The sequence below is a fragment of the Corylus avellana genome, chromosome 3, assembly GCF_965113065.1.
Source record: "Corylus avellana chromosome 3, dhCorAvel1.hap1.2, whole genome shotgun sequence".
In the NCBI taxonomy this organism is placed as follows: Eukaryota; Viridiplantae; Streptophyta; class Magnoliopsida; order Fagales; family Betulaceae; genus Corylus; species Corylus avellana.
Genome location: NC_142492.1, coordinates 24,444,690 through 24,588,868, shown reverse-complemented (window position 1 = coordinate 24,588,868; position 144,179 = coordinate 24,444,690). Strand labels below are relative to the sequence as shown.

Below are 144,179 nucleotides of genomic sequence, written 5' to 3'. Positions count from 1 at the left end.
TTTTGAAAAATGCTCTAAAAGATCCCTAAAATTTACTCTTTCTAATTATTATCAAATAGATTCTTTCGTCTACTTTCAGTAAATATTTTAACCGTGCTGCTAATTTTTTTCTGAACATGTAAAATTTTATCGATTTACTCCAAAAGTTTTTTTTTTTTTTTTCTTCTGAACATGGCTTGAAATAATTAGATCATATCCTTCAAAATTATAAACAGATAAAGGGACATTTCATAAGTTATTATAACTTTATAAGTTCAACTTTGTATTGATTAAAAACAAAGTTTTAAGGAATATAAAAAAAAAAAATGGTGCTAGCTAGAGGTGTCTCAGTTCTTTGTTTTCTTTTTCTTTATTCTTTTTTTTTTTTTTTAATCCTTTTTATATTTTTATTAAATTTAGTTAATATTTCACCGAAGAATTATGTGGGGCTACTTTTAGAGTTATATATATATAAAACTCTTGCCACTTTGCCATAAGCCTGGATTTTGTTGAGTTGGGTATAAAAAGGCATTGGCACCTATGTTAATGTATATGTCCTTGATCGTGAAGGTTGAAGGCAGCATATTTTGCAATATAATTGATTTCTTGGTTATGCTTCCATACATATTCCAAACTTATTACAATTATTTCTTGGTGATGCTTCCATGCATATTCCAAACTTAATGACCTCTTTTCAAAAGGAATGAATATATTGCAGAATCCATTTAATGTAGCTTTCACTACATGAAAACCAAGTCCACTTGCTAAGGATCCTTCTCATTTCATTTGAAATGAAATATCCATTCCAAGATTTGAAGTTATTGTATATCTATTGGTGTAAATAATGTCATCTTATATAAATTTTTAAAAAGATGTGTTGCCATTAATATCATATACATTATACACCTTTAAATATAACAACTTTAACTCCAGAAGGTTGGCTTAGTTGGTTGAAGTCTAGGACTTTGAGTGCTCTTTACGCTCTTAAGTTCAAAATCTACTAAGTCCAAACTGTCTCTTGGAGTTAGTCCTTCGGACAAGGCCCGAGACATAACTGGTGCATGTTGAGAGGGGTGCGAAGCATGGGTCTCGAGTATATCTAAACATAAGTGTACGAAGTGGCCCACCTTGAAGGGATTCCGGATAATCAAACAACGTTATAAAAATCAAGTTTGCCCATTGACGTACATGGAAGGTCACAATAGGTAGGTGAATGGCACTTTAGTTGCATGTGTATTTCTTGCGTATTTCAATATGAGTGACACATAAATTGGACTTTAGCCAATCTAAGAAATGATTATCAAGGATGAAATCATTGTTGCTATTCAAATTTAACTAACTTAAGAGACAAGAGTATAGGGTTCGCCTCTTCCCCACAACTTAAAATGCGAAATCTACCTAAAAGCAATTGGATCCCGCAACTCTCTTTTCTTTAAAATTTATGTAAAATTGAAATTCAAATAGTCTAATAATAAGAAATCTTAATCTGATTAATGATATCAGTTTTAAATGTCGATGTTTTTTCTGGTTACATCAGTCATAAATGTCGGTGTTCTTTGTAATTATATACATCAGCCATTAAATGTGGGCCTAGCTTTGAAGTGATCTAAAAGGTCAGTAGGTGTTCATTCTAATTATATTTATTTGTTAAAGCAGTCACTAATCAAAGTTTGTTTCGGTAAAAATATTTACTCAATGTTTGGTTCAGCCGTCCCTATAATGTAAACAAAAAGAAATTGACTTTTTCACCGACAAAAACCATTAGGTGAGAAGAAGTAACAGGCTTCCGCCGATGTTTCAAACGTTTGCCGTTGGATCGGTCGTATGGTGAATGCACCTCATTGTAATTTATATGATGAGTAATGACACAAAGATTTTTTTTTTTTTTTTTTTTTAGTTCCCCTAAATATATGATGTCGAGGCTTTTAAAATTTTTTTTTTTTTTTTTTGACATGTCCGCACAAGAAGGGGGGAGGGGGATTCGAACTAGTGACCTCCGCTTCATTAAGCGTTGTCCCAGCCGATTGAGCTACCTCTTGGAGACGAGGCTTTTAAAATTACTATTAAATTTAGATTATCATTATTAAATTTTAATTTATTGATAATTTTAAAAGCGACATTACATTTGGGAAGAGAGAAGGGAATCGAGTGGCTCACATTCTTGCCAAACATGCTGTGCAGAATTGTATTTCTGAGAGTTGGCGTGATATGCCACCTAAATGTATTCGTGATTTGTTAGCACTAGAGCAGTCTGTTTTAGTTGCTTGAAAGTTTATCATAAGAAGTCAACAACTTTTATCAAAAAAAAAAAAGATCATTACAACTTATATTATTTGGTAAATATATGAGAAAAAAAATATTTAAAAAAAGACTCACTCAACTAACAGCCGTTATTATATTCATTTTATAACGCTAACGTGATGTATTAATTTTTTTTTTTTTTTTAAATAGTTGACAATTACGTCAACAGCTTAAAATTGATGTAAAAAAATAGCATTACTCATTTAAGAAAAGGTTTTTTTTTTTTTTTTTTTGTGTGTGATGTCCGCACAAGAGGTGGGGGGGAGAATTCGAACTAGTGACCTCCGCTTCATTAGGCGTGGTTCCTAGCTGATTAAGCTATCTCTTGAGGACCATTTAAGAAAATGTTAGGATACAAAATAGTGCATAAAGTAATGCTACACATACAATTATTTTAGAGAAATGTTATATATATATATACTACATTCTCCTTCCACCCCATTTCACTTAGCTAGCTAATGTGGTAGTGCTCATCCGCGTTTAATTTTCTTCTTTTTCTAAGGGCTCATTGATTCAAAGGATTTGTAATATATAACATTTATAGTTATTTTATAACTACTTTTTATATAATTTTTAAGACGTATCACCATATAATTAGAAGAAAAGATATAAAGCCTTCTAATACCTTCCAATCATATATTAGCAAAAGTTATAAAAGATTTGTATTAGTAGCAATCCTCAAACCTAATTAAACGTGAAAAGTAATTGTAAATCCATGAGATAATAGAATAACCCATTGCAAATTCCTTAAAATATGGTAAAAATAATAAATTAAAAAAAAAAAAAAAAAAAAGTGATGGAAATTAAATAGAGAGAAGAAGAAAGAGTTGGAAAATCAAAGCAGGGATCATGAGATGATATTGTATTCATGGACATGTACATAAATATAAATATATATAGTATAAACTATGCCTTAATTCTGGGTTTTTTCTCTAAAAATCATGAGCATAGAAATCAATTATCTCCTTGAGGTTCAGCTTAAACAAAGAAGAACAATCATTATACATCAACCACAACATGTGCTCGAACAAAATGGCATCAACATCTACAAAAATCACCCTTTTCTCGCTCCTTTTCATATCCTCCACCTCATCCTCCTTCTTCTTCTTCTTCTTCATCATCTCGATTAAAATCCGAAATGGGTTCTCTTCCAACACAAACGGATCCACCAAGAACTCCCTCTTCTCCTTGCCGACCACCACCGTCACCAACGGCCCCGACTCGCCGAACCCATCGTCGGTCAACCGCCGGTAGCCTAGCGGTCGTGACCCCCCCGTGTAGCACTTTCTGAAGATACTCACCGGCAGGACCAAGCAATCCATGAGAAAAAAAAAATACACTACTCTTTTTGTCAATTATTCAGACAACAGGAAAATGGCCTCGTGAAATGGGTCGAAGATTATATATAGGTAAATGTATGTATATATATATATATATTAATATCTTTGGTTGTGAGGTATGGGATATTCTGGGTTTTGGTTGTTTGGGAGTGAAAGCGAAGGAATTGATGAGAAAGAGAGGCTGAAAGGGTCGGTTTGAATAGGCCAAATTAACCAACGGCTAGAGAGATAACTATTAAAGAGTATTTACTAACCAATGAATTTTTTTTTTTTTTTTTAATATGCATGTCGGTATGCGCTTGGGATCCTGATGTCTTATTTGCTGGAAATTAAATAGAGCCGTTGGAGTTTGGAAGAAGCTCCTGGAGGTGTTAGGAATCCGAATACGACTGCCGACTTACACCATAAGGAGCGTGAGAGAGAGACCACTTTTGTCTGATGGCGAGTGCAGTGCGTGATTTTTTTTATTTTTTTTTTCAAAAAATAAAGTTTTGAATTTAACATAATTGATTTGCAGGCACGTCACATGCTTATTAAGGTTGATGTTGGCGGAAATAAAATAAAACAAAAAAGAAAAAAGAAAATAATTAAAAAAAGAGGTAGTATATTCAATGGGAGGCATAAAAATAAATGTAACACTTGGACAATTTTTTCTGCCTCTCATGATAATTAACGATTGATAGGATCATGGGGAATTTCTAATAATATAATAAAAGCTCTATGACTATGAGTCTCCCTTTTTCTTTTTCTTTTTTTTTAGTCGTTTTAACCTCCTCACCATAGTGATAGGTTTTTTAATTTTTTTTAAAAAATATATATAGAAAATATGATCCTTTTTATTTCATATTTGTAAAATATGTTTTCACCATCTTTTACAATTTTTAAATTACTTGACATTACGTTTACTATTAGATATAATAAAATAAAATTTTAATTGTAAAATAAACTTTAAAATAATGTTATATATTATATAAACATTTCACAAAATTGACGTAGCAAAATCTAATAGCCATTGATTTTTTTTTTTTTTTTTTTTTTTTTAAAAAAAATGACCTATCCAGTGAGTCAATGACTACTAGATCTTGCATTAACTCTACTCTAAAATCTGGGCAATTCTATATAAGTTTCTGTTGTGTTTTTTAAAAAATAAGATAACATTTAAATCATTATTTAATTAAAATTCAATAGTAATCTACTACATGCCCAATTATAATTTTAAAAGTCACGTTATTTTTTTACGGACACAAAAAATAGGAAAATGGTAGCATTGCTCCTAAGTCCTAAATTATATTTTCCTTCTTTACCTTGAACCATTTTTTTTTTTTTCAAATTGAATTCTTGGTCGCTTGAAAAAAAAAAAAAAAAAAAAAAAAAAAAAAAAAAACTTTCTAGCGCGTGAGACAGAGAGAGTGGATTTGGGACGACTTCTATGTCAGCTCCAGACGACGTCGCATCAAGTGTTACATTGAAAAGACCAAGAGAAGCGCGTTAGGCAAAGCTGCTGATTTTTTTGTTTTATGGTGGAAAATGTTTCTAGAAATATTAACAAAAGTAAAGCAGTGTTATGTTTCACTATTTTAATATGTATATTTATTTTATCAACAAACACATTATTATTAAACTGGGTCATTTCTACGTACCAATAAAAGAATTAGTCATGTTATTAACGAGTCAAATCAAATGTAACGTACTGTGTGCATTTGCTTCATATAATACGTAATTTAGTATTCATTTTTTCTTTTTTCCAAGACTTGTTCAATTATATCAATTTTTTTCTTTTTTCTTTTTTCTTTTTATTTAAGAAAATTTTCTAATTTGACATAAGTAATTCTTTGCTTTTTTATTTTTATTTTTGTTGGTTTCGTGGTGGGTTCTAGGTTGAAAATGTCGGCACTTATCATGGACTGTTGATGTGAGCTAGAACAATTAGGTATGTAGCTGTGCTCAGGTCAGCAAAGCACAAGAAATTTCTTAGAAGATTCAACTTTAGAATATTTAGTAGCAATGGTCAAATTTCTTGGATAAGGATGCACACAAATATTTGTTTAAATTGCTAGTCATTTAAATAAGTAATATGAGAAGTTCATATAAAATCTGTTTATCTGAAGAGGTGGCCGAGCAACCCAAATTTTGTACTAAATTGTATAATTACGATAGATCCTAATCCCAATTTCTTGAAAGAAATGAAAGTCCAATTTTAAGTTTCTTTATATAATAATATATGCAGTTAATATAACTCATTAGGAGTATTGAACTACTCGTAGAATCCCCAAATGGCGAGAAAGTGGACAAAACTTTCGTAGCAATTAGCAATCTCCTATCCCCTCTAAAGCTTAAATCTTCATTTCTTTCACATTTGGTTTCAATTGTATCTATACCATTATAATTAGGACCGCCAATTTTTAATACTACTTACAAATTCAACACGAAATTAACGAATTAATATTAGTAAATTAAGATTTGAGTCAAATCGGGCTGATCTGATTAGACAATTAATAAACTTGTCAATTTCTGATCAACTTGTTTAATCCGTAGGTGAGTGGTATAAATTAAATTTGTTTTTACCATTAAAAAAATTAAAACTCAAGAGACTAAGACTAAAAAATAAAAAACCCTTCAATCTCAACTCTTATGCTTGAATCGCTCATCTCTCCATCACATTCACTCTCTCGATTTTTACCATTAATTTTTTTTTTTTTTTTTTTTTTTTTTCACCATTTGATCAAGACCTTTGTTAACATTTCTGTCAAATAGCTAATAGAAAAGAGTGTGAAAGTACAATCATGCCATCATTAACATTTTGCCAAATAGCTAATAGAAAAGAGTATGAAAATTCAATTATGCCCTCAGATAAAAGAATTGACGAAAGAAAAAGAAAAACACACCTCATGGTTGATCAACCTCAATGCCCGTTGGCCACCTACCACTGACCATTGGATCACACTACTCAAACGGTAGCGATCACCAAAGATATTTTGAATATATATTTATAATCAGAATCACCCAAAACCATCATCAATAATATGAGGGAGTGGAATGTTCTATAAACTGAAGCTCCAGAAAATGTAGAGATACAACCCAAACATGGTGAAATTACTAGGAATAGATTCGGCACTAAACTCCTAATGAACTGCTATAAATCTCATACTCTATAACAAGTCTGCAAATCAAAGTCCATAAACCGCTAACAGGAAACAATAGATGCAAATCAAAATACTTAGAAAGCAATTTGATCTGACCAACATCCTAAAAATCAAGTGCATTTCCTCAGCTATCAACAATAGCTATCTTTCAATCTTGTGGAAGAAGAAAAAAGGGACTAACTTAAAAGAACAAAGTTACCCGAGAGCAAGAGAACTAGAAATAGACCTCTCTCCATCGCTGCCTCAAAATGGAGCATTCTGTTAGCTTTTGGACTTCACCTCTATCCACTATGCAGAAGGTATCCAAGTCAATAACCAAGCAAGCTAAACCGTTAAACAGGTAGCATCTTCACTGCTGAGCTTGGCCAGCCCACATATGATGATACATCTGCATATTATGTATGGGCTGACTAGTATTACTGAAGTATCCAGGGCCTCTGTTAATAGGGCTACCACCATCATCATCTGATGACTCACTTGAGGCCCCTTGAGAGGGAGGGCTGCCAACCGTAAGAGGTGCACCAAAGTTTAACATTTGGGGTACCGGTGCTGCAGACGGCCCAGATTTCAAGTTATTCGAGTTTGGTTTTTTTCCATCCGCAATAAAGCTACCCACAATGACCTGGAAGTCATTAAGACAAAGTTACAATACAAAAATAAAATGTATTTCTATCTTTGCAAATTCTGTACACTTTTTGGTTATCCCTATTATAACACATTGTATGTCCACCTCAAAAGCTTCTGAAATGCGCAGCAGGTGAATAATTCATCATAACTTAAAAGACGACACAATATTATAACAGTGAAGCAATACCTGAACTGGCGATGCTGCCATTAGCATTCCTGCAACACCCCCACCTAAAACTCGACCATCTGACCCTGCCAAGGACACACTCAAACCGCCTGTTCTGCTGCGATTGCCATTGTTTTCAGAAAGCAAAAAGGAACCTGATAGAGAGATTATCTCAAATCGACCCTGCAAACAAAAATGACACCATAACACACTCAAACCGCCTGATTTGCTGCGATTGCCATTTTTATCTTTTCCTCTCTATAAATACTGTCTGCTTTACAATACTCCCTCTGACCAAATTTAAATAACTAACTTTCAGTCTTGGAACATCCTATAATGCATATCCACCTTCATTCTCATTTTTTTTTCTTTCAAAAAGCATATAAGTAAAAGACATTTGAAGAAAGCCACTGTATCTTTACCTTTTTATTAATAGTGTGCAGTTTCAAACAAAAACAACTATTTCGGTTTGGAAGGAATAACTAATTCAATTAAATATGTTCTTAGCAGCATTATAGTAAATCATACCATCATAGGATCCCATAACATGCAGTAAACAAGAAATCAAAACAGCTGCAGAGTATCATCTTAAGCAGAAGACAGGTCAAACGAGTTTGACAAATCAAAATTGAGAGAGAATATTCCCATCCTTAATAACAGGATTAATCCCACTCTGTAAAAGCCATCTTGAAGTATCAAAAGTGGATTTCTCCAGTGTGAAAGATGCCCTGAGGTGATCTTTCTTTGCATAAACATTAGTCTCTACATACGAGCTTGCTCTGAAGCTGGGAAGCAATTGCAATTTTTTAAAAAAAATTTCTTCAATTGTGAAATTTTATGTAGCTTAAGTTTAGTTTAGGAGAGTTTTCTCTCTCTCTCTCTCTCTCTCTCTCCCCCCCCCCCCCCCCCCCCCCCCCCCCCATGTGCCTAAAAAAATTGCTTCAATTGTGAAATTTTATGTAGCTTAAGTTTAGTTTAGGAGAGTTTTCTCTCTCTCTCTCAACCCCCCCCCCCCCCCCCCCCCATGTGCCTACCTTCCTTGATACACCTGTGTCACAACAGCTGATCTCTTGAGCGAGGGAAACCGGAGCATTGGTCAAGAGAGAGAAAGCAGAGGAACTATAGATCAAGAAAGTCACTCCCTAGATCCCTTATCGTTTTTAGGATAGCCTTGCTTCTTTAATTTCCAGTATCACCCTCATTTTTTAGAAAAGCAAACAAGATTCACAAAGTTGTGTCGCCTCCAATATCCATTAAAAGGCATTTTAGAAAGATAACTATATTTGCACCTTCTCTTTAATAATCGTGCCATTCCAAATTAAGGCATCCTTCTTGTGACGCAGGGAGGGGGGAAGAATTCTTATCGTAAATATCAAAAAGTACTTCGAACCTCTCTTCCCTTATTCTCCCCTGGTTAAACCTGTCCAATACTTGCATTTAATTCACTACATAATTCAAGTCACTACATTTCCTTATCCTATGCCATTAGACTACTACACATTTTTCTCATTATCTTTTTTCCACAAGATGAAATAATATGATTGGCTTCAAATAAGGAACTTTTATTGTCGTGGATGTCACTCGTCAAATTTCATTCCAATCTCTTTGCCAATATGATGAAATAGAAGTTCCTAAAGATGCTTCATTTTGTTCCACTTCTCTCCATGGTTTTCAAATGAAAAGAGGAGGGGGGGAGGAGGTTGGCCGGAGGAAGGACAATCAATTATTATAAAAAAAAAAAAAAAAAAAATAGCGTTAGCTCCATTTATGCATCTTTGGCTCTTATTGTCACCAAGGCATCTAATATGATAAGATCCATCACATGTTGCAATATGCCGTGAAAACTTATTTGTAAATAGAGGCAAAAGATTTATGGTAAGACACAGCAGAATTATTAAACAATCCCCACCTCCCCCCAAAACAAAAAAATAAATAAATAAAAATAAAAACCTCCCGTGTGAGCAAGAGATAGAGAGAAGTTGGAAGCTCTAAACAAAAGGTCATATCAGCTTGCATAGCCAACTTTCAATTCAATCACGACCTCATCATGTAACAGACCACAGACACTGCTTCTTCGGTTGAAATCGACCTCTATAAACAAGGTACTATTTGTGCAAAAAAAAACCTAGTCCCAAGTACAACCGTGCTAGTAAAAGTACCTAGAAACAGTTTCCCTCCATAATTTAAAAATAACATAGCTGCGAAGCCACTCGTGTATTCCTCCTTTGGTGAATAGTTATCACGATTTTCTTCTTCTTTTTTCCCCTACCAGCTAGATGGCTTCTCTTGTATACTTCATGTGTACCTGAGGGTGCCTTACGCTTTTAATGATATTTCGATTATTTATAAAAATAAAAAAAATAAAAAAATCAAATATGAAAATATCTATTACGTATGAAAAGAAATTATCAATATACTAGAAAAATATAAGCACTTTTGCATGCTTGGACTATTCTTCTTTTTTCCCTCGTAAATTCTGCATGCCTGGCATCAGATATAACTCAAAACACTTCAACGAGTGTCAGGGTGGAACTTAGATTTCAAGCATATTTCATTTATTTCAGAATTGATATAAGCATATCCATTTTACTAAAGGGCACAGTCTTTTATACACCTTGAAGGCTTGAATTAATAATGAAATGAAATCTTAGAAATATTTTCTAGATATTAAGTGTTAGTAATAGCATAAGCTGGGCCACAGATTCTGCCTATTTCATTCAAACCATGCTATTCAAAATTCACAGAGAATGTTTTAAACAACAAAAGGAACCAGCACTGTCAATATTGGAGGCAATTAGTTCTTACTGATAAAGCTTCAGCAGTGATGTTACATTTTAGCACAGAAAATCAACACAGCCTTTATATTATGCGCGAATATTGAAAACGCATGGACATCATAAAAGAAAAGGCAAGTATAAGTTTTCAGTAGTATGCAAGGACATGATGTGCACGCACATAGTTATGCTTGTATTTATGTGTGCACTTTATTGTCCTCATTAGATTATATTTCACTTTTAGTAGGGGTGGGCAGATTAACCGATTACCGATTACCGACCGATTACCAACTTTAACCGAACCGATATTAACCGTAACCGATAGTTATCGGTCGGTAATCGGTTAAAAATTTTATACCGATAAGCTTATCGGTCGGTTAAAATTTTTTTATCGGTTAACCGATATGACCGATATGACCGATATGACCGATAAGTTATTTTAATTTTTAAATTTTTAAAATTTTATATTTATTATTAAAAGTTAAAACCAAAACGACGTCGAATTTCCTTCCAATGAAGAATTTCAATTTTGCCATTTTGAATTAGATAAAGCTTGATTTTTTGGTTGACATATTTTGTTCATTGGAACGAAATGGGCTTCCAAAAGCTAGAACAGTAGAACCGATTTTGCATTTCTGCTCATGAAGCAATCTCAGATGATGCTCCCAGTAAGAGAAAGAGTTTATTATATTAATATAAACTAAAAAAAAAAAAGCCTAATAAAAAGCCCACAAAACTCAACCTAGCAATTCTCAAATTAATTTTTGGCCTAATTAGTAATTAGTAAAAAAGCCCACAAAAGCCCAAACCGGTTTAACCGACCGATTAACCGACCGGTTAACCGATTACCGATTTGACCGATAATTTTCGGTTAAGACTTCTTATCGGTCGGTAATCGGTTAAGATTTGGTTAACCGATAGCTTATCGGTTAACCGACCGATAAGTCCATTAACCGGTCTTAACCGACCGATACCCAGCCCTAACTTTTAGGACCTTTCTACATTAGTTAAACCTATTGTATCATATACATGTCCCCATGTTGCTGTACATGAATAATAATTAGTAAATATAAGATGGATCTTATAAGAAAAGAAAGGTACCTCATATGTCACAGTACCACCAGACATTGCTGGTTGACGAAGGGTAACATTGCAGATGGCACCATTTGCAGAGAGAATACAAACAGTACGTGGCCCCTGCTGTGAAAAGGCCATAATCTTCGTTGCTATATCCTGCAAATTACAATGTCAGACTAATTACAAGGATATTATAGTTTGAATAAACAGCACCCTTCTAAGATCCAACTAAGAGTTACAACTGATAATATAACATCATAAAAGTACATCACCTTAGAAGTTACAAGAAGGATACAACTTTTTAACATCATCAAGGCTTCACTCACAAGCTTCAATGATTTACACAAACATCTCTAAACACTAACCACTCACATTCATATCAAGAATTACGTTTTCAACACATTATTTTGTTATAGGTTAATAAATATCATGGGTTTCATCATGTTACAAATTACACATGTAATCCCCAAAACAAAGTCCTCAATAAAAACACAGCAATTATTTAATTCCATTAGCTGCATCTGAAAGTCAATTGAATTTGCGCATCTTTTAATACAGGTTAGAAAACACCAAACTTATACATACACAGTTCCATGCCTCAATCTGTCCTCTTGCCCTACAACAATGGATTCGAATAAACATTATGTGCACTCAATAAGCCCAACAAAACCTAAACTTTTTGGCTGACCTGAAAGTACATGTGGTTCATCATTAAAATGTCATCCAATCTCTTACAGCCACTGAGTTCCAAATGAAAACTCAGAAAATCAACAGCAAGACTGATTCAAATTCTTGATGGATGGCAATACAAATATACACACTGAATCTTAAATACCAAAAATTGGACTAGGAACAAATTCAGATTCAACACTTAATAATGATTCAAATTCTTGTGCAAGGGAATGTACAAGCATCTACCATGAGCATCTCAATTATATTCAGTTGCTCCTACATAAGTAAAAGTTAAGACATGCACGATAAACCTAATAACTTGAAAGTCATCAAACCTCGGATACATAAATCTAATTAGCTTATTGAACACACCTAAAACACGCAGTCTCAATGTTGGACACCATTTAAGTTAAGTTCTTTATTAGGACGTAAACAATTAAGTCCTTATGAGTAGGCAGTATGTGCTTAAAATTTCAAAGCTTATTAACGATAAAAATTAATAATAATAAATAATAATAATAATAATATCAAAGCCTATTAAATGAACTACATATTCTACCTTCTCTGCTCATTCGATTAACATAGCCAATATCCATTTGTGTGTGTTAAGCTACCTTCTCTGCTCATTGGATTAACATAACCAATATCCATTGGTTCTTTTCCCTTTTGTTAATTATAAATAATCTCCACAAAAACTAACATTAGAATAAATCCCATCTTTTATCCACTGTTACTCGCAACAAAATCAACTGAAATTTTTGCTTTAGATTAAATGGATAAGTTTATGCAACAGCCGTTTTGCAGAGTAAGATATCAGTTGAAATTACAAATCCTTCAAATCCTTGTTAGCATTACCAGATTTGCATATTATGACACCTTAGTGCCACCATCTAAGGTTTGATATCAAATGGATTATGCCTCAATTGTTTGACTAAGTTATGCACAAAAACATTGAACTGGCATTCTAAGTGGCATGGGAGATCGTGAAGTAAACGTTCTGGAAATATGATACAAGCCCCCATAAAAATAGTCAACAGAAATACTTCCAACGTACCCTCACCCTTTGAACCAAAAGGAATAAAGCTACCAGGTGTGCAAGTACAGTTTTTTATTTTATATTTTATATTTTATATTTTATAATTATTATTATTATAAAAAAATACCATAAAAAAAATCGCCACACAATGAGTTGACAAAGGATTCATGAAGCCAACCCAATTTGGGGAATAATCCTTTACTCAAGTATAATTAGTTTTTTTTTTTAATAAAAAAAAAAAAAAAAAAAAAAAAAAAAGTTGAATGAGCTTCATTTTGTAAAACTGTTTGCTTTTTTACTTCAAGGAAAGCAAATAAACCATTAAGGCACTGAAATAGAGCATGGAAACAAAACCATTTTGTTGTGTACAATTTACATAAGAATTGAAACACCTAATTCTTATGATGAGTACAAATATGAGTGGCAAAGACTCAAAAGAAAGAATTTGAATCTTAAAAGCCACAAAAAATTTACAAAACAAGCCAACTAAGGTATTTCAAGCTTAAAGTTCATGAGAACCCTTCACACTTACCTTCCAAAGAATTACATCAATAAACTAACCAAAGATCATCTTTCATTGAGCTAGATGTCATTAATATATGCAACTGAACTTAACAAAGCAAAACATTCAACTCGCACATAACATAATTCCTACCCTAAACTGCCTACATTTTCCATACTAGAACCAAAGATGTATTACAAAAAAAATTCATGTATTTCCAACACCACCGCAATTCAATAATAAATAAAATTCAATCACTTACCTCGCCAGCTTTCACCATAATAACATGCGGAGTAAATCCCACCCCACCCGCTCCTGCCACACCAAATTAACTATCTACAATCAAACCAAACACACAAAACAAACAAAATCAACAAAATCCAACATTTTACCCAAAGCATCCAACTGTTTCTTCCCGGAGCCGGGAGGACGGCCGCGGTGCTTCTTCAGGGTAGGCTCGGACATAGATGCAGGGCCGCTGCCAGCGCTGGCACTAGCGGGTTCCCCGTGATTGGCCGCGGAAGAAGCGGAAATGGGCGTGGGCGCCAGACCCAGCGCAATGTTGCCGTCCGGCGAGTACTTCCTCGGCCGGCCCCTCTTCTTCTTCCCCGCCGACGCCGACGATGCGTCAATGCTGAACCCGGACGATCCGTCGTACGGACCGGCGTTGTTGTTGAGGGAATCCAACGGCTTCGACGAGCTGAAGGGGAATCGGTTGGCACTGGAAGGTTGAGGGATCATCGTCGGCCCACCGCCGCTGGGGTTGGGGCTGATCATCATAGATGAATTGTTGGAACTGTTGGTGGCGGCGGTGGTGGCGGTCATGGGGTATGAGGTAGGGCCCACCATCATGTTCGGAGGCTGAGGTGGAGGAGGAGCTTCCCGTGAATCCATACGAGAATTCTCGTTTTTTTTTTTCTTTTTCTCTAGGTTTCTTGTGGGGTTGTTTGGATTCCAAGAAAGTTGAGTAAAATGCAGGCGATTTGGGTCAGTGAAGTATCTACTTGAAACCTACGTCCCGTAGAGAGAGGGGTTGAGAGTAGAAATGAAATTAAAAAAACGGGGAACGAAAGCCGGGGCCGCAAATTTCTTGTTTGAACTTTTAAAGTAGGGTTTTCAAATTTTTTTAGGGTTTTGCAATTTTATGCTATATTTAGAATCTTCGCTCACTTTTTTATTTTGGGAAAAAAATAAAATGCAGTCCGTGATTTTAATCTAATCCTTAAAATTTTTAATTTTAATAATTAAGTCCTTAGATTTTCTTTGATTTTAAATAGGTTTCTTTATCAATCTATTGTCCATTTAATAAATGGTATGCTAAGTTAGACCAAATAATTAATATTACATGTACGTAACATTGCCCCTGAAATGTCATATTGTCAATTAATTAGATGGTAGATTGGTAGAGACACTTATTTGAAATCATAGAAAAACTGAGAATTGTCAAAATTAAAAATCTTAAAATTAAATTGAAATTGCAAAGAAACCTAAAAACTAAATCTGATTTTGTGAATTACTATTTATGTTAATGCTAATGGTAATAATTATAATTTATTTGTGAATTACTATTACTATGGTAATGTTGTAAATTTATCTTATAGTTTTGATTGCTCTTGGAGTTTGGTCAAAGAGATCTGTTCGCTTTCTTACCTTACCTTTTTTTTCTTGTTTTTTTTTTTTTTTTTTTTTTTTTTCGAATCTTAACTAAAACAAGCATACTGAAGATTATTTTTGTTAAATTTGAATATTAAAGGAAAATTTTTCCAATATGATGCTTAAAGCAATAATAAGGAGAGCCTATAACATCTTAGAGCTCGTTTGGATGTGCAATCTTTTTGTATTCTTCTCAAATTTTTTTTAAAATTGTGAATATCAAGAAAAAAAATAATTGAAATTATGTTTTGGTGGTTTAAAGAATATAAATATAATTAAAAATTACAAAAAAAATTTGGGGTGGTTCAAAGTGGCTGAGCCACCCCAAAAGCAATTTTGGGGGTGGTTCAGCCACCAACGAAAAACCATTCAAGGGTGCCACCCAAAACTAATGGGGTTGGCCGAGCACTCGTGTGGTCCACATGTGAGTGTTCGTGTACTGTTCACAACTTTTGTTAGGCATAGCAAGAAAATTTCTGAAAGGGTTTGAGCACTTGTGTACTGTAGATTAAAGGGTTCAAAGTTACAGGTGGCACGCACGGGTAAAAACCAGTGGTTAACAAAAAGTTAACGAGCGCTCGTCCTGGTCCCCACATGAGGGCTCGTGTATGGCTAGGCAAGCGCCTGTGTGGTCCCCCACGCGAGCGTTCGTCCACTATAGCTCCAAGGGAGGAAAAATGAGATTGATGATATAAACTAGTAACCTTCGTTTCATAAAACGTGATTCCCAGCCCATTGAGCTACTCCGAGCGCTCGTCCGAGTCCCCACACGAGGGCTCGTGTATGGTTGCTAGGCAAGCGCCCGTGTGGTCCCCCACGCGATCGTTCATCCACTATAGCTCCGAGGGAGGAAAAATGAGATTGGTGATATAAATTAGTAACCTCTGTTTTATGAAACGTGATTCACAGCCCATTAAGCTACTCCTTAAAGACTACTTTTAATAAAAGCTTAAAAAAAAATAAAAATAAAAAAAGGTAATTACCTTCTCTCCCCCATCAACTATAATGTATTGTCAATTTCTCCACATGAATTGCCAATCTTACTGCCCAATCCTATCAGACTACCATTTTCTTCCAAAAATCTTCATTCCATCAGTCAACCATGTTAAAATGAATGGAATATTCTCTTTTAGACATTAAATCTCATTAAAAGACAAAAATACCTCCAAATAAAAAATTAAAACAAAAAACATAAATATATCAATTTTTTTTTTTTTTTTAAAAAAAAAAGAAGTGTGGCCAACGAGCCACCCATAGAGGTGGCTCGCCGCAACCCCCCAACCCACCAGGGTGGCGCGCGGCCACCCCTGACCACCTTGAGGTGGGGTGGTCGTCGGGCCACCCCTAGATCTGCCTGGGGGTGGCGCACAGCCAACCCCAATGGGCCCAACTAGGTGAAAGGGCCACCCCCTTCCCCAATGGGGTGTCTGCCAACCTCAAACAAAAAAAAAAACAAAAAAAAAAAATTGTTTGTTTAAAAATAACTTTTATATTTTTAATTTATTTATAATTAAGAATAAAATATATCATCATTCTATTTGCGATGATGTGATACACTATTGGAATCTGTCAAGTATTTTGACGGAATGTGATTATAGAGACTAAATTGTTATTTTGGCATATCCCTGATAATCTCTGAATTATTATTATTATTATATCACACAGATGGATTTTTAATTTAGAACAACCATATGGACTGATTTTTCATTTATATATATTTTTTAATTTAAGTCTTTTTTTAAACTATTTTTTATTTTTTTATATATAAATTAAATTATAAGTGTTTTTTAATTTTAATATATTTATGTTTTTTGAAACTAGTACTCATACATTAATAATATTTTATATATATTTGTTTAATTTTAAGGATATTATATGTAATTTTTGTATATAAAGTTAGGATATTTGAGTCTTTTCAAGTTTTGTAACGTGGTTAATTGACGAAAGAGGGGTTTTTAGAAGAAAATGGTAATCTGATATGGTTAGACAATAAGGTTGGCAATTCATAAGGAAAAATTAACAATGTGTTATAGTTTATGGAGAAAAAGATAATTACCAAAAAAAAAAAAAAAAAACTCATTACTATGAGCTGGTAAAAGTAAATACTAACCAATTATCTTTGGGGTAGATGGACAACTAACATTATCCTCAGTTTTGATACTCTTTACTTTATTTAGAAAGGCCGCCTATGAGAAAGCCACCTTTGATTTTTTGTTCCCTTCTAAGTAAGGATCATGATCCCTTACAATTTTTTAAAATTGTAGATTCTCAAATTATGTAACTTAAGCTGTTTTTAGACATTGAAACACTTGAAAAATGTAGCATGTTATTGAGGTAACCAAAAAATAATTTTCTCCCAAAAAGGTTAATCTACACTTTAGTAAAGACATTTATTCTTCATAAGATCAAAATACAATTTTTGGGTCAAAGCCTTTTTAAACATAAAGAGCAATAACCAAATGAAAATATACTCAATTATCAACTTGAACATATCACATTTTTAATAAGTAGCATTTTTCAAGCATTTTAATGCTTAAAAACGACCAAAATTGTGTAATTTGAAAATCTACTATTTCTTTAAAGTTGTAAAGCCTCTACAACTTTAAAGAAATAGCAGATTCTCAAATTACTCAATTTTGGTCATTTTTTAAAATGTGGCATGTTATTGAGGTAACCAAAAAACAACTTCCTCCCAAAAAAGTTAATCTACACTTCAATAAAGACGTTTATTCTTCTTAAGATCAAAATACAATTTTTGGGTTAAAGCTTTTTTAAACATAAAGAGCAAGAACCAAATGAAAATATACTCAATTATCAACTTGAACGTATCACATTTTTAATAAGTGACATTTTTCAAGCATTTCAATGCTTAAAAACGACCAAAATTGCATAATTTGAGAATATACTATTTCTTTAAAGTTGTAAAGGATCCTCTACAACTTTAAAGAAATAGCAGATTCTCAAATTACGCAGTTTTGGTCATTTTTTAAAATGTGGCGTGTTATTAAGTTAACCAAAAAATAATTTCCTTCCAAAAAGGTTAATTTTCACTTTAGTATAGAAGTTTACTCTTCATAAGCTCAAAAGACAATTTTTTGGTTAAAGTTTTTTTATAACATAAAGAGCAAGAAACTAATGAAAATGTACTCAATTCTCAACTTAAATATATCACATATTTTATAGGTGATATTTTTCAAGTATTTCGATGCTTAAAATTGACCAAAATTGCGTAATTTGAGAATCTACTATTTCTTTAAAGTTGTAAAGGATCCTCAACAATTTTAAATAAATAGTAGATTCTCAAATTAAGCAATTTTGGTTGTTTTTAAAAATGTGGCATGTTATTAAGGTAACCAAAAAATAGTTTCCTCCCAAAAAGGTTATTGAGGGAATTGACATGTTTAATTAAATAGATCTTGTTACGATTGACCTATATAATCTTATACTATATCTTAGCACAACCCAAACCCGACATGCAAAAACGCATTGCCACCCCTTGCCCATAGTCACGTTTATCATTTAGTTGTTCATACATCAAAATATATTCCCCTATTGTACATGTACATGCTTTGAATATTGCATTTGGAATTGAACTGTTAATTGACATTCACATAGTGTTCTGGTCTCACCTTTCATATCATGGTCTTATTATATGTAATCAGACAAGATTGTCATAAATTATCCTGTAAAACCCTTCCAAGAGAACATTTTGCAGTCACTGGTTTGCATCCCACTTTCTTGAGACCTCAAGAAAGAGAACATTTTGTAGTCCTTGGTTTGTATCCCACTTTCTTGAGACTTCTTGAGAACATTTTGCAATCACTGGTTTGCAATACCAACACACGTTGTAAGTGATGTTCAACACGGGAGGATCAAGCTACATTTCCACTCTCTGTACCTCATTATTGATGCCGCCACCGTTGTGCTTAAGGTGTTGACGGTAAATAAGAAATAGCAAACCTAGAATAACTAGGGACATGATCACAAATGAGACCACGATGGCAACAATATGGGAGTTGTGACAGGAGCATGTGTGAAGTCACCAGGGGGGGAGGGAAGGGGGGAATGATGGCAAAAGTTGATTCATTTCATGGAATGATTTTAGGTTTATGGAAAACGCCCCCACCCCCCTCAATCCCTAAATGGGAAATTTTGGTTTATAAGACCAAAGTCCCCAAACGATGCGTTTAATATTCAAGTTTAATGTTTAACACTTTCTTTTAAAAAGAAAAAAAAAATTGTTTATTTAATATTCTACTGTGAATACTAAAATACTAAGACCTGGCCTGTAGAACTCAACCACTGTAATCAAAGAGAACTCAACCATGTGTAGGTCTCACATCTGTGAATATGTGAGACCTACACGCGGTCTTACATATTCAATAGTGAATTTGTCAATCTCCATACAAGAAATAAAATAAATAAAACCATTACTGTTGTTATTTTCCATCCTCTGCCGAACACGAAGTCGGTTGGTGTGGCACCAAAACATTCTAGTCTTATTATCTCAACAAAATTTCCGTTCAAAGCATCTTGACGAACAATTGCTCCATCCCCAATCTTGTAAAGTTTTACTTTCCATTTTTGTCTTTGTTTTTTGGAAGACAATTCAAGCATTAAAATTCAAATAATATATATAAACTAAATAAATGAATAAAATAAAAATTAAATGATAGAAAAATAAGATTAAAACAAACCTTCATATTAATGCCCTTAAATGAACAGCTCAAGATGTCTGGATTCCCACACCAGTCACATACCACCTAAAAAACAGTTTATTTATATAGATTACAGAACAACATGTCCAAAATATATATACATACAATTTTTATTTTTTTTATTTATTTTTTTTAAAAAAAAAACAAAACAAAATTTGTAAGTAGAAACCAGACCAAAAAAATTGTAAAATTGCTTATGTTCTTCGAGTTCAAGTTTTTTAACATATTTCATATTGGCTTTAACACTTAAAATGAAAGTCCTCATGATTTAACTGGGGAAAGAGAGTGAAGGAAAGGGTGTGGAGAGGAAGAAAGTGAGTTGATTAAATGTATCCACTTACATATTTCTAAAATGAAGTTCTATCTTAACATGTGGTCTTACATACTCACAATAGAATATTAAATAAACATTTTTTTTTTAAAAAAAAAAAAAAAAAAGTGTTAAACTGATACCATATAAAATCTCAAAATATGATGAGTATAAAATGCGAAATAATATGAAATAAAGAAAATAAAGAAAGACACAAAGATTAAAGTGGTTCGGCATATAGCCTACATCCACACACTAAAGCCTCAATAGGCTACATATTTCCTTGATTATATGATCTTAGTATACAGCTCTATTTATAGAGTTTTACATATGATTTGAAATATTTCAAATACAAAGATATCCCTTAAATCAGGATTAACAAATATTATCTAAATTCCTTGATGTAGAGAATACAAAATTAACATCTATTCTAAAGATTTATATCCTTAACATGCCCTCGCAAGATGAACGGTCTGTTAGCGATCGTTGATCTTAAACATATCGAGTGGCTGGAGTTGATGGCGCCTGATTTGAAATATTAGCTGCTCTTGAACTTGAATTTCGGTGACTGTAGCAGGAATTTGAACATCGGCAACTTTTTGGCCGGCATCGGTTACTTTGACCAGGATTTTGACATCGACAACTTTTGGCCGGAATTTTGACATTGGCAACTTTTGGCTGGGATTTTGACTGTGGCCGAAACGAGTCAACTATGGGCTTGAAATAGGCCACAATGGGACAAAACATCTACCTCTTTGGTTTTTTTTTTTTTTTTTGGCAAGCAATGGACCTCATAGATCGTTTTCTTCTTTGATACATGTTAAAATCAAAGAGAAAACGATTAGAGGAGAAAAATGAATTAAAGAAAAAAAGAAAATTACAATCCAGGATCTAAGAATTGACGTTAGCCTTTTAGCTCTGATACCATATAAGATCTCAATTGATATCATATAAGATCTCAAAATGTGATTAGTATAGAATGCGAAATAATATGAAATGAAAGAAATAAAGAAAAACACAAAGATTAGAGTTTTAATGAAGAGAAAAAGTGGATATATATATATAATTTCTACCACCCGATCCGCATAATGCGGGTCTAAAAAACTACCCAAACCTAGATACTGTGGGGCGGGGCGGGGCGGATAATGCGGGTTTGGGTTGTCACAAAACCACCCAAACCCACATCATCCGACCCGCCGTGAGAGAAAATGAAAGAGGTCACCCACATCATCTGTGATTAAAAAAAACCACGGCCATGGCTCCAGGTTTTTCTCTCTCACTCTTAACCTTTCATTCTCTCTCACGGCGGGGCGGATGATGCGGGTGACCTCTTTCATTCTCTCTCACGGCAGGTCGGATGATGCGGGTTTAGGTGGTTTTGTGACAACTCAAACCCGAATTATCCGACCCGCCCCGACCTGCCCCACGGTATCCAGGTTTGGGTAGTTTTTTAGACCCGCATTATGCTAGTCGGGTGGTAGAAATTGTATATATATATAGCCACTTTTTCTCTTCATTAAAACACTCCCTTCCAAGAGTCCTTGGTTTGCATTAAACCATCCCACTCTCCACTCTTGAGACTTTACTGTGCTCTTGAGACTTCACTACCAACAAACGTCGTCATGAGAATTCTTATGCCGGAAATTTCATTGCCCCCTCCCCCTCCTTGCTCCCCCTCATTGCTCCTGTCACAAATCCAACTCCAACTCTAATACCGTGGCCATTGTGCTCTTATTTGTCATCATATCCCTTATTCTAGGTTATCTCTTCATGCAGCCATGTGTTCCACCGTGATTGCATGGACGCCTATTTGGAAAACGGCCCATTGATTTGTCCTTGTTGTAGCGCGTCAATCTTCTAAGTAGAACGAACGGGTCTATATGGTCTTTTATTATTATGTTTTTTTGTTTAACATAGGCTTTAGATAGACTTATATATGCTTTGTAAACACGGATAAAGCTGTAATTAGTGTGTTTCATGTAAAGAAATGAGTTCTAGCTTTCTTCTTGTTATGTTTGGGTGTCAAAAGAAATGCGTTTTAGCTTTCTTGTTGGTGTGTTTGGGTGTTTTTTCTTTTGCTGTATTTGGATGTTTTGTTTGTGTTTTGAATGAAAATTTTATTCATATAAAATAAAATAAAAATAAAAAAACATTTAAGCTGTAATTCTAAAAAAGTTGAAAATTATTGAAAAGTTGAAAACTCGTTGCCTCAAGGTTGTTTTTTTTGTTTTTTTTTTTAAAAAAAAACAACACAATCATTTATTCTAATACGACATATATAATTTGAATATATATGTGAATATAATTTTTCCACATTTATTTTTTATCAAGGTGCATTTACCAATATGTGAATATATAGGTGCATTTATTTTTCCACTTTACTTATCAAAAAAATATATAATCTGAATATAATTTTTTTATCAAGGAAATACTAAGTTAGGTGTACTTCTTTTGTTCTCAGGCCCCCTTTGGTATTTTAATCAAATTAAAAAAAAAAAAAAAAAAAAAAAAAAAAAGTGGTTGATAGAAAAATAAAAGACATATAGTAGATGGCAGAGTATAAATTTGAAATGATATATATATATATATATATATATATATATATATATATAAGCTAATATAAATACTTTTAATCGGAGACTTAGCACTAGAGGCTCGTATATAAATCCTTTAGAATAGATGTTGATTTTGTATTCCATACATTAACAGATTTAGATAATATTTGTTAATCATGATTTAAAGGATATCTTTGTATTTGAAATATTTCAAATCACATATAAAACTCTATAAATAGAGCTGGAGAGGAGAAGTTGAGAACCCACGAGTCTCCTTTCATAAAAAAAAAATACAAAATGCCTTCTTAATGTTAGTACGTTAAAGTCTTTTTTCCTATGACTCTCACTTTTGTTGTATTTTGTTCTTTAAATATCGCATTACCATGGAACAAAAGAATTAAAATTAGTTAAGAAATTTTTCAAACCGTATTTATAAGAGTTGTGAGCACCTTTAATTACTCATAAATTCTTTAAAAAATCTACTGAATTATCATTCTTATTAGTTTCTCATACCACTTTAGGCACGTACGTAACACTATAATCACTTAAAATACATAAAATTTGTAAAACACCAAACTGTTCAAAATAGAAAATTCAATGTATAGTATAAGATCTCAACTGATACCATATAAGATCTCAAAATGTGATGAGTATAGAATGCGAAATAATATGAAATTAAAGAAATAAAGAAAGACACAAAGATTAAAGTGGTTCGGCATATAGCCTACATCTACACACTAAAGTCTCAATAGGCTACATATTTCCTTGATTATATGATCTTAGTATACAGCTCTATTTATAGAGTTTTACATGTGATTTTAAATATTTTAAATACAAAGATATCCCTTAAATCATGATTAACAAATATTATCTAAGTCCCTTGATGTAGGGAATACAAAATTAACATATATTCTAAAGATTTATATCCTTAACATGCCCTCACAATGAAACGGTCTGTTAGCGATCGTTGATCTTGAACATATCGAGTGGCTGGAGTTTAAATGATTTAAGATTATGTTTAACTCATATGGAATCAAATTAAATACAATCAATAAAGAAAAAATATTAAGAATATTCAAAATTCATTCACTATAATATAACATATAGCTCGTCATGGAAAAGATCACTAGAGATCTAGTTATAATTTTCAGTAATTTCAAACATTTTATTCTCTCTCTCTCTCTCTCTCTCTCTATATATATATATATATATATATATATATATATATATATATATATATATATTATTCTCATAGTACATTTCATATATGGAATGAAGTCAGAAGTGTGGAACGCGTTCATTGCCAAATTCTCTTGGCTCATGCCAACTCCCCCACTACTGTCAACGTATGTGTCCCCTACCCATTCCCCCACTACTGTCAATAAAGATGGTTGCGAATATTTCCTTTAATCATAAAGGCTCTCATCAGCATCACCAGAAATCTCTTCCCATTATTACACTGACTAGAATATATATCTGGTGCCACAAAAAGATCAGAGAAAGAACACAAATGGGAGAATATGTTTGGAATTTGCTTACCAGCCACGTGGGTTTGCCACGTGGGGGAATGGGTAGAGGACACGTACATTGACAGTAGTAGGGAGAATTGGCTTGAGCCAAGAGAATTGGGGTTATATGCAAGTGCATCCTCGATATTACCCTGGTGAAGCTTTTACTTCTATTTCTGTTTATGATGGAGAACAATTCGGTGTTAATCTTACCATTGCACAGGTAATTAATGCATTCATGGCCATCTCCAATCCTCCTACTTTTGTTAATGTTAACAACAATTAATTAATTATGGAACCAATTTATATTTGTTTATATTCGATCAGTATGATAAATTAACTGGAAATTGGTGGTTGAAACTTCATAACTACTCATTGGGATATTGGCCAAATGAGATATTCACTCATTTAGCTACCAGAGCGTCCTTTATTCGATACGGAGGAGCAACTTTTTCTCCACCCAATATACCTACTCCGGTACCAATGGATAATGGTTTTCTTCCTATTGGCTTCGCCCGTTGAAAGCAGGTCTTTATGTACATGTTCAAATAATGAAAGCTATAACCAATTGGTTGACATTGATTCCGAAATGATTCCTAGTTTTCATGAGATTGGTGTATAATGTTATGATTTTGTTCGGAGTAATGCTAGGTACCATCTTTTTATCCTCCTAAAATCTTCCTAAAGCTGATGGGGCTTTTAAAATCACCATTAAATTTTAGATGAATCATACTTGAATTTTGATCTAAAGGTGATTTTGAAAGCCATATCAACTTTAGGAGGATTTTAGGAGGATAAAAATATGGTACCTAGCATTACTCTTTTGTTTGTACCAACCATTATGAAATTATTACCATATTAATTTTGATGGGTCCATTTCTATGAAATGCATACGCTTTAGAAGGAATTTTTAATTTTTTTGTGATATTTTTACAATTTAATGTAGCGGCTCAAGATTAAAAAGTAGATGTCATAGCAAAGAAAAGAGACGGTCTTTTCAAGGGATAAACCTTCTGTAAAGTCTGAAGTACCCATAAAAATTGTTAAACCTTTAGACTGCATTAATTAATGGTTAGATGACGAAGGTTATGGATGTCGTTGTGAAGAAAGTAATGGGTTATGTTTCAAAGGTGCGGTGGCTGATCCATCTAGGCATTACAGTTGATCAAAATGTCAAAACTCAAAAGTATCCTTATTCTCTTAGATGGGGTTATTGATAGGGATATGTATGGCATTATAGAAGAAGTGAGGGGTAATTAGGAACATTAAAGTAATTTGATGGTCATAAAGGGGGGAGAATTTTGAAAATAGGCTTACTATCATAACATGTACATTATGAGAGATGGAACAACTTCCAAAATAAGCTTTTAATGGTAGTCGGGGGTGGACCATGCACCCCATAATATGAGTGAGTGTAGTTTGGCATTTTATTAAACTTGATTAATCGGTTGAGTGAAAAGAGTAGGGTGGACAAAGTCAAATCCAAAAAAACATGTCCAATTCATCAAATTACTTAGAGCACGAATATGAATAATTAACAAAAGAAACCGTTTCTTGAAAATACTTAATAAAACCCTCTCCAATGCCAAAAAGCAACCAATTAATCATCTAGTTAATATAAATTTAAAAGAAGAATACATGTATATAACTTCATTTTAATTATTATTCAACCACTCATCCTACATTGACGAGATTATTGAAAAAAAAAAACAAAAAGAAAAGTGATCATGTCCTTAACATGATCCTCCAGGACCTCCAAAGTTGAAGGATTTCCCCATATTAATAAAATCACTGACATCTAACAAGCCATAACATTGTCCACCAATGTCATGAAAATTATGAATCATTTCGGAATTAATGTCAACGAATTGGTTATCCGCTTTCATTATTTGAACATGTACAAAGAGACCTGCTTCGCCTGAGGCAAAGTCAACAGGAAGAAAACCATTCCCCATTGGTACTGGAGTAGGTATATTGGGTGGAGAAAAAGTTATTTCACCGTATCGAATAGAGGATGCTACTGTAGCTAAATGAGTGAATATCCCCTTGGGCCAATATCCCAATGAGTAATTAGCAACTTTCAACCACCAATTTCCAGTTGATTTATCCTGCCGATCGAAGATAAATAAATATAAATTGGTTCTATAATTAATTAATTGTTAATAACATTAACAAAAGTAGGAGGATCGGAGATGGCCATGGATGGATTAATTACCTGAGCAATGATCATATTAGCACCGATTTATGCTCCATCACAAACAGAAATTTCAGTAAAAGCTTCACCAGGGAAATATCGATGCACTTGTATATAACCTGGACATCGTGCATTGTAACAGCCATGTTTATACCCATCTACCTGCAATATTAATTCATATTATGTTCTAACGGGTTCAATTAAAAGTATCTTTCATAAGAGACAAAGGGATTAATTGGAACGACAAGAAATCATTAATCTATTCGATCTTTACCGTCCAAAATGTCGTAAGATGCGTGTCATTGTCAAAATACGTTCCAGGATGCACCTATTACAAATAACATCACACATACGCTATAATATATATAAGGTGGAAATTAAGGAGAAAGAATATATATATATATATGATTGATGACTTACAGCCCATCCAGCTTCAATGGTGTCTGGTCCATTTTGAACCCAAATTTGAGCTTTACTGTATTGGCCGCTTACTTTCACTTGTGGATTATTAATCGCGATTAATGCCCTTGCTCCATGGTAAGCCGCAGCCTCCGTTGTGTTAACACTTACAGACCAACTCAAAAATTGATGTCATGGGGGCCAGATATCAATATTAATAATATTATAATACACAAAATAAAACAATGACTATCATATATCCATATATAGTGGCATTCATATATATAATGAACATTTACTAAATGACAGTCATGACACAGCATATATTAATTAGAACATACTCCATCGATCTTCTCTAAGAGCTTTCATCTAATTAACCTCTCTTATTTTGTCATATATGGGAAGAAGAGAATACCATTTTCCAGAAATTAAAAAGGTTTTTGGTCAAACTAAAAATATTTTTGAGTTGACTAGTACTTTTCGTTGTATCAAACGCTCGAAAATACTAATAATACTATTAATAATTTTATAAATAAAAAATTTGAATAAACTAGTATTATCAAAGTTGTTATTTTATCCTTCCAAAAAAAAAAAAAATTGTTATTTTAAAACAATATTAGGAGAGCCATGCAGACCAGAGCACCAAAGACAGGTTTACGATCATGATCACTGGATTTTAATTTCAAGACATGCTAGTGGAACATGATGCTAGCAAACTATATCACTTTTTTTTTTTCCAACTCTAGCTTTTGAATGCACTTAATATAATAATCTTGGTTTCCTAACTCAAATAATAATAGAAAATGATAAGTAATTGCATAATAATAAAAATCTTATTATTATTATTATTATTATTATCTTCCCTCGGCGAAAACCATTTTGGTAGTTGTTAATTACTCTTTCATTAAAAAAAAAAAAAAAAACATAGTTCTAATTAATCATTACTTAAATAATCTTCTTCTCTCTTGGAAGTTGGAAGATTGTTAAACATATATGCATATCATGCATGGTTTTTCCGGTTTCATAAAACTCAAGAATGCCACGTAAAAACTTACATATTCGCCGGGAAAATTACTTGCATTTGTGTGAAAGCTTCCACGTTGAGATTCTGAGAAAGAGTACTTGAAATCATGAGTTTGGCCCTCATGAACTCTAGTTCTTTGTATTGGTACCATTCCTTGTAGGCAACCCATATCCACAAGTTGGCTTTTTGAGAAAACTTCATTAATTGTCTTGCTTCTTGTTGAGAAACTTGGGTTCATCTAAATTAACAATTTAGGATATTAATTAATATATTATGATCAATTTTCTGGAGGCCGGATCGAGATGAAAAAAAATGTTGAAAGAATAAGATTAATTTGCAATTAATTACCTGAATTTTGTGATTCTTAAGCACGCAAAGGATGATCAAAAGCAGGCTAGCTGCTTATAGATATCCACACAATCGAACCCACCAACATCACGTGGCTGCACATGGAAACAGCAAATTAAAGAGATCTAATATATAACAGTTTCCTCATGAAATATCAATCATACTGGAGCGTCATAAAAGTTAAACAGTCTATGTTATATAGTACTATTGCATTGGAATAATGAATAAACTTAAGAAATATTTGTATTCTAAGAACTTTAATTTGACAAACTAAAGATCAATTCTAACATAAACTTGTACATGTTTTTCATAAATATTTTGAGTACCTGAATTGTGTTGACTAATTGGTCATCCAACATGCTTTTTCCTGCATCAACTCCATAGAAGCTAACAATTACACCAAGAATTACTAACATAAACAGAGTCATAGTACTTGTCAAGCCAATTCTCTCTGATAATATCAAAAGTTGTACGAGGTATATATAGAATAAAAGGTTTGGCCTGACCACGTTGAAAAAATTACTGAAAATTATAACTAGATCTCTAGATATATATTAACGTTTTCCATGCCGAGCTATATGTTATATTATAGTGAATGAATTTATCCTTTTACCATATTTAGAAGATTCTTAATATTTTTCTTTATTGATCGTATTTCATTTGATTCCATATGATCGAATTAACATAATCTTAAATTTGAAAATAATTTTGTTACATAAATTTATGAACACGCCCCCCGACAATAGATTGTCTCCATTCCGGTCCATATGAAATTTCTTAACAAACGTTTTAAAATCGAACATTTGTAAGAAATTGAATATATATTTAAATGATAATTGACAATAAAATTAGCAGCGGAATAAATAATTATATAAATACCTCTAGCCATGCTTTGCTTAAGCTAATTGAAGAACAGCTTCACAGAAACAAATCTGGAAAACAAAAAATATTGAGAGGTTCTTCTGACCTATGCCTACCAGTGAGTGCCAATTGATGGAATACACAGGCCTTATTTATAGGTAGGTTAGTGGACCCTCAATTAGAGCTGTTACCTTAATTATTCCTCCCATCAAGGAATAAAAATCAAATCAATACAGCTAATTGATTCCACAAAATAAAATCTTTAATGAAATCAAATACTTGTTCCACAATAATTAAATCAGTGATTTAATTTAGAATATTTGATTGAAATCAAATACTTGTTCCACAAGAATTAAATCAGTAATTTAATTCAGAATATTTGATTTACACAATAAGCTTTAATTGGAATAAATTAGTGAACACTGTAATTTTATAATTACAATAATATATGTGACATAAAGGGACATACTTTAAATGAAATTTCTTACATTCTCCTACTTGGCCCTTATGCCACATAAATTCTTTATGGTGTTCAATTCTATGATACGGCCAATACTTTATTTATTCCAACCATTCATGGAATCCTCCCACTCATTCAAGGAATACTACATATGAATCATGGCGGTAAAGCTTTTATATGATAAGCCGTCCCTTCCATGTATCACGATGTGCAATATCTCCCTAAATGAGTACTTTATGGATAATGTACTTTATGAATGAACTTCTTATAAGTCATTCGGGTCCAACTTTAATTTTATCCCCACGGATAAGAATAATATATGTGTGCACAAAAATCTTTATAACATAACCTTTATGTCTATAGACCAATTAAAGAGAAACTAAGCACAAATGAATCAATGAATCTCATATATTCCACATGACTTTATACTTTCTTTACCGGTAAACCTTTAGTCATGGGATCCGCAATCATTAATTCAACACTTATATGCTTAATAGACACTTATTGTCACTTAATGTTCTCTTTCATAGTGATACTTTATGTCGATATACATACTTCTGCTTCTACTCAGTTTATTCTTAGAAAAATAACTGTAGTAGAATTAACACAGAAGATCTTTATGGGTCTAACTATAAAATCGACAATTTTGAAACCTTAACAAAAATGTCTCAACCATAATGCCTGTGTAATTAATTCACATCATGTAATGACTTTTGCTTTCATGGTAGATGTAGCAACTATAGTCTGCTTACTGCATCTTCAGTACATATATACTGAAGTTGATTCTCTACTATCTACACATTTAGCAAAAATCAAACCTGAATAAACACCACAAAATGGTAAGTGTATCTTTAGGTTAAACTGTAGTTCTTGGTTCATTGCATATTCCATAATACTATATTGACCCAATAGTCCAACTGCTATTTCAATGTCAGATCTAATGTAGACCTGTGCATACATATGGAATATTTTTCATTTGCCTTTGTTCCAATACATTTTGGGACATTATCCCATTTAATAATAGGTACTACTGAAGATTCATAGTTCTTCATTCTGAATCTCTCCCAAAACTTTAGTGAGAGGAACTTTATGTAGCAAACCTAAATTAATGCTTGCAAGCAAAATATTATCTATATACAGGACTAAAAGAAATGTAACTTTACTCCCACTGACCTTAAGATATATTCAATGATTAACAAGGTTCTCAATAAACCTATATGAGGTAACAACCTTGTGTTATATACTACTAGTGAGAGGCTTATCTTAGTCCATTAATAGATATCCTTAATTTGCAAGCTTTCTGACTGTTATTAATAAAACCCCTTAAGTTGTCTTATGTACACCTCCTCCTTAAGATCCTTATTCAGGAAAATTGTTTTTTTACATCATTTTGATATAGCTTTAAACCAAAATGAGCTACTCATACCATGATAATCAATACCTTTCTTTTGAGTAAGATCATTAGCTACAAGTCTAACTTTATATCGTTCAACATTACCCGGAAGCATCCTTTTAGGTTTTATAAACCCATTTGCAGCCTATGGCTACAACTCCCTTTGGTAAGTCAACAAAATTGCAGACTTGAATTTTAGCCAAAGATTTCATCTCCTCCTTCATGGCTTTGAAACACAATGTGAAGTTATCTCCACCCAAAAAGATGTGAAAACAAATTTTGGATCGTCCTTAGGTCCGACATAAAAATCAGACTCCTGGAAGTATACAACATAATCACTAGAGATTGTTGGTCGCCTTATTCTAGAGAATCTTCTTAATCCTACTTCATTTACTTTTGACAAAGTCTGAGTAGGTTCATTCTGAACTTTTTCCTTATGAGTTGACTGTTCTGAAACCGATTGTGCTTAAAGATAATCAATTTGAATTTTCTTAAGCACAATCAAACACCCTTCATGTGAAGGGGCTTTAGTCAACTCTTGTGCTTCCTCAAATTCAATCCCCTGAAGATAAGCACTCCCACTAAGTTCAGCGTCCTCTAGAAATTTTGAATATTAGACTCAACAATTCTAGAACTAAATGAAGAACAGTAAAGCCTAAACCCCTTGGAGTTTACTGTATAACCTATAAAATTCCGCTAGTTGTCCTTGAATCTAATTACCTTAGGTGTGGATTATAAATCCTCACTATAGCAGGACAACCCCATATGTGTAAACAATTTGAACTTGGTTCCATTCATTCCTTAATTTAGGTGTCTTACGGACAACCCTGAATGGAACCCAGTTAAATGTATACACAGCGGCTTTCAAGGCTTCACTCCATTAGGAAAATAGAATATTAGTATTACCTTTCATGTCCCCCTTTTCATGTACCTACCATAATACTATTTGCCTCTATCAGATCTTACGATCTTAATTTTCTTTGTTTTGTTTCTCTACTTCCACCTTATAGGTACTGAAAGCATTTAATGCCCCAACCTTATGATTTAGAAGATAGAGATACATAAACCTTATATGGTTATTACCAAAAGAGATAGGATATCTCTAACCATTTAGGCAAGAAGTATGGAAAATGTTACACTTGTACATGATCTCAAGAATCTCAAAAATCCTTTTGTTGGCACCTTTAGTGGTATAGTTGGTCTGCTTTTCCTTAATGCAGTCCACATAAATACCAAAAGGTAGTAAATTTCAAGAGTCGTAAAAACTCTGTTATTTATCGACCTTTTTATTCTTTATAGAGATATATTCCAATCTCCAATGCCATAACATAGAGGATTTTCTCATTCATAAGACTCTGCTTTATGTTAACATTTATATGCAGGGATTAATTTTCCAAAAAATTGGGATTTAGATCAATTTTAAATAGACCATTAATTTAATATTCCACCCAAAAATTTTAACAATATTCAAACTTGATTTTAACAAACTAAAATAGAAATTAAATTTCTAAAAGAATTGTGGAATATATAAAAACATTATTAAGGTCAAAATGACATAACTGAATTTTTAAAATTAATCTATAGATCCCAACAACCTCCAATTATAAACAAGTATTATTTAGAAAACCCTGCATTATGTTGACAACGTGGACCGCTAAACCAAATTCAATCCACATAGTCCTTAGGAGAGTCAATAAAAGAGATTCATGACACACTAGGTGTATGAGATTACCTTTATTTCAAGTCATTTATGATACTTTATGCAATCATTCTTTATATGCCCATAATTTTTCTTAGTGTGAGATAAACAAGTATCTTAATTGCCATAACACTTTGTTGGCACCTTGTTCTCATTCATCAACTATTGGACATGATTGCCTATAAAGGTCTTTCCCTTAACATGTTTAACTTTCTGGATTCTCATGTCTTAATCTCTCATCTTCTTGAACACACATGATCAGAAGTTCCTTAATTGATCAGTTATCCTTATGTGTGCCACAAGATATTTGAAAAAATATCATATTTAGATGAGAGAATAAAATTGACCATAATGACTCAAAAACTCAAACTTTAGGGACTTTATAATGAGCTGTTATGTCCTTCATTTTCATAATGTGCTCAAGCACATTTTGAAACTGTAAAAGGTTTTACTTTAAAGCTTTTCTATTAGGGTGCACGCCAAAGCCTTATTGGAACTCACTAAATGTTCCTCAATGACCTTTCTTTGGCCTTAAAACATTAAGGAATAAAACCCTAATGCTTTCCTTGATATGAGATTTCATGAACGTTGAAACTTAAGCGATTTAAATCACTGCAATCGTTCATGTTTAATAATCTCATGTGGCGTACTTGATTCTGTGGGAGAAGGTGATTCGTCCACACGAAACGCCAATTCAGTCTCCAAACACCCCAAAGTGAAAAACACATTTTTCTTTTCAGTCAGGAAAAATTACCACTAGAAATTATTGGAACATAAAATACTAATAATTAAAGCAGTAGAAATACATCCAGTAACCAAGAAAAATTATATACTTTAATGCTATGAAATAACCTTATTTAAATTAACCAATGTTAATTTAATAGTAAGTTTCAACCTATCTGTGGGCAAAGGTGCATCACGCATGAAATTTACCCTTTATTAATAAGACTAATAAATTTAGCATTAATAAATAAAATTTTCCGTACCTGTGGGCCTAAGAGAAATTTTATTTTCAATGTTAAATTTACTATCTTATTCTAATTAACTCATAAAAATAAAAACGTCCATGTGGGGATTGGCAAATTAAATTTATGAATTAATTACAACACGATGTTAATTTTCTTTATGAAGTTCATATATATAATCTTGATGCAATTATTATTATAAAATCGGGATGCTGTGGCTCTCCCAAAAATTATTATGACAATTACGACTTCATTAACATCGAATTTATTTAAATTAACCAATGCTAATTTAATAGTAAATTTCAACCTACCTGTGGGCAAAGGTTACATCACGCATGAAATTTACTCTTTAATAGGACTAATAAATTTAACATTTAATAAATAAATTTCTCCGTACCTGTGGGCCTAAGAGAATTTTTTTTTTTTTTTTTTTAAGTTAAATTTATTATCTTATTCTAATTAAATCATAAAAATAATAACGTCCCTGTGGGGATTAGTAATTAAATTTATAAATTAATTACAACAGGATGTTAATTTTCCTTATGAAGTTCACATATATGATCTTGATGCAATTATCATTATAAAATCGGGATGCTGTGGCTCTCCCAAAATAATTATGATAATCACTACTTCATTAACATCCAATAACTGTATAGATGCCACAAATAAAGTTCCCAAGAATAAAAGACAAAACCATCATGTTAGTAGGTAAACAGTATTTTTTCAAAGTACAACCGGATAGTGTCCCAGATAAGTGAGGGGGCGCACAACGGCACACTTAAGTCCCAAGACTTACCTTGCCAGAGCTTTTCGATTGCAATTTTGGATAGTACCATAAACATTCACCAACACATGAGGCTTAGTTAATTATTCTCAAGTCTAAGCATCAAACAATTTATATTTAAACAAATAAAAGAATAAATATATCCTTAAGTTCATGCATTAAAGAAACAATATATAATTTAATACTGAACAATTTAAATCATAAGATGAATAAAGATGTAACATAAAAGCATAATAATTTGAATAGCCTAATGGTCTTGAAGTGACCTTAGGCCCTTTATACCTTAAGAAACCAAGTTCTAAACCCACATGAGCCCTTTTTTTTTTTTTTTTTTTTTAATCCGGATGGGCCACTTTAAATGGATTGGGCTTTTGGGTCAGCCCACTTAATGACCCAAGACACTGACCTGGTTCCTATATGGGTTTGAAAACCCTACTCGAAAACCTTAAGTCCCAACCCAGAAAAATCCCAAACCCTAGCCATCACCCCTTTCTTCTTCTTCCTCATGCCCCGCCGCCGCCGCCTTCCTCATGTGCCGGCCATCAAGGGCTGACGCTCAAACGGCCAAACGACCACTGTTAACTGCAAGGGGGGGGGGGGGGGGGCTGCTCACTTTATGCGGCCAAAGCCGCTGCAGGTGGAGGGAAGACTGGCACTTCAGGTGGCCAACGCCGCTGCCAGGTGGGGAAAAACCGGTGCACAACCGGTGGCCAAAACTCAAAGCCACCCACGAAGTTCCGTCCCCCATATACCAGGTGGTTCGATATCTCTAATGGTGGTTTGAGGCAAAAGGGAGCAAGTCCTCATCATACAGTATACCCAAAAATAAAGACCAAAACCAACGATTCCAAAGGTTCTCAAAAGTGGGTCATAGAAGTGGATTCTCTAGTCTAAGCAAGTCTGATGGATCAGCACAACAGCCCTTGGGTTAGACATGGTGTCCATGAGTTTCAGTTTGTTTCTTTTACTCATGGCCGTGGGTTTAGCTTGTTTGAACAATATAGAAACAAGAAATAAAAATATATATATCAAAACGCCGTGGGTTTCATGCTTTATGTTGGTCACCATATTTTGTTTCAATAATCAAGTAAACAAAATAAATATTATTGAAACAAAAAATAAAATTTTACAGCAGGCATATCAAATATATAGACTGAGCAAATATAGTCTAGAGAAGGCTCTGATACCAAATGTAAGAAATTGAATATATATTTAAATGCTAATTGACAATAAAATTAGCAGCGGAATAAATAATTATATAAATACCTCTAATCATGCTTTGCTCAAGCCAATTGAAAAACAGCTTCACAGAAAGAAATCTGGAAAACAAAAAATATTAAGAGGTTCTTCTGACCTATGCCTACCAGTGAGTGCCAATTGATGGAATACACAGGTCTTATTTATAGGTAGGTTAGGGGACCTTCAATTAGAGCTGTTACCTTAATTATTCATCCCATCAAGGAACAAAAATCAAATCAATACAGCTAATTGATTCCACAAAATAAAATCTTTAATGAAATCAAATACTTGTTCCACAAGAATTAAATCAGTGATTTAATTCAGAATATTTGATTGAAATCAAATACTTGTTCCACAAGAATTAAATCAGTAATTTAATTCAGAATATTTGATTTACACAATAAGCTTTAATTGGAATAAATTATTGAACACTGTAATTTTATAATTACAATAATATATGTGACATAAAGGGACATACTTCAAATGAAATTTCTTACAACATTTACTTTAATGACTTTTAGGGTCTGTTTGGGATTGCGATTTCAATAAGTACGATTTTAAAAATTACATTTTTGAAATCACTACTTTATTAAATCGCAAAAGTGTTTGGTAAGATATGTTAAAAAATCATTTTCTATTAAATATTTATTATGAGGAATCGTAATTTTGTTTTAAATTCGCTCTTTTTCAAATAAGCACCTATTGTCTGCTTATCGAAATCCCAAATTTTATTCCTATTTTAAATTAAATACCTTTTAAATCGCAATGCCAAACGACTTACATTTTGTTATATCTTTTAAAAACGTAGATTATTCTTTGCGAAATTACAATCTCAAACGCTCCTTTAATTGGAGACAATCGAAATCTAAGTAAAGAAACTAAACCCTTTAATTCAAGGATAATTAGGTTCCCTTCAAATTTCTTCCAAATTTAAAATTCGCTTATTATTAAATCTTTGTCAAGCTTGGAATAGTGTTTGCAGTGTAACGTATTCAATACGCAAGAGCCACGTACAAGGTTGGGGACGAGTGTCCCCTAAAGAATTTTAACAAATTTTCAAAAACATTAATTTTACTATTTTCTCTCATATTTCACATTTTGTTCCCTTCAAGTTACTTTTTCACCCCTCGAAAAGCAAGGTTGAAGTCTATTAAGCGGAGACCCACGTACAAGGCCTCCGAAGAATTTTTAGAAATCCTTCCAAAAACATTATTAATTTCACTTTTTGTTTTCCAAATTACTTTTTTACCCCTCAACTGACAATTTAAAGTCTACTCTTAAATAAAATTATTTCTTAATTTATGATCAACTTGTTTTTTCCACTGCACGAAGAAGTGAAAATATTAAAAAGTTATATATATATATATATATATATATATATATATAAAAGAGCAACTTGGGTTGCTCACCATTTTTAACCTTTTTGTTCGGTTGTAATTTCTCCTCTCCCATGTTGAATAGAAAAACAATGATTTAATAGCAATCTAAGTATAAAATCTTACATTTTTATTATTTTAATTCAAATTAAAAATAAATTAGTGTAAAAGTTTTGATTACATGCCGGAGTTTTTTCATATATATATATATATATATATGAAAAAATCCCAAACAAAGTTGCTCATTTAAATTAATTATTTGTGAATATATCTTATTTTTGTTACATATTTTAATTGTATAAAATAGATAATTCCGTTAGTTATACTATTTAATTAAGAAGCAATTTTGTTTAAGAGTAAACTTTAACTTGTCAGTTGAGGGGTAAAAAAGTAATCTGGAAAACAAAAAGTGAAATTAATAGTGTTTTTGAAGGATCTCTAAAAATTCTTGGGAGGCCTTGTACGTGGGTCTCCGCTTAATAGACTTCAACTTTGCTTTTCGAGGGGTGAAAAAGTAACTTGGATATTCATTTTTGCCTATATTCTATTATTCCGTCTTTTTTTTTTTTTTTTTTTTTTTTTTTTTAACACTAATGATTTCCAGAACATCTTGGACAAGCCCAATTAATTTATTTCCTATCAGGTTCTCACATAGGTTATATTTGTAATTTTGATGTCGCTTTTTTTTTCCTCTTGCATGTTCAATTCCCTCTCCATATATACATTTTCAACTTTTTATTTTATTTTATTTTTATCTAATAAGTTTTCAACTTACTTGGCCTTCGCAGGCTATGCTGGTTAATTACATTGCTTTTACAATATTGCAACATCCTTTTCCATGAATCACAGATATGAGATATATATAAGTTAATATAAATACTTTTAACGGGAGGCTTAGCACTAGAGGCTCGTATATTACTATGAATTTTCTATTTTGAACAGCTTGGTGTTTCATAAATTTTATGTATTTTATGTGATTATAGTGTTACGTACGTACGTACCTAAAGTGGTATGAGAAACTAATAAGCATGATAATTCAGTAGATTTTTTAAAGAATTTATGAGTAATTAAAGGTGCTCACAACTCTTATAAATACAGTTCAAAAATTTTCTTGACCAATTTTAATTCTTTTGTTTCATGTTAATGCGATATTTAAAGAACAAAATACAACAAAAATGAGAGTCACAAGAAAATAAACTTTAACGTACTAACATTAAGAAATATGTTCCTATCGAACCCAATCAAAGGAAATAATCAAGGGTGCATTTGGAGGGCATTTTGTACCGGAGACTAGTTTCTCAACTTCTCCTCTCCTTGGATCTTAATGGAAATACATATTAAATCAGATAAACATGTGGCATTCCATTAATCTGACAAGTGATTATTTTAAATGAAATTGACATTTAATTGACAGTTGTTTAGTTTAAATTAAATTCTATTAAAAGAGGCTAATATCATGACATGTAGCATTCCATTAATCTGACAAGTGATTATTTTAAATGAATCTGTGGGTTTAAGTTTGTAAATCAAAACACACCTAACACCTTTTCACATCGCTTCTAACTTGACACGTGTCATTACATTTAATTGACAGTTGTTTAGTTTAAATTAAACTCTGCCAGGAGAGGTTAAATAACACCAAGCTTCAACACAACATCAAACCGTAATTTAAAAATTCCTATTTTCTCTGTTAAAATAATTGATATCATACTTTATTTTATTATAATTCTTACATTTTATATTTAATTGTGAAATAATATTTAATTAGTAATCTTGAACTTAAAAAGATATCTAATACAAGTAATTGTCTTTTTTTTTTTTGTAAGAAATGATAGAATTGTAAATATCAAAAAACGTGGGAATAAATGCAAAAGACTAGTGGGCCCACATATTTGAGGTTTGACGATTAAGCTAGAGGAAGAAATTATGCAGAAAAGCCACAAAGGAAAGAAAATTGGTGCATTCAACATGGGACCCACCACTTGAGAGTGGTACGTCATTAAAAGAAAAGAATAATGCTAGGCTTATTTTTTTACACAATTTTTTTAATATTTTTATGGCTTTTAAAGCTACCATAAAATATGAAATGATATTTATTGGATTCTGATTTAATAATAATTTTAAAACCACTTGTAAGTAAAAAAATTATGTAAAAAAATAAGAGTAAGTGTACCATTTCTCAACAAGAATAATAAGAGAATAAGTTGGACAACAAGGGTCATATCACTCTAAAAATTCTTTTTATGTCACTTCAAAATTAATATGCCTTTTAAAATGCTAAACAAAGCACGTGTCTTCCCAAATAGTAACGAAGAAAGAAGTGGAAAATAATTATGAGTGAACAAAAGATGGGATGTCTCATGTCTGCAACCATTAAACAAGCAAGGTGCATTTCTGAATCTCTGATGTTATTGAAAATTTGCCATATAAGTAATTCAGAAGATAAGAACAAAAAGATAGCCTATAGAAACTAATTGTTACGTGACTAGAAGTTGGTAGAAGTAATGTAGACTTTAGTACTTGTTATTTCCTTTGTATAATATGTTAGTACTTATTATTTCATTGGAATTTGAGAGTAATAGTTTTGGGTAAAGTTCACTTTACCCCTCAACCTACTACCCCAATAACAATTTACCCTCAAACTATCAATTGCGATAATTTACCCAGTAAACTACCAAAACAATGACAATGTACTCCCTAATGCCAGCAAAGTGACAAAATTACCCCTATAAAATTTTGAAAATTACATAGGTTAGAGGATATTTCTTCCATACCAGTTTGGAAGAAATTTATGTCCTTTTTGTTTTTATTTTAGTAAGGGTAATTCGTCATTTTGTTAAAAGTGGGGGTACATTATCATTGTTTTGGTAGTTTTTGGGGGTAAATTGTCACAATTGATAATTTGTGAGATAAATTGTTATTAGGGTGGTAGTTTGAGGGGGTAAAGTGGACTTTACTCAAAATTATTACTCTCAAATTACAATGAAATAATAAGTACTAACATATTATACAAAGGAAATAACAAGTGCTAAAGTCTACATTACTTCTACCAACTTCTAGCCACGTAACAATTAGCTTTTTATAGGCTAACTTTTTGTTCTTATCTTCTTAATTACTTATATGGCAATTTTTCAATAACATCAGAGATTCAGAAATGTGCCTTGCTTGTTTAGTGGTTCCAGACATGAGACATTCCATCTTTTGTTCACTCATAATTATTTCCCACTTCTTTCACTTCTTTCACTTCTTTTCCCTACATTTAAGGATCCCTAGCTGGGAAGACACGTGCTTTGTTTAGCATTTTGATTAACATCAAAAGATATGACAAAAGAAAATTCAATCCAAAATTTCTTGACATAACCATTTTAACACAAATCACATTTTCCTAAGAATTAATATGGCATTTCATTAAGTTTTAGACCATCTAATCTATTCTGCAAATTCTACTCATAAACTATTGGGAAAGTCGCAAATCTATCATGGGAAGCATGAACAAAAAACTGGGGGCAATTGGCATAGTACACCATGCATGGTAGTGCCAATAGTCGTTTGTGATCAAACCCAAATCCTTGAACCCAAATGGCCTAAAAATTTCAATTTCTGATCAAACCCAGTAACCAAAAAGATAAAGATTTTTGGAACATTTTGAACTTCATTCATCATCAACAAAGTAATCTAGAACCAAAACCCTAGCAGAGCTTAAGGAAGTGCCGCATAGCTGAGGGGGAGGAGTTTCTCCCCCTCCCCCCCTCTTCTCTTTCTCCCTCTCTTTCCTTGATTCCCCCCTCCCTTCCCCATTTTCTTTCTCCCCCTCTCTTCCCAGATCTGTGTTTCTTTTCTTTTTTATGTTTGTTTTTGGATTTCGCTTTCTTTTCCCTGCTGTTGTTCTTTGTTTGCTTGTTTATTTTTTCTTGCTAGGTGTTTGTTTGGGCACACCGCCAATCTCCTCCGCGCCAACTTTGCCGTCTACCGTCTTCTGCTAGGTCTTTTAACATGTCCCCACCGCGATGTGCTTCCAATGCCACCTACGCATTGGTTTCCGGCAAGCACGCAATCGGTTTTCTTTCGGCTACTGTCATCCGCCTAGTGTACTCCTATTTTTAAATTTTTAGTTGTATTGCTTTGATTTTCCCTGTATTTTTCTTGTTTTTCTTGCTACTTGTAATAAGGCCATGTCCTCTCTCTTGATCTACTCGCTTGTTATTTTGGTCCAAACCCCTGGGGTTGTGGATGTGAACGATATCCTGACCTTCGGGTTTAGGAGGATGTGTGTCGGCATGGGATCCTTTTGATCTCAGGGTCGAGGAATAAGAGCTACCTATGCATTAGTTTGTGTCTACCTAGCGCAGATCTGTTATTTCAACTGAAGATTAGTTATAGGTTAGCGGATGTTTGGCGTCTTTGATGTGTAATCTTTTAATTACGACTTTGATATTTTAGCTTCGGCTAAGATCTTTCAGAACGTTATGTTTTGTGATTGTAAGAGTTTTAATGCTCTTGATTCCTCTATTAATGAGATAAGAATGATTTTTCTTCCAAAAAAAAAAAAAAAGAATAAAGATTTTCTTTCCCTTATTCCCTTCCATTTCCTTTTATTTTCCCCCAACAAAACAAACCTCAAAAACCACAAGACTTTAAAATTAGGCCAAAAATTCAAAATTCTCATCAACTCCATAAAAAACGTTGCGAGTTGTACTGATGTGACGCATAACGAATTCTGTCAAATTTTTTAATGATAGTATCCTCTTTGTTTTGTTTTTTGTTTTTTTTTTTCTTACCTCCATCAGTGTTTTGTCACTTTTAAATATCATGAAGCTATTTGTCGCATCTCCATACCACAAAGACAAAAAATGCATTTCCCCTAATTTGTTTGTTACTTTCCTTAAATAACGATACTGAATTAAAGATCAGAATCCCTTCAAATTTCTTCAAAATTTAAGATTCTCTTATTATATTAAATCCTAAACATGTTTTACACCTAACAATTTACAACGTGCCAAGTGTCATACAAAATAAATGCTAAAATTATTGAAAATTTATTTTCTCTTTCTAGTTCATTGAGGCATTAAAGTTTCATATTTCATTAACTTTAGCATTTATTTTATGTGACAACGAGCAAGTTATTGATTGTTAGATGTAAAGCATAACTAAGATTTAATAATAATTAAGAAAATCTCAAATTTGAAAGAAATTTGACCAGATCCTAATTATCCCTGAATTAAAAGGATTTAGTTTCTTTACTTAGATTTCGTTTCCAATTAAATGTTCAATTTTTATACGGCTGTTAAGAAATTTCATATGGACCAGAATGGAGCACGTACGTGTTCATAAATTTATGTAACAAAATTCTTTTCAAATATAAATAGAAAATAAATCTCAGAGAATTTAATATTTCCAGAGATATTCTTTATATGATATGATTAGGATCCTTTTGGTTTTTTTTTTTTTTTTTGAAATAGATCCTTTTTTTTTTTTTTTTGCAAATGATTCGTAGATTCTCATTTATACAGAAAAACAAGACTAGAGACTAATCTCTGTCATTACAATGTCACAAATGCACTCTGGGATGGACATCATCCAAGTTTTATCTATAACATTGTGGGAGGCTGCTTAAGCTAAACCATGTGCCGCTTTATTTCTTTCCCGACAAACATGGCCAACGATCTAGGTTTGGGTGTATTGGAGAGTAGTTCGCACATCAGCAATGAGTTGACCCCATCTACAATCCAATTTGTCGTTGTTCTGCAGTGCCGAGATCACCACCTGAGCATCTCCTTCCAAGATAACGTTCTTGAAATCCAGTTCTTTGCACAACATCGCTCCTTGAAGCATGGCCAGAATTTCTGCAGATGTTGGGTCCAAGAAACCCAATTTTGTAATGCTTCGAGCTGCTCTTAACAATTCCATCGTGATCTCGTATAACGACACCGAGTCCCATTCTGCCATTTTTGCCATCTATTGTCGCATCACAGTTTGCTTTGACATAACCCACCGGCGGTTTTTCCCATTTCATTATTAGATCTTGGCCAAGCGAAACTTCTCTAACATCTCCAGCAGCTGCGTGTTTGAATTCCTGTAACGAGCGAGAAGCACAATTTGCAATTTCAGTAGGGTGTGTAAATAACCCTTCATGAACCCATTTATTCCGCCTAAACCATATGTTCCTAGCAATCAGCGCAAATTTTTCTAAACAGTCCTCCACCTTTTGCTCCAGGAAGTATTCAGCCAGTTCACAGAATCCCCCTTCCACATTGCTTCTCTTTTGGAAAATGCGATCACTGACACCCCATACGTCTTGTGTTGAACTGCAGCTCCATAGTATATGGATTGTGGACTCCACTTCTAGATTACAGATAGGGCACCAAGGATCATTTGAAATCTTTCTCCTACACAGATTTTCCTTTGTGGGCAAAATATTTTGGCATGCTCTCCACAAAAAATTCGTCACAGCATTTGGGAGAGATAATTTCCAAATTCCTTCCCAAATTTCGCTATTAGCTACTCTTTTGGAAATTTCGGCTTTGTCTCGTGATTCCATCTCTTTCGCCAAGTGGTAAGCACTACGAACTGTAAAAGTTCCTTGTGGGGATCCCCTCCAAATCTTAGTGTCCGGCTGATTAGTTGTACTAATGGGGACTGATTTGATTGCCTGAATTTCCTCTGTGGTAAATAATTTCTCCAGCAGTGAATGGTTCCACCACAAGGTATCTTGGTCAATAAGATCTCTTACCACCGCATTATCCGCCAAAATTCTTGGAGGAGATTGCACACTATAAGTAGACGGGAGAGGAATCCACTTAGATCCCCAAATGGTGGCCTTTTCGCCATTTCCTATTCTCCAAATTAGTCCCTCCGAAACCAATCCTCTAGCTTTGGAAATACTTCACCAAGCGTAGGATGGTTTATTTCCCAGTTGAGCCTCAAAAATTGTACAATGAGGAAAGTATTTTGCCTTCATAATCCTTGAAATGAGGCTATCTTCCATTTTCCACAACCTCCATACCTGTTTGGCAAGGAGAGCGATATTGAAACAATGGAGGTCTCTGAAACCCATACCGCCCTTACCCTTCGGTAAACCCATCCAACTCCAACTCATCCATGGTATTCCGGAATCCTTTGCATGATGGCCCCACCAAAATTTAAGCATTAGGGAGTTAATCTCTATGCAAAGTGCTTTTGGAAGAAGGAAAACTCCCATACTATAAGTCAGAATTGCCTGGATGACAGCCTTTTGATTTCTTAGGATGATCTTTTGGTAGAGTTATTAAAATTCTGACCTTTTTTTGAAAATTAAATGATTTAAGATTATGTTTAACTCATATGGAATCAAATGAAATACAATCACTAAAGAAAAATATTAATTAAGAATCTTCTAAATTCATTCACTATAATATAACATATAGCTCGGCATGGAAAAAATCACTAGAGATCTAGTTATAATTTTCAGTAATTTTTTCACCGTAGTCAGGCCAAACCTTTTATTCTATATATATTTCTTGCCATATTTGCAATATTATTCTCATAGTACATTCCATATATGGAATGAAGTCAAAAGTGTGGACACGCGTTCATTGCCAAATTCTTTTGGCTCAAGCCAACCCCCTCCACCAACCCCCCCACTGTCAACGTACGTGTCCCCTACCCATTCCCCCACTACTGTCAATAAAGATGGTTGCGAATATTTCCTTTAATCATAAAGGCTCTCATCAGCAATACTAGAAATCTCCTTCATTACTACACTTACCAGAATATATATCTGGTGCCACAGAAAGATCAGAGGAAGAAAACAAATAGGAGAATATGTTTGGAATTTGCTTACCGGCCACGAGGGTTTGCCACATGGGGGAATGGGTAGGGGACACGTATGTTGACAGTAGTGGGGGGAATTGGCTTGAGCCAGGAGAATTGGGGTTATATACAAGTGCATCCTCGATATTACCTTGGTGAAGCTTTTACTTCTATTTCTGTTTATGATGTAGAACAATTTGGTGTTAATCTTACCATTGCTCAGGTCATTAATGCGTCCATGGCCATCTCCAATCCTCCAACTTTTGTTAATGTTAACAATAATTAATTAATTATGGAACCAATTTGTATTTGTTTATCTTTGGTAGGATAAATCAACTGAAAATTGGTGGTTGAAACTTGCTGAATACTCATTGGGATATTGGCCAAAGGAGATATTCACTCATTTAGCTACCAAAGTATCCTCTATTCGATACGGCGGAGCAACTTTTTCTCCACACCCAATATACCTAATCTGGTACCAATGGAGAATGGTTTTCTTCCTATTGGCTTCGCCCCGTTGAAAGCAGGTCTTTATGTACATGTTCAAATAATGAAAGCTATAACCTATTGGTTGACATTGATTCCGAAATGATTCCTAGTTTTCATGAGATTGGTGCACAATGTTATAATTTTGTTCGGAGTAATGTTGGGTATCATCTTTTTATCTTCCTAAAATTCTCCTAAACCTGATGTAGTTTTTGAAATTACCATTAGATTTTAGATGAATCATACTTGAATTTTAATTCAATGGTAATTTTGAAAGCCACATCAATTGTATGAAGATAAAAATATGATACATAACATTACTCTTTTGTTTGTATCAACCATTATGAAATTATTACCATATTAATTTTGATGGATCCATTTCTATGAAATGCATAAACTTTAAAAAGAATTTTAATTTTTTTTTGTGATATTTTTACAATTTAATGCAGCGGCCCAAAATTAAAAAGTAGATGTCATAGCAAAGAAAAGAGACGGTCTTTCCAAGGGACAAACCTTTCGTAAAGTCTAAAGTACCCATAAAAATTGCTAAACCTTTAGACTACATTGATCAATGGTTAGATGAGGAAGGTTATGGATGTCGTTGTGAAGAAAGTAATGGGTTATGTTTCAAAGGTGCGGTGGCTGATTTATCTAGGCATTACGGTTAATCAAAATGTCAATACTCAAAAGTATCCACATTCTCTTAGATGGGGTTATTGATAGGGATATGTATGGCATTATAGAAGAAGTGAGGGATAATTAGGAACATTAAGGTAATTTGATGGTCATAAAGTGGGGAGGATTTTGAAAATAAGCTTACTATCATAACATGTACAATATGAGAGATGGAACCACTTCCAAAATAAGCTTTCAATGGTGGTCGGGGGTGGACCACCCCATAATATATGAGTATGAGTAGTTTGACTTTTTATTAAACTTGATTAATTGGTTGAGTGAATAGAGTAGGGTGGACAAAGTCAAATCCCAAAAACATGTCCAATTCATCAAATTACTTAGAGCACGAATATGAATAATTAACAAAAGAAACCATTTCAAGAAAATACTTAATAAAACCCTCACCAATGCCAAAAAGCAACCAATTAATCATCCAGTTAAATATAAATTTAAAAGAAGAATACATGTCTATAACTTCATCTTAGTTATTATTGAACCACCCATCCTACATTTACGAGATTAAATTGATCATGTCCTTAGCATGCATGATCCTCCAGGACCTCCAAAGCTGAAGGATTTCCCCATATTAACAATATCACTGACATCTACCAAGCCATAACATTGTCCACCAATGTCATGAAAATTACGAATCATTTCGGAATTAATGTCAATGAATTGGTTATCCGCTTTCATCATTTGAACACATACAAAAAGACCTGCTTTGCCGAGGGCAAAGTCAACAGGAAGAAAACCGTTCCCCATTGGTACCGGAGTACGTATATTGGGTGGAGAAAAAGTTACTCCGCCATATCGAATAGAGGATGCTCCGGTAGCTAAATGAGTGAATATCTCCTTTGGCCAGTATCCCAATGAGTCATTACCAACTTTCAACCACCAATTTCCAGTTGATTTATCCTGCCAAAGATAAACAAATATAAATAGGTTCCATAATTAATTAATTAATTAATTGTTGTTAACATTAACAAAAGTAGGAGGATCGGAGATGGCCATGGATGCATTAATTACCTGAGCAATGGTAAGATTAACAACGAATTGTTGTCCATCATAAACAGAAATTTCAGTCAAAGCTTCACCGGGAAAATATTGGCGATGCACTTGTATATAACCTGGACATCGTGCATTGTAACAGCCATGTTTATACCCATCTACCTGCAATATTAATTCATATATATCATGTTCTAATGGGTTCAATTAAAAGTATCTTTCATAAGAGACAAAGGGATTACTTGGATGGACAAGAAATTATTAATCTATTCGATCTTTACCGTCCAAAATGTCGTAAGATGCGTGTCATTGTCAAAATACGTTCCAGGATGCACCTATATTACAAATAACATCACACATACGCTATAATATATACGGTGGAAAGGAGAAAGAAATATATATATATATATATATATATATATATATATATATATATATATATATATATATATATATATCTGTGTGTGTGTGTGTGTGTGTGATTGATGACTTACTGCCCATCCAGCTTCAATGGTGTTTGGTCCATTCTGAACCCAAATTTGAGCTTTACTGTATTGGCCGCTTACTTTCACTTGTGGATTATTAACCACGATTAATGCCCTTGCTCCATGGTAAGTCGCAGCGTCCGTTGTGTTAACACTTGCAGACTAACTCAAATAATAATAGAAAAATGATAAGTAATTGCATAATAATAAAAATCTTATTATTATTATTATTATTATTATTATCAATTAATGTATCTTCCCTTGGCGAAAACAATTTCGGTAGTTGTAAATTACTCTTTCATTGAATAAAAACATAGTTCTAATTAATCATTACTTAAATCATCTTCTTCTCGCTTGGAAGTTGGAAGATTGTTAAACATGCATGGTTTTTCTGGTTTCAAAAAACTCAAGAATGCCACGTAAAAACTTACATATTCGCCGGGAATATTACTTGCATATGTGTGAAAGCTTCCACCTTGAGATTCTGAGAAAGAGTTCTTGAAATCATGAGTTTGGCCCTCATGAACTCTAGTTCTTTGTATTGGTACCATTCCTGGTGGGCAACCCATATCCACAAATTGGCTTTTTGAGAAAACTTCATTTGTCTTGCTTCTTGTTGAGAAACTTGGGTTCATCTAAATTAACAATTTAGGATATTAATTAATATATTATGATCAATTTTCTGGAGGCCGTATCGAGATGAAAAAGAATGTTGAAAGAATAAGATTAATATATTTGCAATTAATTACCTGAATTTTGTGATTCTTAAGCAAAGGATGATCAAAAGCAGGCTGCTTATAGATATCCACACAATCGAACCCACCAACATCACGTGGCTGCACATGAAAACAGCAAATAAAAGAGATCTAATATATAACAGTATCCTCATGAAATATCAATCATACTGGAACGTCATAAAAGTTAAACATTCTATGTTATATAGTACTATTGCATTGGAATAATGAATAAACTTAAGAAATATTTGTATTCTAAGAACTCTAATTGGACAAACTAAAGATAAATTCTAACATAAACTTGTATTCTGGAATTGAACTTTTGCTATCTCTTTTCTAAATTTTCTCGATTGTTTTTGTCATTTGAGCAAAAGGATATTGACATGCATGTACATGTTTTTCATAAATATTTTGAGTACCTGAATTGCGTTGACTGATTGGTCATCCAACATGCTTCTTCCTGCATCAACTCCATAGAAGCTAACAATTACACCAAGAATTACTAACATAAACAAAGTCATAGTACTTGTTAAGCCAATTCTCTCTCAGATAATATCAAAAGTTGTACGAGGTATATATATATATATATATAGAGAGAGAGAGAGAGAGAGAGAGAGAGAATATATAATAGGTTTGGCCTGACCACGGTGAAAAAATTACTGAAAATTATAACTAGATCTCAATATATTAATGTTTTCCATGCCGAGCTATATGTTATATTTTAGTGAATGAATTTATCACTTTACCATATTTAGAAGATTCTTAATATTTTTCTTTATTGATCGTATTTCATTTGATTCCATATGATCTAGTTAACATAATCTTAAATTTGAAAATAATTTTGTTACATAAATTTATGAACACGCCCCGACAATAGATTGTCTCCATTCCGGTCCATATGAAATTTCTTAACAAACGTTTTAAAATCGAACATTTACCATAATGACTTTTATGGTCCGTTTGGGATTGCGATTTCAATAAGTACGATTTTAAAAATTACGTTTTTGAAATCACTACTTTTTAAAATCGCAAAGGCGTTTGGTAAGACATATTAAAAAATTATTTTCTATTAAATATTTATTATGAGGAATCGTAATTTTGTTTTAAATTCGCTCTTTTTCAAATAAGCACCTATTGTCTGCTTATAAAAATCGCAAATTTTATTCATATTTTAAATTAAATGTTTTTTAAATCACAATGCCAAACGACTTACGTTTTGTAATATCTTTTTAAAACGTAAATTATTCTTTGCGAAATTACAATCACAAACACTCCTTTAATTGGAAACAATCGAAATCTAAGTAAATAAACTAAACCCTTTAATTCAAGGATAATTAGGATCCCTTCAAATTTCTTCCAAATTGAAAATTCGCTTATTATTAAATCTTTGTCAAGCTTGGAATAGTGTTTGCAGTGTAACGTATTCAATACGCGAGAGCCACGTACAAGGTTGGGGACGAGTGTCCCCTAAAGAATTTTAACAAATTTTCAAAAACATTAATTTTACTATTTTCTCTCATATTTCACATTTTGTTCCCTTCAAGTTACTTTTTCACCCCTCGAAAAGCAAGGTTGAAGTCTATTAAGCAGAGACCCACGTACAAGGCCTCCGAAGAATTTTTAGAAATCCTTCCAAAAACACTATTAATTTCACCTTTTGTTTTCCAAATTACTTTTTTACCCCTCAACTGACAATTTAAAGTCTACTCTTAAATAAAATTATTTCTTAATTTATGATCAACTTGTTTTTTCCACTGCACGAAGAAGTGAAAATATTAAAAAGTTATATATATATATATATATATATATATATATAAAAGAGCAACTTGGGTTGCTCACCATTTTTAACCTTTTTGTTCGGTTGTAATTTCTCCTCTCCCATGTTGAATAGAAAAACAATGATTTAATAGCAATCTAAGTATAAAATCTTACATTTTTATTATTTTAATTCAAATTAAAAATAAATTAGTGTAAAAGTTTTGATTACATGCCAGAGTTTTTTCATATATATATATATATATGAAAAAATCCCAAACAAAGTTGCTCATTTAAATTAATTATTTGTGAATATATCTTATTTTTGTTACATATTTTAATTGTATAAAATAGATAATTCCGTTAGTTATACTATTTAATTAAGGAGCGATTTTATTTAAGAGTAGACTTTAACTTGTCAGTTGAGGGGTAAAGAAGTAATCTGGAAAACAAAAAGTGAAATTAATAGTGTTTTTGAAGGATCTCTAAAAATTCTTGGGAGGCCTTGTACGTGGGTCTCCGCTTAATAGACTTCAACTTTGCTTTTCGAGGGGTGAAAAAGTAACTTGGATATTCATTTTTGCCTATATTCTATTATTCCGTCTTTTTTTTTTTTTTTTTTTTTTTTTTTTTTTTTTTTTAACACTAATGATTTCCAGAACATCTTGGACAAGCCCAATTAATTTATTTCCTATCAGGTTCTCATATAGGTTATATTTGTAATTTTGATGTCGCTTTTTTTTTCCTCTTGCATGTTCAATTCCCTCTCCATATATAAATTTTCAACTTTTTATTTTATTTTATTTTATTTTTATCTAATAAGTTTGCAACTTACTTGGCCTTTGCAGGCTATGCTGGTTAATTACATTGCTTTTACAATATTGCAACATCCTTTTCCATGAATCACAGATATGAGATATATATAAGTTAATATAAATACTTTTAATGTGAGGCTTAGCACTAGAGGCTTGTATATTACTATGAATTTTCTATTTTGAACAGCTTGGTGTTTCATAAATTTTATATATTTTATGTGATTATAGTGTTACGTACGTACGTACCTAAAGTGGTATGAGAAACTAATAAGAATGATAATTCAGTAGATTTTTTAAAGAATTTATGAGTAATTAAAGGTGCTCACAACTCTTATAAATACAGTTCGAAAATTTTCTTGACCAATTTTAATTCTTTTGTTTCATGATAATGCGATATTTAAAGAACGAAATACAACTAAAATGAGAGTCACAAGAAAATAAACTTTAACGTACTAACATTAAGAAATATGTTCCTATCGAACCCAATCAAGGGTGCATTTGGAGGGCATTTTGTACTGGAGACTAGTTTCTCAACTTCTCCTCTCCTTGGATCTTAATGGAAATACATATTAAATCAGATAAACATGCGGCATTCCATTAATCTGACAAGTGATTATTTTAAATGAAATTGACATTTAATTGACAGTTGTTTGGTTTAAATTAAATTCTATGAAAAGAGGCTAATATCATGACATGTGGCATTCCATTAATCTGACAAGTGATTATTTTAAATGAAACTGTGCGTTTAAGTTTGTAAATCAAAACACACGTACCACCTTTTTCACATCGCTTCTAACTTGACACGTGACATTACATTTAATTGACAGTTGTTTAGTTTAAATTAAACTCTGCCAAGAGAGGTTAAATAACACCAAGCTTCAACACAACATCAAACCGTAATTTAAAGATGCCTATTTTCTCTGTTAAAATAATTGCTATCATACTTTATTTTATTATAATTCTTACATTTTATATTTAATTGTGAAATAATATTTAATTAGTAATCTTGAACTTAAAAAGATATCTAATACAAGTAATTGTCTTTTCTTTTTTTTTTTTGGTAAGAAATGATAGAATTGTAAACATCAAAAGACGTAGGAGTAAATGAAAAGACAAGTGGGCCCACATATTTGAGGTTTGACGATTAAGCTAGAGGAAGAAATTATGAAGAAAAGCCACAAAGGAAAGAAAATTGGTGCATTCAACATGGGACCCACCACTTAAGAGTGGTATTTCATTTAAACCACTCATTTTCGAAGCCTAGACCCGCTGCTAATTTTGCTAGATGATGAGCTGCGAAATTGGCATTTCGGCCTACATGCTTAACCTCCCAGCTGCTAAAACCGTTGAGCAAAGATTTAGCATCCGCCGCAAGGTGTCCAAATCTGCTCCAGTTTTCTTCTCGTGTGTTCATCGCGTCCACTACGTTTTTGGCATCACCTTCTAGGCTGATAATATTCACACCAATTGCTCGACAAAAACGCAGTGCATGGATAGCTGCTAAAGCTTCCGCAGCTGATGGATTAAAAGCCCCTTGACTGGTACTACATCTGGCAGCAATGACTCTGCCTTCATGATCTCTGATGATCACGCCCATTCCTATTCTTCCGTATTTTACATCCAACACAGCGTCCCAGTTAGCCTGCAGTCTGCCCTGTGGAGGTGCTTGCCATGTTGCATCTTCTTTGCTTCCCTAGACTTCTTGCACTGGAGGCTCACTACTGTTGGCCTGACCAAACTCGGAGATTGCGTTTTTCACCTTCTGGATCAGCAAATTTGGATGGCTAAAAGCTCCCCCGTGAATAACTTCATTCCTCCTAAGCCACAATTGCCGAGATAGTCCAATAAAAAATTTAACTTCTTCCTCGTTAGCAGTTTTCAACACCTCCTCCAGCACCTTAATAAAAGATAACCCCTTAATAGAACTCTTATGAAATTTTTTGCAGCTTGACCCCCACGCATCCATGGCAGAGGAACATTCCCATAACACATGGGTGGATGTCTCAACGTCTCTCTCACAAATCGGGCACCGCGGATCCTGCACTATTTTCCTTCTCAAAAGATTATCCCTAGTAGGTAGAATATTATGGCAAGCTCTCCATAAATTTTTTTTTTTTTTTCACACTAGGGATATGTAATTTCCAAATCCGCTGCCACACTTCACTCTTGTGCATACCCATAGAACAGCCAGCCTTGTATCTATCCTCCACTTCTTTAGCCAAATGATAGGCGCTCTTAACTGAAAAGAGCCCGTTTACCGTACCGCTCCAAATCAGCAAATCCGCTTGATTAGTACAGTTAAGCGGAATTGATTTTATGGCTTCCACTTCATCCTCTCTAAAAAGATTTACCAAAAGATTACAATCCCACCAGCCCTTTCCTTATCAATAAGCTCACATACCTTGGCATTTTCATACCCTTGTCGTGTAGGAGATTGGATAAAGAGGTTGTGCCGAGTGGGAACCCAACGATCTCCCCAAATGCGGACCATCTCCCGATTTCCGATCCTCCAACACAATCCTTCTTTCAATAATGCCTGCGAACTCCAAATACTCCTCCATGCGTACGAAGGTTTTGAACCAATATTCGCATCCAAAACCTCTTTATTGGGAAAATATTTCGCCTTAATTATTTTTGCAACCAAGCTGTCCGGTGTTTTCCAGAGACGCCAATATTGCTTAGCCAAAAAAGCCTTGTTAAAACAAGAGAACTCTCTAAAACCCATTCCTCCCTTCTCTTTATTGTCTCCTAATCGTTCCCAACTCATCCAGTGAATGCGGGACTCATTGCTTTTATGCCCCCACCAAAATTTCTGCATCATTGAATTTATATTGGAACATAATGCTTTCGGAAGCAAGATGACACTCATGCTATATATCGGTATAGCTAGCACCACTGTCTTCAAAAAAATTTCCTTCCCCGCTTGCGATAAAAATCTTAGCTTCCAATCTTTCAGTCGTTTTTCAATCTGGTCAATAATGGTCTTGAACTCATTGAATTGATGATTTTAAAGTCACTTGTAAGTAAAAAAATTGTGTAAAAAAAAAAGATTAAGTGTACTATTTCTCAACAAGAATAATAAGAGAATAAGTTGGACAACAAGGGTCATATGACTCATATCACTCTAAAAATTCCTCATATGTCACTCCAAAAATAATATGCCTTTTAAAATGCTAAACAAAGCACGTGTCTTCCCAAATAGTAATGAAGAAAGAAGTGGAAAATAATTATGAGTGAACAAAAGATGGGATGTCTCATGTCTGCAACCATTAAACAAGCAAGGTGCATTTCTGAATCTCTGATGTTATTGAAAAATTGCCATATAAGTAATTAAGAAGATAAGAACAAAAAGATAGCCTATAAGAAACTAATTGTTACGTGACTAGAAGTTGGTAGAAAAGTTGGTAGAAGTAATGTAGACTCTAGTGCTTGTTATTTCCTTCGTATAATATGTTAGTACATATTATTTCATTGGAATTTGAGAGTAATAGTTTTGGGTAAAGTCCACTTTACCCCTCAACCTACCACCCCAATGATAATTTACCCTCAAACTATCAATTGCGATAATTTACCCCGTAAACTATCAAAACAATGACAATGTACCCCCCAATGCTAGCAAAGTGACAAAATTACCCCTATAAAATTTTGAAAATTACATAGGTTAGAGGATATTTTCTCCATACCAGTTTGGAAGAAATTTATGTCATTTTTGTTTTTATTTTACTAAGGGTAATTCGTCATTTTGTTAAAAGTTGGGGTACATTATTATTGTTTTGGTAGTTTGAGGGATAAATTGTCACAATTGATAATTTGATAAGTAAATTATTATTAGGGTGGTAGTTTGAGGGGGTAAAGTGAACTTTACCCAAAACTATTACTCTCAAATTCCAATGAAATAATAAGTACTAACATTTTATACGAAGGAAATAACAAGTGCTAAAGTCTACATTACTTCTACCAACTTCTAGCCACGTAACAATTAGCTTTTTATAGGCTAACTTTTTGTTCTTATCTTCTTAGTTACTTATATGGCAATTTTTCAATAACATCAGAGATTCAGAAATGTGCCTTGCTTGTTTAGTGGTTCCAGACATGAGACATTCCATCTTTTGTTCACTCATAATTATTTCCCACTTCTTTCACTTATTTTCCCTACATTTAAGGATCCCTAGCTGGGAAGACACGTGCTTTGTTTAGCATTTTGATTAACATCAAAAGATATGACAAAAGAAAATTTAATCCAAAATTTCTTGACATAACCATTTTAACACAAATCACATTTTCCTAAGAATTAATATGGCATTTCATTAAGTTCTAGACCGTGTAATCTATTCTGCAAATTCTACTCATAAACAATTGGGAAACTCGCAAATCTATCATGGGAAGCATGAACAAAAAACTGGAGGCAATTGGCATAGTACACCATGCATGGCAGTGCCAATAGTCGTTTGTGATCAAACCCAAACCCTTGAACCCAAATGGCTTAAAAATTTCAATTTCTGATCAAACCCAGTAACCAAAAAGATAAAGATTTTCTTTCCCTTATTCCCTTCCATTTCCTTTTATTTTCCCCCAACAAAACAAACCTCAAAAACCACAAAACTTTAAAATTAGGCCAAAAATTCAAAATTCTCATCAACTCCATAAAAAACGTTGCGAGTTGTACTGATGTAACGCATAACGGATTCTGTCAAATTTTTTAATGATAGTATCCTCTTTGTTTTGTTTTTTGTTTTTTTTTTCTTACCTCCATCAGTGTTTTGTCACTTTTAAATATCATGAAGCTATTTGTCGCATCTCCATACCACAAAGACAAAAAAATACATTTTCCCTAATTTGTTTGTTAAACTACAAAAAAAATGGCATTTTCTGACGTGGCTGCAGTATAAGTTTTTTTGCTGGCTCAAGCCAACCCCCTCCACCACCCCCCCACTACTGTCAACGTACGTGTCCCGTACCCATTCCCCCACTACTGTCAATAAAGATGGTTGCGAATATTTCCTTTAATCATAAAGGCTCTCATCAGCAATACCAGAAATCTCCTCCCATTACTACACTTACCAGAATATATATCTGGTGCCACAGAAAGATCAGAGGAAGAAAACAAATAGGAGAATATGTTTGGAATTTGCTTACCGGCCACGAGGGTTTGCCACATGGGGGAATGGGTAGGGGACACGTATGTCGACAGTAGTGGGGGGAATTGGCTTGAGCCAGGAGAATTGGGGTTATATACAAGTGCATCCTCGATATTACTCTGGTGAAGCTTTTACTTCTATTTCTGTTTATGATGTAGAACAATTCGGTGTTAATCTTACCATTGCTCAGGTCATTAATGCGTCCATGGCCATCTCCAATCCTCCAACTTTTGTTAATGTTAACAATAATTAATTAATTATGGAACCAATTTGTATTTGTTTATCTTTGGTAGGATAAATCAACTGAAAATTGGTGGTTGAAACTTGCTGAATACTCATTGGGATATTGGCCAAAGGAGATATTCACTCATTTAGCTACCAAAGCGTCCTCTATTCGATACGGCGGAGCAACTTTTTCTCCACACCCAATATACCTAATCTGGTACCAATGGAGAATGGTTTTCTTCCTATTGGCTTCGCCCCGTTGAAAGCAGGTCTTTATGTACATGTTCAAATAATGAAAGCTATAACCAATTGGTTGACATTGATTCCGAAATGATTCCTAGTTTTCATGAGATTGGTGCACAATGTTATGATTTTGTTCGGAGTAATGCTGGGTATCATCTTTTTATCCTCCTAAAATTTTCCTAAAGCTGATGTAGCTTTTGAAATTACCATTAGATTTTAGATGAATTATACTTGAATTTTAATTCAATGGTAATTTTGAAAGCCACGTCAACTGTATGAAGATAAAAATATGATACCTAACATTACTCTTTTGTTTCTATCAACCATTATGAAATTATTACCATATTAATTTTGATGGATCCATTTCTATGAAATGCATAAACTTTAAAAAGAATTTTAATTTTTTTGTGATATTTTTACAATTTAATGCAGCGGCCCAAGATTAAAAAGTAGATGTCATAGCAAAGAAAAGAGACGGTCTTTTCAAGGGACAAACCTTTCGTAAAGTCTAAAATACCCATAAAAATTGCTAAACATTTAGACTACATTGATTAATGGTTAGATGAGGAAGGTTATGGATGTCGTTGTGAAGAAAGTAATGGGTTATGTTTCAAAGGTGCGGTGGCTGATCCATCTAGGCATTACGGTTAATCAAAATGTCAATACTCAAAAGTATCCACATTCGCTTAGATGGGGTTATTGATAGGGATATGTATGGCATTATAGAAGAAGTGAGGGATAATTAGGAACATTAAGGTAATTTGATGGTCATAAAGTGGGGAGGATTTTGAAAATAAGCTTACTATCATAAAATGTACAATATGAGAGATGGAACCACTTCCAAAATAAGCTTTCGTTGGTGGTCGGGGGTGGACCACCCCATAATATGAGTATGAGTAGTTTGACTTTTTATTAAACTTGATTAATTGGTTGAGTGAATAGAGTAGGGTGGACAAAGTCAAATCCCAAAAACATGTCCAATTCATCAAATTACTTAGAGCACGAATATGAATAATTAACAAAAGAAACCATTTCAAGAAAATACTTAATAAAACCCTCACCAATGCCAAAAAGCAACCAATTAATCATCCAGTTAAATATAAATTTAAAAGAAGAATACATGTCTATAACTTCATCTTAATTATTATTGAACCACCCATCCTACATTGACGAGATTAAATTGATCATGTCCTTAACATGCATGATCCTCCAGGACCTCCAAAGTTGAAGGATTTCCCCATATTAACAATATCACTGACATCTACCAAGCCATAACATTGTCCACCAATGTCATGAAAATTATGAATCATTTCGGAATTAATGTCAATGAATGGGTTATCCGCTTTCATCATTTGAACACGTATAAAAAGACCTGCTTTCAAGGGGGCAAAGTCAACAGGAAGAAAACCATTCCCCATTGGTACCGGAGTACGTATATTGGGTGGAGAAAAAGTTACTCCGCCATATCGAATAGAGGACGCTCCGGTAGCTAAATGAGTGAATATCTCCTTTGGCCAGTATCCCAATGAGTCATTACCAACTTTCAACCACCAATTTCCAGTTGATTTATCCTGCCGAAGATAAACAAATATAAATAGGTTCCATAATTAATTAATTAATTAATTGTTGTTAACATTAACAAAAGTAGGAGAATCGGAGATGGCCATGGATGCATTAATTACCTGAGCAATGGTAAGATTAACAGCGAATTGTTGTCCATCATAAACAGAAATTTCAGTAAGAGCTTCACCGGGGAAATATTGGCGATGCACTTGTATATAACCTGGACATCGTGCATTGTAACAGCCATGTTTATACCCATCTACCTGCAATATTAATTCATATATATCATGTTCTAATGGGTTCAATTAAAGTATCTTTCATAAGAGACAAAGGGATTACTTGGAAGGACAAGAAATTATTAATCTATTCGATCTTTACCGTCCAAAATGTCGTAAGATGCGTGTCATTGTCAAAATACGTTCCAGGATGCACCTATTACAAATAACATCACACATACGCTATAATATATAAGGTGGAAAGGAGAAATATATATATATATATCTGTGTGTGTGTGTGATTGATGACTTACTGCCCATCCAGCTTCAATGGTGTTTGGTCCATTCTGAACCCAAATTTGAGCTTTACTGTATTGGCCGCTTACTTTCACTTGTGGATTATTAACCACGATTAATGCCCTTGCTCCATGGTAAGTCGCAGCGTCCGTTGTGTTAACACTTACAGACTAACTCAAATAATAATAGAAAAATGATAAGTAATTGCATAATAATAAAAATCTTATTATTATTATTATTATTATCAATTAATGTATCTTCCCTTGGCGAAAACAATTTCGGTAGTTGTAAATTACGTACTCTTTCATTGAATAAAAACATAGTTCTAATTAATCATTACTTAAATCATCTTCTTCTCGCTTGGAAGTTGGAAGATTGTTAAACATGCATATTATCATGCATGGTTTTTCTGGTTTCAAAAAACTCAAGAATGCCACGTAAAAACTTACATATTCGCCGGGAATATTACTTGCATATGTGTGAAAGCTTCCACCTTGAGATTCTGAGAAAGAGTTCTTGAAATCATGAGTTTGGCCCTCATGAACTCTAGTTCTTTGTATTGGTACCATTCCTGGTGGGCAACCCATATCCACAAATTGGCTTTTTGAGAAAACTTCATTTGTCTTGCTTCTTGTTGAGAAACTTGGGTTCATCTAAATTAACAATTTAGGATATTAATTAATATATTATGATCAATTTTCTGGAGGCCGCCGTATCGATCGAGATGAAAAAGAATGTTGAAAGAATAAGATTAATATATTTGCAATTAATTACCTGAATTTTGTGATTCTTAAGCAAAGGATGATCAAAAGCAGGCTGCTTATAGATATCCACACAATCGAACCCACCAACATCACGTGGCTGCACATGAAAACAGCAAATTAAAGAGATCTAATATATAACAGTATCCTCATGAAATATCAATCATACTGGAACGTCATAAAAGTTAAACATTCTATGTTATATAGTACTATTGCATTGGAATAATGAATAAACTTAAGAAATATTTGTATTCTAAGAACTCTAATTGGACAAACTAAAGATAAATTCTAACATAAACTTGTATTCTGGAATTGAACTTTTGCTATCTCTTTTCTTAATTTTCTCGATTGTTTTTGTCATTTGAGCAAAAGGATATTGACATGCATGTACATGTTTTTCATAAATATTTTGAGTACCTGAATTGCGTTGACTAATTGGTCATCCAACATGCTTCTTCCAGCATCAACTCCATAGAAGCTAACAATTACACCAAGAATTACTAACATAAACAGAGCCATAGTACTTGTTAAGCCAATTCTCTCTCAGATAATATCAAAAGTTGTACGAGGTATATATAGAATAAAAGGTTTGGCCTGACCACGGTGAAAAAATTACTGAAATTATAACTAGATCTCTATATATTAATGTTTTCCATGCCGAGCTATATATATGTTATATTATAGTGAATGAATTTATCATTTTACCATATTTAGAAGCTTCTTAATTAATATTTTTCTTTATTGATTGTATTTCATTTGATTCCATATGATCGAGTTAGCATAATCTTAAATTTGAAAATAATTTTATTACATAAATTAATGAACGCGCCCCGACAATGGATTGTCTCCATTCCGGTCCATATGAAATTTCTTAACAAACGTTTTAAAATCAAACATTTACTTTAAGGACTTTTAGGGTCCGTTTGGGATTGCGATTTCAATAAGTACGATTTTAAAAATTGTGTTTTTAAAAATTACGTTTTTGAAATCGCTACTTTTTAAAATCGTAAAGGCGTTTGGTAAAACATGTTAAAAAGTTTTTTTTTTTATTATTAAATATTTGTTATGAGAAATCGTAATTTTGTTTTAAATTCATGCCTTTTTCAAATAAGCACCCTTAATCTGCTTATAAAAATTGTAGATTTTTTTTTAAAAAAAAATTAAATGCTTTTTAAATCGCAATGCCAAACGACTTACGTTTTGCGATATCTTTTAAAAACGCAAATTATTTTTTACGAAATCGCAATCTCAAACACACCCTTAATTGGAAACAATCAAAATCTAAGTAAAGAAACTAAACCCTTTAATTCAGGTATAATTGGGATTCCCTCAAATTTCTTTCAAATTTGAGATTTGCTTATTATTAAATCTTAGTCATGCTTGGAATAGTGTTTGTACGTAGTGTAATGTGCAAGAGCCACGTACAAGGTTGGGGACGAGTGTCCCCTAAAGAATTTTAACAAATTTTCAAAAACATTAATTTTACTATTATCTCTCATATTTCACATTTTGTTCCCTCCAAGTTACTTTTTCACCCCTCGAAAAGCAAAGTTGAAGTCTATTAAGCGGAGACCCACGTACAAGCTGGCCTCCCAAGAATTTTTAGAAATCCTTCCAAAAACACTATTAATTTCACCTTTTGTTTTCCAAATTACTTTTTTACCCCTCAACTGACAATTTAAAGTCTACTCTTAAATAAAATTATTTCTTAATTTATGATCAACTTGTTTTTTCCACTGCACGAAGAAGTGAAAATATATATATATATAAAAGAGCAACCCAAACAAAAGTTGCTCTTTTAAATTAATTATTTGTGAATATATATTATTTTTGTTACATATTTTAATTGTATGAAATAGATAATTCCGTTAGTTATACCATATATTTATATATATATAGAGAGAGAGAGAGAGGTTTTTAATATTTTCACTTCCTTGTGCATGGAAAAAGCAAGTTGATCATAAATTAAGCAACGATTTTATTTAAAGAGTAGACTTTAACTTGTCAGTTGAGCGGTAAAAAAGTAATTTGGAAAACAAAAAGTGAAATTAATAGTGTTTTTGAAGGATCTCTAAAAATTCTTGGGAGGCCTTGTACGTGGGTCTCCGCTTAATAGACTTCAACTTTGCTCTTCGAGGGGTGAAAAAGTAACTTGGATATTCATTTTTGCCTATATTCTATTATTCCGTCTTTTTTTTTTTTTTTTTTTAACACTAATGATTTCCAGAACATCTTGGACAAGCCCATTTAATTTATTTCCTATCAGGTTCTAACATAGGTTATATTTGTAATTTTGATGTCGCTTTTTTTTCTCTTGCATGTTCAATTCCCTCTCCATATATAAATTTTCAATTTTTTTTTTTTTTTTAAATTTTTTATCTAGTAAGTTTTCAACTTACTTGGCCTTTGCAGGCTATGCTGGTTAATTACGTTGCTTTTACAATATTGCAACATCCTTTTCCATGAATCACAGATTCGAGTCGCTGAATTGAGCAACTCGAATTCCAAATACAACATGCCATAAAATCAAGGAGATTGTTGGGGTAAAAGTGGAAGTTGCTGTCCCCATGGCTGCTTGCATCTCTTGACTGACCAAGTTTCTCTTTCAAGATTGTGAAAGTGAGTTAAAAACGAATGAGATTTCCCTGAGCATATCAAAACTTCAAGAGCACTGAAATTAATGAAGCTTTAACGTGAAAATTTCTTGCTTTCATGTATGTTGTACAACAATTTAATAGTTGATTGCCTTCCTTTTGAACTGTCTGATCGGCATATTAACAACTGAAATCAAAAGACTTTCCATATGGTTCTTTCATGCCATCATTTCAAACAATAGCATACAGAGTAGACCTACTAGCTAAAAAGCCAGGGATTAGGTCATCCAAGTGTAAAAATTCCAGTGAAAAATAAATAAATAAATCCGAGACTTCTAGCAATTCTGTGTTCTTGAGTATTTCGGTTGCAAAGATGGACATCTTTCATTCATATGTAGATATGGTTCCTTCGAATTTTACCCAGGTAATTCCATTCGATACTTCCCTCGAATTTGACAAAAAGGGAGCTTCATGAAGGGGATTTTCTGACGTGGCAAACAGTGTCTTTTTTTTGCCACGTCAGTAATTACTGACGTGCGAATTTGACACGTCAGCAAAATTATTTTCTGACGTGTCAAAGTTAACACGTCAGGATTTTCTGACGTGTTAATTCTTGACGCGTCAGTAAAAATTTAACCAAATTTAATTTTGACGCAAATTTTTTAATTAGAAATAAAAATTATTAATTTCTGACGTGCCAACATTCGGCACGTCAGGAAATTGCTGACGTGTCAAAACGACACGTCAGAAATTGCTGACGTGCCAAAACGGCACGTCAGAAATTGCTGACGTGCCAAAACGGCACGTCAGAAATTGCTGACGTGTCAAAACGACACGTCAGAAATTTCTGACGTGTCAAAACGACACGTCAGAAATTTTTATTTCTATAATTATTATTATGTTTATTATTATTATTATTATTTTTGTTTTCTTTTGGTTTTTTGTTTTTGTTTATACAACTTATTTAATATTTATATACTTTAATATGCCTAATGCATGTTAATTACTTAATTTTATTATTTTAAGGAGATTCCAAAATATTGAACGAGCTAAATTATAGGATAATGTACGTTATATATCCTTAATTTAGGTTTGACGTACACGTACATGTCATTTTTATAACTTTGATTTGGAAAATTTGCTTGATTTCACCCATCATTCCAAAACATATTATATATATATATATATATATATATATATATATATAAACATGTCGATATCCTATTTTTGTATAAAATGTCATTTTCAATTAATTTGGAGATATTGGAACTTCAAGGGATGAAAACACAAAATCTTTTGTGATTAAATACTATATATTAATTTACAAACCTTTTTTCTTCTTCTTTGATTTTTGAAAAATACTTAGATTAATATTAGAACCTTTGCTATAATTAAGTTAATTACAATATATTATATATTATACTTACAATAATTAAATACTATATACTTAGAATATTATATTTATAGGATATAATTAAGTATATTAACGTACTTAATTATATATATCATACATTAATTATATTTATAAATATAATACAAATATATAACTTATATATATATATATATATATATATATATATACATAATTACTGACGTGCCATCTTGGCACGTCAGGCGTTACTGACGTGCCAAGTGGCGCGTCAGGCGTGGCCTTGGGAAGGCCAGCGCCTGCTGGCCGTCCCATCGGCCACGCCTTGTGCATATGCAGGCGTGCTGGCGTTTAAATTTGGGATTTCTCCCTTTTTTTTTTTTTTTCCCTCCAGCTACCTCCTCCCGCCGGCCTGCCTTCTTCTTCCCTCCCATTCTTTTTTTTCTTCTCTCCTCCGGCGCCCACAGCTCCCTCTAGCTCCCGCGCTCTCTCTCTCTCTCAGCTCTCTCTCCCGCGCTCTCTCTCTCTCAGCTCCCTCTCCCGCGCTCTCTCTCTCTCTCTCGCTCTATCTCTCTCCAGCTCACGTGACGCGCGTGCTCCGGCCATCTCCATCACTTCGCCGGCTGAAACTTCTCCGACGTCGTCGATCAACTCCAGCTCGATCTCCTGCAGGTATATATATATATATATATATATATATATATATATATATAGTTTTATTTTATATATACTGTTTTATTATATATATATTTTGTCTTGTTTAATCAAATTTATGTTTTATTTTGTCATGAATCCGTATGATGTTTGGTTAATATATATATTGGATTGATCGAGCATTTGTGAGTAGGTATTAATTGATGGAGGTGTTTGTTTTTTTTTTTTTTGCTTGAAATGTTATTTACTTATTGTACGTTCGCTGTATATGCACATGCATGCATGCAAGATGATGTTTCTGATGATAGTTAGGTTTTTGTTTCATAATATAATAGTTTTTAAAATGTCGCCGGATTGTTGTTTTATTTTTTTTATTTTTTGTTTGTTTAGCTGAAAAATGTTGGCTTATTAATTAGTAAATAATTTATACAACATTATTTAATTTCAATTTTAATCATTTGACCTTCTAATTAAGTACGTGTAGTACGTAGTGATAATTATAGAGATTTAATTCCATACTTTGTTTAATTAATACTTAAATTGAATGAGTCTTAATATTGAGACGTACATTAAATCTCTTATTAATTTGTAAGTTATACATGAATATTAATTAAATAGAGACAGTACTCCAAATGAATACACACTTTAATTGGTACTATCCCCTTATTTTTTCTAACAAATTCATGTCCATGAATATTGGAACTTCATATTAATTAAATAACTAACCTAGTTATTTAATTATTTTAGGGTCCCATATATATATATATATATATATGCATGAATATTATTATATTTGCACATAAAAAATTTAAACCTATATGATAATGTATATATAGGTTTATATTTTTAACGTGGTTGAAATATTTAGGTTTATATATATGCATGTGCTTGAAATGAGGTATATATTTTTTAAGTCTTTTATATTATTGATTCGTAATTTATGTACGTAGCGAAAAATGGACAAGAGTTGGATGACAAAGTCTAGGGGTACGAGGGAATACAGAGACGGGTGTAGACTGTTCGTGGAGTTTGCAGTTAGTAACTGTAGAACCCCTGATGGAAAAATCAATTGCCCTTGCAAGATTTGTCGAAATTACCGGCGCCACCCGCCGGATTTCGTATTCAACCACTTGACAGGGGGAAAATGAATGATGCCGGAATATACATTATGGTACTATCATGGTGAGAAGCATGTACAGGGTCCTGATAGACCGTCTGGTTCGAATCGCCCGGCTTCAGATGCGGGTGCAACTGCAAATCAGGGTGGAGACATGCACGCAATGTTGCGTGACTTATTCGGCATGCACGAAGTGGTCAGGGAAGACAATTGTGAGCCTCAAGTCGTAGTGCAAGGGGGTGAAGACATTGTAAACGAAGAAGCCGCTGAAGGTGACGCAGTAAAGTATTATATGCTTATGAAAAAGGCGGAGAAACCACTTCATAACGGAACAAAACATACCAAACTAAGTGCGACTGTACACTTGTACAACCTGAAGTGCGTTGGTGGACTAAGTAACGCAAGCTTCTCGGCCTTCCTAGAGTTCATCAACCAGTTGCTGCCTGAGAGTGATGAAAAGCTGCCTGGTAATACATATGAGGCGAAAAAGTTTTTACGAGATATGGGACTTGGGTATGAGAAGATACCGGCGTGTCGTAATGACTGTATGTTATTCTGGAAGGGCACAAAGGAGTTGGATTCATGTACCGTATGTGGAAAATCTAAATGGATGGATGCAATCAATTTAGATGAGGATGGTCAACCTATATCGTCGGGCAAGAAACGTCCGGTAAAGGTGTTGCGGTGGTTTCCACTTGTACCACGATTACAGAGGTTGTTTATGTCAGAGCATACTGCACGCTTTATGAGGTGGCATGCAGAAGGCCGCACAAAGGACGGCGTATTGAGGCATCCGGCTGATGGCGAAGCATGGAAGTCATTCGACAATTTACATCCGGAGTTTTCAACGGACAGCAGGAATGTAAGGCTCGGACTAACCTCGGATGGATTTAATCCATTTGGAAACATGAGCACATCTCACAGCACTTGGCCTGTACTGCTTATGCCCTATAACTTGCCTCCTTGGATGTGCATGAAGCAGACATCTTTTATACTATCATTGATTATTCCAGGCCCAAGTTCACCTGGAATGGATATAGATGTCTACCTTCAACCCTTAATTGAGGAGTTACAAGAACTATGGAATGTAGGGGTGCCCACATACGACGTCTCAAAGAAAAAAAATTTTGTCCTACGAGCGCAGTTGATGTGGACAATTAATGACTTTTCAGCATATGCAGATTTGTCTGGATGGTCTACCAGGGGTGAGAAGGCATGTCCGTGCTGTATGAACTCGACATGGTCGAAGTGGTTAAAACATGGTCATAAATGGTGTTATATGGGGCACAGACGATACTTGCCCATGGATCATCCATGGAGGAGGAACAAAAGAACATTTGACGGCAACGTAGAATTAGAATGTGCCCCTGATGTCCCAAGTGGAAACGAAATCATGAACCAATTAGAAGGGATGGTGTTTGGGGATGAGAACGCTGGTCAGGCAAGGGAGGCTGCGAAAGAAAAAGGAAAGAAGCAGAAGACGAATACTTCTAATGTAGTATTCAAGAAGAAAAGTATTTTCTTTAGGTTGCCGTATTGGAAAGATAATTTATTACGGCACAACCTTGATGTTATGCACATAGAGAAAAACGTGATGGACAACATACTTGGTACAATACTGGACATTCCAGGGAAAACGAAGGACAACTTCGCCGCCCGCTTAGATTTGCAAGAAATGGGTTTGAGACGTACACTTCATCCCTACACTGGCGAGAATGGTCAGACATATATGCGGCAAGCTACCCACACGATGTCCAAGGATGATAAGACACATTTTTTGAAAGTGTTACGAAATGTAAGGGTGCCCGATGGATATGCCTCGAACATTTCCCGTTGTATACGACTTAAGGACTGTACGATATCGGGGTTAAAGAGTCATGACAGTCACGTATTGATGCAGCAGCTTCTACCTATTGCATTGCGTGGATCACTTCCAAGCAACGTGGTTAGACCACTTGTTGAGATGTCTGCATTCTTCAGGGGACTATGTTCAACAACATTGACACAAGAGGATATTGACCGACTACAGTGTGACGTCTATATCACGTTGTGCAAGTTGGAACAGGTTTTTCCCCCCAGCTTTTTCACAAGCATGGTTCATGTGGTCGTGCATCTTATCGGTGAATGCCGACTCGGTGGACCAGTACAGTATAGGTGGATGTATCCGGCAGAGAGGTAAACTTTGTTTACGAATATTTCATATTTTATGGTTTAACTATAATACAAGACAAGTATTAACTGCACTGATTGATTGTATATTCGTTCATATTTAGGAGCCTTGGAGTTTTCAAATCTAATGTGCGTAATAAAGCGGCCCCTGAAGGCTGCATTGCGGAGGGTTACATAGCTACTGAGTTGGTGACGTTCTGTTCGAGATATTTAGATAATACACCAACATTTCACAATAGGATACAAAGAAATCCGGATGGTTCAAAGGGACATGGAACACGAGTCCGGCTCGACCGAATCACAATGACACAGATACACCGGTATATTATGTTCAATTCGGACGACTTCCTTCAATTGCGAACGTAAGTCGATGTCATTCTACGCCATATTGTATATTCAATGAACTTGTAACATTTCCCGTATCGAATTATAATTAACTTCATCATCGAATTGTAGAATGCACATGGATACGCTTAGGGGGCGAACAACAGAGGATCAGTTGGAAACCCAACATTATGAGCTGTTCTGCGACTGGTACCGTGACTACGTAAGAATGACGTGATGTTAACAAAATCACTTGTCGGATTATATTTGCATGCATAATGTTTTCCAAATGAACTGAAACACTCTTTAACCAAGTGTTAACATTGTATTGTAAATATTCACAGGTCGATCGATTGGATGATCGATGTAGGAAGGAACTTGGTGAGAAATTGATAATGCATTGTAGAGGGCCGCGGGAGTCAGCAGTCAGATACAATAGATATGTGGTTAACGGCAAGTTGTTTCGTACAATTGCATCTGATGCCGGAAAGAGGACTCAGAACAGCAGGGTGTGTGTGCCGACTGTTGATGGGGAAACGTACTACGGGAAGTTGACGGAAGTACTTGAGATTGAGTACTACGACAGAACTACGTACGTTATGTTCAGGTGTGATTGGGCGGATACCACGAGGGACAAGGGGTACAAGGTGGATGAGTATGGCATGATACTTGTGAACTTCAAAAACCTTGTTCACACCGAAGAATTGATTACTGATGAGCCATATGTGCTAACTTCACAAGTTGATCAGGTGTTTTACGTAGAAGATGGCAGATACCCGGATTGGGTTTGCGCAGTAAGGACCAAACCAAGAAATATATACGACGTTGGTCAGAGTGAAGGGCATCAGGATTCAGGTGCCAATTATCACGAGTGTGAGCCGCTCATATTGACCAGAAATTGTGATCAGGATCTGCAGGATCATATCCAATACGTCAGACCCGACTTAGATCCAATTGAAGCGTATGTGATTGAATAAAAGCTATATATATATATATATATATATATATATATATATATATAGATTGGTAGTTGTTCACTATATGCCCATCAACGCATTTAATAGAGTTGTTTAATTGGGAAAAAACGTCAGTATATCTTATTTCATACGTGTGAGTCATGCATACATAACGTAGTGAATATTTCATACATTGTATACGTGATTAATTAAATTTGTGGTATTTTTTGCAGGTTACTATGAGCCATAGGGGAAAGAGAAGAGCACGCAGGGGCTCGTCTCTCAAGCGACAGCCTATGTCGCTTGGGTCTCCGTCAGTCCACCTTGATGATAGCGAGCAACAAGACGTTGCTCAGCTTTTGGGTATTCAGGACGGGTATCGACCGGTACTTCCAGGCGATATGGAAGGGGAGATCCCTCTCCATAATCCATACGGTCGGGCTGGCATGGCCCAGATGGGGTATCTGCCACAGAGCCAGCTTGGACAGCGTATGCAGGGACATGTAGAGCACCTTGATGATAGCCAGCATAGCGCAGGTATGACCGAATTTTTTTTTGGAAAGATTGCAAGTTTTTTGGAAATTTCTAAATGTATTGGTGCGATATCAATTATATTATTTAACTACAACTACAATTTCATATAATTCTAAATATTCTAAAAAACATATATAGCAGGTCCCGACGACAGTGACACATCGGCCGAGGAGGACTGTATTGGTGCGACACAGGACACGGCTGACCCGCAGCCAACCGACCCTGCTCCCGGCGACCACTTACTCCCTCGGCAGGTCCGCACCATAAGTAAGTGGATATGTTCGAATGTTGTGTATATATGTCTTAATTTAGTTGTAATTAGTATTGAATTCGACATAACTTACATCGGTAATTTTTTAATCTATTAGGTACCGATTCAGAGGGAAACGAAGTTATTGAGGTGTTTACCATCCGTGACTCGCACAGGTTGCCGGGAGTCCCCGCCGGCAAGCGGATCATTATGGAGTACAATGCTGCATGCCAGCCCGTCGGCGTTAGTTCCATGAGGTTTAAACGGATGACTGGAGATATCGTAAGGAGCTCCAATTATGTCCGAATACCGGACGATTGGACGAAGGTAGCGCAGCGTACCAAAGAGGATATTTGGGACGCCTTGATGGTATGTGTTGCATATATGTTAAAACACTCATAATGTATATATGTATATATACGCTCTAAGTTGCACACATATATTTTAGTTTTTGTAATTTAATAATTTTGAACATGTGCAGGCATACTTTTTCGTCCCGCCCGAATTCAATTTGAAAGCCATAAAGAATGAAGCATTCAAGGATATGGGATCAAAGCTGCGGACTTGGAGGTACGAGCTTAAAAGACGCTGTGCAATTACGGAGGAAGATACTCCGGATACTATACGGGCAAGAGTGGGGGACAAAACACTTGACGAGTACAATGCCGAAGACGTGGAGATCTTATTGGAGAGATGGTGTACTCGTCAGAATAAGGTAGGTCATGAGTTAAATTCTTCATTTTGTGTAGTGTCATTATATGATTTTATTAACATGTACGAGTGTCATGTAAAACGAAATTGCCTCTTTATTGTGTAGTGTTGCATATAAAGAGTACTAAAACCAAATTTCCTTACATTATTAACATATCAATATGGTAACTGTGTAGGACTATGCGAACAAAATGAAGTGCTTGCGAGCATTAAATAAAGAGCCCCATTGCACCGGATCGAAGAGCTATGCCAGAGCGACAGATGAGGAGGTAAGTGTGTAATTTAACATGTAAACAACAAATCATTTGATATATTTAAAAATATTTGTATGTCCTATTTTTTCGGCAGGCCATACGTCTGGGCAAGTATCCTACTCGTGCAGAGAGTTACATCAGCACGCACACGAAGGCGGACAAAAGCTATCCGAATGAGATAGTGGAAGAAAGATGTGTATGCTACAATTTAATTCTTTGTTTATATACTTTAAAATTATCTGCAATTAACAGTTGTATGACCCACTGACCCAATAATGAATGTAACATACAGAAAAGGATGAAGGAGCTGATACCCACCGACCCTGCAGCGTCGTCTAGCATCACAGAGGGAACGGTCAAGTGGGCGCCAAACGACGCGTATGCACAGGCCCTTGGAAATAAGCCTGAATACGCCGGTAGGGTTCGGCAGCTTGGATCGGGTATTTTGCCCGTGCGGGGCTCCATACGTTCATACTATACACCTTCACAAGCAAGGTCAGAAAACACCAGCCAGTACTCCATGATATCACAAGAAACGCTTGACAGAGCTCTTGAGGCGGAGAGGGCGAAGCACAAGGAAGAGATAGATGCATTGGTGGCCGAGAACAATGCACGTCAGGCAGCGTTTGACGCCCGATTGCGCCAGATCGAGGCAATGATGCGGTTCAGCTCTGCACCAGATGGAGCTTCCCCACATATTGCGGTGGTGCCATCGTCGATCGACGGCGAAGCAGGTACTGACATTTTTTAATGGTCAAATGTGTTTTTAGACCTTTACATATATATATGTGAACTTCTATAACCTATATATATGTTAACGTATAACTTATGACATTTTCAGTTATAACTTATGACCTTATAACTTATAACTTATAACTTATGACCTATATATATGGAATTGTGTTATCTTATGACCTTTTCAGTTTTATGGAGGGGCCTACTGTTTCCTAGATTAGAGTAGCGGGGCCGAGGATCCCTCCCTCATGTATTATTTTTGAAGAAGAAATCCCTCATGTGTATTAAATCAGAAAGCATTGTTACCCATATACTAATTCTTGCGTGACTTGTCACATACAGCATTCCAATTCGGCTGCCTTAGGAGATAGAAAATAGTGGCCACCTTTTCTTGAATTAACTTGCTTGCTTCTATTTTTAATGGTCAAATGTGTTTCTAGAACTTTAGCTATATCATGTGAACTTCTAAAACCTATATATATGTCAACTTATAAATTTAGAGTATGGATATATATGTTGTAGTCATTCTCTTAATTAATTAATGTTGTGTAATTCCTGTTGAATTTGGTTTATATATCATTGTTGGTTTGGTGGTGGATGTGGGTACGTACGAGCGTTGCTTTTGAACTGTTTTATTGATATTATGAGATCAATATACAACTATGGTCCTTGTAGAATATTAACAATCTAGTGTATGTGATTGTTTGAGAGTATGAAACGATCAAGTATTAACTAGATGAATATCATAATTTTTTGGAAATAATATAACATGATTTGAATATATGTAAAGTCCTATGTGTTAATATCCTCAACAAATTAAAATGTTAATAAATATCTCACATAATTGCCATGGCAAAAATGAAGCGCATGAGTCTATAAATTTAACGTCAACATTGATTGCTCTTGAGGCGGAGAATTTTAGTTTTTTTTTTTTATATGCATTTTTGGCTAATTAACTTCATCATCGTTTTACCTCTTGTTGTTATATCATTTACTGTGTTAGACTCAACAACTGAGTTGGGTGAATATTTGGACATAAATGAATTGCCCTTACATAGTCAATATTGTTTGGTGATTGTTTGTTTTTATCGTTTGCAGGTGATGGAGAGGATGCTATGAATGTCAATAATCAGCATTGACCGTCTGGTTTGCCATTCATACTTGTATAAAAGTTACTTTGTTGATGTAATTGTATTTATGATATCCCTTTTTATAACAACAGAGATAGTTTTTTGATAATTGTGGTTGGTTATTGACACTGGTATATATATGTTATTTTGTGTGTGTTAAGATTGATGGAAAAATAGTCTGATGTGTTAACTTATTAGGTTATGACTTATGTTATTTGTTATTGATGGAAAAATAACATGACTTATGTTATTTGTATAGATTGACGGAAAAATTGCTAGAATTATTTGCAATGATTGATGGATAAATTGTATATCAGGTTAATTGTAATCCAAAATTCGGGTATAGTCTCAAAAAAACTAAAGAAAAATATATTGGGGGGTGGAAAAGAATTTAAAAAAATTAACCAAATTTTCTGACGTGTCAAATTGTGACACGTCAGAAATTTTCTGACGTGCCACAAATTAACACGTCAGAAATTTTCTGACGTGTTAAATTGGAACACGTCAGAAATTTTCTGACGTGTCACAATTTGACACGTCAGAAAATTTCTGACGTGTTACCTATTAACACGTCAGAAATTTTCTGACGTGTTAATTTGTGGCACGTCAGAAAATTTCTGACGTGTCACAATTTAACACGTCAGAAAATTTTAACACGTCAGAAAATTTCTGACGTGTCACAATTTAACACGTCAGAAAATTTTTCTGACGTGTCTAGTTTCAACACGTCAGAAATTTCTGACGTGTTGAATTTGACACGTCAGAAATTTTCCATTTCTGACACTTATAATATTCACGCGCGAGACACGTCAGGAACACCACGTCAGAGACGTTTTCTGACGTGTCAGACTGCCTGACACGTCAGAAAACGTACGTCAGAAAAAAATCAATTTCTTGTAGTGTCACATTGTCCCCATCGTTGCACCACTTTGGCAGGCGGCTTGAATTGTTCTCGAAAAATTTGAGCTTATAAGAGCATTCTTAGTGAGCTAGCTAGTCAAAGTTTAGCTAAATTTTGGTTAAGAACATTCACTTTTGTTATTTTACTACCCCTTTCCAAAAGCATCAAACATCAAACTTTCTAAACATTTCTCTACTTTAAATAAATATCCATAGTTTACAATTTAAATGAGAGAATTGCAACACAACACAAGAGGAGAATTACAATTGAAATAAATGTGAAAAAATTATATTCACATATATATTCAGATTATTGGTTTTTTTTTTTTTTAATTACAGCTTTAAAAAAAATGAAAGACATTAATTACAGCTTTCAGCCGTGTTTACAAAGATCTAAAGCCTAAGTTAAACCAAAAAAAAAAAACATACCATGCATATATATACCCGTTCGTTCTACTCAAAGATCGACGCACTACAACAACGGCAAATCAATGGACCGTTTACCAAATAGGCGTCCATGCAATCACGGTGGAACACATGCCTGCAAGAAGAGATTTGAATTAGCTCCTCTAGGTTCTCAAAGTCGCTGAAACAAATCGGACACTCAATTTGGTCGAACGGAATAACAGCACCAGCACCGTTGGTGATGCTCAACACGGGAGGATCAGCAACTGGAGGATCAGCGACAGGAGGGGCGGCTTCAGTGCCGCCATTGTGCTTAATGTGTCGGTAAAAGAGATATAATAAAAATAGAATAAGGGATATGATGATAAATAAGAGCAAAATGTCCTCGGTATTAGAGTTGGAGCTGGAATTGTGACAGGAGCAGTGGAGGGGGAGGGAGAGGGAGAGGGAGAGGGATAGGTGGAGGGGGAGGGGAAAAGGGAAGTGGAATTTCTTGCCCTAGAATTCTCATGACGCTGGTAGTAAAGTCGCAAAAGAGGAGAGTGAGTGGATCGTTTGCTCTTTTGCAGTTTCGAAACGAGAGCCGACGCGAGAGAGAGCAGACCAGAGAGAAAGAGACGAGAGAGAGCAGACCAGAGAGAAAGAGACGAGAGAGAGCAGACCAGAGAGAAAGAGATGAGAGAGAGGGAGAAAGCAGACGAGAGAGAGAGAGAGAAAGAGAACCGGCGGCAGACGAGGAGAGGGATCAGGATTCCCTCGTATTAGAGGGGATCTTAAATTTTCTCCAATTGGAGATCTGGACCGTTGATTTTCATCCAACGCTCCAAATTAGTCTACAACAAATAATTATTAAAAAATTATTTATATTTAAAAAATAAATCAAAATTAAAATAAATAAAATTAAGGGTTAAATACCTCAAACCTCCCTAGGGTTTACTAACTTTATTTTTTTTCTTCCTGGGGTTTCACTTTTATCACAGGACCCCTCCGGGGTTTGATAAAGGACCAATTTAGTCCATTTGTTAGTTGACCTTTAAGGAAGTGGTAAGAAGCCAAATAAATGAACTTTAAAAAAAATTTAAATTAATGTGGCAGACAAAGAAAAGATAATTACATTTTTTTTAATTTAAAAACCCTTGCTATGTTGGTTTAAAAAATTTTCTGAATTCATTTGTTTAGCTCATTAGCTAGCATTTCTCTTACTTTTAACGTTGATGGACACAAAAAGTAAAAACTTTAAACTTCCGGATCTCGCAGTAAGGCATAGATGCAGTTGCCCAAAACGGTACCAGTGAAAAGGTAAAGTTTTTTTAAAAAATATTAAACAATTCATTAAAAATTAAAAAAATAATAATAATAACATTTAAAAAAAAAAAAAAAAAAAAGAAAAAAAAAAAAAAAAGGGGGGTGACCCCATTTTTAGTTTAGTGGAAAACCCTATAAGCTTCAAACTTCCAAAAAAAAAAAAAAAATCCAATTAAAAATACTGCGTGTCAGCTTCAACTTGGCTTTAAGTTTTTTTTTTTTTTTTTTTAAATAAAAATTAAGTTGCAATTTTATTTTTCATATTTGTTAAAGTTTGAAATAAGTTCAACAATATTATAATCCGCTCCATAACGATTTAGAAAAGGTTTCGAGTTAGCCAAATTTTTCTTCTTAAAGCGGTTCAACAATTCAAATCAAATACTTAGTTAATTTATTTTAAAAGGTGTACAGTGAAAATACTGCCTAAAAATTAGACTATTTAATTAGAAGCAAAAAAGCCCATCATTTTCTTTGACAATTTTCTCTTTTTTGGAAAAACTCCGACATGTAATCAAAACTTTTATACTAATTTATGTTTAATTTGTATTAAAATAATAAAAATGTAAGATTTTGTACTTAGATTACTTTTATTTTATTTTTCTATTCAACATGGAAGAGGAGAAATTACAACCGACCAAAAAAAAGAAATGGTGAGCAACTCAAACAAAAGTTGCTCTTTTAAATTAATTATTTGTGAATATATATTATTTTTGTTATATATTTTAATTGTATGAAATAGATAATTTCGTTAGTTATACTTTTTAATATATATAGTATTAATTTAACTTTTTGTTTCTCAAATTACTTTTTTACTATATATATATATATAAAATACTTTAATTTCCTTGTGCAGTGGGAAAAAGCAAGTTGATCATAAATTAAGAAACGATTTTATTTAAGAGTAGACTTTAACTTGTCAGTTGAGGGGTAAAAAAGTAATTTGGAAAACAAAAAGTGAAATTAATAGTGTTTTTGAAGGATTTCTAAAAATTCTTGGGAGGCCTTGTACGTGGGTCTCCGCTTAATAGACTTCAACTTTGCTTTTCAAGGGGTGAAAAAGTAACTTGGATATTCATTTTTGCCTATATTCTATTATTCCGTTTTTTTTTTTTTTTTTTTTTTTTAACACTAATGATTTCCAGAACATCTTGGACAAGCCCAATTAATTTATTTCCTATCAGGTTCTAACATAGGTTATATTAGTAATTTTGATGTCACTTTTTTTTCTCTTGCATGTTCAATTCCTTCTCCATATATAAATTTTCAATTTTTTTTTTTTTAATTTTTTATCTAATAAGTTTTCAACTTACTTGGCCTTTGCAGGCTATGCTGGTTAATTACGTTGCTTTTACAATATTGCAACATCTTTTTCCATGAATCACAGTCTTCACAGATATGAGATATATATAAAAGTTAATATTAATACTTTTAATGGAAGACTTAGCACTAGAGGCTCGTATATTGTTTTTTTTTTTTTTTTTGAGAGGAAACATTCACTACTTCATTAATAATCAACAAGAGATTACAGATTGCTCTCTATGGATAGTCTCCGAGATACAATCAGAGATTTCTCCCAACCACTGCCGTTTGATTCCCATATCTGCTGCTAATTTTGCTAGGTGATGAGCAGCAAAATTAGCTTCACGACCCACAAACAGACTCTCCCAATAATTAAAAGTATCAAGCAGACATTTAACATCCTAGATTATATAGCCAAATCTGCTCCAGTTTTCTTCCCCTGAGTTCACTGCATCCACCACATTTTTGGCATCTCCTTCTAAACTTATATGCGGCACATCCAGGTCCAAGCAAAACCGCACAACATTGACAAGGGCAAGTGACTCCGCAATTGTAGGGTCTGTTATGCCATGACCAACACTACATTGGGCAGCCATAACACAGCCCGCATGGTCACGAACCACGACTCCCATGCCAAATCTTCCCTGCTTGAGGTTGAGAGCTGCGTCCCAATTCACCTTGAGCCGGCCCACAGGAGGCGCTTTCCACTTTTCATCCTCACGTCTTCCTTGTTGCTGCTGTTCATTGCGTGCTCCCTGTACAGCTTGGCTATACTCCCCCACTGCATTATTGACTCTCATTATTAACGTATTTGGATGCCAAAACTGCCCCCCATGAAGCACCTCATTCCTACGGAGCCATAATTGCCTTGATAGACCCACAAAAATTCTGACTTCATCCTCATCCCCTTGCTTCAACATCTCCTCCACTATGTTAATAAAAGCTGGCCCCTGCAGTGCACTTTTCTGGAATTTCTTCCTGCTATTACCCCATACATCCTTGGCTGAAGGGCAAGTCCATAAAATATGGATGGGTGTTTCAGCTTCCAGCCCACATATCAGACAAAGTGGGTCCTTCACAATTTTTCGTCTCAATAGATTGTCCGAGTTGGTAAAATGTCTTGGCAAGCACGCCATAAGAAATTCTTCTCCACATTTGAGACTTTCAGTTTCCAAATCAGTTTCCATACATCACTACTGTGCATGTTCGTTGAGCTCTCAGCCTTGTATCTATCTTCCCTTTCTCTTGCCAAATGATAAGCACTTCTTACGGAAAAAACACCATTTTCCGTACCTCGCCATATCAACACGTCTTCTTGGCTCGCGCTGCTGAGTGGGATGGATTGAATAGTTGCCACTTCTTCTTTGCTAAATGAAGCTTTCAGAAGATTTAAGTCCCACCAACCCAGATCCTTATCAATTAATTTACAAACCATTTCCTCATGAAGACCTGGTTCTGGAGGGGAATGTATCAAAAAGCTATTCGGTAATGGCACCCACCTATCATCCCAAATCCGAGTCTTCTCCCCATTGCCAATCCGCCACACTAACCCCTCCTCTATGAGGTTTTTCGAGCTAATAATACTTCTCCAAGCATATGAGGGTTTAGAGCCAATAGAGGCATCCATCACCTCACATGTTGGAAAATATTTAGCCTTCAAAATCCTCACTACCAAGCTATCCGGAGTTCTCCATAGTCGCCAGATCTGTTTTGCCAAAAGTGCCTTGTTAAAGCAGGCAAATTCTCGGAAACCCATCCCTCCCTTCTCCTTAACGAGCCCCATCTGCCCCCAACTCATCCAATGGATACGAGATTCATTTGATTGGTGCCCCCACCAGAACTTCTGCATCAATGAGTTAATATTGGCACATAATGCTTTTGGGAGATGAAACACACTCATGTTGTACGTCGGAATGGCTTGCACCACCGCCTTCAACAAAATCTCTTTCTCGGCCTGCGATAGAAATTTCAGCTTCCAGTCATTTAGACGTTTTTCAATCCGGTCAATAATGGACCTAAACTCCTTAGTCCGTGACTTTCCAACCAATGCCGGAAGTCCCAGGTATGTGTCGTATCTTTGCGTCACCGGAATAGTTGCAATTTCTAAGACGGCTTCCCGATCTGTGACCGTCGTATTTCTACTGAAAAATATTGCAGTTTTATTCACATTCAACTTTTGGCCCGAGGCTCGTTCATAGAGGGTCAAAATATGAGTCAACCACTGCAAATGTGCAACATTTGCTCTGCAAAACAATAAACTATCTTCAACGAAAAAAAGATGGTTTAGGCCGGGGCCCTGCCTGGAGGTGGGGACACCTCTTAGGGGACCTTCACAATCGGCTCGAGTTAGCATGGAGCTGAGGGCTTCAGCATAAATGATAAACAAATAGGGCGAGATGGGGTCTCCTTGGCGTATACCCCTTGTAGGAGTAATCGGCCCTACAAGGGTTCCATTAATCAACACTTCAAATTGAGCTGTACAAACACACATCATGATCAGGTGACAACACTTATTGTCAAAACCCATTTTCCGCATCACGGCCTCCAAAAAAATCCACTCCACCCTGTCATAGGCTTTGCTCATATCCAGCTTAACTGCCATGAAACTTGTCCTCCCATACATCCTGGAATGCATAGTATGAAGGGTTTCAAATGCAGCAAGTATATTATCCGTAATAAGGCGCCCAGGGATAAATGCACTTTGAAACGGTGATATGATTGCAGGCAAAACCTCCTTCAGCCTATTAGCTAGTACCTTTGAAATTAATTTATATAAGACATTACAAAGGCTAATAGGGCGATAATCAGACACACTAATAGGATTTTTGGACTTAGGTATCAGAGCAATATACGTAAAATTTAATTCTTTATTCATAACACCTGAATTTAAAGAGTAAAGCACAGCATTGCAAACCTCCGCTCCATCAAGTCCCAATTCTTTTGGAAAAAAAATGCATTAAAACCATCCGGTCCAGGGGCCTTAAGAGGCGCCATTTGCTGCAGGGCGGTAACCACATCTGCAGCCGTGAATGGTCTTAGCAGTCATCCGTTCATATCATCCGTGATGCGTTTGTCGAGAGCCTCCAAGCATTCATCCATATGATCTGGCTTGCCTGATGTGAACAAAATATTAAAGTACCCCACAAATGCACCCCCAATGTCTTCATGAGTCTCCATTTGGTTCCCTGCCATATCACAGACCGAGTAGATTACATTGGACTTTCTTCGCTGATTTGCACAAGCATGGAAAAACTTAGTGTTTTTGTCGCCATTCCTAAGCCATTCCACCTTCGCTCTTTGTTTCCATTGTATTTCCTCTTGCTCCATGAGAGTCTGCACGTGCAGCTTGATTTTGGTAATTTCCTCCATCCATTCTGGTCCCTCCTTAGCTTGTAAAGCAGCCAAGTGGGTGCATGAATTTTTTAATTCTGTTTCAGGTTCTTTTTTCTTTTTCTGCCACCGCATCAGCTCCCCTTGACAATTCCCGAGTTTTTGACGTATATTGCCCCCCCCAATGATCAGTCTGTATACGCCTGGCCTTCCAAGCAGACTTTATAATCTCGGTATACGTTCCCTCCAAAGCCCATGAGGCTTCATGTTTGAATTTACGATATGGCCTTCCTTGCCGCTTAGTTTCATATAACATTATGAACACAGGGAGGTGATCGGAACAAGAAGCACTCTCCACCAAAATATCAACTTGCGGGAATAAAGACCTCCACCCTTCATTTGCCACCACTTGATCTAATCTTTCTTGAATAAAAGCACCTCCCTCTCTACCATTATTCCAAGTGAATTTAGGCCCCCTATAGCTCAAGTCCACTAATTCACAATCTGCCAATGTTGCGTGAAAATCCTCCATTAAACTCCTTTGTCTTCCATTCCCACCCGTTTTTCGGACAATAATAAGATCTCGTTGAAATCCCCCACACAAAGCCATGGATTGGGCTCCATCGCTGCGAGAAATCGAAGAAGACCCCATACTTCTTTTCGTTTGCTTGCCTCCGGATGACCATAGAAACCCGTAAATTTCCACGAAACCGAATTTGGTTTCATGCAAACTTTCGCGTTAATATGGCGGCTGCTATAGTTTTGAATATCCACAAATACGTCGTCATTCCAAAGCAATGCCACACCACCACTCTTCCCTACACAATCAACGGCCAGCATATTTGGAAAGCCCAACCTGTTACGAATCCGCTCCATTTTAGGTCTCCTAAGAATGGTTTCCATAAGGAAAACCATTTTGGGTTTCTTCATCTTCACCAACTGGCAAAGCTCTCGAACTGTCCGAGGGTTCCCAAGCCCCCGGCAGTTCCAGCTCATGATGCTCATTGCGGTCGGCGGGGCTGAACACCAGCCACCGCCACCCCCGATCCAAGCACCTTCTTCCTTGAAACATCTACCCCCTCCTTTTGTGTCGCTGTTTGAATATCACAATTCCGACCCTTCTTTCTCGAACCATCTCCTACCACCGCTTCTCCAACCGTCTTCCGTTTACCCAAATTTTCCGAACGGGGGGACAGCTTTACCTGAGAAGCACCTCGGGCTCTCCTCTTCCACGTGATTGTCGTTTGCTCTTTACCTGGGCCAGTTTTTTCTCCTAATGACGTGTTTGCCATTTTTTTTCTACATCTGCTATGGTGGGCCCCGGGCAAGCAAAACCCTTACCTCCCAGCCCCACGTTACTCTCTAGCCCATCTCCTACATAATTGCATCGAGCCACATCAGCAAAGATACTCCCTATAAAATCGTTCTCCAGCTTTGATTCCTTTCCATATGAAACCGTTCCCCCACTGTCGCTTCCCATGTTCGGCGATTTCAACGTATCATCCTCATTATTAGCTTGGGCCTTTCCTGTTTTAGCATCAACGGATCCTTTCCCTAAGAAAAACTGACCCCCATGATTTCCGAAGTCATCATCAATGTGTTCCTTACTGCTTGCCATCCCCATCACCCTTGGATCTGTTTCATCTTGAGCAGTTTCCACCGTTGGATTTGTTGCCCAGAAAGTTTCATTCAGTCCCGCCGGCGTTCCATAGAAACCTCCACTATCCTCACTGGAATCTGTCTTTGTACCTTCCTCTGCCACCTTGTCCATACCCTTCATGTATTGATCTCCATTTTGAGACTGATCCGAATCCATCCGTCTGGTAATCGTCTCATGTCCCTCTCGATTCCCCCTACCAGGTGGCGGAACCCTCAACCATGGACCATATTCTAACACCCCTCCCGGAATTCCTTGGCCAGGTCTCTTCAGACATCCAACCCTGCCGTGGATTACTACACCACAGTGAAAACAGAACCACGAGATTCGTTCATATTGAAAATTAATCCAGATCGGTGAACCTTCAACTTTGAGCCTTCGACCCCGCGCCAACAGTTTAGTAAGATCAATCCTTATTTTTACCCGTAAGAATTTTCCCCATCCAATGCCATTCTCATCAGTGTCTACATCCTCAACAAATCCCACAGTAGACCCAATCTGTCTCCCAACTTCAGTCCCCATACATGCAAGAGGAAGTTTGTGCATTCACACCCAAAACGCCACTTTTTCGAAATCAATTGTTTCCACTGGAGTGACCCCATCAAAATCTGCCACCGAAAAGACATTCCCCTCAATCACCCAAGGGCTTCCCTCTAGTATCCTTGTTTTGTCCTAGAAGTGTTCAAAATCTATTAAGAACAAATTCTCCCCCACAACTTTGAGAGTTAGCCTTCCCGTTGGCTTCCACCATCGGATCAATTGTGATCTGATAATGTCCTTGCCAATAAACCTCTCAGTGAGCAGCTTCCCTACCAAACAAGATTGCCCTCTGGATACAATCCTAGCCAAAGCTTCACTCTTAATTTCCACCTCCACTTCCTCTTCTTCCGTCAATGAAAGATTTCTCCACAAGTGAGAGAGATCTTCTGCCATCGAATCGTAAGCCGACATAAACTTAGACTGAAACCACCACCTTCCACAGCCGCCTGGACTTGGAAATAGATACCTTCTCCTCTAGGGTTTGATAGACCTCAGAGAGACACTAGAGGCTCGTATATTACTACTATACATTGAATTTTCTATTTTAAACAGCTTGGTGTTTCACAAATTTTATGTGATTATTGTGTTATGAACGGACCTAGCTAAAGTGGTATGAGAAACTAATAAGAATGATAATTCATGTCAAAAAAAAAAAAAAAAAAAAAGAACGATAATTTCAATAGATTTTTTTAAGAATTTATGAGTAATTAAAGGTGCTCACAACTGTTATAAATACAGTTTGAAAAATTCCTTGACCGATTTTAATTCTTTTGTTCCACGGTAATGTGATATTTAAAGAACAAAATACAACAAAAGTGAGAGTCACACGAATACAAACTTTAACGTACTAACATTAAGAAATATGTTCCTGACAAACCCAATAAAAGGAAATAATTAACGGTGCATTTGGAAGGCATTTTGTACTGAAGACTAGTTTTTTTTTTACCTAAAACATGGAGACTCGGGGGTCTCAACTTCTCTCCTTGGATCTTGATGGAAATACATATTAAATCGGATAATGTTAAACAACACAAAACTTCAACAGAACATGCTTATGATTGATAATAGTTTAAAATTGCCTATTTTCTCTGTTAAAATAATTGATATCATACTTTATTTTATTATAATTCTTACATTTTATATTTAATTGTGGAATAATATTTAATTATTAATCTTGAACTTAAAAAGATATCAAGTAATTGTCTTTTTTTGTAAGAAAGGATAGAATTGTAAACATCAAAAGACATAGGGATAAATGAAAGATTAGTGGGCCCACAAATTTGAAATTAAGAAGAAAAGCCACATAGGGAAGAAAATTGGTGCATTCAACATGGGACCCACCACTTAAGACTAGTACTTCATTAAAATACTGGAATAATGCTACACTTACCCTCACTTTTTTATATTATTTTTTCATACTCATACCTGATTTTTAAAACTATCGTTAGATATGAGATGATCTTTAATGTAGTCAAAACAAAGAACCTTACCAAAACACAAACCCTTGAACCCAAATGGCTTAAAATTTTCAATTTCTGATCAAACCCATTAACCAAAAAGATAAATATTTTCTTTCCCTTATTCCCTTCCATTTCCTTTTATTTTCCCCCAACAAAACAAACCTCAAAAAGCACAAAACTTAAAAAATTAGGCTAAAAATTCAAAATTCTCATCAACTCCCTAAAAAACGTTGTTCTGTCAAATTTTGTAATGATAGTATCCTCTTTGTTTTGTTTTTGCTTTTTTTTTTTTGGCTTACCTCCAGCAGTGTTTTGTCATTTTTAAATATCATGAAGCTATTTGTCACATCTCCAAACCACAAAGACTAAAATGCATTTCCCTTAATTTGTTTGTTACTTTCCTTAAATAACGATACTGAATTAAAGGTCATAATCATTTCAAATTTCTTCAAAATTTGAGATTCTCTTATTATTAAATCCTAGACATGCTTTACATCTAACAATCCACAACGTGCCAAGTGTCACACAAAATAAATGCTAAAGTTATTGAAAATTTATTTTCTCTTTCTAGTTCATTGAGGCATTAAAGTTTCATATTTCATTAACTTCAGCATTTATTTTATGTGACAATGGGCAAGATTTTTTTTTTTTTTTTTTTTGACTCAAAAATCATGGCATTCTCATTAACTCTCAACACGATAGAGCAGTTTGCTCCATCTTAATAACGTCCAAAATACATTCGGGTGGCTCAAGAAGCCACAGTTTGTCCACAAAGTTGCTAGTTGCAAATTTTGATAAAAGGTGTGCTGCGTTATTTCCTTCCTTACTGACAAAAGACATCCTCCAACACTGAAGAGCTTGTGTCTTACAGTGAAAATCATCCACCAGCAAGCCAACTCTGCTCCATTCCACGTTCTATCCATTCACTGCATTTACTACAATCTGAGCATCCCCTTCAAACTGAACATTCGTAAACCCACATTCGCCACACATTTGGATCGCCATCAAAGCTGCACGAGCCTCCGCTACCGTAGGATCAAGAGCTCCCACGACTGATTTGCATTGAGCTGCTATGACTGCTCCTTTTTCGTCCCTCACCACCACACCAAATCTCATCCAACCTTTGGTCTTGCCATTGGATGCATCCCAATTTGCCTTCAGCCATCCGTGTGCCGGTGCTTTCCATTTCATATTCCTCAACACAGCAGTAGGTGGGCTTTCCTTACTCCTTCGTTCAGTCACCTTCATAAATTCTGCCACATAGTCTTTCACTCCATTAACCAAAGAAGTAGGGTGTTGAAACGGCTTACCAAAACAATGTCGTTTCTTCTAAGCCAAATGCGTCTTGCAATTCCCACAAACAGTTGGGTTTCCTCTAAATCACACCTGGAAAACACCTTTTCAGCTAACTGTAAGAAGTCGCTTCCTTCAAATGACCACTTCTGCAATTTTTTACCCCCCACACTCCACACATCCACTACTGCCGGGCACTGCCAAAGGGCATGGATCACTAATTCTGCTTCACTTCCGCACTGTGGGCACAAAGCATCTTCTTCAATCTTTCTTCGGTGTAAATTGAATTGAGTTGGCAAAATTTCATGACAAGCACGCCATAAGAAATTTTTTTCCACATTTGGGAGGCGAAGTTTCCAGATTTCCTGCCATACTTTGCTAACTCCTCTCCTAAAAGAAGTCTCAGCCACTCCTCGTTGTTCCATCTCTCTCTGTAGGAAATAGGCACTTTTAACAGAAAAAAGCCCATTTTTTGTTCCCCTCCAGATTTGCTTATCCCCCTGGTTAGCTGTAGTTATTGGTAAAGACAAAATTAGTTGGATCTCCTCCTTGAGAAACAGGTTCTCCAAAATATTGATATTCCACAACTTCGTATCTTGATCAATTAGCTCACTAACCGAAGCATTCGGGTCCAATAAAACGGGCGGAGATTGTACCATGTAAGTAGTCGGCTGAGGAAGCCATTTATCCTTCCAAATTCGTACATGCTGACCATTCCCAATTCTCCATATTAATCCTTCCTTTAGCAACTCACAAGAACTATGGATACTACGCCAAGCAAAGGACGGTCTATCCCCTAGATCGGAATCTAGAAAATTACCACCTCGATAGTACTTTGCTTCCATAATTTTTGAGAGAAAACTATCGGGTTTTTGCAAAAGTCTCCATCCCTGTTTTGCCAACAAAGCCTTATTAAAGCTCCCAAAATCTCTATAACCCAAGCCTGCATCAGCTTTGGCTAAGCCCATACGACTCCAACTCATCCAATGCACCTTGGATTTATTTTGGTGACCCGACCAAAATTGTTGCATTAAAGAATTTAGTTCCACATATAGGGCTTTTGGGAAAAGAAACACACTCATACTATACGTAGGGATTGCTTGAATCACCGTTTTAAGTAGAATTTCCTTACCGGCTTGTGAAAGAAAATGAATCTTCCAATCTTGTAAACGTTTCCATACCCGATCTTTTATACTCCGAAAAGCCACAATTCTCGACTTGCCCACCAACACCGGCAACCCCAAATAGGTATCGTAACGTTGTGTAACCGGTATTCCTGCCTCCTTCACAATTTCCTCCTTGATCGATTGAGTCGTGTTATGACTAAAAAAGATGGCAATTTTTGCATTATTTAATCTTTGGCTCGAAGCTTCCTCATATAATTTTAGAATGTTTGACAATTGGTTCCATTGTGCAATACTCGACCTGCAAAATAGCAAACTATCGTCAGCAAAAAATAGATGGCTTACCCGGGGTCCATATTTGGATGTAGGAACCCCTGCCAGTAATCCATCCCTGTTTGCCTGTATCACCATGGAACTAAAGGACTTCTGCACATAGGAGGAATAAATATGGCGAAATCGGATCCCCTTGTCTGAGACCTCTTGAGGGTTGGATATGCCCACATGGTTCCCCATTCACCAAAATGGAATAATTTACCGTAGTTACACACATCATCATCAATTGTCTCCACCTAGGGGCAAATCCCATCCGCCTCATTGTTTCCTCCAGAAAGCCCCACTCCACCCTATCATACGCTTTACTCATGTCCAGTTTTATAGCCATAAAACCCTTCTTACCCTTCATACCAGTATGCATGGTATGCAAAGTTTCATAAGCTGCCAATATATTGTCAGAAATGAGTCTACCAGGGACAAAAGCACTTTAAGTATGGGCTATAATATGAGGTAACACTTTCTTCAACCGATTTGCAAGGACCTTGGAGATAAGTTTGTATAACACGTTACACAGACTAATGGGTCTAAATTCTGTTACGCACTTCGGGCTCTTTACTTTGGGTATCAAGGCTATATGCGTAAGATTTAAGTTCTCCGGCATCCTTCTAGAATTTAAAACATCAACAACAAACATGCCAATCTCTCCCTCAGTAGTCTCCCAAAGGTTCTGGAAAAATCCCGTAGGAAATCCATCCGGCCCCAGGGGCTTTAAAGGGACCCATTTGTTTGAGAGCAAAAGTAACTTTTTCACAGGAAAAATCTTTCAACAATTCATTATTCATTTCCTCCGTTACTTTTGTATTAATATTTTGCAAAACCTGGTCCATATTACTACCACCCCCAGCAGTAAATAAATTAGCAAAATAGTCAACAAAAGCTACCTTTATTTCTTCTAGAGACTCCCAGGTTGCTCCCTGCGCATCTTGAATCTTAAAAATCTGGTTTTTCTTTTTCCTCTGATTGGTACAAGCATGAAAAAATTTTGTATTTCGGTCCCCCATCCTCAACCAATCCGCCTTTGCTCTCTGTTTCCATTTCATATCTTCTTGATCCAGCAAAGAATTTATCTTTTTCTACAAAAAGGCTGCTTCCTCTCCCGCCCGCACATCACAACTTCCCTGGACAGAATTTAATTTTTGCTTCAAATGGTGGATGGTTTTTTCTGGAGACCCGTGCTCACCTTTCCTCCATTCCATAAATCCCATGCGGCAACAAGACAATTTATGGTTCAAATGGGCCCATTTGTTAGCACTTATATTTGTCTGATTCCATGCATTTAGAAAAATGTCTTGATATTGTTGTTCAGCACTCCAACTTGTTTCATACCGAAACTGAAATTCCTTTCTGTGGAACTGCTTAGTGCCCCTCAAAAACACCTCTAAAACCGCATGATCAGATACAGTTGAGGCTTCCACAGCCAGTTCTGCTTCCGGGAAAATATCACGCCACCCCAAATTCGTGACACCCCTATCAATCCTCTCCTTTATAAAAGCGTGGCTCTCCCGACAATTGCTCCACGAAAACTTGGGACCCCTATACCCCATATCTGTCAACTCACAATTTTCCAACGTCAATTGGAAGTCCCGCATCTGTCTGCTAGGCCTGCCCCTTCCTCCCTATTTCTCTGACTGCGTCAAAACTTCGTTAAAATCCCCTATACAGAGCCATGGGTCAGGTGTAAGCCGAGCTAGAAATTGTAAAAGGTTCCATGCTTCTTTTCGTTTGTTAACATCCGGGTGACCATAAAAACCCTTAAACTTCCAAGGGACCGAATCTTGGGTTGTAATAATACCATTGACGTGGCGTTGACTGAAATTTTCAATATCAACGTCCACATCTTCTCCCCATAATAAAGCCAATCCGCCACTCTTGCCAATACAATCCACCACAAATAAATTGGGAAACCCCAACTTGTGACGAACCAACTCCATCTTTGTCTTCCTTAGTTTGGTTTCCATTAAGAAAACCATCATGGGACGCTTCTTCTTTACCAACCGGCAAAGTTCTCGAACTGTCCGAAGGTTCCTAAACCTTGGCAATTCCAACTTATGATCCTCATTGCAGTCGGTGGGGCTGTTCAACAGCCACCGCCAATCCTTATCCATTTCGAATAATCAACTGGTTCTCTGCAGGGGTATTCTCTGTTACCTCTGCTAGCTCATTATTTTCTCTACTTATTTCCTGTTTTTTTCGTGCTTTTTGTCCAGGTGCTACTGATCCGCCCAGTGCCTCATGTTCCTCTCTTGCCTTTCTTTTCCATTTTGTGACTGCTCCCCCACAAATACCATTATTAATTTCCCTCTTTCCGTCGAGAGCCCCTGCTCAACCAGCAACGTCTTTTCCACCTCTGCCAACATTGGTCCCGAAAATACACTCTTCTCATTACGTGGAACTGGGCTAGAGAACCCAAGTGGAGACCCACCAGCTACGTCACTTCCACATTTTTCCAAACCCATCTTCTTTCCTTCCTCCACCTGCTTTAACTTCTCATTTAATACTGAAGAAATCTGCCCATTTGAAAAGCTTGAATATTTGAAATCATCCCTAAACATTGAGGAACTCTCCTTATGTATTTGCCTTCCATTACTACCATTAATTCCTCTCCTTTCCTTGCGACCACCATAATGGAAACCTTCCGCTACAGGTTGGGATTTGAAATGAAAAGATCCTTGCATATCTCCATGATCAACGCCCGAATCTTCTCTTCTTTCCTTTGGTGCTTTTGACCGTTTGAGGTTGTGGGAACCCTCACTGGCGCCGCCCCTCACCTCCTGATTTTGCCCGGCGCCATTCCCATAGTAATTTTTTTCGCCCTCGTTCCCTTCACGTTCATGGTGGTTCGCCCCTTTTTTTATCGTCCCTCTATCCTGACCACGATCATGTCTGCGAGGTGGGGAAGGGGCTCTCAACCAAAGCCCAAATTCGAATGAATTCTCCTGTTAGCGCAGATCAGTTCTACCAGGACATCCCACTCCCCCGTGAGTAATAACTCCATAATGAAAACAAAATTTTGGTAGCCTCTCATACTGGAAAACAATCTTGTGTGTTTTTCCTTGTAATTTCAGCATTCTACCCCTGGCCAGAGGCTTTGACAGGTCAATTCGAATTTTAACACGGAAAGATTCGTCCCAGCCAACTCCCTGACTATCCGTATCCACTGCTTCTACCACTCCGACAGAGGATCCCAACATTCTCCCTATTGCTTGTCCCATGCATGCTAAAGGCAAATTCACCATTCTCACCCAAAATGATGCACTGTCAAAAGAGAAATTTGCTATTGAGGACTGCCCATCAAAATCTTCAATCAGGAATAGGCTTCCCCCAAAGACCCATGGCCTGTCATCAAGGATCCGCTTCTTATCCCCTGCATCAGTGAATTCCACCAGGAAAATGTTTTCTCCCAGTACTTTAAACGATAAAGTTCCCCTTGGTTTCCACCACTTCAGAAGGGTTGTCTTAATCGTTTCTTTGCTCACAAATCGGTCCCCAATCAGCTTTCCCACCACACAGGATTTACCCCGTGATGAGACTTCCTCCCATTCCCCAACTGGTGCCTCCCATTCCACTATCTTGTCATCCTTCAAAGATAGTTTCTCCCAAATCTTTGACAGATCGTCCGCCATGACAATGAAAATTCATTGTTTTCAAGCTTATACTTCCACCAACTCACAGAGTCATGGAAAACTTTTCCTTCTCTACTAGGTTTAGTCTAGAGAGAAAACCAAAAATTTGGCAAGTTATTGATTGTTAGATGTAAAGCATAACAAAGATTTAATAATAAGAAAATCTCAAATTTGAAAGAAATTTGACGGGATCCTAATTATCCTTGAATTAAAAGGATTTAGTTTCTTTACTTAGATTTCGTTACCAATTAAATGTTCAATTTTAAAACGGTTGTTAAGAAATTTCATATGGACCGGAATGGAGCACGTTCATAAATTTATGTAACAAAATTCTTTTCAAATATAAATAGAAAATAAATCTCAGAGAATTTAATATTTCCAGTGATATTCTTTATATGATATGATTAGGATCCTTTTGATTTTTTTTTTTTTTTTTTTTTGAAATAAATCCTTTTGATTTCTTAGGATGATCTTATGGTAAAGTTATTAAAATTCTGACCTTTTTTTGAAAATTAAATGAAATAGAATCAATAAAGAAAAATATTAAGAATCTTCAAAATTCATTCACTATAATATGACATACAGCTCGGCATGGAAAAAATCACTAGAGATATGTAATTTTTTCACCGGCCAAACCTTTTATTCTGTGTATATATATTTCTTACCATATTTGCAATATTATTCTCATAGTACATTCCATATATGGAATGAAGTCAGAGTGTGGATCGTTCATTGCCAAACTCTCCTGCACATGCCAACCCCCCCACTACTGTCAACGTACCTGCCCATTCCCCCACTACGATCAATAAAGAGGTTGCGAATATTTCCTTTCATCAGCAATACCAGAAATCTCCTCTCATTATTACACTTACCAGAATATATATCTGGTGCCACAGAAAGATCAAAGGAAGAAAACAAATGTGAGAATATGTTTGGAATTTGCTTACCGGCTAACGAGGGTTTGCCACGTGGGGGAATGGGTAGGGGACACGTACGTTGACAATAGTGGGGGGAATTGGCTTGAGCCAGGAGAATTGGGGTTATATACAAGTGCATCCTCGATATTACCCTGGTGAAGCTTTTACTTCTATTTCTGTTTATGATGGAGAACAATTCGGTGTTAATCTTACCATTTCTCAGGTCATTAATGCGTCAATGACCATCTCCAATCCTCCTACTTTTGTTAATGTTAACAACAATTAATTAATTATGGAACCAATTTATATTTGTTTATCTTCGATCGTTATGATAAATTAACTGGAAATTGGTGGTTGAAACTTGATAATTACTCATTAGGATATTGGCCAAATGTGATATTCAATCATTTAGCTACCGGAGCGTCCTCTATTCAATACACGGAGCAACTTTTTCTCCACCCAACATACTTACTCCGGTACCAATGGGAAATGGTTTTCTTCCTATTGGCTTCGCTCCCGTTGAAAGCAAGTCTTTTTGTACATGTTCAAATAGTGAAAGCGATAACCATTTGGTTGACATTGATTCCGAAATGATTCCTAGTTTTCATGAGATTGGTGCACAATGTTATGGCTTGGTAGATGTTAGTGATGATATGGGGAAATCCTTCAACTTTGGAGGTGCTGGAGGATCATATCACTTTCTTCTTTCTTTCTTTTTTTTTTTGTCTTTTTTTTGTCTTTCAATAATCTCGTCAATGTAGGATGGGTGGTTCAATAATAATTAAGATGAAGTTATCTACATGTATTATTCTTTTAAATTTATATTTAAGTGGATGATTAATTGGTTGCTTTTTGGCTTTGGTGAGGGTTTTATTAAGTATTTTCTTGAAATGGTTTCTTTTGTTAATTATTCATATTCGTGCTCTAAGTAATTTGATGAATTGGACATGTTTTTTCGAATTTGACTCTGTCCACCCTACTTTATTCACTCAACCAATTAATCAAGTTTAATAAAAGTCAAACTACTCCTGCTCATATTATGGGGTGGTTCACCACCGACCACCATTAAAAGCTGATTTTGGAAGTGGTTCCATTTCTCATAATGTACATATTATGATAGTAAGCTTATTTTCAAAATCCTCCCCCCTTTATGACCATCAAATTATCTTAATGTTCCTAATTACCCCTCACTTCTTATATAATGCCATACATATCCCTATCAATAACCCCATCTAAAAGAATGAGGATACTTTTGAGTTTTGACATTTAATTGATCAACGGTAATGCCTAAATGGATCAGCCACCACACCCTTGAAACATAACTCATTAGTTTCTTCACAACAACATCCATAACCTTCCTCATCTAACCATTAATTAATTCAGTCCGAAGGTTTAGCAATTTTTATAGGTACTTTAGACTTTACAGAAGGTATATCATTTAGTCTAGAAATTAACCAAGGCCTTTGGGAAAGGTTTCGAGCCAAAACCACCCCCAAAGAGAGACGGGGTGGCTCGGCCACTCCCGTTTGGCCAAGAGGTTGTTTCGGTCACCCCCTACGGCTGGTATGGGGTAAGCGAGCAACCCCCTGGCCCTTAGAAGTGGTCCAGCCACCCCCAAATGACCTATATTTGTTTTATACACATTTCTTATGGATCCGACTTCTATGCGGTAGTAAAAACTACCGCATAGCTGCTGTTAAACTTTTGTGTGGCCTAGATCTAACCAAGTTGCAGTGTAAACTTTGTGTGACCTAGATGCAACCATACATTTTTTTTAACTCAAACCAACAAAAGAAAATAAAATGAATTTTGGGAAAAAAATAAAATTACGGGCCAATAATTGAAGCTTCTCCCCCACCATCTATGAGAGCCAATGGGAGAGTCATCAACACCACCACCATCTATGAGAGCCAATGGAAGAGTCATCAACACCACCACCGCCAACGACTGCAACAACCCATACGCGCTTGTATGGCCAAAAACTTTACCCTTCAACGGTGAGAGACCATTAGGTAAAAGGGAAAGATGGGGGAGAAGAAGCTTTTTCCTCTGAAGCTTTTTTTCTTTGCCATTGGTGCATGAGAAAGAGAGACCATGAGGGAAAAGGAGAAGATGGGGGAGAAGCTTTGTTTTATCATCTATTGGCCCGTAATTCTTTTCTCAAAACACATTATATTTTATTTTATTTTATTGTTTTAAGTTAAAAAAAATGTTTGGTTACCTCTAGGCCACACAAAGTTCTCAAAGCAATTTGGTTAGATTTGAACCATACCAAAGTTTAGCAGCAGCGAAAACTACCGCATAGAAGCCAGATCCCTTATATTGAGACATCATAATCAATGCATCCACAAGTAAATAATCATAATCCATTGCTCAAAAGGAATTATCTAAAACAAAATCGATTTGTGATAGTATGTATCATTTAATGCACACAACACAAAAGCCATTTTCTTACTATATAGTTATATATTACAGGAAAAAATGATGTGCTGGATAAAAGCAAAAATATTATTACGAGCCACCAATCAAATCCTTCAGATACTAAACACAAATATTTCAATCTCCACAACTCATCAGAGGTCTCAGCACCATTTCCAGTTTCTAGCACCTAATCTCATAAGAACCAGCTTTGGTAATATAGCGAACCCACTCAACAGTGTTGTAGCCACTCTTCTCCCATACCTGTAGAAAATTTGTTAGTAAAACCAATGAGCTAAATGCCACATTTTCAAATAAAATTTGGGCATACTGCTAAAGCCAAAAAAAAACAATTACCTTGAGGAAACGGACACGTAAACCGGATGCTGTGAACATGGGAACCTGCAGAAACAATGTTTCAAGAAGTCAGTTGTCCACCTTTTGTGTAGACCTGCAATGACATGGTTATCTACATGCACACGCAGCAGATCATGTTAAATACTAAAAACTGAAGGTTGAAAAATGGTGGTGTATTTCTAGTTAGCTCCCCCATACTCTCCTTGTGCCATAACTTTTGGCCATATCAAAGGACCAAATAATTAATAATCCAGAAAACTAAACAGATTTAAGCACTAGAAACCTCATAACATATCCTACTCAACATGTACATGTAAGGGTCTAGAAACATGTACATGCATGCACAATACGTCTGATGTTATGGGGAAAAAGTTTTGAGAATGACATGGAGCATCGGTTTCCATAATTACTCCAAAAAATTTATTAAATTAATCAGATGCCAAGTCCTACATTTCTTCTTTTCTCTAACCTCATTTGGGATGTCAAGAAAGCCAAATCAATGACTTTAATGGTGCACGTCTGGCACCCACACCCTTTTGACTTCCATTTTATCTATGTCTTCCAAACCACATAATGGTACACAAATTAACATAAGAGAACATGTTTGAGTATACTCAAGCAACTTGAGTACTATGAACATGCTGCAAACAGTTGGCAAAAAACCAGGCACCACTTATCAGGTAAGGAGAATGACATGCAAAAGACATGTCCTAACTCAATAGCGAATTAAATCTTGTTCGCAGAAAGCAAGAAAAACAGAGGTTAAGCCAAGTAACTCAAGAACGATAAATGATACATAGAAAGACTTTCACAAAATGAAAATGTTAATGTACAAAAAGTTTTACAGAATTGCTTTTACAAACTGGCAATGATCTTTGGATCTCCTTTCCCCATAAATGAAGGGGTAGACAGACAGCCAACAGTACAATTCCAAATGGGCGTGAATTGTATATGCTTATTAAAAGAAATACTTCTACAAACATATAGCAGCTAAATTGTCAGCTCATGGCATATCACACAACACCATCGGTATGCATGCATTTGATGCAAGACTAGCAGGTTACCACAAGTTATTTTCTCTGAAACTCAATATTTACATATCAACAAACTGTAGAAGGGTGAACAAGACATTATTGCAGCTTAAGACTTAATTTACGGTCCTTAGTTGCACAGATAGCTGAATCTGGATCTTTTTTTTTTCTCTCTTTTTTTTTTTTTTTTTTTTTTGATAGGTAAAAATGTATATATCAAAAACCCGAAGGGGCTCAACACAATTACACACGGAGTATAAGAAGAGAGCGCCTAGAAGCGCCCGAGAAAAACCTTGAGCTCACAAGGAGCCCCCACCCTAGAACCCTCAAAGCAGACACCCACAGGACAATTACACACGGAGTATAAGAAGAGGGCGCCTAGAAGCACCCGAGAAAAACCCTGAGCTCACAAGGAGCCCCCACCCTAGAACCCTCAAAGCAGACACCCACAGGAAGCACCCTACACAAAGGACTACAACCCAAGACCCAAACAAAAACCTACAATACACACCCTACACGACGGCCAACACAATAGACAAGGTTGATGGAGCTGTCTAAGCTCAACAGCTCACTCTCGCCCTTAGACATCGCCACTAACAGCTCCTGCATCCGCGGCAACTCCTTAGAGCAATCCGGGGGGAGTGATTCATTGCACTTATTTCTTCTATTCTCGTCAAGAAGGTCTCTTGTATCCTACTTGTCCACTTGGGTGACACCCCCTTGGCATTTTCCAATGCATTACATTTGTGAACTAAAAATATATATCCTCATCATTTTTGTTATTGTCATTATCAAAAATTTCAGAAAACATCTTAAGTGCAGTGGAGAAAAGGATTGTTGTCACTGGTGGATTTATAAACGATAGCAATAAGCATACAAAAACATTCGAAGTTCAGTTTAGCAGTTTATGAACCAATTGACTGATGATCCATCCCTCATTTATACTGACTTCGGCAACATTCTATCCTAGTCAAATCTATAAAAATTGTTCTTCCCAATCATATGCTTATATAACATGCTATAAAGACTATGAAATACAAAACAATCATAAATGCATGTCCATTTTCATGGGAATGTGGAAGTGGCAAACAGTAATTAATTAATCACCTGGAACTCCATCTGAATTGGTGGCCTTGTCCAAGATTTCTTTTCTGCCATCGTGGAAATCAGCTCAACTTCTGCACTCATTGTTGGTTCAGTTTGCCCCGGAAATTTTCTTATCCTACAATATTTCGAAACCACTAATTGAGAACAAAGCTAATTCAACGTATAAAAATAAACAACTAATAGAACGTATTGGAAAAAAATATTTTATAACTACAATTTCTACAATCCCAGCTAGATCAATCGTGGAATATATATTAATCCTTTTAGCTCTCTGGGCTTATCTTTAGAGTAGTTTTTAAAATACTTCTATAAGAAAACAAGAAATGAAGTTGAATAGGAACAAACAGAAGTTAGCAAACTAAGACACTCACTTCCAAACCAAGCAATCAATAGCCGCATTGTACTTTGCTCGACCTGATGTCACTTGGAAACTTGTTTTTGCTGTTTGTTTTGGTACTGGAATTTTGATGACAACACCAAGCGCAAACATTTTTGCACCAAAGACACTCTTTACCTGAACATAAACATACATAAGTTAATGGGAAAGCTGTTCACATTAGAAGTTTGACAAATTCAAAATGTTAAATTACAAACCTTAACATTTACTTCCATGCGTGTTCGACCAAGTTCCTTAATTGTTGGCAATACCCGGAATGGAAGATTAACACCCTCAGTAATACGATACCTATGGTAGATATAATGATAGTGGGCTTAGTTATAACCAAAAAATTAAATAATAATAATAATAATAAATTGATTTTAAAAAAAAAAAAGATGGAATGTCTGGCACCACTAAACATGCACGGCACATCTCTGATGTTATTGAAAAATGTCCATATTACTAACAAGATAAGAACAAACAGTTAGCTTATAAGAAGCTAATCACATAAAATTTGTGCAACACCAAGTGATAGAAGCAGTTCAAAATACAAATTTCAATGTATACAAATATATGAGCCGCCAGTGCTAAGTCTCCCATTAACAAGTATCTATATTTACTTATTAAAATTAAAAATTAAAAAATTAAAAAAATTTAAAAAAATTTTTTTAAAAAAAAAGTATCTCACATCTATGATTTATCGAAAAGGAGATTCCAAAGGCCAAGTAAGATAAAAATAACAGAACCATAGAATAAAGGCAAAAATGAATCTTTAAGTGGAAGAAAAGCAAACAATTGCTGACACAAAGTAAACACCCATAGTCACAGATATCATTTGGTGATTCATACATCAAAATAATATATCCCCCTCAAGGATGTGCCAGATATATGGCAGAATATTGGCCTCTCATTTATCATCTCCAAAAGTTAGGGCGAGATTCATGTGATATCATGCTTGATTATGACAGGTCATGTTCTCATTTGATAATATCACTGATAAATTGAATGCCAATAGAAACACCAAGTTCGTAAATCTCTCTGGCTACCAGATCCAAAGATATTTGAAATAAAATTTTACTATCTTATCATCACAAGAGGCAAACAAACAACATTAACAAATTTCAAATTGTTCTCCTTCGAAATTTCTATGTATGGCAGATAACTTCAAAATGGGATAAACACAACAGAAAAAAGTTTACAAAATTGAAAATTCCAAGGGGAAAGAGGAGGGGTGGGAGTGCATACATTACTGCCAATTAAAAATATGGTACACAGGTATATAAAACATAATACTATGTGAGAAATTTGTGAGCGTACTTCATCAATTCAAATTCACCATCTGGTGGCACAAAACTCACAGTCTTCTCTGAGTTAAACCTCGTCAAATTCACGCATTGATGGAAAGTAACGTCATCGAGCTCAATTGTTTTGCCGCTGCAAAAAGTAGCATTGCCAAAAAGAAAGTAGTCAAACAAAAATCTAAAGATAGTGTCTTGCACAATCCAGCATTGCATAAGTTCTTGAGTAATTTGAAGTAAATTTGTGCAAGGCAAAAATGCATGCTCAATGTCTTGAACCAACAGATCTAGTTTTTCCTTAAAAAGATAATGTTATGATAATAACATAAACATAAGCAAAGCATTCTTTATGTACGTTGTAAAAATACAAAAATAAAAGGTATACTCTATCACAAAAATATTAGCAACAAAATAGAAATTAATTGGAAAACAACAAAAGAAAAGGTGGCAGAAACAATTTTCTAAAACTACAAATACTAAGAGATGGATAACATTAATTGGCACCTCATATACAAAAAACAAAAAAAAAAATGTTCTTTGTTACAAACCATTGAATTTAAACCTCTTAAAATTTTGATTGCTGATGCAGTTCAAAATAAAAAAGTTTAGGATCTATTTTGAAAATGGAACACTCCCTCCTCCCCCCCGGCCACCCCTCCACCCCCAACCCCCCAACACAAGGAAAGAGAAAAATAAAGGTAGTAAGGAAAGTAACAAATAATATAATAAGTAATCTGATTTCTTAATGAGAATAACACATTGCAGCAATCGAGATAACAAATGGATGAGGCAATGAGCAAAGGTCGACTCAAGTATTCCTTTGGCTTTTTATGGCTTGTTTCTTTGTGTGCTACACAAACATAACGAGCTAGTTACAACAATATCAAAAGATAAAAGTTCAAGATGAACACCAAGTGGAAAAATTGCAAAGAAAAAAATCAACTTTTATCAAGGAAACACTAAGTTAGGTGTTTTTTCCGTGTACTTCTTTTGTTCTTAGGCCCCCTTTGGTTTTTCAATGAAATTCGTCAAAAAGAAAAAGAAAAAGTGGTTGATAGAAAAATAAAAGACGTAGAAGGCAGAGTAGTGAAGAATTAGAAAGGTAAATTACCTTTTAGTAGGACGGGATTTAAGCTGTGACTCTTTCTCGAGGCCAATTTTATCATTCAAACCCAACTTTAAATCAGGCATTCCAGACAGGAAGCACTTCATAAGAATTTTTCCCGTTACATCACAGCGCAGAACACTACCTATATTTAGAAAACAGATTATACGTGACAAAACTAGGAATGACCAGGTGCAAAATACCTCCAAAAAGCACTACCCACCTTTTGAAGACATAAGAAGATTTACACTTTCCACAATATCCAGAAAGACCTGTACAGTATAAATGTTAAAAGAACATGACAGAATGACCATATCCAATACAGAAAAGAGATGGAAAATTAAAATCACCTCATTCTTTTTATAAACTAGGCCTTCTCTCCGCCAACCAACAGCACCCGTAACTTGCAAGGTTGCATTTGGAACAGGTTTATCTGTAGGCTATTTTTTTTTTTTTCATATGGCAGAAATAAATTATCAAAGCCTATTGAAATGATAAACACCAGGAAGAATAAATCAAATCTTCATCTGATGCAAGGATATCAGACATACAATGTAACATACTTCTGAAAACATAAAATTCACAAAGGAAAAGGTTCTAGAAGACTGCTAATAGGCATTCATCGATCAGATAACCAAATCCTGAAATATATAACTAACAACTAACCTTGGATGAGAATGGTGAGCGCACTCCTTCCTGAGTAATGTAAAGCTTTAAAATCTCTGGAGATAGATTTTGTGGGTAACCAAAATCCATAATTTCTGTAATTAAAGGTAGATACCAATCATTAACACATTCACATTATGATCTTGATTCTGATTGAAAATAAAGCATGTGACTTTTCATTTGCCAAATAATGATTGGCTTAAGAGGTAAACTTTTAACAAGCAACAGAATAGATGTGCCATTGACACACACACAAATCATATTTAACAAGAAAATAACAGGAGCATGCAAGCATGACAAATACAGGCACATCTCATAGTTCACAAGCTATATAAAAGATTCAGGCATACACACAAGCATGCAAAAAGCAATTGCTTGCATATGCCAACTAACAAGTAGAATAATGATACATTAGTGATAGTCATTTATGCTAACAACATTGGCTTTTACTGCTGGAATTTATACTAGACTTTGCAATTATTTGTTGAGTTGTTTAAGCCATTAACGTTTTCAAATAAATTATAATTTGCTACCCAAATTGTATGAAAGTAATTAAATAAGTATAAACACAAGCATCATTGTAGCCTAAAAGAAATTGGTTATACTATTTTCGAAGAGGTCTTCAGTGAAATTCATGCCAATTATGTTTTCCCAATGACACAAAAAAAAAAAAAAAAAAAAAAAAAAAAAAAGGTTTTATAGGGCAAAATTAAACTAGCCAGTTATGTTTTTCCAGGTCACATGGGTCACTGACAAACCAGCCCAACCAAATGGCTTTGACCAAGTTTTGGCCACATCTGATGCAATAGAATGTTTGCCTCTCTTGTATACTTTTTTGTGTATGAGGGCTTTGCCTTTTTCTATAAATAAATTATTATTCAAAGTTCCCAGTCACCAGTTCAACAGCCCGATCCATCCAGGTTAATCCAAGTCTAAGAGCTATGGGTAAAATTACACATGGAAATAGTTGAGCGCATTTGCCTCTGAAATTTACATACCATCCAGTAACTCATAAATGAGAACAAAATTATTACGGATTGCATCTTCATCAAAAGCCCCCCCAAAATAAGATTTAAAAAGTGCAACAGCCTGCAAAGGTAACAGGAGAAGCATTAGCATCATCTACCAAATTTCTTCCAAAAATTGGGAATATTTTGAGAACTCTATTAACCACTCAAAGCATATAAGCTAAAGACATCAACCATCACCTAACAATAAATTATGCATAATAAGATCATGTTTCCAGTATGCCTATGGATGTTTTTTTTTTTTTGATGAATAGCATGCCTGTGGATGTAGAGAAATTAATTTGGACTATGATTTAAATACAAACACAACTATAGATACTGAAATATGAATGCCAGCAGATTTTATTTTATTTTATTTTTTTTTGTAAATTACTCACGCACCCAATAGGTCTCTACTTATGACCTCATTCTCCACCCTCTTCTTACTGGGGGACGATGTGTCTTTTGAGCTATAGCTCATTAGCACCAGATAATTAATAAGACTCAATATGCCTTTTGACATATCAACTGCATCTATGTGCAAACTAAAGCATATAACCTTTAACTCCAGATTCATCTACTTCTCCATTAAGGAAATTTTAGAAGCTCATCTAGCACTAACCTGGCTGAATAAATATAGAAAAACTTACTGGAAAAAAAAAAATCTTGAAATCTATTTTGAAAAAGGTTAAAGACACAACCACAGAAGAATGTAAATCACAAGGAGAAGCTGACTACCTCAACAACAAACTTGAAAGCACAAGCTACATTTGCATTGCTGCTGACAACAATCACAATGTAGACATTGCTGATTCTCATATAAAAGAAAGAGCAACCACCAATCTGCCGCACAGGACATGTACCAAGTTCTTTGGTTTGCATTATATGCATCCGGAAAGCATCAACCATATTTCCCCTGACATAAAGTATAAGAGTTCTTATTTTAGAAGTCCATAAAGTATAAGAGTTGGTATATAGAAGCTGGGCTACAAAGAAATTGACGAGCATAAATAAAATTATTTTACATAAAACCCAAAAAAAAATGCTAGCAGAAAGTTTCCACATGAAGCTTCAACAGGTCAACTAGGCAGCAGAGAGCTTCAACTAATTTGCCATTTTTTGAAACAGATACACTTCTATACAAAATTAAACCAGAGTAACAATGTGACAGTTTTCACAGAAAGTTTTGATCACATGATTAACAGTCTATAACTGGTATCTAAAATAAATGCACTTGCATATGAAATTAGCAGTTGCAACATATCCTCAAAGCATTATTTGAACAAGACTTCGTGCCCAAACCAATTAAAAACTTGATGCAACAGCAAGGTAAACAGGCCACCTAAGCCAAAGCAGCAAAGCATGTACTATGACAGAACAAAACTTAATGCACTAACGCCATAAACTAGACCTGCTATTCGAAGACCATCACTCCTACTCCACAAGAAACAACTTCAAATTTTCTTAAGAGGCTCAACCACATAGGAAGAGACTGGAAAAGGTATATACCAGTGCCTGCACCAATAAGGCCTTCTCATAATCCGTAGATTGAGAACAAACTACAAAACTATATACCATTTAATTTCATCCCAAAAAATTAATTTGGTAATCACTGCCATCAATCTTAGCTGCATGAACAATAGGATCACAATTGCACATACACTTCTATAGTATGTAGAACAAACTATGCACCCATGTCCAATATGTGATCTATATTCAGTACACTTTCATTGCGTTTTGTAACCTAAATGAAAGCACAACATACCCATTACACAGATACTTTTACCCACAAAAACAGCTAACCCATTATCCAAAAACCTTCTTTGAACACATAAAACCAGCTATTAACAACAAAATCCTGTCTCACATCAATGCATCACATACTTGAATTTAAGCATCATTTTACACATAACCCATCAAATTCTACATCCATAACACCAAAAATTAACGATAAAGATAGAGAGTAATCACCCGACATCGTCGCGATAGAGGCGATTAATGAGGACATCACCTCGGAGGTTCAGGAAGTATATAGCCGAAGCCGCCACCGGCATGTCTGATCCAGTGGATCGCGTAAGAAACCAAAATACAAAAACACCGATCAGATGGACGGTGAATGAGGGGTGGGTGGGAAGTCAGATCTGGAGAACGGATGCGTGCGCGAATACAGCGTCGGAATTGGTCGTGCTCTTGGATGTGAGGGACAACGAAGAACGAAAAGTTTCAGGTCGCAGAGCTGCAGTCAGCGCATTCGGTCTTAGTTTGTATCTCACGCGAGGCGAGGCTAGCGGCACGTGCCGTTCAAATGAAAATCAGTGCAAAAGAGTTGGGGGCTTGGGGCCCGGGTCGCAAAATTTGTGTCTCGTCTTTTTTATTTTTAAAATACTTTTGGGGGAAAAATGAAAATTAAGAAAGTATTTTGATGGGGTTATATTTGAAAAAAATATTATTTATAGGGTCCATAAAAGGAAATTTGCTTCGTGAATTAATAAATTTTTCTCAAAAAATAAAAGTATTTTTTTTAAAATAAAAAACGAGATCTACTAAAGTTAACATCTATTATATAGGTGGAGACAATCATTCCAATAAGACCACGCATCATAAAACGGATGTCACTAATTTGATTTTTTTTTTTTTTTTTAATTTTTCTCTTCTTACACGGGCATATTAAAAAAGAAAAAGAAAAAAAAAAAGCTGCAAAACAAATTGACAGTCATTGTAGCGGCGGCCACGATAGCTACCTTATAAATCTAATGGTTATTATCAGGCTGTCAAATAAATGTAGTGACTATGCAAGGTCCTTAAAGAGAATGGCAACCATCGTGATTGTCACCATGCAAATTTGATGGCCATCAAGGGAATGTGAGAAAGATCAATGACCGTTATAGAGGTTGCTACGCATATATGATGGCCATTGCAAGGCCGCTACGTGATCACTATCATTTGGCAACATTAAAGTAGCTGATTAGGCAACTTCTAGTCGTGAGGACTAGGCTCTAATTTTGTATATTTTGCAATTTGTGGTTTTTTTTTAATAAAAAATAATAATAATAATTTGTTAGCGGAAGAGACATCTAAAATATGTTTAGTAACCATATTTTGATAAGTGTTTGCAACATTTGTAAAGTGAGAAAGTGTTTTTGAAAAGTTCACCAAACACGCCCATACTAGACTATAAGGGGCAGACTGCAATAACGAGACTCTATGCTCTGAGAGTCTGAGGGGCATTTTGCAGAAAACTTGCAAATAGAAGGGATTGAGAAAACAAAAAGTTGGGACTTGTAGAGCTCTTTCCCATTTTACCAGAATATAGCTAATAAATACCTCTTTTTCTCCTTTCAAATATTTTTTCGATAAACAAAATACAAAAAAAAAAAAAAAAAAATTCAGAAAAAACAAAACACACAATATTTTCTAAGACATTTTCTACACGTTCCTATATAAATATTTTGAAAAATCATGAGCATATTTTGTTAGATGTAGAGACTAATCATTACTTAAAAAATTAAACAAATTTAGAGAGAGAAGCGTAGTTAAACCAAAGAGGGAAAGAGGATGCTTACGTGCCACCCTAACAAGATAAAGATGGTTTTGCAGCCACCCCCAACAAAACAGAGGGGGGTGATCACGCAACCATCCCAACATGATATTGTATTTTTATTTGTGTGTGTGTGTGTGTTTTTTTTTTCTTAATGTGGATCCCACAAACAACACTTTTCGAATGTAACATTCACTGAAAACACTATAAAAAAACATTCTTTCAATTGTCACTTATTCAAAACTACCATAAAAAACTTTACCAAAGATAGTCTCATCTCTCATTGTTCAGTTGTTGATGCAGTACCTTATTAAAAACTAGGGTTAAGAAAACTCATATCGACGATGAGTAGGCTCGATCAATGAGTAGGACTCAGCAAACCCTATTGATCTATCATTAACTAAGATGAACGATCATTTAGGTGATCATATAGTGTAAATTTCAGAGAAAAAGTAACTAGTCAATCACTCTAAAGTAAATGATCGATCAATGTGGCATGAGACACATCAAAAGCCCTAATGATCAATTGGTAAAAGTAAATGATAGATCAATGTGGTGCGAAGTCATGTCCGATTAAATTGAAAACTCTAGTCATTGATTAATACTCCATGTGGGTGAGAGACATTATGCAATTTAAAATATGTCCAAAACTTCCGAAAATAAATGGATGGCTATTTAAGAAAATTATCCCATAATGCTGATATGTTTGTTTTAACCAATCTTATAATCCGTCTTATTAAAAAATTAACTAAAATTGTACTGTTAGTATTGTAAAATAGATTAGATGTAGATTAAAAATGTCATTTATAGTATTAATCTTTATTTGATGACTGAGTGATAATTTGGACAAAAAAAATAACGAAAATAATTTCTGAAGTAACGAAAATTTGTGGAGTAATTAAAAAAAAAAAAAAAAACAGCAAAATACAAAAAAGTCCACCCCGGCCACGACCATTTATGTCCACTTCCCAAACCCCCACTCTCTCTTTCTCGCACTCCTGCAAGATCATCTCCATCTCCCACAATCTTATCGTCTTTTATTCAATTTTGTTGAACTCATAATACTGGAGTCAACCAGTTTTTTCTCTGACCCTCGATCGATTCCTTCCGATGGGGTTTTTTAGGCGCCTAGGGGATCTTCTAGGATTTTCGAAGGGCGATCACGAACCCAAAGGGGAAGACGACGAGAACAACAACAACAACAGCAACGACGACGAGAATTCTGATTCTCAGACCCATAATCGGCCCCATTTACAAGGTACCGGCCTCCCTCGTAGAGGCTTCGGTGTGCCGGTCCAGGTCGTCGTTGACCGGCCCCAGCTCGGTCCGGTCATCGGTCCCTGTAAACCCGGAGAGGGCGGCGTCCAGGTCGATCTTTCACTCCTCTCCCCATTTCAATATTGGATTCATAGTTCTCTGATTAATTTTATTTGCTAATTCTGGTTTAATTTAGTTAGTCTACAATTTAGAATTGTAAAGTTTGTATTTTTTTTCCTGTGGATAATTCAAAGCAGGAATATTTTGTAGTTTTATGACTGTTTAGTTATTGGATCAATTGCTTAGTTCTCTAATTTATCTTATTTGCTAATTCTGGTTTTGTTCAGCAAGTCTACATCTTAGTTTAATTGTAAATCTGGTATTTTTTTTTTCCTTGTGGGTAACTCAAAGCTGGAAGATTTAGTGGTTATGACTGTTTAGTTACTGTGTCTTGCTCTCTTGGTTGTCTTTGGATCAGGTTTTTGCTAACTGTCCAACATTTGGCAATTAAAGGGACTGAAGGTTGATTGAGTTATTGTTGCACTTAAATTGGTATGTTATTGACAAACTTTTGAATGAGTGCCTCATTGAATGATTGAGTTATTGGTGCACTGAATTAAACGGATGAATTGTCAATGAAACTGAAATTGAGTGCCTCACAAAGTTTTGTCAATGAAACTCAAATTGAGTGTGACATCCCAGAAAGTTGGTCTCAAATTGGGAAGAGGAATTGTCCACATTGAGTGAATAGGTTATAAAGGTGCTCATAGGTTCCTTAGCTTTATAAGTGATTCTAAAGAGATTGTGACACCCCAAAAAGTTAGTCTCATATTGGGAGGATGAGTTTCTCACATTGAGTAAGTAGATTTTAAAGGGGTTTATGAATGCTAAGTCACTCATTGGTTCTTTATTAGGTAAGACTGGGCTTTATAGTTGATTGTAGGAAGCTCAAATTGCAACTTGACTAGTCATTTTGAAGTGATAGTACAAATGTAGCTAGCACTATACTTGAGTCGTTGCAAATAGGATCAGAGCAACACAATGTGACCCTGAGGCACTGCATGTCGTTGGACCTAATGAGGACGTCATGGATTTAAGTGAGGGAGATTATGACATCTTAGAAAGTTAGTCGTACGTTGGGAAGATGAATTGTCCTCATTAAGTTGGTGGATTATAAAGGTGCTCATAGTCCCACATTGGTTCCTACTAGGTGAGATTGAATTTTATAAATGATTCTAAGGAGTTTCAATTGCAACTTGACTAATTTTTTTGGAGTGATAGTGCAGATGTGGCTAGTGCTTTCATTGGGTCGTTACATTGAGTTAAATTACAAGCAACATGACCATAATTTCTGCTAGACATTCTTGGTCCTTTCTAATTTCATATCCCGAGTGGTTGAAGATGATGTGGGTGCTCCAATTGAATAGTGTGTGTGGACATGTGTACTTTAAAAAGGGAATGACATGCCATTGGACAAACTAGTGCCAGACATGCATGAGGTAGGTGTTGCATGGAAATGCCATTGTTCAAAGATTCAAAATTATAAAATGCAAGGAAATGTTGTCATCTGTTCCTTAGTTATGTCTGGAATCAAAAGCTTCTAGTCTGTCAACATGATTACTTTATGTTGGATTTTTGGCCTCAATTGGTGGTCCTACCACTCTTCAAACAGTGGATGTTTTAACATTTCACCTAGAGTCAGTAATTCCATTAGTAGAGTATATGGAACTTTTAGCTTTCAGAACTAATGAACAGCTGTGGGAATGGTTCATTGACGTTAGAATTAGCCCCATACTGAAAGAAAATGAGTGGGGAAATAATATTTTAATGTTTGTGTGACTTTGTGAAACTGAAGAACCAGGGATAGCAATTTTCCCTGCTCCGCCAGGTACCTGATCTGATCCACCCATAATGGGATGGGTTCTTCGCGGTAGAGGCAGCTTTTGTTCTTCATTCTTTCTGTGTCAGCCAGTTGTTTTGGTTCCCCACAAAGCCAGCTCCTCATCCCTAGTAGTTGGATCTCAGGTACTCTCTCTCTTTTCCACTGAACTTTCCCCCCGCCCCTACCCCCCACACCCACCCCATTCCACCCACGGCTGCCAGTGATCTCATCTTCCTCAAACCCCTTGTAGTCATTGGAAACTCCTAAACTCACAGTTTGTTCACCTCCATAATGCTTGCCCTTGTGTTCTCCACAATTACTCCCCCTTGCTGAGCTCACATCCAGCCCCCCAAGGTTTCCCCATCCTTATATATTTTCTCTAAATTGGTCAAAAATTTATCATACATTTTCAGGATTCGTTGTCAATGGCCAGATCGTGGTAAGACAAGTAGGGATCTTTGAGACTATATCAACAAGTGGTGGGGCGGGGACAAACTAGGGGACATGGAGACTACATTTCTAGATGGAGCATGGATGGGGTGAGCCCTATGCCAAACCTGCCCCATTTCCAACTTTGTGGAGAACACGCTATGTGTCACGGCTATGACATGGCTGTCATGGTGGCAGCTTGGGTGCACCTGCTGAGAGAGGGCCACGTGGTGGCACTATTCTGAGTGATGCTGTTGGGTTGCCTGCAGGCAGTGACCAGGGGGTGGCGCTGTCCTGCCCAAGTGAAGCTGCTGTGCTATGGTGCGATGATTGTCCGAGATGCCTTCTGCATGAGTTGGGCATGCAGAGGCTAGGGGCCTTGAGTGAGGTAGTGGCCCTACCATGGGCTTTGTCCCAAGCTCCTGCATGAAGGTTGCGTGCAGTGCTGTCAGACTGCTGCACATGCTGGGGGAGTGCAGAATGGTTCTTGAGTGTGGCTGTGACCCTGTCATGGGCGCTGCCCAAGCTGCCTGCATGGGGCTTGCGTGTTGCAGTAGACAAACTAGGTTGCTATGACATGCCTGCAAGGTGTTGACATGTGTCAGTGGGCTGGTTGGTCATTGGTGAAGTTGCTGCTGCCCTGTGTGGGTGTGTTGCACGAAGCTGCTAGAAGGCCTGCATGGGATGGCTTGCTGCAGTGGATAAAGGCGTGCTGTTGTGTGTCTAACATGCCCTGTTGGTTGCCTAACTGGGCGTGTGCCAGGTGGCAGCCCACTGCTAGGAGTTGAAGACCCTGTTGGGGCGTATAAATAACTGCTTGGGGATTCAGTTGCTGGTTGTTGAGAGTGCCGAGAGTGCTTTCAGAAGATAGTTCCTGGTTGCTGTGGGAGCCCAAGAGTTTTGCTGTGAGTGACTTGTGAGCAACATTTGAATGCTCTGTGAGTGTTGTATTCACTTGTTGTCTCTTGTAAAGCCTTGGTGGCTGGGTCATTCGAGTGTCTCTTGTAAAGCCTTGGTGGCTTTGAGTGTCTTTAGACTAAGGGCTTCATGGAGTTGTAAGGACCCTAGTCGCCCCTTGTACATTTGTTGGAGTTGAGTGTAAAGGTTAAGAGGTGTTGCTGCTGTAAACTAGCTGTTGTGTCGTTGTGTTTGTTTTGTGCTTGGTGATTACCCCAACCTTTGTTGGTGTGAAGGCTTCCTAGGCAGTGCTGTGTGCTTTGTCTGGGGAGTTGAGGCTGCGTAGACACTGCTCGGTGCTTTGGTCTAGGGCCATCCCTGTGGCTGGTTTTGAAGGTGAAAAATCCAACTTATTACACTATGATTAATTGTTTGCTCTGCTCCAGATGAACATCTTTTGTTCTCAATATTACCACATAAAATCTAGTATCAATTCTTATTAAAAAAAGAAAAAAATGCTTTCTATTTTTTATGAGAGCTTAAATGGTTGTACTGCAACTCAGTGGGTTGAAACGTGCATTTATTGAAAACATTAACGAAGGGATGTCTTACCACGTAATTGGGACCTCATATTCTTCAGTTTTATTGATGCAGCATCTAGACTGTGGCAATGTATCTAGTGGGTCTTGTTTTTGGATACTTTATTTGATGAGTTTCTGCATCAAACTTCTGAGGCTAAATTCAAAGTTGTCCAAGGTGGTTTTATTCACCCGAAAGAAAAGTTCACTAAGAGTAGTAGAGGTGGGAAATTAAACAGAGACGTCGGTTGGTTGTAAATAACTAAAGTAGTTGTGAGTTTTCAAGCACTATGAGACATAGGTGTCTTTTGAATTTTTGGTTCAGCTTCGTCCTAGATGTTCTTTACTCGAGATTTTGTAATAAAGGCTTTGTGGTTATAGGAGTTTTGCTTCTGCTTTCAGACATATGTCTAACATGGCCGAAAGAATAGGAGTTTGATGAGGTTGGACTGTTGATACTGATAACATTTTTTATGTACCATCCATCAAATAAAATAGTTGAAAAAAAACAAATTTGGAAAGGAAAATTATAGTTTCTGTTTTGAGTGGAAAGATCTCATATATCTTTTTACACGGATGATATTTTCTTGTCGGTACCAGTTGTCAATAATGTAACGTTCAATCTTATCCCAACTTCTTGGATATGTGTTTCATTAGTAACCTTATGCTTATTGTTCCCGAGCCATACCGTGAATATCAGTTGTGCTTGTGGTGACCTAAGGCTTGGAAAATTCACCAAGCGATAAGTTCTTCTAATGAACCCCATGGGATTGGCTCAGTGGTTAGACAGCCTAAGACTTTGAGTATGCTCTTCAAAGTCTTAGGTTCGAAATTCACTGAGTGCAAACTGCTTCTTGGGGCCATCAGATTGGGGTTCGCCCCTTGAATTAAACACTTGCGGGAAACTCCTTGCCGAAGGCCTGTGCACTCTCGGGATTAGTCAGAGTGAAGCTCTGGATACTCGGTGCCAAATAAAAAAAAAAACGTTCTCCTAATGCAAGCTCCTTTGCTTTCGTATACATTAAATCGTACTACTTTAAGTGACAAAGGCCCAAAGTTGTTTTAGTCTTCATAGAAAATGCCAAATCAGCTGCCTTTAGCAATGTAGTGAAAGCGCAGTTTATTGTTTCTGAGTAGAACTAACCATTCCCTTCTGGCTGGGGTTGATTTTATTAGTCTGGTTGCAAAACTTGGTTTTATTATTGGTCCTCAATTACTTGATACTGGTTTTTGCGGTGGAGTTGTGTATCGACAGTTTACTTGACATGAATGGGTCCCAAAGGGGCCGTGCATTGAAGGGATTCCTCGTCATCAAAAGAAAAAGAAAAAAAAAAAAAAAAAAATTTATTGGTCTAGGAAAGGGACACAAGTTATGGCCTGATTTCTCTAGTTGGCATTGGTTGTGCCCGACACTATGATGTTCGTATATAGAGATGCAGTTGCCCTTCTTACTGTTCCAAGCTTGAAAATTTCATTGTGAGAAGAAACTCCTAGTGGAAAGAAACTGCTTTCATTGATGATCAGGCTGCGATTAGTAATGATAGGAAGATGAGACATGCTTTGTCATGCTAGTAGCTGCTGCTTCTTGTTAACTGGCAAGTCTAGTTGCCTCCTCTTCCTGCCAGCATATTGTCAGAAATGCGAGTGTGTTTGGCAAAGAGTTCTAAGAGTCCTTTAAGATGAGAAAGGACGAAGGAATTGATTGTTGAAATTTTTGTGAGAGAAAGTGAAGAAATGAGGTTGAGAAATGAGAAGAAATGGTTATCAAACATTCTTACAACTCTTGCATGTTGAAGTCATATTTTCTTCATGTTTGCGTCGATTAGTTAAATTTTTCGGTTTCTTGTGTATTCTGCATTCAGGGTTTGAGATGGTATGCTAAGCAGCTGAAGATAGATGAAGATGGAGATGTAGCAGATGAGTTTCTGGAAGAGGTCCTGCCCGAAGAAAATCACTGTCGAACACCGTTCCCGAGGTTTGCCGTTAAGCACAGTACGATGCCGGCGGAAGTGAAGAAACTGGCTCTGACGCTTGATGGGAAAATTGAACAGTGTGTGCAGCACCACGACAGATTGCTGTGGGCATGAAGTATCTTTAAAAGAGATTAATATTCAGGCGTCTTGGGTGGTAGGGTTTGTTTAGGTCTCAGCACAAGTATGTTGTCAGTTTGTTGATTCGGAAAGAACACTAGTTGTTTGTTCTTTATGGATTGTGGACCCAGCAACCCTTCGTATCAATGTAGATGTGTTATTCTTAAAGGATTTTCTTGGATGCTTCTCATCCCTGCCAAATTGTTGAATTCTAATGGTGTATATGAAGTAATATTTTTTTAAAAAAGATTTTTAAATAATGTAAAATTATGTTAATTGTTAAAGATATCAATTTTAAATCTTAATGATCTCCCAAAGAGTATGTTGATCAACTCTTTTAATTAAGATTCAGCACAAATGATCACTATTTCAAACGGAAAGCATGTAAAGCAGTAAAGGTACTCCTTTATGATCTTAAAAGTTACAACTGAAACAAGCTTCAGATCATACAGAACTCAAAACCAAAAAAAATAAATAAATAATAAAAAATAAAAGAAGAGGAGGAAAACCCCACAACTACAAAGACTATTACAGCCAAACAAATCTAGTACTTAATTAGAACTTGTGCCCTGGACGGTGCCCTCCAAGCGGGTATGTCGGAATAGCTGCCCCAGCCATGGGAGCTGCGGTTCCAACAGGCTGGTGCCCATGTGTTCCAACCACAGGCTCGTTGATCTGCACACCATGCGTGCCAACAAGCGATGGCTCGTGGTGGCCGTGGTGATCATACTTGTTGCGGCTCAGCTTCTCCGCCGCGTGCAGCTCCATTTTGGCTTCAGCCTCCTTAGCTTTTCTACGTTCCTCCGCCACCTTTTTCTCCTCCTCAGTCCTCGCTGCGGCTTTCTCCGCCTGCAATTCTCAACCCCATTATAACTCGCTTTTCATATCAAGCATTTTACTATATATAGATATAGAGGAAGATATATGTATACACCTTTTCTTCAACTTTGGCTTTATAGATGTTTACGTGCTCCTTGGCAGAACTTGCCATGTTGCTGAGTTTCTCCTTTGCAGACTGCATCTCTCTCTCAATCTCTCTCTCTCTTACAAACAGAAAAAGGCTTTGAATATTTGATATGAATCACTAAGCTCTAGTAACGCATGCATGCACTATAAATTCAATCTTTCCAATCTTATAATTGGAAGAAGAAGAAGAAGAAGACGCGGAAGTAAATTGCCAACAATCAAGGGTCTAGACACGTTGATTGCCACGTGGCGAACATGCAGGTTGGGTGTGTTTGATATGCTGCCACATTAATGGAAGTAGAAGTTTGGAGCTATCACAAATGAAAAAGCAAATTCTCTTGCAATTGCTGCAATTTTTTATTTTTATTTTATTTATAAATAATTTCTGCAATGTTGGATGAGAAATCAGAATGGACAAACTATATATATAATAATTCTAAAGTTCTAGATATATTTGCTATTCTAAAGTTCACATAAATTATAGGCTACCATATATATATATATATATATATATATATATATATATTAAACCTATTTATAGTGCATTTATAAATCTTAGGGTTAAATACCTTATTCATGTCAGTGGTTTAGTTTCTTTATTTTTTGACTTCTATAATTTATTTTTTATCACAAAAAATCCCTCTGGTTTGCCATAATACCTTTGTCTAATTATGAAGTAATTAAATTACAGGGATAAATAAGGTATTTAACCATTTATCTTATTAAAACATTAATTCAATATTAGATGTGGCTATTTACATTTAATTTATCTCGACAATGTGAATTGAATATATGAAAATAAGATAATGTAAAATGTCTACTATTTTTTTAGATTAAATTATTAAAATTTGTAATAGAATATAATAAATACAATGTTATATTGATTAAAATGATAGTAATTATCCCAACTACAATGGACCCGCACGGAAGCAACTACTTACAAAGTTATAATCCAACGGTCCGCAGACCGTTCCTGCGAATCGCTCTACACAGAAATGACCTTTGGATCACCACCCCTTCCCGTTATCCCCTTTCAGCTTAATTTCTTATTTCCGATAGAGAGAGAGAGAGAGAGTGAGAGTGAGAGTGAGAGAGAGCCTTCATGGACCTTAGAGTTCCTTGCAATACCTGCACGTCGGTGTACCGGAGACCGGTACCTAACCGGAAACTTTCTTCGCCGAAGAGCTACAACACTTACCGCTTCAGCTCCTTGAAATGTCGCCGCCAAACAACGTCAGAGCTGCAAGCGCCGGTGGGAGTCACCGTTCCAGCTGGTAACAGCCACTCTCCATCGATCCCTACGCATAGAGTCACCGTTCACGACCGACAGCGCGGAGTGGTTCACCAGTTCCTCGTTCCCGAGGTACCGCGATTTTTTTTTTGTTCAATTTTGAGTTTGAAGCATGAAGTAAAATTTTGATGATACTCTTATATATATATTCTTAATTTTTATGAGTAATTTTGAGTTGCAGTTTGGGTGATTGGATTGTGAAATTTGAAAATGCAGGACCAGTATATATTGCACACTGCTGAATCTCAGAACATCTCCCTTCCTTTCGCTTGCAGGCATGGTACTGCTCTCTAATTCATTCATGATTTCTCTCGATAATGATGTTGTTAGATGATAATTATAGAATTAAATTTGTCGCTCTTGAGACAAGAGATAATTTATCATGAGATTAGAGCAGAGGGCGCCCATCTCTGGATTTATTAATTATGATATTTATGATATTAGAGCAAGCGTCAATCTTTATGCCATTTTTGGCATAGTATTGATTATTGGCTGCAGATGTTAGGATTGTGTTCGTTAATTAATGTGTTTTGGATGGTGTTTTTTATTTTTGGTTTGAAAATATGTTATGATGTGATATAAAGACGAAAATAGTTTGTATTTTTAAGAGGGTTTTGTGTTTGAGTTGTTTGTTAATGTTTTTATTTTAAGAAGAAAAAACAAAAGACAAAAAACAAGAATGTTAACAAGCGGAGTCTAGATTTCTTGCTTTGGATAAGTGATAATTTATCGTGATATCAAAGCGAAGAATGCGCATATATGTGCCTTCTATTATTTATCATGATTTCAGAGATTCAGAGCAGATGTTCATTGTATGCCATTTTTAGCGTAGTGTTGATATATTGGCTGCAGCTGTTTAAGTTTTGGCAGGGTCAAAAAACTTGTGACACCTTATTGCTTCTCCTTGGGCAGGGAAGCCACCAGGGCAATGGATTAAAAAGAAATATGCACCGAGTTCATGTGTTGGGCGTGTAACCTACACTTTTTTGTCAGTGATGAGAATGTGGCTTTAGGGCTTAAGTATGCATTTGAAACAGATAAAAAGGGTATGCCTAATAAGGGTACATACTAATATAGATTAGTTGTGGGATACATTTAGTTGTGGTTTGAGCTTTGAATATCTATACCAGCCCTAGACTAGTGATGCCAGTCCGCTATTTATACTTTTTGCCTGCATTTTTACTTTGATGCTTTATAATAGTGAAGTGTATTTGCTATTCCAACAGTTGCCAAAGAACAGAAAAAAGAATATTAACATAGGCATTAGGCATTGTCTCATAACTGGTTAAACTTGCCGTTTCAGAAAAGCTTTCATTATGTGGCAGGTTGTTGTACTAGCTGTGCTGTACGTGTAAAATCTGGACAACTTAGACAGCCTGAAGCGCTAGGAATTTCTGCAGAATTGAAATCAAAGGTATGCATAATTACCTTCATTCTAATATGGATAACAATTTAGTATTTTCTTGCAGGTTTCATTAAGTGACAAATGAACAAGGGGCTCAGCTCCGAAAATGTTTTCTCTTAAAATGCATATCTTGTTTGCTTGTGGTTGGTAAATCAAATGGTAACTCGTAAATTATGATTTGGGGCTAGTAGTGAAAGATTGATCAATTTGACAAAGAACTTCATCCTTAGGAAACTAAAAAATAAATCAAAATTTTGTTTCTTAGAAATTTCATTAGTGAGACCCCGATTAACTGAAAATTCCACTAAATCGAGCATGACAGAACTATTCAGTTTTGATGATTTAAGCTTTTGCTTCGCAAAAAGAAAAGAAAAAAAAGCTGAAGAAGAAAACAAAAAGACAAAACAAAACATAAGAATAACTTTTCCCCTTCTATCTCAATCATTTTCTCAGTGAAAAAAAGGAGGTCAAGGGTCTTTCTATATTTATCATTTTGGTCAATCTCACACATGTAATTGGCATATTAAGTTGGGTATACTATGCAAATGCTGGTTACTTAACTGATAGGGCGCTCATTTACATTTCTCTTGACAAAGATTTTGGCTTCCTTCACCCTTCTAGCTATTCTCCCACCATTTATTTTGCTCATGCACACTAGAGGAGTAAGCATAGCGAAGAAAACTATATGCATTAGACTCAGTCTAACTGTATCAATCAAGAAGTGAATCCATGTAAGTTAATCAAACAAATGGACACTTTGACAAAGGATGCATATGATTGTTTTTAAATGATCCTTCTATACTGGCCTGATATACTGAAAAACGCGTGTTTAATGAGACCAATTCAACCAAGGTCATAACTCTTTTGATGCCATTCCATGTCCTGCATTAGATGTGAGGTAACTTTTTTTTAACCCTTTTGGAAGACCTCGTGCATGAAACTATAACTGCAGAAACACGTGCAGTTTACTGCGTTCCTGTGAATTCACTAGATGTTAAATTGCAGTTTTATGCTTCATACATCTTTTTGTTATTTTTTTTTTTTTGAAAAAGTTGTATTAAAATTATGTTGTCTTCTCTGCAATGCAGGGCTATGCACTACTTTGTGTGGGTTTCCCATCATCTGACCTCGAAGTAGAAACACAAGACGAGGATGAGGTAAGATAAGTAGTTGCAGCTGTTTGATTAGATAGAATACTAACAGCATGTTTGGAGATCAAATATAAATGAAGTTGTTGCTGAGATATTTAAAATATGTGAAATAAGTCCTTGGTGAGTGTGATTTTATTTTGTATAAACGTTGGCATTTGGTTCTATAATTAAATGAAGTGATGTTGGTTCAGTTATTCTGATTATACCCCAACAAACACCACCACCCCCCACCCACCCCCCCCCCCCCCCCCAAAAGAGAAAAAAAAAGTGTCTAGGAACTATTCTGATATTTATTTTTGTTATTTAATTTGAAACATTGGTATGTACAGGTATATTGGCTTCAGTTTGGAAGATATTTTGCCCGAGGGCCGGTAGTAAGTTCCCATTCCTCTAAAACTCACCACAACTACGACAATCTAATGAGAAAAAGTGGAGGAAGACAGATGCTAATAAAAGAAAAAAGGAAAAAAAGAAAGCTCAGATAAACTTATTTCTTTAATGTGTTCGTTATTGCAGGAGAGGGATGACTATGCATTGGAGTTGGCCATGGGCGATGAATAAGCAATGTACAATATCTGTTTAGGTGTGAGCATCGATGGAGTGAAACATGTAGATTCCCTCCCTTTTTTTCCTTCTTTTTTTTTTTACCCATATCCCTGTATTTTTCAGCCCTTTGATATATTAATGAGTAAACATTCCACGCTATGTGTGGCATTTTCATGGTAGTCTATCAAGGATGTTAATCAGAAGATCATGACCTGTGCATACACTGATACACATTTCCTTTTGCCAAGTGACCTAATGCCCACAAGATATATTGACTTTGGTTTTGTTCATCAACTAGAAAAAGTGACCTAAGACCCACAAGATATATTGATTTTGGTTTTGTTCATCAATTAGAAAAAGTGCTGCTTTTGTTCATGAAGAAGAAATGTGGGCTGTCCATTTGACTTATGGCAATTATCTTGATTTACTCATTACAGACTTGCAAGCACTTTTCTGACGTTTAATGGTAAAATGCAAGGGACTCTTATCACTTTTGGCTGTAAGATTTGAGGGAAGCTTTTATTGAATATGAAAGAATGCACTACCAAAGCACTAAAGCATCTCAGGCAATGATCTCCTCAGCTTTCTAAGAAAAACTCTTTGAGAGTCAAAACTGAGGATGGGGATCTTCTGCAATAGGGTAGCCTCATGTTATAGTTTGTTGGTCTTACTAACTCGGGTAGGTACATGAGTAGCCCTAGTGGATGGGGCCCGAGCAGGCTTTCATATAGGTTGTCCTATTACATGAAACTAGCTTACAACCCGCGCAATGTGGGAGATTATTTATTTCAATTTAATTATAAAATTTAAAAATATTATAATCGTACTTTTCATAAGTATTATGAAATTTACTTTTTCATAATTGCAAGAGGAAGGCCTAAATTTTGCTTAATCAAAACATTAATATAAAATTAGAAATAGTCTATAATATTGACATATTGTTGGTGTAATACTTATTAGCTTTCAACACAAATAAAACTCAATTATGAACATTCAAAAAAGTACTTTGGTTGTAGAAAAAAATATGCGTGAGATTCTTTGTTATAGTTTAATTTCAAAATTTAAATACATTTCTATCGAACTTTTCATTACAGGTTGCCAAAAAAAAAAAAAAAAACACTTTCACTCCCTTTTAAATAAAAAGACATACTAAAGGTTATATACCAATATATTACTCAACATAATGACACACATGCATACACAGAACATTGTATAAATGTATAAGTTGCATAAAATTTTACTATATATCATATGACATTTAACTTTAATCCACATAAATTAAAACGTGTTAAAATCTTTGTTCCCATATGTATAGTTTTAAATGAAAAATATAAAGAAAAAAAATAGCGAAAAGAAAACTTGGATTGTGATTATCAAAGCATTAATAGAAAGTTAGTAACAATCATTAATATTATTAATGTTATACTTATTATATTTCATACAAATTATAAAACCCATATAATTATGAGCCTTAAAAAAAGTACACGGCAAAATAATAAAAAATATTTCAATCAACAATGCAATCAAATAATCATCCCACATTATATTCAATCTTAATTAACTCTTAGGAGTTTCAAAGTTCCTTTTTTGTATTATAATCAAATAAATTTTTGCCTTTTTTTTTGCTTTCAAAAGCATTAAATTTTTTTTTTTTAAAAAAAAAAGCATAAAATGCACTTAAAAAAAATATCTGAAAATCCGGGTAAATTATACAAATAAACAAAATATCTCATAGGCAAAAAGGCATCGGGAAAATATCAAATAAGAAGCATGTTATATCGAATAATGAACGATTTTATAAACTAATGGATACTAAGCAAAAATAAGCCCTAAGATGACCGTTGTAAATTCACACTTTGGTTTGGACATCAAATATATACTTGCTTGTAAAATTCTAATCATATGTATGTGTGTGTGTGTATATATATATTATTAATAAAGATTATTTTTGTTAATGAAATAAAAAATAAATACCTAATCATTATTTTGAGCAAAATTCCGGCAATCTATACAATTAATAATTAATATACAATTATATATTTTTTTAAAAATAAAAATAATGCAATGAAATTTTTTTCTCTTTTGTTTCTACATCCAATCATTTAGTTCATCTAATTCAACTATAACATATAATATTATGTTTTTTTTTTTTTTTTTTTTTTTGATAAACTGCAGACTTCTCATTAAAAATCAAGCATCTAGAGCAACTTGCTCTGATAGCACAGCCTCACGTATACAATCAGGGGGTACATCTTTCCAACAACCTTCACGGGGATGTTCTATAGCATGTTTTGCTAGTAAATGAGCCACATGATTACCTTCCCTCCCAATAAAAGTGAGTTGCCACCTTTGGAATCCCTGGAGTTCTAGTTTTATGTCCTCTATAATATGCCCCAACCAGCTACTATCCTTCTCCTTCGAGTTGACAGCATCGATCATGGCCTTTGCGTCCCCTTCAAAATGCACTTGAGGGAGACATAATTCCTTGCACAGGCGTATAGCCAAGAGAAGCGCCATCGACTCCGCTGCAATCGGTGCCAAACATCCAGCTTGGTTCACGCATTTTGCTACCAGCATGTTCCCCCAGGAATCCCTTACAACCACTCCGAGCCCCATACACTCCTTTTGCCTTGCAGTAGCCGCATCACAGTTCGCCTTGACCCACTCCCTCACCGGAACTTGCCAGCAAATGCGAGTACTGGGCGTGGCTTGTGCTTCCCGAGAGAATGGCACTGCTGTTTCACGCTGATGGGCCAGATCGTGATCCACAATGGCCTGGGTTGTTTGTGCTAAAATTATCTTTGGATGAGCAAAGGTCCCACCATGCAGCATATCGTTTCTTCTCAACCAAATTCTCCGGGACATTCCTGAGAATTGCCGCAAGTCTTCCAAGTCACACCTGCCAAACATAAACTCCAACAATTGCAAAAAGGTGCTGCCAGAGAAGCAACACTTTTGAAAACTTGCATTACCCATAGACCATACATCCATGGCAGATGGGCATTGCCACAAAATATGTAATTCCGTCTCCTCCTCCAATCCACAGACCGGGCAAAGACAATCTGGAGTTATTTTACGTTTATGTAAATTTACCCGGGTCGGAAGAATATTGTTGCATGCCCTCCATAAAAAATTTTTCTCCACATTAGGCACCTGTAGAGCCCATAATTTTTTCCAGAAGGTGCTGCTCCCCATGGCAGAAGAACTAGTGGCCTTCTTCCGACTTTCTAAGTCCTTTTGCATGTGGTATGCACTTTTCACCGAAAAAATTCCATTCTTTGTTCCCCGCCAAATGAGAGAGTCTTCTTGATTTGTGCAACTCAAAGGAATCTCCTTGATTTTTTTAACCTCCTCCTTTGTGAATAAAGAGTCTAAAAGAGGGATATTCCACCACTTCGAGTCCATATCAACAAGAGAATTTACAGTTGCCTCTGAATCGAGATGAGTTGGTGGTGAAATAATTTGGAAAGTGGACGGGTTTGGGAACCATCTATCTTTCCAAATCCGAATTTTGCAACCATTCCCCACCCTCCATATCAATCCTTCTCGAAGAAGATCACATGAAGTATGAATACTTCGCCATGCAAAAGAGGGCCGCCTACCCACACTTGCCTCCAAAATAGAGCAATCGGGATAGTACTTGGCCTTCATAATTTGAGCAATTAGGCTATCCGGTTGTTGCCAAAGCCTCCAGCTTTGTTTTGCCAAGAGAGCCTTATTGAAGCACGTGAAGTCACGAAAACCCATTCCTCCGGACTCTTTGGATAGCCCCATACGCTCCCAACTCATCCAATTCACCTGAGATGTTTTTCCAGGTTGACCCCACCAAAACTTGCGCATTTGTGCATTTATCTCCACACAGAGAGCACGTGGGAGAAGAAAAACACTCATGCAGTATGTAGGTATCGCCTGAATTACAGCCTTGAGGAGTATTTCCTTGCCTGCCTGGGATAGGAATTTCAACTTTCAGTCTTGGAGTCTCTTCCATACTCTGTCAATGATTCCTTTGAAAGCTGCCGTTCGGGATTTTCCAACAAGTGCTGGAAGCCCCAAATAGGTGTCATATCGATGGGTCGAAGGGATGCCCGAAACCTCTAAAACTTCACCTTTATCCTCCATAGAAGTATTATTACTAAAGAAGATAGAAGTCTTGTTTGCGTTTAGGCGCTGGCCCGACACACTTTCGTAAGTCCGTAGTACCTCCGTAAGACTCTCCCATTGGGCACGATTAGCCCTACAAAAGAGAAGGCTATCGTCCGCAAAGAATAGATGGCTTATACGAGGGCCCCTTTTTGAAGTAGGCACTCCCGTCAAAGCCCCATCCTCATTTGCTTTTGTCAACAATGCTCCCAAAGCCTCCGCACATAAAAGAAATAGATATGGGGAAATAGGGTCCCCTTGCCTCAACCCCCTTTGCGGCTTGATATTTCCACATGGCTTCCCATTAACGACAACAGCGTATTGAACCGATGTTACACACATCATAATGAGATTAACCCACCGTTGTTCAAAACCCAGACGCCTTATAATATTATGTTATATACATATTAAAGTGATTAAACATAATAATACATAATTTGATTTGTATTATTTGTTTCCTTATTTGATTTTGACATTAATAATATTTAATTTATTGGATAATTTATATATGGAAAACTCTTTAAATATAATTAAACATCATTAATTACACTAATTTAATGAATTGGTTTTAAAGCAAAAACCGGTTTACTCTTAAAAGACTGGTTCACAAATTATGCCTCAAAAAATCGGTTTAGCAATAAAATAAAAAGGGTTCACGCCACATGTTACAATATTAAGGCACTTTTGAGAGTGATTCGGCTTTTATATATATACTAACTTAGAACCCGCACTATGCTTGAGATTATTCATTATAATTTGATTTTAAAATTTAAAACACATCATTTCCATTGTATTTTTTATTATAGGTCAAAAAAATTGTGTAAAAAAATCTATCATGCCTATTTCAATAAAATAAAAAAATAAAAAAAAATACAAAAGGTTATTCAACAGTATATTGTTGAACATAGTGACACAATTACACATAAGTTTGCATGAATATATAAATCACATAAAAATATACTATCATAAGAACCATATATAATTTTAGTTTTAATTCATATAAATTAAAATATATTAAAAAATTCCCATATGTGTAATTTAAAACCAGTTGAAATGACTTAAAACATAAGACCCTTAAATTATAAGACCCATAAAACATATTAAAATATTTATTCTCATAGAAGTAGTTTTATTTCTTTCATCAAAGAAAGAGATAAAAAATCATAGAAGGAATATTTGAACACAAAAAAAATAATGAACAACAAAGTGAATTTAATTTACAAAAGAACAATAAGAAATTTGAATGAAAAATAATATATAACTTAGAACAGAAAATAAGGAAAGAGTAACTCTAAACCCTATAACAATATATTGAGAATGATAGCAAAATTGAGAGTAACCCTAAGCCCAATAGGTTTTTGTGTAATACCTATTTTATTTCAATACAAATAAAACTCATAAAATTCTGAACATTTAAAAAATAATACAAAGAAAAATAACAAATCTTTTTTTTTTTTTTTTTTTATGGATACAAAAATAGCAAAATCTTTCACTCAATATTTAATGCAATCAAATAAAATCATTTCAATCTTCCCTTAATCTAAAAAATAAATTAAAACAACCTAAATTCGTCCCCATATGTGTAGTTTAAAATGAAAAGCATAAAGAAAAAAAAAAAAACAAAAAAAATAAAATAAAAAAACTAATAGAAAATTAGAAAAGAAAAAAGAAATAAAAAAAACATGAATTTTGATTATCAAAGTATTAATATAAAATTAGCATAAAATTTTAATATTTTTTGTGTAATACCTATTATATTTTAATACAAATAAAACTCATAATTCTGAACATTCAAAAAAGCAAATGAAAAAAAAAAAAAAAAAAAAAAAAAAAAAAAAAAAACTAGAAAACATTCAAATGAAGAATAGTTGAATATCCACAAAAAAAAAAAAAAAAAGTTGAACAAAAAATTTCACAAAACAAAATGGAAACATATTCATTTCTACCTAATCTCTAATTTAAAACGGTATTTGGTACAAAAAAAATTATCAAGAAACAAACTAAAGATCATCAATTCATAATTTCTAAAAATTTATACATAAAAGCATAAAGATACATTGATCTCGAATATCTCATACCTTAAATCATAGTTCGAAGTCACATATATTTCTATGAAACTGATCAAATAAACTTTGTGCAACCGTCAACTTCTATAGGAAAGAGTTTTGAAACGTTGTTGCCATATAAGGAGAGACATGAGTTTAGAGTGAGAGAGATTGACGTGATTTAAGGTAAGAGAGATAAATGTGTGTTAATAAAACGAAAGGTCAAAATAAATTCATTAAGGAAAAATTGTGTTTTAATAAAGGGAGAGATACAATTTCTACCTAATCTCTAATTTAAAACGGTGTTTGGTACAAAAAAAATTCTAAAGAAACAAAATAAAGATAATAAATTCACAATTGCTAAAAATTTATTCATAAAAGCACAAAGATACATTCATAATATAATTTCATTTATATTAGGAAAAATTACACTTTACTCTCCTAAAGTTGACACCGTTTTTCAATTCAAACACTAAAGTTTCAATTTTTGCAATCCAACCCCTTAAAGTTTCAAATTTTTGCAATTTGACCAATTATATCCAAAGCTTCCCATATTGCCCCTAATTTTTATTTTTTTTATTTTTATAAAAAAATTTTAAAAAAATTCGGATTTTTGTACCCCCAAATTTGTTTTTTTTCTTCTTCATAAAAATAAAAATAAAAATATTAAAATTAGGGGCAATATGGGAATTTTGGGATAATATTGGTCGAATTGAAAAAAATTGAAACTTTATGGTGGTGGATTGCAAAAATTGAAACTTTAGTGTTCGAATTGAAAAACACTGTCAACTTTAGGAGGGTAAACTGTAATTTTCCCTTTATATTATTTGTTTCCTTATTTGATTCGGACATTAATAATACTTAATTTATTGAATAATTTATATATGAAAAACTCTTGAAATATAATCAAGACAATTAATTACGCTAATTAATGACCAGAGATAAAAATAAAAAAACGGATGAGATATTAAAAACATGGACAAGTGTTGCAATTCTTAGCACTCTCAAATATTAAAAAATATAGACACGTGTTGTAATTCTAAGCACTCTCTACATCAAAACTCGGCTCTTATATATATATATATATATAACACATAACCCGCGCTATGCGCGAGATTTTTCATTATAATTTAATTTAAAAAACTTAAACGCATCTTATCTTAGTTTTCATTATAAGTTAAAATAGGTGTGTGCAAAAATCTATCACGCCTCCTTTAATCAAAATACATACTAAATATTATATACTAGTACATTGCTAAACATGTACTTTTTCTTTTTTAAAGTGTACCAAACATGTACTTAATGAAAAGTATAAAAGAAAAAAAAAATAGCAAGAAGAAAACTTGAATTTTGATTATCAAAATATTAATAGAAAATTAGTAGGAAACTCTGATATTGTTGATGTAATACTTATTATATTTCAATACAAATAAAACCCATAAAGTTCTAATCATTTCAGAAAAATATAAAGTAAAATAAACAAATTTTTCTCTCTTCTTTTGAATACAAAATAAAACACATATTTCACTCAATATTTAATGCAATCAAATAAATCTCTTCAATAGTTTCAAAAAAATACTAGAAATCCGAGTAAATCACAAAAATGAAAAAAAAAAATCAATAAAATATTCAAATGAATTAAAACATAAAATCTAATTGTTGTGATACCTATTATATTTCAATACAAAGAAACTTTCTAGAGAAACAAACATAAAAATAATCAATTTACTATTGTGAAAAATTTATACATAGATACACAAAGATAAATTCAAGCAACAAAATTTTCAATTAAATAGAAACCCAAGACGGAATCAAATACAATGCAAAAATACGCAAAATCTTTTTATTTTATAAGTATCTAATAAAACAAAATATTGCACTCAGCATTTAACGCAATAAATCCTCTTAGGTTCAATGTTTAATTATCTATTCTTTTTGTTGTTTTTTTTTTGTGCACAAAAATCAAATAAACACACTATAATCTTCCATTAGCCCACTAAAAATCCAAACAATTTATTATCTTAATTAAGAAGTTGCAATTTTCATTAAAGAACAAACTAAAAAAAATAAACAACTTACAAATACAGTTAATACTCAATTACAATTGTTTGGAGAGGATTGTGTTATTTTTATAAAGGGTTCGTTTGAGATTGCAGTTTTAATAAGTACGATTTTAAAAATTGATTTTTTTTAAAATTGCATTTTTGAAAGGTTAAGAATAAGAATTACTTCGGGATTGAATTTTTAGGTTATTATTGTTGAAGAGTGGAGAGAGGGAAAAAAAAAACAAAGTTAATTCTTGAAGTTTTAGTTTTTCTCAAATAAAAAATATACACATAGAAGATTGAAAAGAAGAATTACTTCAGGTTGATTTTTTAGGTTGTTATATTTGAAGAGTTGAGAGGGAGAGGTGGGAAGAGAGAGAGAGAGAGAGAGAAGATGATGAAGAAGAAGAAGAAGTTAAATCGGTGAGAGAGAGAGAAAAAAAAATCCGAAATAATTGGAAGATCTTTATTTTGTAGGCAATCCATTATTAATCAAATTGTTTTTCAATGGCTTATTATTTAGAAACAAACAATTCTTATTTTATAAATTATCTATTATTACATGCACAAAGTATATGTAAAAAAAATCGTCTTCTAGAACCTTTTCTAAATTTGAATTAAAAATATTAAAGTGACTAAAAGTATTGATACATAATAATTTGATTTGTATTATTTGTTTCCTTATTTGATTTGGACATTAATAATACTTAATATTGTGCATTAAATGTTTGAATTTAATGAAATTACATATAAGGAAAATTATTGAAATATAATTAAATGTCTTTAATTAAGCTAATTTAATGACCAGTTTACTATTGAAAAATTGATTTACTCTTAAAAAATCGGTTAAAAAATTATGCATTAAAAAATCGGTTCACACTACATGTCGCAATATTAAGGCACTTTTAAGAGTGATTCGACTTTTATATATATATATATATATGATTGGAATCTAAACAGGAGTATTTTGGTCATTTTTGTTCATTCCCTTACGAGTTAATGATAAATCTTAATGAAGGGCCTGATGGAAAGGGGTTGATACATCAGACACCTATATTGCAAATTTTGAGAGTTTTGAGCTAACATTAGAAAAAGCGCGTCAATTCAAGGTGTAAGCGAAACTTCCCCTTTTTTGCATCATATTACAATTATTGCTTTTCACTTTCAGGTCTATTTTGGATAACTTGTCCATTACTGCTGCACACTGCTTTCCAAAGATGGGGTAATGTCACTAGAAAAACAACAAGGTTCAAGGCTGAACTTTCACTGTTGACCTCAAAAGCTTGTCCCATTGTCGTCGGCCCCAAGATTGGACATTGTTATAGCCAATGGCCTCTACATATTTAAAAATATCAAGAGTTGAAAGCCTAGCTCATTTTATAACTGATGTGGGATAACTCCAACAGTTAATTTAAAGTTCATTGTATAAGTTGTGATTCAAAGAGGCTCTTTAGATAGTATTTTATTGAGTGGTTATCTCGGATGGAGGGTCCATTTAGTAGTTTCATTTGGTTTAGTAATTTTAAATCGTAGTCAACAAAACTATAATTTTTAAAAATACAGTTAAGCATTTGATAATTGCGATTCAACCTTAATAATCACAGTTTAACCTCTAAAATCAGTATTTTTTAAAGTGCATTCCCTTATCTGCAATTTGAAACATTTTTTTTTTTTTTTTTTTAAAGAAGACGTATTTTTGGCATACAAATTTGCAGGGCCAAATGAACTTTAGTGTGCTACTGTTATTGGATGGTGAAGTTGTGTAAAACAAGGCCCTGCTTTTTCCCAAGGGGGTAGCCATTTTTTTCTTTTTCTTTTTCTTTTTTTCTTTTGTTTTTTCCTCTCTCTAAGCAATACAGGGAAAAGGCAAAAGGATTACAAACTAGGGTTTAAAAGAGAATAAAAAGAAAATAGAAGAGCCCGGAACATAATCAAAATAGTTGTGGGAAGTAGCCCATTTAGCTGCCATATGAGAGGGTACCGTGTTAAGTTGACAGTTTGTTAAATCTATATGCTAATTGGTTATTGTCAACTTCAGAATGATGTATATTTGTCATGTACAGATTATTTCTGCGCAATTGAAGTTATCTTCATCTCAACCTTGTGGGGCAATAAAATGCAAACAAAACGTGAAATATGAATTGACTGCTCGGCCCAAAACAATATATAATAATCCAACTGTCAACACCACACTTGATAGGCCACACAAATTTAGCTCAGTTTCCCGTTTGCTGTTATATCTTTCTAGCCTAAAGCTTAGTTGCATGGATGATATTTAAGCTCCGTTTCGACGTAAAACGTTTTCCGTCAAAAATTATTTTACGCCGAAACAAACATAGCAACATAGTGGAAGATTAATGAAGATAGGCCTAAGTAGGCTTAACTGGCACTGACTAGATGAAACTGTGTCTGAATATTGCATGATGTTCCTAGGACAGAATTGGGGTCCATTACAGGAATTCATGTGCCCCTGGACCAGCAGATTAAATAGATTGTTGACTGTATGACATTGATGATAGGACTATAGGCATAGGAGAATATACCTCCTTGATATTATGTTGCAATTGAAGACCTCGGGCTCAGAAAATGACGTGAGATAATGGAAATCAAACTTAATTAATTGTTTCTACTTTTACATTAGAATATGGAGAAATCTGAACCTATATGGATATGGATATAGAATCAATGGCTGAAATCAGATATGCCATAACTCTAGAGTAGGTTTTTGATGCAGTGTGGCTGAATCTACAAGGACTATAACTTGTAACTCTTTCACAAATTCAAGAAAACTGCAGGAAATTAACTGAAGAATTATTAAACTATCCTGCTGCAAAAACATCACATTCTCGATTGAACGAAACTCGATCGGAATATCGACTAAAGCTCTCGGAAATTCGTACTAGTAGATCTCATCATTTTAGTTGAATGAGCTACGATCAAACTATCAATCGAAAACCTTTGAGAGACATTGGAAATTGCATATTTATCGACAAGATGGGAGGAAATCAGTTAAGATGTTCTCATCATGCGCTACAAAGAATGGGAAACTTTTTTCTGGCATGTGAATAACAGGAGAGAGATGGCCCTTTGCAGCTGTTTTGAATGCACTATGTTTGATATTTTTTTTTCCCCTTTGATTTCCTTGTTACATATGTATGACGTGATTCTGACGTTAGATATTTAAACATCATGTCTTGGTAAAAAGCTACGCTATCAAATGATTTCTAGCAAATCTAGTTTTGAAAATCCTCCACAGGAAAAGTTAATCCAATCCTGAATTAAACGGCTATGCTGTCTTTATTTGAAGATTCTTTTTCTGGGTTCTCCAATCTAGAATCCTTGGGAGGTTACTGATCAAAGTCATGGCCATCAATCACCACCCATTTGCTGATCTCAACACTTTATCTGAAATATCTCTTTGGCTTCCAACACAGTTTATAATATTGGGTGTCTCAATTGTCTGTACGTGGACAGGTGACAAACCAAAAAGCATAAAAAGTATCTGATGTAAAATTTTCTGTGTACTTGATGCCACACATAAAATACACACATGTCAAAGTGAAAGAAAACGAAGTTCATCTTATCTAAACATGAAATTTCCAAAAGCACTCCAAAAGTCTTCTCATAGAATGGTTTTCATACATATTACAGCCTGCCAAATACTTATTCATGAAAGACGTCACGCAAGGGAAAAATAACTCTATACAAAAGGATCGGAATAAAAAATATCCTCTGCTCTGCTTGCTGAAAGATGCACTGATGATGATGGGGAATATATATAACAATATATCCAAAACCACTTTGTTGTATCAAAGTTTTTAACTGTTGAACTTCTGTTCAGTAGTGCTTGCCAAGGCCTGCATCATCCAATGACACTACATTCAAAATCATCACAACAAGAATGCACAGAAAGAGCCAGTGTTTTTACTACTTTTCTTTGAAGAATGAATCACTAGAAACAGGTGGGGTGCCATTGGTCATGCATATGATTGTGTCTTCATATCCCAGAGCATGAAAAGTTATGGTCAGCATGCCTTGAAGCTCTATTTATCCATGAATCCTATGGAAGTTATATCCACCTTAAAATGCAGTTAAATTCCAATTTCCTTATTAGAAGTCATTTTCTTTTCTTCAATTTACATGTTCAGAGTCAGATCATTAGTGCTACTAACAGGGATGAAACTAGGAATTTAACTCCAGAGGGTTGGACTGCATTGAATTTTTTTTAAGGGATCCATCAAAAAGACCCTAAATACACTAAAAGTTTTTTTTTTTTTTTTTCTTTTCAAAAAAAAAAAAAAATTCTGTGGGAGGCGGTGGTTGGAAGGGGCCATGGCCCTCCCAGCCCCTCTTGTCCGTCCCTGCAGGCCACTAAGCTGCTTCAAGTGAGTGGAAAAGATATATATACTGACCCCAACTGATGTCACAAAATTACAGACTGCACATTTCACGGATCGTGCTCCATATTGGTACATCAATAGCATCCTGCAATTGCCACAACTGACGTGTGCCACCTGGTTTGCTGTCACAAACAATGTGCATTTGATGTTTCCTCCCATCAGTAGTTACTCAATTTTAAGAGATTATATGAACATATTTTGAGGTTTTAAGAGATTATATGGTGAGGATGAAGGAAGATTGAATCTTGTAAAACTGTTTGTGAAGTCAATAGTTGTATATATACCTTCCAGGGCTAGATTGACAGTGTGACAACAAGAACATTGTACACTTGTTGCTCCACGGATGTACATAAGTAAAGTGTGGCAGCCACCACAAACCAACTGGGCCATTTCCGTGCCTGTCAAAGAGTTAATACAAACAGAAAGTTAGCGTGTTAGAATATTGATTAAATGATTGAAGTGGTGATTTAACATGGTGTTCTTTAGCCTTGTCTGCTTGCTTAGTCCAAAAAGAGAATGAAGAGTCTCAAAACTAAATTGAACTTTCAATAGATATAGATATACACACATATATAACAGGGTTATATAAATTAAGGATAAATAGAGAGAAACATACCAGGAGGTGGCACAGCTGTGACTGCATTACAAACAGCACAGCATACAGAAGTTGCCCCAACTGGATACATTAAAAGGTTTCGACATCCAGAGCACACAAGCTGGCTCTGTGCACCTGATGACCAACACAGATATAAACTATTTCAGCAGCTATAACTAATAGAAGCATAGAAGCACAACTTTGTACTAATGCAAAGCCATAAAATTTCAGCATTGACGCTGTACCGATCTAGAAAAAGTGCTAACCATATTTGCGTTCAACCATATTGCTCGGATGATGAGCCAAGCCGGGAAAGAAACTGGACTAAGATTAGGAAACTGACTTGGAACTCTTTTTTGCTAGTTATTCCTGTATTCCCTAAAGAGACTTAAAGAATAAACGTAGCAACTATTGTTAAATGAAGAACTCCCCATCCAATGTTTTCAGTTCTAAATGTTCTAGCTTTTTTATTTAACTGACCCATCAAAGTATGCATTCTTCTCAATGACCTCATTGGGTTTTTTCTCCTTAAAACCTATGTTCAAAACTAAGTGTATATTTAGACTCTTATCAATATGTTGAGAAAACAGAGAAGGGGACCAACAAGCAAGCAAAAAGAGAAGGAAAAATACAGTATGACCACAACTAATTCATCACTAGGTGGTTGCAAGATGCGTAGATTTTTGTTAACAAATCCAATTATTTCTCAGCAAACAAAAAGACAGAGATTGACATCTTAAAAGCTCAATCTAGTACAGAACGGAGTGAGATACCATTTACAGCAGGTGGTGTATATGGTGCTGGAGGTGTCGGATATGGGGCAAGTGGAACTGGCATTATAAATTCAGAGTTACTCTTTCTCTTCCAAGCTCTAGTTTTCTGCCTCAGACACGCAGAACATTCTCATCCTCCTATCTTACCATTCCTGGATACAGAGAAAGAACACACACACACATATGAAAGAGTACCACAAATGTTGAAACTACAAAGGGCCTGCCCAAAACAGCTTAGATTGTCAAGAGAAAAATAAGAAACAGAGTTAAAGACAATGAAAAAGATGGTGTTAGATGATTATATAACTAACAGAATGACCAAACCCAATTGAGTATTTTTCCAGTAAAAGCAATCCATGAAGCTATCATTGAAAATGCCAGAAAGGAAGAAAGACACTTCACTAAGTTTAACATTGTGGAAGTGGGGAAGACACATACCTCTGCAAGTTGTAGCAGATGAAGTGGAGAGAGAGACAGAGAGACAGAGACAGAGAGACAGAGAGAGAGAAACGGAGGATATAAGTGGGCATAGGACTTCAGTGAGCAGAAGGTGGGTGTTAAAAAGATATTTTTTACCATATTTTTTCCTTCTCTTACCTCATTCCAGAGGTGCAATGAAACTTTCATTGTCTCCTTTTTTTCCCCCTACAGATAGATATGGATGATTAACTTCCATTTCTGTTGGTGGCATATCAAGATCAACTTTGTCTGAAACTCTGGGGGCCCGCCTCTCTCTCTCTCTCTCTTTCTCCCTCGTGCTTCGCCATTGGTGGTAATACAATGGTTGCACGTGAGTGACGCAACCAGCCACACGCTTCTTTCTCACGGGAACTGGACGGCTCACAGTAAGCCACGTTACACAGCAGACAGCAATTAGGGCCGTCTGGTAAATTTAATTACTTAATCATCAATTTAACACTCTCCTTCACGTATGGGCTCAAATTCTCTTTTAATAGGTGATACCCAACACGTGAAATATTTAATTTAAATAGGAGGTGAATTGACGGAGTCAAGGTTCAATCCTAAGACTTTTGGCTCTGATACCATATTAAATCACCGGTTATCTTAAAAGCTTAAGCTGATAGAAAGAGATAAATTTAATTACTTAATCATTAATTTAACAACTCTCACTATACTTGCTCCGAAAATGTTTGGACAATTTTTTTATTTTTATTTTTATTTTTAAAAAAAGTCCAGAAAAAAGTCACTTTCTTTTAAGTAGTTATTTGTCTTAATCAATTCTGATTAATTGGTGTATACTGGATTATAGCAAACACTTTTTCAAAATAATATGAAACCAAAAAAACCTTTGAAATTTGGTTGCGTTTTGCATAAATTTGCCAAAGACAGAAATACTAATTTTAAAATTGGAAAAGAATTTTGAGAGAATAAAAAAAAATTAAATTAAATTAAATTAAAAAAAAAAAAAATTGAAGTGGGCTATATATAGTGTCAATTTAGCAATTTTAATGTCGGTTCATTTGTATATACAAATCCAACACTCATGAAAGACACTTAATCTTGACCATTAGATTAAATTTATAATTAACATTATTTAACTGTAACTAGTAAACGGTCATGATGATCTGATTGCTGTGATGCTTTGGTCCAATTGTGCCATCAAGGTGCTACAAAAGCACTATACTAGAAGAACATCGACTCAAGTATTGCTTAAAAGCAATAGGTTGCTGTGAGTTAGCATTATAGATGGCTCTATTATTTTTTCTTTCTTTTCCAACTCTTTAAAGACCTTCCATTGTAAAAGAGACGTGCATAATTATATTAGTTTTGAAAACTTTTTGACAGAAACATGGATTGTGAGGCCAGTGACTCTGTAGCTGGTGGTGGTCCTGTGCCCTCTGCATTATTTTTGAGCCAACCCTGACACAGTTTGATGACCAAACTATGATTTGGATTGAATTTTTGTTTTTGTTTTTGTTTTTGAGAGAGATTTGGATTGAGTTATTCGCAATCAATTCCCACCCTGGAAAAAATATATGCATGCATGTAAAATAGTACAGCAATAATGGCCTCTCAGACACTTTGGTTCTAGTATTGGGCCAATGGGCAGGGCTCAATGGCTCAATGGTTCAATTATTTCTCTGAGCAGTTCCACTCCCTGAGAATACAACAGCCAGGGATTCAATTTCAGGCTCATGTTCTTGCTCAGATTAACCACATTACAAACATGAGCTAAAATAGTGACTGCTTGTTCAAGATAAGGCTAAGGTTATGTAATTGATATGGATTTTCAAGTTGCTTTCATGACTGCTCAGAAAGTATTTTCACAATCTACTGTAAATGAAATCTATTTGGATTTTGTAGTCAGGTATACGATCAGAAATTTTGGGATTGTGCAGTACGGCAAGCTATGATAATTTCAGATAAAAGTCACACATTTTGCAGAGGTGTGTCATAAGAGTTTTTTTTTTTTTTTTTGGCATCAATTTGGCTTGCTTTTGAGCATGATTCATAATAATATGTATATGCTCTAGTGCGTGAAAGGAATCTGATGGTGCTGAAATATGCATGGTTTAGTCCGAGTTGAAGAACACCCGTGATAGCCTCCGCTGACACCCCCGACAAGTCTCTTACTTTACTCTTCGCCTCTTTTGCTGGTATCCATGGTCTGAACTCAAGCGTACGATCAACTGCGTCATTATGATGTATATAAGCACACCCCTACACCTAAATGCTCATTTCTTTGATCTTGCGAGGAGCTCAATATATAAGCAATTATATTTGCAGTCGATCCCATGCGTAAATTGTCATATTCTTTTCTATGGAAAGCTTTTGAACTTGAAAAAAAAAAAAAACAAAACAAAACAAAAACGAAAAAGAATTTATGAAGCTAAAGGGACAGGACATATTAAAGGAAAAGGCCAAGTGAGAGAGGCAAGGACCCAGCATTCAGTCTACGGAACGTGGGCAATAACTTTTTATAGCTTCTTGTTTAGTGTTTAGTGTTTACCTTCAATCCTCTCAAGTTTGAGAAGATTACAAAAGGATTCATAGATAAAGCATCCACAGAGCTGAGTGGACCACCATACATATTGTACTTTTCTTCGCTTTTCTTTCTCCGCATTTCTAACTTTGATCCCAACTGGATATTCCCCCATTATTTTTCTCAAAATCTCCATCAATTATTTAGTCATACCCTTTTATCCAAAAATGGGTCGACTTATATAATCTTATATCAATGATTCAACATTACCCAAACGCAACACGAACCAAATATAAAATTAGCGGGTTAGAATTTATGGTTTAAGAGCTTAACCCTTTTAATTAAATAGATCGAGTTACTGTTAACCTATATAATCCCGACACGCGACCATAAATTGCAGCCCTTAGTTTTATGTCCTGTGCCATATAAAACGTTTATTGAAAAAATCAGAAAAAAGACTACAATTTTCGGTTTGGAAGCTTTTGCTAATCCTTTTTGTCCCAAGAGATCTTTTACTTAAACATATCAGTAATTCTGTTTTTGGATGGAAAACCGTGTCATTCACTTTTCCAACGCCAAAGTGTAGCATGGGCAGTTGGGGTTGATCCAATTTGTTCTCTTGCTAAAAACACAGAGCCTACACAACTTTGACATGTTTACAACTTTAGATGAACTTTGAGAGTAACCACCAACTGCAATCTTTCAGTGTGGATCGAAGAAAATATTTGCTTATGCCGTTGGCTAGCATTTAGGAGGAACCAATAGGATAAGGACCATGTTGATAGTTTTGCAATTGCTGGCCATCAAATCATTTTGTAGCAGCATAATTCACTAGTTTTTTTTTTTTTTTTAAAAAAAAAAAAAAAAAAAAAAAAAGAAGAAGAAGAAGAAAAAAATATGGGAAAAAGTACATTTATTACTCACCCGACGGTGGAAGGGGTGGTGGAGGAAAGGACAAGGCAAAAAGAGTAGACACATGGAGGGAGGGTCAAGATGGAGAATGACGAGGGTATTACAAGGACAGAGAGGGAATAAATAAAAAAATAAAAATAAGGGCATTATGTGTGTGGGGGAGGGGGGGCGGCGGGCTATAAGGTCTTGGGGGATATATTGCACACATGAAAAGTAATTAGGTAATTAGGTAGGTGAGGCCGGGGAGTAAGGCATATGTAGGTTAGGCCAGGGGTAAGGCATATGTGAGATGGGAGTAGAGCTGCTAGTGGGGCAGTGGAGAGAGAGAGAGAGAGAGAGAGGAGGATCATGTCCACAACACAAGACTCTTGTGGGAGAGAGCTGTGAGACAAAGAGGTCTCTCAAAAGAAAGACACGGGAATGAGTAATGATATGATTAAAACTAGAGTCCTCCCGAATGTGACGTGGCTTTTAAAATCACCATTAAATTCAAAATAATCATTATTGAATTTTAATCTATTGGTGATTTTAAATGCCACGTCACATTTGGGAGAACTCTGGTCCTCCTTATATCATTACTCTAGGGAAAGAGTAACTGGTTTTTTACCTTCTTTTTTTTCCCACAATATAGTACTAGTAGAGGCAAAATTAATAGCTGTATTTTGAGTAGAAGTCAATTGTTTGGTTTACACAATTCACAAATTAGAAGTAGTGAAAGCTAAATTATTACAAGATGTGCCCTCAACTGCTCCACATCATGCACTTCATGCTGACTTATCTAGAGCAATCCACTCGATTTGCCAGCACGCTAAATCCCCTCCTAATTGATGAGATAAAGAGATAAGGTGTGCAGTTTAGCTGCCGAAAAGTTGGACTTGAACCCTATTAAGCTTTTCAATTTATTAAATGAACTTTCTTAATTATGGCCATTTTTATCCACCCATTTTCAAAAATTCAAAGTTCTTAATTGGGTAGAAAATGATCTCTAAATCGACTACAAATTAGAAATCATGACAGAATCCTCATCCTCTTGTCCGAACTTGCAGCACTATCATATCCGATGCTGACATCTCTAGATATACTGCCACCCTAATATTTCAGCTATACATTCTCAGCCACATCTCAATCTATTCCTATCAACAGGGGGAAGAAAAAATACAAAAAGGGCGGTGAGTGAGATTCTATTGAAGACTAATAAGATTTCAACAAAGAAAGGAGAGAGTTGGAGTTTTCTTTTCTTTCTTTTCTTTTTATTGGTAAGTTACACACGCACCCGGTGGGGCTCCTAGAGTGGCTATAAATCATATACACTCGTTAGTCAGGCATCCAAAAGTTTTTTCCGGTGTTCAAATTGGGGCATGTTTATTAGTTACATGCGAAAAAAAAAAGTGTTCTACTTTTTAAGGAAAAGCTCATGGTAAGCATAGAAGAAGAGGATCTTTATTTTCCTGCATAAACTAAACATAATTTTCTACATAATTGAGACAGATATTATGAATATTCATTACAAGTTAATATAAAAGAAATATTTGGAATATAACAATCACTATTTGATGTAGTACATACAAAAATTAATGGACTCTAAGAAAGCTCTTACCAGAGAGTCTGGCCAGGTGACTCTAACCATTGGTTCACATATACATGTTCAGGGAAAAAACAATTTCACCCCTTTATTTTTCCATGACAATTAGTATATGGCATGTTAAGTGGTTATGGTCATCTAACTTGCTTGATTCTTACAATTTAGTTAAGAAATAAGACTTTCATGAATGTTGCTTTGTTTCTATGTACAGATAGAAATTCCAGGGAGGACAACTTACAGAGGCACATGATGAGACTTAATCTTTGTCATTTTCAGCATCAGGACTTCCATAGATAACAGAAAAATAGCAACCTACTGTTCTCGATGTAAGGCCTGGAAACCTGTGAGAACTGCCTGGTTGCAGATCAATCTTAACAAATGGCCATGTCATGGTTTGTGCAGCTTCGCATTCTTCCCATCCATCCCCAATTACACAAAAACGAACATTTGAACTGCTGAAACGCTCCTTAATCCATTGAAAACATTGGAGTTTTCCCACATCCCATGAGCTGTAAACTGGAGAAATGGCAGATCTATCATTACTTATTACTACAATTTAAGCTAATATAAAAGTGAGAGATCCATTACCAATAACAGACACAAGCCCTAAAGTATTTATGCATAATCAAGTTTCATATATTGGGATATTATTAGGGGCCATGATTAATAACTAGAACTCTATAAATTCTTTAATTGGCAGGAAACATGAATTTATCTCTTGCATTATATGTGTCTAAAGGTTTCCAATAAATCTCACAAGCAAAAAAGGTTTCCTGCATTGGAGGCATTTATGTTGTTTATGTTAATTCCGAGGTATTATTAACCACTTCAGGAAATAGTCTATTACATGCAAACCAGGAAACCAGCAGGTTGGCCTTCTAACTGTTCTCCCAAGAAAAAAAAAATCAAAAAAAAAAAAAAAATTTCTTCTCAAATCTTTTTGAAGATGCTCAAGCTCAAATCCATGTAAATATGACCAGCATCAAAGAGAGCTGACCCTAATTTAAGAGAGTTTAAGACTCTGAGTGGAAATATTCTGGTTAACCCTAATTTAACACATATTTGAAGCCACCCAACCTAGAGCAGAGCACCACGTGGTCACAACGATAAGATGAGATTGCCACACTGAAAGGCCAGTTTTCTATTTTTTTTTTCTTGGCTGAGAGAGAGAGAGAGAGAGCGAGAGAGAACTGTGATAAGACCAATATATATATGTAAACAGGCAATAGAGCATGGAATTGCACAGGCAGACAAAATACTGTGATAACGCCAATTAAGTAGAAACAGCTAATGTAGTTCAGACATCCATGAGACAGAAAACAAGCAAAAGATGACCGAGTGTATATTTCAATTGAACTAAAAGGGAAGAAGAATGACCATTTCCGTGTGTAATTACACTGTCAAGTCGAAAGAGCAAGCATTTGACAAGGCTGGGTATCAATGATCCTGAAGTCACTAAAATATTAACATGCTGATCCTTTGAATCAGGAGTGTCAATGTTCCCATAAGTAGAGGCAACAGAAGAAGTTGCGTCTTTGTTCCCACTTGAACACTGCTCCAAGAAGGCTCGTGCTACATTGATATATATATATATATAGATATATATAAGGATAAGTAGTGTTAACAAAAGAAGTCATGCAATAATGTTAAGACATGTGAGAGCAAAGCACAGTACAAAATATATTTCAAATTTTATAACAAGAGATCATGTTATCAGCAGGGTTGGCAGACACAAGTCAAAATTCAATCAGCACAAAAGCAAAGGAAAGCCAAGTACTTATTTTGATGAATAATGAAGATTTATATAACTGCAACGATGAAGTGTCTTACTTAAGTACAAGATGGAGGGCATGCTTCTTTTAAGTGGCATGATAGGTATTATTGAGGGTAGAAGTGACAATAAAAAATTCTAGCTCCATCCTCCTTGTCCTCAATTCCAATGTTAGGACACTTTTTCCCATGTATCTGTTACTTTTATGAGCAGCCACTATAAGTTCATTGCCAAAAGATCTGTCTATCAGACAAAGGACGGTTCTTGAAACCACTAGTTCTTGGTGTAGACACTCAAAAAAAAAAGAAAATCTCCCATGGTAGAGATTTTTTATGGCATTCTCCTTCACAACTACTGCTTTGACATATTATAGAAGTTTAAGGAAGTATATATACAGATGATGAAGGCTTTCTTGAATAAATCACAGAGAGCAATCCTATGTTCCTTGATAAAAGGACGTGATTGAAATGAAGTGATAGGGATGCCAGGATGCATCTAAAGGTATGAAACAGAGCAATCCTGTCTGTTTTCCCTTTACTCTAGTTAAAGAACGTCTTAGTAGGATAGTTTATTGGATCAAGCAGGTTGCTTTCTCCATAGCCTAGTGGAGGGTATGAATGGTATCCCCGTTTTTCACTAAAAGTTCATTGACGACAGAACCCCTTCCTTTTGCAGCATAGCAAATTACACTCCTACATCTATTGTAAAAATTTAGACAGTTGGGGGTGACTCCAGGAAAAACCCTCAAGGTGGATCAATTTGGAAGATTCTAAAGTTGAAACATTGTCTATTGCCTAACATGTAAGAGTGGTTGATGGGTTGTCACTTACCTGATATGCCTATACTAGATAATCCCTTAAGTAATAAGAGTGGGAACTGGTTGTCATCTTGGAAATAGATCTAAACTCACTAAAACATTGTATCATATGCACCAAAATCAGCCCCTAATACCAAGATCTACTGCAAGTAGAGTGGTTTGAAAATATGAGAAGAAAAATCTTTTGTTGAGTCAAATGCAGTTTGTTGCTGTAACAAGGGTCTGGATCAGATTTACATATAAAGCACAGTTTATTTAAAACATTGTATACGTTACTAGGTCAAATGTTTCTCTTAGATTTTAGTTGGATAAGGTGAGAGGATTCCTCATTCATGTGACCATGTCCCTCATCATTCTGGTTTGGCTTCTTCCCCTACCAGATTTGACAATAAAGCTTCATTCTAAGAATGAACTCAAACAAAGAGAGCAAAATATGGGACTTCATGAAGTCTTGTTATTTCAATAAACCTAAACAAATTGGACGCAAAAAACATGCTTTAACATTAACCAAGTTACATGATGTGACGCAGAACAGATTAGGGACATCCTGTCTACGTGTGCTTATGGTGGGTTCTAGGATGGGAGAAATTATGTTTCTAGGGTTTATTATGGTGAGGAAAAGGTTCAAGGATTTGTGGGATGTTTATGGTTTAATAAGGTAGGATTTAATTGCATGAAGGCTTAGAAAAGTGAGCAAACTGGTTGCAGGAATTTACAGGTAGTGGCTGTTTGAAGGTATTGGGTTAGCTTTGAAGGATTATTTGTTAGCTAAAGATTATTATCGGCCAGGGTTATAAGGTTTTCAAAAGAATTAAGAGAAGGAATCTATTTTGGGGTTATTAAGAAGAAAGAACAGAGAGGATATTTTGTTTCTGTCCACAGGCTGTACAAACAGTGACGTGAACACTAATATGCGCTTAAAAGGAAGAAGAAAAATGAGAGGAGAATGCTGCTGTAGGAATCCTTGCCACAAAACTCAAATCACTCCATTTCATTATCAAAGTTTCTTAAATTTTTGAGTAATTGAAGCATATCTAGAAGACTCTTTTGATTTTTTTGATTTTTTTTTTTTTTTTTTTTTTTTTTTTTCATATCTACTAAAATTAGGATTCCCAATTTGACTAATACTTAATAAAACCAAATTGAAAAAAAAAAAAAAAAAAAAAAAAAAAAATCCCCTTGGGCACAAAGAAAATAAGCCATTATGTCCACATTTTAGATTTCTCCTGACGAATGAACTTAACACACCCCCCCCCCCCCCCCCCCCCCCCCCTTTTTTTCTCAATCTTCTGGATTCTGTACATGTAAACCCTTCACCTGAGTTATCATCATCCTCTGTTAAGCCTAATGAAGCCTTAACTACCAAATTTTGGTCAGCTCTCCAATTTGTTTTTAAATTTGAGGCTCTTACCAAAAATGTAGCACATTAACAAAGTCACTAGTGACGGCATGTCTACAAAAAGAGGGAAAACACAAGGCCTCATCTCCCCATCCCTTTGCAAAGAATTAAGGTCTTTCAGATTGCTTGACCTTTCCTCCTGTTATCTTCACTTGCCTTCATAAACCTATGAATAATCTGCTATTACGAGGTCCAATCATTAATGCCTTTCGGAGCAACTGCCAAGCAAGGAAGTATAGTACTTGGGTCCATAATTGACATGACATTTTTATGGTGTGGAAGGTTGTTTTAAAAATTTTATTTCCTAATTTCTTCATGATCTATGGATAAAGATACATCTCCATTTTCATATTTCAACCAGATATTGGAAACCCCTGTTTGTAAGGGTGAATAAAGTTGAATCAATTGATTCGCTTAAAAATAAATCAATTGAAAAATAAGTTGAATCAGTTATCTGGGAAAAAGAAATCTTGACCAATAATACAAGAACCTGGTTCACATTTTTCACTAATTATATAACAAATAAAAATATCTCTATACATGCAGATTGCTTTTACTTAATGGTCAACAGAATTCATTCATTTTTCCCTAGTTGTAGTGCAAAAGAGAAGTTATAAAAAAAAAAAAAAAAAAAGCCATATATTTCAAAGATCTCAGCAAGGGGGTCCAGCATTAAACCAAACATCAGAACCATCAAAGTAATAGACAGAATTGCTCTGCAGCAGCACCATAATTAGATAACATACCTGACGAAAGCCATCTATCCGTATATTTATCAGTGATATCATATAACTCATCCCAGACTTTCATTGTCTCTTGATCAAAAAAATTATGCAAACCCTGAAATGAAAGAGAGTGAGTGAGTTTCTCCAAAAGATCATATTACGGCTAAGATTACCCGCAGGAAGTAAATTAGCTCTTCTAAGGAGAAGCTAGTGTGGATCTATACAAAGGAATGAGAAAAATAAACTCTACTTGATAAAACTAAATGAAATCTTGTTTACTCCTTTAAGTACAAGCATATTAGTTCCAAATTTTACGCTATTAAAGTTTACCTTAGGTTGAAGTTCAAAATAACCCTAGTCAATGATCCGAATCTGACAAACTTCCACAAAATTATAACAATCTTAGAAGGATTATTAAAGACCTTGGAAATAACAGTCAATTTGAACCAAAATAATACAAGTTGAGGAAAATAAAGAACATTCTGTTGTTCACCTAGGAGAGGCATATTATAATTTTTTTTTGATAAATCAAGCTAGATTATATCAAATAGAGGCATATTCTGTTGTTCTCTGAGAATTCAAATAAAGGAGAATCTAGCTTAATTATATTATAATTAAGCTAGATTCTCCTTTATTTGAATTCTTAGAGAACTTGAAGCACACAAATGCTCAAGATGGATGTAATTCCAAGTGACCATACTATTGGGCACGACAGACACTAGCAGGGGCATTAAGACCAGCAAAGGCTTCTCCCTTTCCAGCATTATGCATTAGTATATGTACTGAAAGCATAACCATAAAACAAAAGGCTTGTTATTAGTAAATGCTCAAATCCATCTTAGCATAACTTCCTGCTAGAACAATCTAATAAACGGTAAGAAAAAATTATCAAAAGCATTAATTGGCAAAATTTAATATCAACAATTTGTTAATATCACAATGTGCAAGAGTGTACAATGAGGATTGCCAATTATGAAGAAGAAGATGATCATGTGTAACACTGTTCTTACTATTTAGAGCCCATAAATTATGCAAAGGTGTGAGATGAACCTAAATAACCTTGCTTGTGATGCACTTGTAATACCAAATGTAGACAACAACATGTATATTAACAAAGAGAATGCTCCAATGTGTGTTTTCCATCTTTATGCAATTTTCCACGTTTTAGGAATATTAATACCTTATGCATCTTCATTTCCTGTTGTTTTTCAAAGAACACAAAGTGGGTTTTGCCATAATTATTCATATTTTTTACCTTTTATCTCTGTCTATGGCCAAATTGCACATCATAGTATAGGTCTTGTGGTCTATTTACTTTACTCAACCAACATCTTTGTGGCCTTCTATTTAATATACCACACTGGTAAAAGTCATAGGTTTTTGTTGCGCCAGCAGAGGATCATAAACAAATTTGTATCATCAAGCTCTTTCCAACTAACATCTCTCAGTTATATATTGATTTGTATTTATCATTTTTTATTGCCACTCATTCATCTGAGCATCCGACACATTTCTAGATGCATCGCATGCACATATCACTTTAAGTCCACAATTGCATCCTATCCGTATTATAACTATAACATATGGTGAACCATCTGTTAATCCATAATATCATGAACAGAATATGTACACTAAGAAAAACCTTCCTACATATATCTTACTAGACCTTTTCTAGATATACCAGCTAAGTTAATCTATTGATATGGTGAAACGAATGTCACAAGCATACAGAAACACACACATAAGCAAAAGATGGAATTAAATTTAAAAGACTTATGGTTCAGAACAAAGAAACCTTGGTGACTCATAAGCATACTAGCATACCATTACATGTGCAACATGGGTAATAATAATAGTAATAACAATATTATAATCATCTTAAGTGAATCAACAATGATAGAAAAGCAAGTGAGCTCAACTCAACTCTCATTCCTTTTCTTTTTTATTTTTTCTCCAAGCTTGATCCTCTTAGATAGAATAATGAACACCAATTGTGAGGCAAAAAGTATAACCTTATCAGTACCTTTTCATACTTTTGGGCAATGTCTCTATGCCTGTACGCCAGTTTTCTTTTGTTGCCATCATCATGTGGAGGGCCAAACCCATCCTGCTCAAAATCGTAACCAGAAAGATCCCTCCCATCATCATATTGGATCAAGGCATCAAGAAACGGCTTATTATAGTTTTCAATCTGCGTCAACAATACCCAACTCAACAAATCAACTTTCCAGCCATAAAACAAGCCACATGGGATTCGTATCAGAAATTTAAAAAGAATAAAATAATAATAATTTGACAAAGCACAGTGCAAAAATAAACATATTTATGTGAAAAATGCACACATACCTGTTCATAGAAGAAATAATTGTCACACAAATCAAGAATGTGCTTCTCCCACATCTTCCCGATCTCTACACCCTTCTGCACATCCTTCGAACCGTTAAAAGTTTCCGCATATGTCCCATTCAACAAGGACTTGAGCAGTATAAGGGTCTCGTCCATGTCCCATATATATACATCTAGTCTCCGATCCATGATGTTTTTGACAACCCCTTTTGTTTCTTTGTAAGGAATACACACATTTTCACCCATGAAGTTGTCTATTTTGGTATCAATTTCAGCTGATAGTCGGCCTGAAGCACAAAAGAATCGATTTTAGGATAGTCTATCAATCATGTTATCTATACATACATTAGAACACAGATACCACATATAGTTCTTTATCAACAATCTAAAAAAGGTGGCTTCATCCGCTTAACTACCATTGACTTGTAAATTTAGGCAATGGGAAAAAAACAGAAACTTGTGGGCAGCTAGCCCACTAAGCATACTACACATCATTTAATCTTAAACATGAGAAAAACGACTACTGCAAAACAACATCAGATTCAACCAAAGAGGTACACATCAAGGGCACATACTTTGCCACCGAACCTCAAATGGGTTCCTTGAAATTCTCAACATGATCAAAATCAAAGTCCACCCAACCCAATCAAACAGCTTTATATCAATGCTTATACAGACACATACATACATACATACATACATATACACACACACACTTACGTAGAGCAGAGTGAGGAGTAGTGGCAGCTGCCAATGAAGATTGAAGCAAAACTCTCTGACTTTCTGGGAAGAGCGATCGACTGAGGAGGTCAGAATGTAAAAGGCAATAACAGTATAAAATGAAAAACAGCTTAGAAAAAATAAAATAAAATAAAATAAAAAATAGAACAAGAACACGACCTTGTTTTTGTGTAGATCTTTTTTTATTTAGGCCTAGTTGAAGCTTTACCTTTGCTATTAAGGGAGGTCTCCCAGATTACAGCCCATTAAAAGGGCCCAACAATGAAGATGACGTCGTTTCAAATTTTCCATCATATATATACTTCTAAGAACAACAAGTAGACTAAAAAAGAATAAGCCACAAAGAGACAAGGAAAAGGAAAAGGAAAAGGAAAATATATAACTAGACTCTTTTTATCAGTTTGAAATGCCTTTTTTTTTTTTTTTGCCTATTTCTTGTAGTTTCTTGACATTGAAATAGAAGTTAAATTCAAATAAAAAAATTAAATTGAATTTGATTTGATTTGGTCTTCTCTAACACATTCAAAATGACTACCTAAAGAATTGTTTTATGTGATTGGATGAAGTGAGTTGAAGAACGAAAAGATAAAACTTAAACTATCTATTTCTATTGAAATTATGAGGAATGAAAATTTTAAATTGTAAGGTGAAAGTTATGTTTAAAATTTCATTATAAATAAAACACTAAGGACACAAATCTAGCCATTTGGGGGTGGCCGCAAATGGCCAAAAGGGGTGGTTAGTGGCTACGGTCACCCTAGTTTTTTTTTTCTTCTTCTTTTTTTAGGCGCAATTTGGAAAGATTGGCTGGCAAAATCTCACGTGCATGTCATGTATTGAACTTTCCTTCTGAAAAAATAGAATTGAGTAATAGATGGCTTGAATTGCAAAATTTTGTAATTTGGGTATATTGTAAATTTTTAAACATTAGGGTTTAAATTGAAAAAAGTTGTCAAATTTCAGGGAGTTAAAATGCATTTTCCCCATATATATATCCTATGATAGTTAAGCCCAACAAATAGATTAATTTGGATTGTGCCATGATTATAATTCCTATTTCATCAAGTAAACACCATGTAGATCGATAACCATACTATTATGACTATGTGATTAGAAGATTTGATAATGATTTCTTATTAGATAAATGTTAGGCTTACAAAAAAAAAAATTGAAAAAAAAAAAACTCTTACAAAGTAATGTAGCACATGATTGTCTATGTTTTATTGCAAGGTGGTGATCTATTTATTAGTGGCCCATTGGAGCCCACTCAAATCC

At 35.1% G+C, this 144,179-nt stretch overlaps 14 protein-coding genes across 17 annotated transcripts; 5 read left to right on the top strand and 9 right to left on the bottom strand.

Moving 5' to 3' along the window:
- Positions 1–3,116: 3,116 nt before the first annotated feature.
- On the bottom strand, positions 3,117–3,826 carry LOC132176350 (uncharacterized). The gene has a single exon (XM_059588530.2). It carries the CDS (start codon positions 3,600–3,602, stop codon positions 3,213–3,215), a length of 390 nt encoding a protein of 129 aa, XP_059444513.2. The 5' UTR covers positions 3,603–3,826; the 3' UTR covers positions 3,117–3,212.
- A 2,566-nt stretch (positions 3,827–6,392) lies between these two features.
- On the bottom strand, positions 6,393–14,726 carry LOC132173891 (AT hook motif DNA-binding family protein). Its single transcript, XM_059585562.2, has 5 exons — positions 14,010–14,726; positions 13,880–13,932; positions 11,432–11,563; positions 7,578–7,739; positions 6,393–7,385 (listed from the first exon to the last, which is right to left on the bottom strand). Exons 1-5 carry the CDS (start codon positions 14,509–14,511, stop codon positions 7,113–7,115), a joined length of 1,122 nt encoding a protein of 373 aa, XP_059441545.2. The 5' UTR covers positions 14,512–14,726; the 3' UTR covers positions 6,393–7,112.
- Positions 14,727–46,580: 31,854 nt separating this feature from the next.
- Positions 46,581–52,443, bottom strand: LOC148586985 (protein neprosin-like). The gene is made up of 8 exons (XM_088514439.1): positions 52,091–52,443; positions 48,696–48,756; positions 48,292–48,378; positions 47,974–48,177; positions 47,552–47,704; positions 47,339–47,392; positions 47,079–47,222; positions 46,581–46,967 (listed from the first exon to the last, which is right to left on the bottom strand). Exons 1-8 carry the CDS (start codon positions 52,441–52,443, stop codon positions 46,581–46,583), a joined length of 1,443 nt encoding a protein of 480 aa, XP_088370565.1.
- A 5,193-nt stretch (positions 52,444–57,636) lies between these two features.
- On the bottom strand, positions 57,637–59,807 carry LOC132174144 (protein neprosin-like). The gene is made up of 7 exons (XM_059585840.2): positions 59,706–59,807; positions 59,302–59,388; positions 58,977–59,180; positions 58,545–58,697; positions 58,394–58,447; positions 58,135–58,278; positions 57,637–58,023 (listed from the first exon to the last, which is right to left on the bottom strand). Exons 1-7 carry the CDS (start codon positions 59,805–59,807, stop codon positions 57,637–57,639), a joined length of 1,131 nt encoding a protein of 376 aa, XP_059441823.2.
- Positions 59,808–65,056: 5,249 nt separating this feature from the next.
- On the top strand, positions 65,057–67,753 carry LOC148586984 (uncharacterized). Its single transcript, XM_088514437.1, has 3 exons — positions 65,057–66,438; positions 67,296–67,385; positions 67,648–67,753. The coding sequence occupies exons 1-3, from the start codon at positions 65,057–65,059 to the stop codon at positions 67,751–67,753; spliced, it is 1,578 nt and encodes a 525-aa protein (XP_088370563.1).
- A 145-nt stretch (positions 67,754–67,898) lies between these two features.
- Positions 67,899–68,492, top strand: LOC148586983 (uncharacterized). Its single transcript, XM_088514187.1, has one exon. It carries the CDS (start codon positions 67,911–67,913, stop codon positions 68,490–68,492), a length of 582 nt encoding a protein of 193 aa, XP_088370313.1. The 5' UTR covers positions 67,899–67,910.
- Positions 68,493–69,465: 973 nt separating this feature from the next.
- Positions 69,466–72,094, top strand: LOC148586982 (uncharacterized). The gene is made up of 6 exons (XM_088514436.1): positions 69,466–69,624; positions 69,737–69,970; positions 70,143–70,235; positions 70,315–70,416; positions 70,513–70,954; positions 72,054–72,094. The coding sequence occupies exons 1-6, from the start codon at positions 69,466–69,468 to the stop codon at positions 72,092–72,094; spliced, it is 1,071 nt and encodes a 356-aa protein (XP_088370562.1).
- A 7,333-nt stretch (positions 72,095–79,427) lies between these two features.
- Positions 79,428–79,856, bottom strand: LOC132174147 (uncharacterized). The gene has a single exon (XM_059585843.1). The coding sequence runs from the start codon at positions 79,854–79,856 to the stop codon at positions 79,428–79,430; it is 429 nt and encodes a 142-aa protein (XP_059441826.1).
- A 12,701-nt stretch (positions 79,857–92,557) lies between these two features.
- LOC132175119 (Clathrin adaptor complexes medium subunit family protein) lies at positions 92,558–101,918 on the bottom strand. Its single transcript, XM_059586950.2, has 13 exons — positions 101,611–101,918; positions 100,378–100,555; positions 99,631–99,721; positions 98,633–98,727; positions 98,317–98,406; positions 98,190–98,238; positions 97,973–98,111; positions 96,881–96,997; positions 95,779–95,869; positions 95,556–95,698; positions 95,185–95,299; positions 93,047–93,091; positions 92,558–92,953 (listed from the first exon to the last, which is right to left on the bottom strand). Exons 1-13 carry the CDS (start codon positions 101,691–101,693, stop codon positions 92,873–92,875), a joined length of 1,317 nt encoding a protein of 438 aa, XP_059442933.1. The 5' UTR covers positions 101,694–101,918; the 3' UTR covers positions 92,558–92,872.
- Positions 101,919–104,134: 2,216 nt separating this feature from the next.
- Positions 104,135–110,511, top strand: LOC132173911 (uncharacterized). Its single transcript, XM_059585584.2, has 2 exons — positions 104,135–104,545; positions 110,083–110,511. Exons 1-2 carry the CDS (start codon positions 104,288–104,290, stop codon positions 110,305–110,307), a joined length of 483 nt encoding a protein of 160 aa, XP_059441567.2. The 5' UTR covers positions 104,135–104,287; the 3' UTR covers positions 110,308–110,511.
- A 182-nt stretch (positions 110,512–110,693) lies between these two features.
- On the bottom strand, positions 110,694–111,434 carry ATLEA4-1 (Late embryogenesis abundant protein, group 1 protein). Its single transcript, XM_059585585.2, has 2 exons — positions 111,245–111,434; positions 110,694–111,159 (listed from the first exon to the last, which is right to left on the bottom strand). Exons 1-2 carry the CDS (start codon positions 111,329–111,331, stop codon positions 110,866–110,868), a joined length of 381 nt encoding a protein of 126 aa, XP_059441568.2. The 5' UTR covers positions 111,332–111,434; the 3' UTR covers positions 110,694–110,865.
- An 838-nt stretch (positions 111,435–112,272) lies between these two features.
- FDC2 (2Fe-2S ferredoxin-like superfamily protein) lies at positions 112,273–115,890 on the top strand. Its single transcript, XM_059587175.2, has 6 exons — positions 112,273–112,639; positions 112,784–112,847; positions 113,893–113,981; positions 115,061–115,129; positions 115,453–115,497; positions 115,640–115,890. The coding sequence occupies exons 1-6, from the start codon at positions 112,379–112,381 to the stop codon at positions 115,682–115,684; spliced, it is 573 nt and encodes a 190-aa protein (XP_059443158.2). The 5' UTR covers positions 112,273–112,378; the 3' UTR covers positions 115,685–115,890.
- Positions 115,891–127,458: 11,568 nt separating this feature from the next.
- LOL1 (lsd one like 1) lies at positions 127,459–130,294 on the bottom strand. Of its 2 annotated transcripts, XM_059586738.2 has the most exons (6): positions 130,106–130,294; positions 129,668–129,819; positions 128,916–129,029; positions 128,584–128,697; positions 128,312–128,421; positions 127,459–127,756 (listed from the first exon to the last, which is right to left on the bottom strand). In XM_059586738.2, the coding sequence occupies exons 2-6, from the start codon at positions 129,729–129,731 to the stop codon at positions 127,718–127,720; spliced, it is 441 nt and encodes a 146-aa protein (XP_059442721.1). In that variant the 5' UTR covers positions 129,732–129,819; positions 130,106–130,294; the 3' UTR covers positions 127,459–127,717. The 2 variants fall into 2 exon arrangements, with proteins under 2 accessions (XP_059442721.1, XP_059442722.1); XM_059586739.2 differs by lacking the exon at positions 130,106–130,294 and having other exon boundaries at positions 129,668–130,072.
- Positions 130,295–134,166: 3,872 nt separating this feature from the next.
- Positions 134,167–142,966, bottom strand: EYA (eyes absent-like protein). 3 transcript variants are annotated; one of them, XM_059586571.2, is made up of 7 exons: positions 142,884–142,966; positions 142,164–142,450; positions 141,841–142,008; positions 139,839–139,932; positions 136,483–136,677; positions 135,344–135,621; positions 134,167–134,343 (listed from the first exon to the last, which is right to left on the bottom strand). In XM_059586571.2, exons 2-6 carry the CDS (start codon positions 142,407–142,409, stop codon positions 135,362–135,364), a joined length of 963 nt encoding a protein of 320 aa, XP_059442554.2. In that variant the 5' UTR covers positions 142,410–142,450; positions 142,884–142,966; the 3' UTR covers positions 134,167–134,343; positions 135,344–135,361. The 3 variants fall into 3 exon arrangements, with proteins under 3 accessions (XP_059442554.2, XP_059442555.2, XP_059442553.2); XM_059586572.2 differs by lacking the exon at positions 134,167–134,343 and adding an exon at positions 134,361–134,656; XM_059586570.2 differs by lacking the exon at positions 134,167–134,343 and having other exon boundaries at positions 134,977–135,621.
- Positions 142,967–144,179: the final 1,213 nt, after the last annotated feature.

Coding starts and splice junctions, on each gene's coding strand:
- LOC132173891 (XM_059585562.2), bottom strand. CDS start 14,511: ATGGATTCACGGGAAGCTCCTCCTCCACCTCAGCCTCCGAACATGATG. Junction 7,740..11,431: donor GTGGTACTGTGACATATGAG/GTACCTTTCTTT, acceptor TTTTGTTTGCAG/GGTCGATTTGAGATAATCTC. Junction 7,386..7,577: donor TGGCAGCATCGCCAGTTCAG/GTATTGCTTCAC, acceptor AATGACTTCCAG/GTCATTGTGGGTAGCTTTAT.
- LOL1 (XM_059586738.2), bottom strand. CDS start 129,731: ATGCCAGTTCCACTTGCCCCATATCCGACACCTCCAGCACCATATACA. Junction 128,698..128,915: donor CACAGCTGTGCCACCTCCTG/GTATGTTTCTCT, acceptor ACTCTTTGACAG/GCACGGAAATGGCCCAGTTG. Junction 128,422..128,583: donor TGTCAATCTAGCCCTGGAAG/GTATATATACAA, acceptor TGTTTGTGACAG/CAAACCAGGTGGCACACGTC.
- ATLEA4-1 (XM_059585585.2), bottom strand. CDS start 111,331: ATGCAGTCTGCAAAGGAGAAACTCAGCAACATGGCAAGTTCTGCCAAG. Junction 111,160..111,244: donor AAGCCAAAGTTGAAGAAAAG/GTGTATACATAT, acceptor TGAGAATTGCAG/GCGGAGAAAGCCGCAGCGAG.
- LOC132174144 (XM_059585840.2), bottom strand. CDS start 59,807: ATGGCTCTGTTTATGTTAGTAATTCTTGGTGTAATTGTTAGCTTCTAT. Junction 58,698..58,976: donor GTAATATTCCCGGCGAATAT/GTAAGTTTTTAC, acceptor TATTTGAGTTAG/TCTGTAAGTGTTAACACAAC. Junction 58,279..58,393: donor ATCTTACGACATTTTGGACG/GTAAAGATCGAA, acceptor TTAATATTGCAG/GTAGATGGGTATAAACATGG.
- LOC132173911 (XM_059585584.2), top strand. CDS start 104,288: ATGGGGTTTTTTAGGCGCCTAGGGGATCTTCTAGGATTTTCGAAGGGC. Junction 104,546..110,082: donor CCGGAGAGGGCGGCGTCCAG/GTCGATCTTTCA, acceptor TTCTGCATTCAG/GGTTTGAGATGGTATGCTAA.
- LOC148586983 (XM_088514187.1), top strand. CDS start 67,911: ATGCATTGTAGAGGGCCGCGGGAGTCAGCAGTCAGATACAATAGATAT.
- LOC132175119 (XM_059586950.2), bottom strand. CDS start 101,693: ATGCCGGTGGCGGCTTCGGCTATATACTTCCTGAACCTCCGAGGTGAT. Junction 96,998..97,972: donor AAATCCCGTCCTACTAAAAG/GTAATTTACCTT, acceptor TACTTTTTGCAG/CGGCAAAACAATTGAGCTCG. Junction 93,092..95,184: donor CAATTCAGATGGAGTTCCAG/GTGATTAATTAA, acceptor TTGTTTCTGCAG/GTTCCCATGTTCACAGCATC.
- LOC132176350 (XM_059588530.2), bottom strand. CDS start 3,602: ATGGATTGCTTGGTCCTGCCGGTGAGTATCTTCAGAAAGTGCTACACG.
- LOC132174147 (XM_059585843.1), bottom strand. CDS start 79,856: ATGGAGGATTTTCACGCAACATTGGCAGATTGTGAATTAGTGGACTTG.
- LOC148586985 (XM_088514439.1), bottom strand. CDS start 52,443: ATGGGCGTGATCATCAGAGATCATGAAGGCAGAGTCATTGCTGCCAGA. Junction 48,178..48,291: donor TTAAGAATCACAAAATTCAG/GTAATTAATTGC, acceptor TTGTTAATTTAG/ATGAACCCAAGTTTCTCAAC. Junction 47,705..47,973: donor GTAATATTCCCGGCGAATAT/GTAAGTTTTTAC, acceptor TATTTGAGTTAG/TCTGCAAGTGTTAACACAAC.
- LOC148586984 (XM_088514437.1), top strand. CDS start 65,057: ATGCCGGAATATACATTATGGTACTATCATGGTGAGAAGCATGTACAG. Junction 66,439..67,295: donor AACCAATTAGAAGGGATGGT/GTTTGGGGATGA, acceptor GTTCATATTTAG/GAGCCTTGGAGTTTTCAAAT. Junction 67,386..67,647: donor ATAGCTACTGAGTTGGTGAC/GTTCTGTTCGAG, acceptor ATCGAATTGTAG/AATGCACATGGATACGCTTA.
- FDC2 (XM_059587175.2), top strand. CDS start 112,379: ATGGACCTTAGAGTTCCTTGCAATACCTGCACGTCGGTGTACCGGAGA. Junction 113,982..115,060: donor CTGCAGAATTGAAATCAAAG/GTATGCATAATT, acceptor TCTGCAATGCAG/GGCTATGCACTACTTTGTGT. Junction 115,130..115,452: donor AAACACAAGACGAGGATGAG/GTAAGATAAGTA, acceptor TGGTATGTACAG/GTATATTGGCTTCAGTTTGG.
- EYA (XM_059586571.2), bottom strand. CDS start 142,409: ATGGGTGAAAATGTGTGTATTCCTTACAAAGAAACAAAAGGGGTTGTC. Junction 139,933..141,840: donor TTGCCCAAAAGTATGAAAAG/GTACTGATAAGG, acceptor CTTTCATTTCAG/GGTTTGCATAATTTTTTTGA. Junction 136,678..139,838: donor GGATAGATGGCTTTCGTCAG/GTATGTTATCTA, acceptor ATATCAATGTAG/CACGAGCCTTCTTGGAGCAG.
- LOC148586982 (XM_088514436.1), top strand. CDS start 69,466: ATGGAGTACAATGCTGCATGCCAGCCCGTCGGCGTTAGTTCCATGAGG. Junction 70,417..70,512: donor AGATAGTGGAAGAAAGATGT/GTATGCTACAAT, acceptor TGTAACATACAG/AAAAGGATGAAGGAGCTGAT. Junction 70,955..72,053: donor GTCGATCGACGGCGAAGCAG/GTACTGACATTT, acceptor TATCGTTTGCAG/GTGATGGAGAGGATGCTATG.